At 49.0% G+C, this 144,179-nt stretch overlaps 3 protein-coding genes across 7 annotated transcripts in view; all 3 read right to left on the reverse strand.

Moving 5' to 3' along the window:
* The window catches only part of ufsp1 (UFM1-specific peptidase 1 (non-functional)), an 8,379-nt gene extending 7,073 nt beyond the window's left edge, over positions 1-1,306 (reverse strand). For 3 of the 4 annotated variants that reach the window (XM_052044488.1, XM_052044485.1, XM_052044487.1), the window contains exon 1: positions 1,229-1,306. The gene's annotated coding sequence lies outside the window, so the exon portion shown is untranslated. The remainder of the gene's footprint in view (positions 1-1,228) is intronic. The other variant, XM_052044486.1, reaches the window with a different exon arrangement.
* A 9,958-nt stretch (positions 1,307-11,264) lies between these two features.
* LOC127586512 (chloride channel protein 1-like) lies at positions 11,265-71,067 on the reverse strand. Its single transcript, XM_052044525.1, has 21 exons — positions 70,966-71,067; positions 70,066-70,168; positions 60,004-60,143; positions 56,064-56,141; positions 50,776-50,903; positions 48,171-48,233; positions 47,206-47,262; positions 42,672-42,756; positions 38,992-39,171; positions 36,030-36,099; positions 31,903-32,013; positions 30,644-30,857; positions 29,101-29,234; positions 26,737-26,876; positions 22,976-23,018; positions 22,098-22,174; positions 19,090-19,158; positions 18,296-18,334; positions 16,530-16,634; positions 14,457-14,543; positions 11,265-11,384 (listed from the first exon to the last, which is right to left on the reverse strand). Exons 1-21 carry the CDS (start codon positions 71,065-71,067, stop codon positions 11,265-11,267), a joined length of 2,145 nt encoding a protein of 714 aa, XP_051900485.1.
* A 31,020-nt stretch (positions 71,068-102,087) lies between these two features.
* On the reverse strand, positions 102,088-129,987 carry LOC127586473 (polyunsaturated fatty acid 5-lipoxygenase-like). 2 transcript variants are annotated; one of them, XR_007958694.1, is made up of 15 exons: positions 129,694-129,987; positions 125,887-126,085; positions 124,761-124,842; positions 123,081-123,203; positions 121,849-121,955; positions 118,205-118,374; positions 116,849-116,992; positions 115,603-115,806; positions 114,613-114,699; positions 112,652-112,821; positions 110,612-110,733; positions 108,332-108,432; positions 106,943-107,113; positions 105,141-105,423; positions 102,088-102,552 (listed from the first exon to the last, which is right to left on the reverse strand). XR_007958694.1 is itself a non-coding variant. In XM_052044477.1 (14 exons), the coding sequence occupies exons 1-14, from the start codon at positions 129,841-129,843 to the stop codon at positions 105,244-105,246; spliced, it is 2,010 nt and encodes a 669-aa protein (XP_051900437.1). In that variant the 5' UTR covers positions 129,844-129,987; the 3' UTR covers positions 102,088-105,243. The 2 variants fall into 2 exon arrangements, 1 of the variants encoding a protein (XP_051900437.1); XM_052044477.1 differs by having other exon boundaries at positions 102,088-105,423.
* Between the last annotated feature and the right edge of the window lie 14,192 nt (positions 129,988-144,179).

The raw sequence follows: 144,179 nt of genomic DNA on the forward strand, positions 1-144,179 counted from the left end.
AATATTAGAGCACACTTTCAGCCAGGGTAGTTATAGGCTTCCTTCTGTGCTCTAAAATTCAGAACAGTCCCCATAATCACCACTCCCCCAGCCCCATCCTCCCTCCCCTCTGACCACTTATAACATGCCTTAATGACATCCACCATCATGAAGTGCTTCAAGAGGCTGGTCATGGCACACATTAACTCCAGCCTCCAAGACAACCTCCAGCCACTGTAATTCACCTACCACGGACACCATCTCCCTGGTCCTACACTCACCTCTGGAGCATCTGGACAGTAAAGAAACCCATGTTAGTCTATTGTACTGTATATTGACTACAGCTCCACCTTCAATACTATAATTCCACAAAAACTCATCTCCAAACTCCTAAACCTGGGATTCAACGCCTCCCTTTGCAACTGGATCCTTGACTTCTAGACCAACAGACCGCAATCAGCAATCCTACTGTGAAAAGATTATTGAATGGTTCCTTAGTACATTAAGATAGATTCTTGACAAAATCTACCTCGTTGTGACCTTGCACTTTACTATCTATCAGTGCGTAAGTTTTCACTGTACTTCAGTACATGTGACAATAATAAACCAATTACCTCCCTCCTGACCCTGTCCTAATCCTCTAACATCTCCCATCCTCCCAAACACCACTCCCCCAACCCACTCCCTCAACAAGCTTCCCCAACTTACCACCTTAACACACTCCCCACAGATCCACCCCCACACCCTCCCTCCTCCCTCCACTGGCACTTCCCCTTCTCCCTCCAGATCCGCCCCCTCCTCTCCTCCCTCCACTGGCACTTCCCCTGCTCCCTCCAAACCATCTCTCTTGATCCTCCCCCTCCTGACCCCTTCTCTCCTCCCTCCACTGGCACTTCCCCTTCTGCCACCAAACACTCCTCTCCCTCCTGACCCCCTCTTCCCTCCTGATCCCTCCCTATCTCTCCTATCACCCCTCCCATCTGACCCCTCCCCTCCTCCCTCCACTGGCACTTCCCCTTCTCCCTCCAGATCACGACCCTCCCTCCAGATCCCCCATCCCTCCCTCACCCCTCCCCCCTTCCCTCCCTCTCCCTCCAGATCTTCCTCCCTCCAGATCCTTCCTCTCCCTCCTGACCCCAGGGCAGCTCTCCCCCGTTACCGACAGTGTAGACGCGACCCCTGGTCCTCCCGACCCTGTCAGGTGGGGCAGCGCCGCCCTCCTCAGCTCCCGTTCGCGGCCGCTCCTCACCTGAGCCCCGACGGCGGCGACGCCTCTCCCCGACCCTCCAGCCGCCGTCCCCGCTCGCAAAATGTCCGCTCGACGCCGAGAACCCGGATGTGACGGCGGTTGCTAGCCACGTGGTGCCGCTCCCCGCCAACCAGAGGACGCGGAGCCACGTGACGCGTCCGCCGTCAGGACCCGACGCGCTCCGACCCACGGGGGATGCAACGTTGCCAAGAGGGAACCAATGGGGGCAAGGAACAGCGCCACGTGATCTCTCTACCCACGTGACCACCGTCCTCAACGGCCAACTCTGCGTCCAGTCCGTATTGGCTGACTCTGAGGTGACGTCATCCATTTGCCGCTTTCTTCTCTCCTCCAGACGCTGACTGACCCGGTGGGTAAATCCAGTATTTTATTTCCTTTCAAATTTCTAGCATCTGTTTCTCAGCATGTTCTTTTATTTATATTTGCCTTTATTACAAAGGGTTTGGAGTTTAAGAACAGGGAGGTTTTACCCAAGACACAAGAGATTCTGCAGATGCTGGAATCTGGAGCAAGACACACACACACACACACACAAAAATGCCGGAGGGACTCAGCAGGTCAGGCAGCATCTCGAGTCCTGATGAGGGGTCTGGACCCCAAACGTCGGCTGTTTATTTCCCTCCATAGGGGCTGCCTGACCTGCTGAGTTCCTCCAGCACTTTTGGTGAGGTTTTACCCAATTTACCCATCTGGTGCTGATGCACGGTTTGAACTTGAAACGTCCACAATTCCTTTCCTCCAACAGATGCTGCTGGACCTGTTGACTTCCTCCAGAAGATTGTTTGTTGTTCCAGATTCCAGCATCTGCAGCCTCTTGTGTAGCCATTTTTTTCCTTATTAGTTTCTATCACCCATCAACCTCTGGTTCAAAACTCCCCCTTCCCTCCAACCTGGCTCCATCTGCCCATCATTCCCTCATCTCACCTCACCTGGTTCTATCACCTGCCGGCCCCTGTCTCACCCCTCCCTCTCACCTCTTTATGATGGCCTTCTTTCCTCTACAGTCTTCTGTCCTGATGCAGGGTCACGATCTGAAGCATCGACTATCCCTTTGCATCTACAGATGCTGCTCCACCCGCTGAGTTTGTTTTTTTAAACTCCAGATTCCAACATCTGCAGTCTCTTGTGTCTCTAAGGCTTTGTAATAGTTGCACAGAGGTGTTGGTGAGGCCATCACTAGAATACTGTACAGTTTTAACACCCTCACCTAAAAAGGATACAGTAGCATTGGATGCAGTCCAAAGGAAACTCACCTGGCTAATTCTTGGGATAAGGGAGTTGTCCTGTTAAGAGTTTGGGTTTCCTTTCCTTAGTGTTTAGAAAGATGATGGGTGGCCGTATTCAAACATATAAGATCCAAAGAAAGCTTGACCTGGTAGATGCTGGGATGATTCTATTAGTAGGAGAGTCATGAACAAGAGGGCATAGCTACAAAATAAGGGGCTGGTCATTTAAAGCTGAGGTATGATGGAATTTCTCTCAGAGAGTAGCGAATCTCTCAAACTCTTTGCCCCTGATAGTGGTGGAGGCCAGGTCATTAGATATACTTAAGTTGGACATGGATGAATATTCAAAAGATCAAGGAATTAAAGGTCATGGGGAACTGCCACAGAAGAGGAGGAGGCCAGTGTAGATCAACCATGATCATATTGATTGCCGGGGCAGGCTTGAGGGACCACGTGGCCTACTCCTGCTCCTATTTTCTTGTGTTCTCTTCTCTCTCTAACTTAAGGCACTGAAAGTATTGGTATTGGTTTATTACTGTCACTTGTACTGAGGTACAGTGAAAAACTTGCCTTGCATACTGATCGTACAGGTCAATTCATTACACAGTGTAGTTACACTGAGTTAGTACAGAGTGCATTGAGGCAGTACAGGTAAAAACAACAGAACAGAGTAAAATGTCACAGCTACAGAGGAAGTGCAGTGCAGGTAGACAATAAGGTGCAAAGTCACAACAAGGTAGATTGTGAGGTCAAGAGTCCATCTCATCGTATAAGGGAACCATTCAATAGTCTTATCACAGTGGGGTAGAAGCTGTCCTTGAGCCTGGTGGTATTCTGGACAATCTCATTCTCCACCCCAACACAGACAATTATAGATTGAGTTCTACAAGCACAGAAACAGACCCTTCAGCCAACAATGAACACAACAACCATTGTACTTATCTATACTAGTCCCCCATTTATCCGTATTTGGTCCATAGCCTTATGTCCCTTGATGATTCAAGTGCTTTGACTAGAAGTTTATTAAATGTTGTGAGAGTACCTGCCTCCACCACCTCCTCAGAGAACGAGTTCCTCATTCTAACCACTCTCTGTGTGAAATTGGAAATTGGTTATTATTGTCTCATGAACCGAGATACAGTGAAAATCTTTTGTTTGCAGACATTCATTCCATGCATAAGAACATCATGGTAGTACAGAAGGGGGAGAAAAGCAATGCAGAATATAGTGTTACAGAGAAAGTGCAGTGAGGGCAGACAAATAAAGTGCAAGGGCCTTGATAAGGTAGACTGAGAGATCAAGAGTTTATCATTTAAGAGGTCCATTCAAGGTGCTCCCACAGTGCTGTTGGGGAAGGAGCTCCAGGACTTAGACCCAGAGATGATGAAAGGCGGATGATATAGTTCAAGATCTTTATCTTTATCAGTCACATGTACATTGAAACACACAGTGAAATGCATCTTTTGCGTAGAGTGTTCTGGGAGCAGCCCGCAAGTGTCGCCACGCTTCTGGCGCTAACATAGCATGCCCACAACTTCCTAACCCGTACGTCTTTGGAATGTGGGAAGAAACCGGAACACCCGGAGGAAACCCACGCAGACATGGGGAGAACGTACAAACTCCTTACAGACAGTGGCCGGAATTGAACCCGGGTCGCTGGCGCTGTAATAGCGTTACGCTAACCGCTACACTACCGAGCCTCTGAAAAAATAAGGATGTTATGCAATTTGTAGGAGTATTTCAGGTGGTGGTGTTCCCTCATGCCCGCTGGTGGGAGAGATGGCGAGTTTGGGAAATGCTGTTGGAGATGTCCGGATGAGTAACTGCAGTGCATTTTGTAGTCTGTGCACGCTGCAGCCACTGTGCGCCAGTGGTGCAGGGAGACAGTGTGGACGGGGTGCCCATCGAGCTGGCTACTTTGTCCTGGATGGTGTTGAGCTTCTTAAGAGTTGTTGGAGCTGCATTCACCCAGGCAGTGGAGAGTGTTCCATTGCACTCCTGACCTGAGCCTTGTAGACAGCAGTTGATTACTATTCAAAAAGATTCAATTGGTTGTGAGACATTCTGGGTTTTTAGAGACATAGAAACATAGAAAACCTACAGCACAATTCAGGCCCTTTGGCCCACAAAGTTGTGCCGAACATGTCCTTACCTTAGAAATTACTAGGCTTACCCACAGCCCTCTATTTTTCTCAGCTCCATGTACCTATCCAAAAGTCTCTTAAAAGACCCTATCGTATCCGCCTCCACCACCATTGCCGGCAGCCCATTCCACACACTCACCACTCTCTGAGTAAAAAACTTACCCCTGACATCTCGTCTGTACCTACTCCCCAGCACCTTAAACCTGTGTCCTCTTCTGGAAACCATTCCAGCCCTGGGAAAAAGCCTCTGACTATCCACATCATCAATGCCTCTCATCATCTTATACACCTCTATCAGGTCACCCCTCACCCTCCGTCGCTCCAAGGAGAAAAGGCCGGTTTTGAAGCATATATATAAATGTATGCTTGCTTTTTATTGCAGGACCAACATCAACGACTGACTTGGGAGCTAAGTGAATCGAAAATTAGAGGGTGTGGGTTTAAGGTGAAAGGGGAACTGAGGGGCAACTTCTTCACACAGAGGGCGGTGTGTATATGGAGTGAGCTGCCAGAGGAAGTGGCTGAGGCAGGTACATTAACCATGTGTAAAAGACACTTGGACAGGTACACAAATAGGAAAGGTTTCGAGGGACATGGGTCAAATGCAGGCAAATGGGACAAGCTCAGATGGGTGTCTTGGTTAGCATGGACGTTGGGCTGAAGGGCCTGTTTCCGTGCTGTATTACTTTTTGACTCTATGACACAGCCTATATTTATTACAGCTTTTTAACATATGAACTGGGAGCAGGAGTGGGCCACTCGGCCCCTTAATCCTGTTCTACATCTTAATCAGATCATGTCTGCCGTAAATCTAATCTCAATGTTGCATTCCCGCCTGATCTTGATATCCTTTCACCCCCTTTCCAAGAACTTATTATTTAACAAATGATGAGACCAAAACACCCATTTCACCAACTCAGCAAGATACTACAGAGAATTGTGGAGACAGCTCAGCACATCATGGAAAACAGCCTCCCCTTCATGGACTCCGTTTAGACTTCTCGCTGCCTCGGTAAAGCAGCCGACATAATCAAAGACCCCACCCACACCGGACATTCTCTCTTCTCCCCCCTCCCATCAGGCAGAAGATACAAAAGCCTGAAAACACGTACCACCAGGCTCAAGGACAGCTTCTACCCCACTGTTATAAGACTATTGAATGGTTCCCTAGTACGATAAGATGGTTTCTTGACCTCACAATCTACCTTGTTATGACCTTGCACCTTATTGTCTGCCTGCATCGCACTTTCTCTAAAACTGTAACACTTTATTCTTCATTCTGTTATTGTTTTACCTTGCACTACCTCAATGCACTGTTGTAATGAATTGATCTGTATGAATGGTATGCAAGACAAGTTTTACACTGTAGCTCGGTACGTGTGACAATAATAAACCAATTTACCATATTGTCAAATAGTTTTATTAACATCAAGATTTTGTATAAAGGCTTAAAAATTGTGGCAGATAATTGTTTCTATGTGATTTACAAGAATGCCTTCTTCTATTGCAAGTATCCCAGGCCCTTGTCTCTACAGGGTAACTCCTAGGTTCTCAGGTGGATTTCCTTATACTTGTTTGCTGATTGCAAGTGGCATGGGCTATCTGCCGTTGCAATTACAGACATCAGTGTCTATTGGTGCATGCAGTCAGTGCCCTGTGGCGGCAAGTAGTAACGTCACCAGACCTTGCCAGGAGAGGAGATGATGGGATTCTTTTTCTCAAATGCGATGGCTGGTGCAAGTGACCAGGGTTGTTTTGTGCTCAAAATTTGTACAACTCACTGTGTTCTCCTGAGAAATAACCTTGCTTTTACAGGACGCTTGGCTGCAGTGTTGCTTGAGTTCCGTTTTCTCCAGTTCTGGTGGTATACTATTTAAAATGTAATCTGCGGACTGTTTGGTGCAGTGCACTTTTAAGTAGACTCTGTGGACTGTTTTGGTGCCATATACTATTTAAAAAGACTCTGTAAGTTGTTTGGTGCAGCACATTGTTTAAGTAGACTCTGTGTACTATTTGGTGCCTTGTACTATATAAATAGAATCTGTCAACTGTTAGGTGTAGTGTGCTCTTTAAATGAATGCTGGACTATTTGCTGCAGTGCACTTTTTATTTATACTGTGGGTACTTCTTGGTGCTGCACCATTTAAGTGAACTCTATAGACCATATGTTGTTTAAATAGACTCCATGGACTGTCTGGTGCAGTGCACTGTAAAGTAGATTCTGTGGACTGGTTCAGTGCACCGTTTAAATAGAATGCACATACTGATTGCTGTTAGGCAGCATTTAAATGAACTGTTTTTGGGGAGTGAACAGGCTTTGCTTGCTGCAGGTTTTGTCCTGCCTCCACTCCTGGATATTCTGAACCCTGAACTATCCACATGCTTTGTGTTTACACTTCCACTGTGAGCACCGATCCAATGGGATCATATCCACTGGGACTAACCTCCTGTTATGACTGCTTTCCAACAGCCTCTTCTGCACTTCACGGAAATAATTAAGGGTAAGTCTCACACCCGGTGTACTTGAAGTAGCCAAGCCGAAGCAAAATTTAACTAATCATTGAGGCAGGCAATCTAATGGAGGAACTCAGTGGGTTGAACAGCATCTGTGGGGGGGAAGGAATTGTCGACGTTTTGGGTCAAAACCCTGCTAATCATTAGCCTTACTAATAACCAATAATCTAGAATTAAAGAAAAAACACAGCTAATAAAGGTAACGTAACTTCTGAGACCAAACGCAGGCTAGGTGACCGCTTCGCAGAACACCTGCGCTCTGTCCGTAACCACGATCTGCATCTCCCCGTTGCCGGTCACTTCAACTCCCCCTCCCACATTATCACGGATATGTCAGTCCTCGACCTCCTCCACTGCCTGGAGAATTCCAAGTGCAAACTGGAGGAACAGCACCTCATTTTCCATATTGGAACCTTGCAGCCTAATGGCATGAACATTGAATTCTCCCACTTTAGGTAATCTCCACCCCCCTTCCCCACACCCTCCCCACACCACGCCCCAACCATGTGTCTTCTTTTCTTCCCTTTCCCAGCCTCACTCTCTTTCCACCCTTTTATCCTCCTTTCCTTTGACCCATCCCCCGGTTGATCTGCTCTCCCCTCCTCCCCCGCACCTGCCCGTCACTATCTCTTACCTGCATCTCCCTATCACCACCTTGTGCCCACCCCGCCTCCCCTCTTTTGTCCACCCATCACTGCTCTGCTTTTCCCTCCTATATATTGGGCTTCCCCTTTTCCTATCTTCAGTCCTGAAGCAGGGTCCTGACCCGAATCGTTGACTCCCTGCTTTTCTCCATGGATGCTGCCCCTGGCCTGCTGAGTTCCTCCAGCATCATCGTGTTTTTCATCTAGATTCCAGCATCTGCAGTCCTTTGTTTCTCTATTGTAACTTCTGGATTGTCATAAAACCCAACTTGTTCAGTAATGACCTTTAGTGGAGGAAATCTGCCACTCTTATCTGGTCTAGCCCATACTTGGCTCCAGACCAATGTAGCTGATTCCTCAATATCTTCTGAAGTAGCCAAGCAAGCCAGATAGTTCAAGGGCAGTTAGGGAGAGGCAATAAAACCAGACCTGCCAGCAATTCCCAGATCCTAAATAATGGGGGGAAAGTCTCCTCATGACTCTCCATTGGCTGCACCCTTCTATCCGTTGACCTCAAATTTTACACCTTAGACATCTGCCCTCTCAGCGATAAGCTCAGGGAGCTCTCTTAAGGAGCTATCAGGAAACAAAGATGCCTCACAGCTCTAGTGACTCAGGTTCGATCCTGACCTCCGGCACTGTGTGTGTGTGTGTGTGTGTGTGTGTGTGTGTGTGCGTGTGTGTGTGTGTGTATGTGCGTGTGTGTGTGTATGTGCGTGTGTGTGCGTGTGTGTGTGCGCGCGTGTGCGTGCGTGTGTGCGCGCGTGTGCGTGCGTGTGTGTGCGTGTGTGTGTGTATGTGGAGTTTGCATGTCCTCCCTGTGACCGCATCAGTTTCCCCTGGGTGCTCCAGTTTCCTCCCACATCCCAACGCTGTGCGGGGTCAGTGGGTCAATTGGCCACTGTAAATTACCCCTACTGTGTGGGTGAGGGGTAGAATCTGGAGGGAGCTGATGGGAAGAATAGTTTAGAGGAACTACAAGATTGGGAATGGGATTGTTCTGTGACCCAGCAAAGACTCAGTGGGTCGAATGGCTTCCTTCTGCCTCATGTGGAAAGATGGACTGGAGCTGGTGATTTTTTGGGTAGTAACAGTGTTACCCTGTGGAGAAACCAGGAATAGCTGATATACCGGCAGCAAGTAAGGACCCAAATATGCATCTTTAACACGAATGAAAACCCCAAGACACTTTGGGAAGAACAGAGGGAGCTCTAGATGGGTGAATGTCAATGGTAGTGAAGGAAGTCACCAGATCACAAGACAAAGGAGCAGAAGCAGGCCATTCGGCCCATCGAGTTTGCTCTATGAGCTAAACTAAAACTATTTCTACCTAGCCCCAATTTCCAGCCTTATCCCCATATCCCTTGATACCTTGACTAATTAGGTACCTACCAATCTCCTCCTTAAACGCCCCCAATGATCGGGCCTTCACAGCTGTATGTGGCAACGAATTCCATAAATTCACTACCCTCTGACTAAAGAAATGTCTCCTCATTTCTGTTTTAAATGGGTACCCTCTAATTCTAAGACTGTGCCCTCTGGTCCTACAGGAGTTAATTCTAATGGCAGGCTCTGGATATAGGGAGATGCAGCTCCCTTAGAAGGATAAGGTATCTTTATTAATCACATGTACATCAAAACACACAGTGAAATGCCTCTTTTTGCGTAAAGTGTTCTGGGGGCAGCCCATAAGTGTCGCCATGGTTCTGGCGCCAACATAGCATGCCCACAACTTCCTAACCCGTACGTCTTTGGAATGTGGGAGGAAACCGGAGCACCCGGAGGAAACCCACACAGTCACTTGGAGAACATACAAACTCCTTACAGACAGTGGCCGGAATTGAACCCGGGTCGCTGGCGCTGTAATAGTGTTGCGCTAACTGCTACACAGAGCTATAGGGACAGAGACTTCTGTGGGAGTTTGGGATTGGGGGGGATCGGGGTGGGGGGTTGGAGGAGGGGGATAAAGTGGGATAGTAGAAACACCCTGAGGAGAAGCCTGGCATTACTGAGCAATATCAGGGCACTGTAGCGCAGCTGGTAGAGCCACTGCCTCCCAGCTCTAGAGACCTGGGTTTGATCCTGACCTCCGGTGCTGTCTGTGTCTGTGGAGTTTGCACGTTCTCCCTGTGACCACGCGGGTTTCCCCTTAGTGCTCCGGTTCACTCCCATGCCCCTCCGACATGTGGGGTCGGTGTGTTAACCGGCTGCTGTAAATTGTCCCCCTATTGTGTGGGTGAGGGGTAGAATCCGGTGGGGACGATGGGTATTTGGGGAGAATAAAATGGGATTGATGTAAATGGGTGCTTGATGGTTGGCATGGACTTGATGGGCCGAAGGGCCTGTTTCTGTGCTGTATGACTGTCTGACTGTGGCATTGCCACTTTGTTGCAGGTGCAGGTTTTTCAAATGAGGTTTTATAAGCCCTAAGTCAAACATTAAAGATCCCATGCCTGGAATGCACTGTCAGGGGTGGTGGTGGAGGCAGATACGATAGAGGCATTTAAGAGGCTCTTAGATAGGCACATGAATGTGCAGAGAGTGGAGGGATATAGAAACATAGAAAACCTACAGCACAATTCAGGCCCTTCGGCCCACAAAGCTGTGCCGAACATGTCCATACCTTAGAAATTACTAGGCTTACCCATAGCCCCCTATTTTTCTAAGCTCCATGTACCTATCTGAAAGTCTCTTAAAAGACCCTACCGTATCTGCCTCCACCACCGTTGCCGGCAGCCCATTCCACACACTCACCGCTCTCTGAGTAAAAAACATACCCCTGACATCTTGTCTGTGCCTACTCCCCAGGACCTTAAACCTGTGTCCTCTTGTGGCAACCATTTCAGCCCTGGAGAAAAGCCTCTGACTATCCACATGATCAATGCCTCTCATCATCTTATACATCTCTATCAGGTCACCCCTCATCCTCCGTCGCTCCAAGGAGAAAAGGCCGAGTTCACTCAACCTGTTTTCGTAAGGTATGCTCCCCAATCCAGGCAACATCCTTGTAAATCTCCTCTGCACCCTTTCTATGGCCAATTGGACATTGTGTAGGCAGAAGGGATTAGTTAGGCGTTTAATTACTAGTTTAATTAGTTTGGCACAATATCATGGGCCAAAGGGCCTGTTCCTGTGCTGTACTGTTCTATGTTCTATAATAAAAGAGGTGCCCTGAACCAGATTAACTCAGCACAAAAGCAGTTCAGGTGCTTGTTGTCATGCTGCTTGTGTGTGGGATCTTCCTGTGCCAATTTTTCTACAGCACCAACATTGACAACACTTCAGAAGTGCTTTGGGATGAGCAAAAAGGGACATGGATTTAGGCTGAGGCAGGAGAGAGACTGAGATTGTTAACAAGCTGAAATGCATCACTGTGAGACAGTCTACAGGTCAGGGTTGGTGTGAGGGTGAGATTCCAGGAGCTGTGAATCACCAAGGCCCTTCTTTCCTCGCCTCCCACCCCCCCACTCCTCCACCCCCTGCCCCCTCAGTTGTCTTTGACTCTCTCGTTCTCGATCAGGGTGATTTTCTGGGACAGCTCCGCCTCGTTTGACGGGCTTTCGCTTGCCGGAGTCCCCTTCACACAGCTCTCCACCGCTGCCTTGAGCTACAGAGGAACCAAGCAGAGAACAGCAGCAGAAATTAGGAGCAGGAGTAGGCCATTCGTCCTCTTCACCATTCAACACGATCGAGGCTGACCATACAAATGTTAAAGAAATTTGGCTTGTCCCCTTTGACCCTCACCAATTTTTATCGATGCACCATAGAAAGTATCCTATCTGGATGCATCACGGCTTGGTATGAAAACTGCTCTGCCTAAGACCGCAAGAAACTGCAGGGAGTTGTGGACACAGCTCAGCACATCATGGAAACCAGCCTCCCCTCCATGGACTCTGTCTACACTTCTCACTGCCTCGGTAAAGCAGCCAACATAATCAAAGACCCCACCCACCCCAGACATTTTTTCTTCTCCCTCCCTCCCATCAGGCAGAAGATACAAAAGCCTGAAAGCACGTACCACCAGGCTCAAGGACAGCTTCTATCCTGCTGTTATAAGACTACTGAACGGTCCCCTAGTATGATAAGATGGACTCTTGACCGCACAATCTACCTCATGACCTTGTACCTTATTGTCTGCCTGCACTGCACTTTCTCTGTAACTGTAACACTTTATTCTGCATTCTGTTATTGTTTTCCTTTGTACTACTTCAATGCATTGTTGTAATTAAATGATCTGTATGGACAGTGTGCACAACAAGTTTTTCACTGTACTTCGGTACATGTGGCAATAATAAATCAAATTACCAATCTACCAACTTAAAGTCATATTGCATGGAATCAGGCCCTTCGGCCCACCGAGTCCATGCTAACCATCAATCACCCATTTATATAAATCCCAATTTATTCCCCCCACATTCCCATCCAGTTCCACCACCCTCCCCCCCCGGATTGTACCCCTCACCCACACTCTAAGGGCAATTTTCAGCGGCTAATTAGCCCACCAACCCGCACATCTTTGGGAAGCGGGAGGAAACTGGAGCACCCAGTTTATTGTGAGCCGACTCATGGCTCCATCTACATAATGGAAACAATGCCACGAATCGAGTGCTCCTTCCCTACATTAACAATCATTTCCAGCGTAACTCTTGCTCCAGATTCCAGCGTCTGCAGTTTTGTGTGTCCACATTTCTCTTTTTTTTTCAATCATATTTCATCATTTTTAACTTCATTACCCTGTTCCAGTTTTCTCTCCATACCCCTTGATCTCTTTAGGAATTAGAACCATATCTACCTCCTTCCTGAACATATTTAATGATTTGTTCTCTGTGGCAGAGAATCCCACAGGTTTATCACTCTTTGGGTGAAGAAATTTCTCCCAAATTGCTACCCAGGTTGGTGGGTCAATTGGTGCTGTAAATTGCCTCAAGTGTGTGGGTGAGGGGTAGTAACCAGGAGGGAGTTGCTGGGAAGGTGTGGAGAATAAAATATATGGTCAGTGTAAATGGGTGTCAGATGGCCAGCACGGACTCGGTGGGCCGGTGGGCCGAAGGGCCTGTTCCTGTGCTGTGTGACTCGACGCTCCCAGGGACACATGGCTGAGGTCAATGTCGATAACCAGCCAGCAGCTCAGCGATGGAGGACATTCAGCCCATCCGATAACTGCTAGCCCTCCTGCGGGAACCATGCACAGCCAAGCATTCTGGACAAGCAGAAGGGTCTGGGAGTGCACGCTGTAGAACGCTCGGAAGCTGAGTATGGCCCAGGCAAAGACCAACTGTGGATGGTTGCTGCGTAAATCCCCATCGCCCCCCCAACAGCCCCCCTGTGTACACAACATGCGGGAGGACAGAATCCATGTGGTGTTTTCATAATAAGATCAAGGAATGACTGTAATGTGTGAATCTATTGACTGTAAATATATCACATGGTGACTGTGTTTGCATGAGATGTGAAATGAGTACTTTTCTACGGAAACATTTTAAATGCAATGAATAATATTTGCAAAAAAAGGACCCTGCTGTACAAACAAGGGCGGTGGTGAAGAATATTGAGGTGAACAACACTGGGACACAGTATAGGTGGGGATGGATCTGTCACTGTATAACACCGGGGTACAGTACTGGTGGGGACGGGTCTGTCACTGTATAACACCGGGGGTACAGTACTGGTGGGGATGGGTCTGTCACTGTATAACACTGGGGTACAGTACTGGTGGGGACGGGTCTGTCACTGTATAACACTGGGTACAGTACTGGTGGGGATGGGTCTGTCACTGTATAACACTGGGGTACAGTACTGGTGGGGACGAGTCTGTCACTGTATTACACTGGGTACAGTACTGGTGGGGATGGGACTGTCACTGTATAACACCGGGGTACAGTACTGGTGGTAACAGGTCTGTCACTGTGTAACATTGGGGTACAGTATTGGAGGGGATGGGTTTGTCACTGTATAACACCAGGGTACAATACTGGTGGGGACAGATCTGTCACTGTATAACACTTAGGTACAGCACTGGTGGGGACGGGTCTGTTGCTGTACAGTATAACACTGGGATACAGTGCTGATGGGGTCGGATCTGTCACTGTATAACACTGGGGTACAGTACTGGTGGGGACGGGTCTGTCGCTGTATAACACAGGGGTACAGTACTGGTGGGGACGGGTCTGTCGCTGTATAACACTGGGGTACAGTACTGGTGGGGACGGGTCTGTCGCTGTATAACACTGGGGTACAGTACTGGTGGGGACGGGTCTGTCGCTGTATAACACTGGGGTACAGTACTGGTGGGGATGGGTCTGTCGCTGTATGACACTGGGGGTATAGTACTGTGGGGACGGGTCTGTCGCTGTATGACACTGGGGTACAGTGAATTTAATTGAAACATCCAACGTGTTATTGAATAGAGTGGAGGAACTGAATGCTTCTATTTCATACATTCATGTACGATTTCTTTCATCTACCTAATTCGATTTGAACCTCTGACAAAGTCACTGAGAAATTCCCCCGCTCCCCATCAATACCCAACTCATCCATGCCAATCAACTTATAACACAGGAGGAGGCCATTGAGCCAACTGGGTCCATGCCAGCTCCCCACAGAGCAATCCTATCAGTCCTGCCCCACTCCTTATTTCCCTGAACGCCTGTAACTTATTCTCCCATCTTTCCGTCAATACCTCTTTCAGAGCAACCACTCCAACCAGCCTCCCGGTGGATGTGACGTATGCAACCCTGAGCCCAAGAAGGTTGAAGAGGTCGTAGCACTGGAATTAAAGGAGGGGATTTATTTGCATTTAGTTTTTAAACAGCGCGTTATGCAGCAGTGTGAATTGTGGCTTGTCTTTTTTGTTTTTCCAATGTTCCCAGTTTCCATAAACCTTAGCTCGATCCTGTGTGTCCTAACCGAGTCCCTTCACCCTTTACCAAGTTCCACTTGGTCCCAGTTAAGCAACATCTCCATTTTAAAATCCTCATCCTTGTTTTCAAACCCCTCTGCGGCTTCGATTCCCTCCCGCCTCCTGATCTCTGTAATCTTCCCCCTGGGATCTACAACACTCCTAACACATCTTTGCCCTGCTCTAGATCCAGACTCTAGACATCCATGGATTTCATCGCTACACTTTTGGTGGCTGGACACTCCCAAAATGTCTCTTCCCACTTTTAAGATGCTCCTTAAATCTCACCTCTTTGACCAAGGAGGCACAGTGGTACAGGTCCCAGTGACCCAGGCTGGAGTGCTGTATGAGGGGAGCTAGCACGTCACTGTGTAGGTTTCCCCTTGGTGCTCCAGTTCCCTCCCACATCCCAAAGGAGTGTGGGTCGGCGGGATAACTGGCTGCTGTAAGTTGCCCGCAGTGTGCAGGAGGGTGTGGAACCTGGGGGGAGTCATTGGGAGTGTGAGGAGAATAAAAAAACATGGATGGGTGTAAATGGGTGGTTGATGGTCGTCATTGGAAACCCTGTGATTCTAGGATCACCATGATGTCACTGGATGATGGTGGAGCTTTGAGAAGCCAAATGGCTGACTCCTGCCTTATGCTTTCCCATTCGTTCTATCGGGCTTGGCAACTCAATCCCACAACACAGAAGCAGACCCTTTGGCCCATTGAGTTCAGCCCAACCATCAAGCACCCATTTACACCAATCGCTTTTTTTGTTTGATCCTTTCCCACATTCCCACTAACTCCCCCCAGATTCTACCCCTCATGTACACACAGGGGGGAAAATTTACAGTGGCCCATTAACCCACCGACCTCTACATCCCACATGGTCTTTGGGATGTAGGAGGAAACCGGAGCACCTGGGGGAAACCCACGCGGCCGCAGGGAGAAGATGCAAACTCCACACGCAGACCGCTGGATGTTGTGATCGAACCTGGGTCTCTGGCGCCGTGAGCTAGCAGTTCTACTAGATCCACTCTATATTCTAGATTCAATCCTGGTTACTGATTGGATGAGAGAAGGTCTTCTCCCTTTGTGGGGAAGGGTTTAGATCACTGGGTGAGCTAGAATAACATAGAACAATACGGCACAGGAACTGGCCCTTTGACTCACAATGTTGTGCTGAACTAATTAAACTAGTAATTAAATGCCTGACTAAACTACTCCCTTCTGCCCACTCAAGGTCCATATCCTTCCATTCTCTGCACATTCATGTGCCTGCCTAAAAGCCCCTTAAACGCCTCTATAGTATCTGCCTCCACCACCACCCCTGGCAGCACATTCCAGGCACCCACCACTCTCTGTGTAAAAAAACATGCCCCACACATCTCCTTTGAACGTACCCCCTCTCACAAGTGCATGCCTTCTAGTATTAGACATTTCGACCCTAGGAAAAAGATACCAGCTGTCTATTCTATCCATGCCCCTCATAATCTTATAAATTTCTATCAGGTCTCTCCTCAGCCTCTGTCGCTCCAGAGAACGCGACCTAAGTTTGTCGAACCTTTCCTTTTAGCACATGCCCACTAATCCAGGCAGCATCTTGGTGAACCTCCTCTGAACCCTCTCCAGAGCCTCTGCCTCCTTCCTGTAATGGGGTGACCAGAATTGAATGCAATACTCCAGATGCAGCCTAACCAAGAGTTTTGTAAAGCTGCAACATAACTTCCTGACTCTTGAACTCAGTACCTCAACTAATAAAGGCAAGCATGTCACATGCCTTCTTTACCGCCCTATCAACTTGTGCAGCCACTTTCAGGGAGGACATAATGATTTGAAAGCCCTGAGATTCCAGGCCAAAGCCTTTACCTCATAGAGTGTTTCTTTCTCTACAAGCCTAAAAGGAGCTGGGTCAATGACACACTCGTCCAGCTGGAGGGCTTCCTGAAACTGAAGGTACTCCCACTCCTCCACCTGCAACAGAACACAGAGAAACAGTGGTGGGGGCACTGGGGAAGGGAGGGCACAAGGATCTGGGGTTGAGTGGATGGGGATCGACCCAATGCAGAATACAGCACAGTCACAGGCAGTGTTTAAAATCCATCCATGCTGAGGAACAAGAGCTCGTGTTTCTAGCAGACCAGGGGTTCAACAGCGTAAAGCGGTTCCATCACATGTTAGATGCAGAGTATAGTTCCCTCTGCACTGTCCAACACACACTCCCAGGGCACAGGTTGGTATGGGTTAGACACAGAGTGAAGCTCCCTCTACACTGTCCCATCACATACTCCCATGGTCAGACACAGAGTGAAGCTCCCTCTACACTGTCCCATCACACACTCCCAGGGTCAGACACAGAGTGAAGCTCCCGCTACACTGTCCAACACACACTCCCAGGGCACAGGTTGGTATGGGTTAGACACAGAGTGAAGCTCCCTCTACACTGTCCCACCACACACTCCCAGGGCAGGGACAGCACGGGTTATTTTAGTCAAATTTTTTAGATCTGCGATCGCTTATAAGGCCAGCATTTATTGTCCATCTATAATTACCCTTTGAGAAGGTGGTGGTGAGCTGCCTTCTTGAAGCACTGCAGTCCTTCCAGTGAAAGAGCTCCCACGGCACTGTTGGGGAGGGAGCTCCAGGATTTAGACCCAGCGACAATGAAGGGTGATATATTTCCAACTCGGGATGGTGCGCGAATTGGAGGGGAACCTGCAGGCGGTGGCGTTACCTGCGCTTGCTGCCTTCATTCTTTTTGGTGGTAGAGATCATGGGTTTGGGAAGTGCTGTCAGAGTCACCCGGGCAAGTAACTGCAGTGAATTTTAGACGGTACACTCCGCGGCCACAGTGCGCCATTGGCAGGGGGAGGGAGTCGTTAGGGTGGTGGTTGGGGTGTTGATCAAGTGGGCTGCCTTGTCCTGGCTGGTGTTAAGCTTCTCAAGTATTTTTGGGGGTGCACTCATCCAGAGTATCCCATCACGCTCCTGACTTGTGCCTTGTAGACAGTGGGATAGTCCTGAGATGAGTCAGGAGCAGGATACCCAGCCTCTGATCTACTTGTTTATATATCAGGTCCAGTTGAGTTCCCAGTCAATGATAATCCCCCCCAGGATATTGATTGTCCCCAGGATATTGATGATAGGGAACCTGGAGATGGTAATGCCTTTGATTGTCAATGGTAGTGGTCAGACGAAACTCTCTCTCAAACAAAAAACAAACTAGTGGAGAAACCCAGAGGGTCAGGAAGCATCTGTGGAGGTAAAGGGATGGTTGAGACCCAGCCAACCGTCCTGTGACTCTGTCTGGCCAGGTAAGAATGGGAGATTTCCTTCCCTGAAGGACATGGTGAAGTGGAGAGATTTTATTGATAATCCGGTAGTTTACTGGACAATTACTGAGACTAGCTCTATAAATCATTTAATTATATCTTATGGTGGGATTCGAACTGATGCCTCTGTATCAATGGGCCAGAACTCAGGCCGTTAAACACTACACCACTGTACCCTTGATGATCATGGGATCTTGCTGGGCACAAAATTTGCCTAGGCAAGAGCAAAGTGCACTCTTGGTTGTGGCACAGCCCAGGACCTTTCGAAAGTGCGAGAGGGACCCCTGGGGGAAGCGCCATTACCTCACTCGTTGTCATCGTGTCGAAGACTTCCTCTCCATCCTGGAAGACAAGTCAAAGCCAAGAGTCTCTTACTGGGACGAGACAATGGGGCAAGCTTCCCATGCACATTGCTGGCTTCGGGCTCGTGGTTGGGGGGACAGATTGACCCAACCCAAAAGATGAATGTCCTCCCCTATGGCTAAACCACCCCTCCTTCCATTGGTCCATGGTGATCCCAACTCTAATCCTTGTATCAGGTTCTAAACCCAGTGCTCAGGCCAGGCCACGTTGGGTAGTGAAGATGTCCATCTGTGCCCATTGTCTCCAATCACCCCTTCTCCATCAATAACTCAATGAATGGTGCTCTTCCTCGGTATCCCCATCACTGTCATATTTCCATACCTCCTTACAAGATAGGAGGACATTTTGGCCCTTCGAGTCCATGCCAGCTTGCAGAGCCATTCTGATCCCCACTGAATTTCCCCATCACCTATTCTCCCCACCTTCCCAATAACTCCTCCCAGATTCTAGCCCTCACCTACACACTAGAGGGGGCAATCTACAGCAGCCAATTAGCCCACTGAACCTCATGTCGTTGGGACGTGGGAGGAAACCGGAGCACCTGGGGGAAACCCACGCGGTCACAGGGAGGATGTGTAAACCCCACACCCACAGACAGTGCCAGAGGTCAGGATTGAACCCGGGTCTCTAGAGCTGCGAGGCAGCGGTTATACCCATTGCGCCACTGAGCCATAAGATGAAAACCCCCTTCCCTGCAGGAGCCCAGATGTTTAGTTAGCATCTGCGTTGATTACCACAGTGTAGCAGTGAAACCGCTTCTTCCTGGTTATTTTGCTTGGCCAACATTCTGGGTCCACCTTGGTCTGTCAGGAAGGAAAAAATGAAACAATTGAAGTATGGACACATTGGTATTGGTTTATTATTGTTACATGTACCGAGGTACAGTGAAAAACTTGTCTTGCATAACGATCATACAGGTCAGTTCTTATAACAGCGGGATAGAAGCTGTCCTTGAGCCTGCTGGTACGTGCTTTCAGCCTCTTGTATCTTCTGCCCAATGGGAGGGGAGAGAAGAGAGAATGGCCGGGGTGGGAGGGGTCTTTAATTATATTAGCTACTTTACCGAAGCAGCGAGAAGTGTAGACAGAGTCCATGGAGGGGAGGCTGGTTTCCGTGATGTGCTGAGCTGTGTCCATAACTCTCTGCAGTTTCTTACGGTCTTGGGCAGAGCAGTTGCCATACCAAGCTGTGATACAGAGTGCTATCTATGGTGCATCGATAAAAATTGGTAAGGGTCAACGGGGACATGCCAAATTTCTTCCACCTCCTGAGGAAGGAGAGGCACTGGTGAGCTTTCTTGGCTGTGGCATCCACGTGGTTGGACTAGGACAGGCTATCAGTGATGTAATGGGTTGAATGGCCTCCTTCTATGCAGTAGATTTTATGATTCTATTAATGTTTCCTTGGCCCCACTCTTTTTAGCAATTGAGTCCATTCCAACTTTGTTTTTCTCCAACTGCTTGAAAGAGGTCCCCCTAACAGGCTGGTGCAGTGGCGGACCTTTATCATCAACCAGAGAGGACCTTTAACATCAACTTTATCATCCTCCCTGCTATGGGAGCGGGGAGGAAGTCAGAGGGGTGACTACTGATCCAAAACTCACCGCGGCTACAAGAGTGGGTCAGCGGCAAGCAACTCCCCTCCTGACTCAGCCCAAGCCTTCCTACCATCTACAAGGTACAAGTCAGGGGTGTTGTGGAACACTCTCCACTTGCCTGGATGAGTGAAGGTCCAGCAACAAGCTCAACACCACTCAGGCCAAAGCAGCCCGCTTGACTCGCAACCTACTTACCACATTCGTTACCTCCACAGTGGCTGCAGTGCGCACCAGATATAGAAAGCACCACAGTTACTTGCCCAGGCTACTCCGACAGCACCTCCCAAACCCACCAGGAAGGACAAGGGCAGCAGGGGAACACCACCAGCTGCAGGTTCCCCTCCATCCTGACTTGAAAATCTATCGCCAGTCCCTCATAGAGCTGTACAGCACGAAAACGGGCCCTTTAGCCCAGCTTGTCCATACTGAAGAGCCTGTCTGAGCTAGTTCCATTTGCCTGTGTTTGGCCCATGTCCCAATAAATCTTTGCTATCCATGTAACTGTCCAAATGCCTTTTAAATGTCATAATTGTACCCGCCTCTACCACTTCCTCTGGCAGCTCGTTCCATATACTCACTGCCCTCTGTGTGAAAAAGTTGGCCCCTCAGATCCCCTTTAAATCTTTCCCCTTTCATTTCAAATACATGCCCTCTAGTTTTGGACTTCCCTACCCCGTGGAAAAGACTTTGGCTATTCTCCTTATCTATGCCCCTCATGGTTTAATAAACTTCTATAATATCACCCTTTAGCCTCCTACGCTCCAGGAAAAATATCCTAGTCTATCCTGCCTCTCCTTATAATCCAAGCCCTCCAGTCCCAGTAACATGTTTTTTGCACCCTGTCCAGTCTAATGACGTCCTTCCTATAGCAGGGCAGCCAGAACTGTACACAGTACTCCAGCTGCGGCCTTACCAACATCTTGTACAGCCATTATATGACATCCCAATACCTGTACTCGATATTTTGACTGATGAAGGCCAGCATGCCAAATGCCTTCTTCACCACCCAGTCCACCTGGGTCAGCACTTTCAAGGAACTATGTACCTGCACCCTTAGATCTCTCTTTTTTGCCACACCCCCCGGGACCTTACCATTTACTGTATAAGTCCTGCCCTAGTGTGTCTCACCAAAATGCAACACCTCACATTTATCCGAATTAAACTCTATTCTCTGAATTCCATTGTCTAAATCCTAGGAACTCGTTCCTCAACAGCACTTTCACCAGAAGGACTGCCATCGGTAGTGTCTACATGAGGCGCTAGCTCAAGAAAGCAACATCTATCATCAAAGATCCACACCATCCATGCCATGTTCTCGCAGCTCCCATCGGGCAGGAGGTACAGAAGCCTGAAGTCCCACATCACTGGGTTCAAGAACAGCTACTTCCCTTCAACCACTGGGTTCTTGAACCAACCTGCACAACCCTAATCACTGTCTCAGTATAGCAACACTATGACCACTATGCACTACAATGGGCTTTTTTTTTGTTCTAAGTGTGTTCTTTTTATATAATGTTATGTTTAATTTATGTTTTTCTTGTGAATGTTGTGTCTCTGATGCTATGTGTCTGTGATGCTGCTGCAAGTAAGTAACCTGTCCCTACATGTACTTGTGCATATGACAGTAGAATCATAGAACAGTACAGCACAATACAGGCCCTTCGGCCCACAATGATGTGCCAACCTTTAAACCCCGCCTAAGACCATCTAACCCCTTCCTCCCACATATCCCTCTATTTTAAATTCCTCATATGTTTACTGTATCTAGTAAACTCTTGAATTTGACCAACGTATCAGCCTCCACCACTGCCCCAGGCAGCGCATTCCATGCCCCAACCACCCTCTGGGCAAAAAACCTCCCTCTGATATCTCCCTTGAACTTCCCACCCATTACTTTAAAGCCATGCCCTCTTGTATTGAGCACTGGTGCCCTGAGAAAGAGGCGCTGGCTGTCTACTCTATCTAATCCTCTTAATATTTTGTATACCTCTATCAATAAACTCGACTTTGACTGAGGTTTAAGGCAGTGGTGATCAGCACCTTCTCAAGGGGCATGTAGGGATGGGGAATAAGTATTGGCCTCACCAGGGATGCCCAGATCCCATGGGAAGATTGGAAAACGGCAGGGTGGCAGTTGTAAAGTACCTGAGATTTTCTCTCTTCATTTTCAAGGTAGATATTATCCTCCCCATTGGTTGGCTGGGTTTCCGAAATCTGGGCACCTGAAATGACAGGTGAATAGACTGTGTTATCACATCATCCTGTGTGCATTCTGCACAAAAAAAATCAGTTAAGGTCTGAAGTACGTAAGCACACTACACACATCAGAGACATGCATGCCATGCATGCACATCAATGCATGCTGAACACACATGCACATGCTACCCACATGCACAACATACACGTGTGCACGCACATGCATACCACACGCAAATGCACACATATCACACACACAAATGCACTCTAAACATGCACATACAGTATCCACTTACATACACACACATGCACACTACACACAAAGACACACATGCATACAGACTCCACAGATGCAAATTCAAACACAAATGTACACATGTTAACATATATAGACATAAATATGCATAATCATGCTTCATTTATATACAACATATGTACACATACACAAATATACACATGCATATGTAAACAGCAAAGCTGATACACTATGCAAACACATACCGATTTTTATGTACGTACACACACACACACGCACACACACACACGCACACACACGCACGCACACACACGCACGCACACACACGCGCGCACACACACGCGCACACACACACGCGCGCACACACACACACACACACACACACACACACACATAGACAAATAAATAAATTTCGACCCACACACATCAGTACGCAGAACCTAAAATATAAATGGATGCAAGATCTGCAACTGCGCACAAGTCTGCACACAGCCAAATGACTGCTTACGCCTGCCCACAGCTGTATGTATAGGTAAATATACATCCCATCGATACACACTAACATACTCACTGGCCTCACCGTCAGAAGTGTTTGATTTCAAACTGGGAACACTCTGAAATAAAAGATTAACAAAAATGTTAGCCAGTGTATCTCTTTAAGCAGGGCAACTTCCCATATGAAGACTGCAAACATATTTCAATATATATGTACCTGCAAGGCTACTGGTTTAAGGACCTGGATAAAATAAATTTGAGATTATACATGTGTATAAAATCATCGGGGCATAGATAGGGTGAATGCACACATCCTTTTCCCAAGGAGAGGGAATCAAAAACTAGAGAACACAGATTTAAGGTGAGAGGGGGAAGATTTAAAGGGGATTGAGGGGCAACTTCTTCATACAAAGGGCTTTGTGTATATGGAACGAGCTGCCAGGGGAAGTGGTTGAGGCAGGTACATTAACAACATTTAAAAGACACTTGGACAGGTACATGGATAGGAAAGGTTAGGAGGGATATGGGTCAAATGCGGGCAAATGGGACTAGCTTAGATGGGCATCTTGGTCAGCATGGACAAGTTGGGCTGAAGGGCCTGTTTCCGTGCCATATTACTTTATGACTCTATGACATTATTGCAGTTTAAATCTGCATTTTAACCCCAAACCCCTTCCAGTTTTCTACCCCACCTCGCCACAAAGGTTGACCCTTGCAGGGGTAACCTCTCATGTGAGTGATGGGTTAGCCTAGACAGTGGATGCCAGCCGGCTATTTGACCATAGAAGACATTGCACCTGAGCCCAATCTTGTGCTTGTTTCACTCCCCTTCTATTCAGGAATGGTGAGCACATTCCAGTCTGCTCAGGGACAGCAGACTTCAGTGAGGCAGTGGGCCCTCTCACTGGGTGATGGGATCACACTCCCACCACTCAGCTCCAGATGACCGTCCAAAGCCAATGCTCTAACCAGCTGGGTGCTACTAGGCTGGGAACGCAAATCCCAAGCATTATCTGCCCTTGCAATTTAATTCATCACCACCTCCTGAATTCAGGATATCCCAAAGAACTTGCCAGGCAATGACCTACTTCAGGATCCTTGTAGGAATTTGGAACAGCAAGATCCCACAACAATAACCCTGCACCTGTACACAAGGTGAGAGGGGGAAAGTTTAAAGGAAATGTGTGAGGGAAGTTTCTTTTAAAAAACAGTAGCGGTTAGCGTAACGCTATTACAGCGCCAGCGACCCAGGTTCAATTCCGATCACTGTCTGTAAGGAGTTTGTATGTTCTCCCCGTGTCTGCGTGGGTTTCCTCCAGGTGCTCCAGTTTCCTCCCACATTCCAAAAACGTACGGGTTGGGAAGTTGTGGGCATGCTATGTTGGCGCCGGAAGCGTGGCGACACTTGCGGGTTGCTCCCAGAACACTCTACGCAAAAAGATGTATTTCACTGTGTGTTTCGATGTACACGTGACTAATAAAGATGTCTTGAGAGTGGTAGGTGCCTGGAAAGTGCTGCCAGGGGAAGTGGTGGAAGAAGTCAAGGTCAAAGTCGAGTTTATTGTCATATGCACATGTACAACGAAAAGGTCATTGCACCTGTGCACACATGTACTTGATAATACGACTTTGACTTTGAAAGGCTAACAAGCAGATGCAAAGGACAGTTAGGAATGTTTGCTGGCCTTTATTGGAAGAGGATTTGGGTACAGGAGTAAGGATGTCTTACTGCGATTACAGTAAAACTCTGATAATCTGCTATTCGAGCATTTGGAAATCCTGATGGTTTGGCAGCGAGCCCACTAGGTGATATTTACTGGGCTCCCTTTCCCATCACTTGGACCTTGCTTCCTGCACTTCCTTCTAATTTACCAGGTTCACTGGACAACTTATCATGTTGTGTAACTTTTAAAAAAGTGAATTAAAAGAGTGTTGAGGTATGAATAGAAATAACATCCAATAGTCCAGAACTAATCCAGCGTCCCTAAAATCTCGGGTGTGCCAGATTATTGAGAGTTTTACTGTACATTGAGCCTTGTTGAAACCTCGCCTGGGGATAAGATCAGATTTCTTTATTAGTCACATGTACATCGAAACACACAGTGAAATGCACCTTCTGCATAGAGTGTTCTGGGGGCAGCCCGCAAGTGTCGCCACACTTCCAGCGCCAACATAGCTTGCCCACAACTTCCTAACCTTTAGGTCTTTGGAATGTGGGAGGAAACCGGAGCACCCGGAGGAAACCCATGCAGACACAGGGAGAACGTACAAACTCCTTACAGACACTGGCCGGAATTGAACCTGGGTTGCTGGAGCTGTAAAGCGTTATGCTAACCATGACACTACTGTGCCTGCATACCACACTGGGTCTCCTTAACCAAAAAGAATATTGCTAAAGTGAGAGTGCAGTGAAGATTCACCAGACTGGTTCCTGAGATGGGTCTGTCATAGGAGGAGAGATTGAGTGGGCTACTCCTCGATTCCCTGGAGTTTGGAAGAATAACAGGTCATCTCTTTAAAATTGTTAGAGGGGTCAATGGGGTAGAACTGGCTGGGAGTTCGAGAACCGAGCATCACAGTCTCAGAATAAGGAGCAGGCCATTTATATCTGAGGTGAGGAGAAATTTCTTCACCCGGAGGTGGTGAATCCTTGGAATTCTCCATCCCAGAAGATCAATCATTGATTTCATTCAAAATAGAGATAGTTGTATTTCTGGATATTTAAGGAATCAAAGGTTGTGGGATAGGAAAGGAAGATGAGGAAGAAGAGAAGATCAGTCATAATCTTATTGAATGATGAAGAAGACTCGAGGGGCCAAAAGGTCTCCACATCTGACATCCCAGATCTTCTGTTGGTGGACGGTTTTTGTCTAGGTTCAGGAATGCTATTGAGTTCAGGATATTGGGAAGAACTCCTCTTCAAAATAGTACTGTGACATCAAGGTCAAAGTCGAGTTTATTATCATCTGCACAAGTCCATGTGTGCACAGGTGCAATGAAAAACTTACTTGCAGCAGCATCACAGGCACAGAGCATCAGATAAGCAGCATTCACAAGAAAAACATCAATTAAACATAAATTATCTACAATTTTTACAAGAGAGAACAAAAAAAGTCCATTTTAGTGCCGTGTGATCAAAGTGGTCACAGTGTTGCTATACTGAGGTGGTAATTAGGGTTGTGCCGGTTGGTTCAACAAGCAAATGGTTGAAGGGAAGTAGCTGTTCCTGAACCTGGTGGTGTGGAACTTCAGGCTTTTGTACCTCTTGCCCGATGGGAGCTGTGAGAAGATGGCATGGCCCGGATGGTGGGGATCTTTGATGATGGATGTTGCCTTCTTGAGGCAGCACCTCCTGTAAATACTCCCGATGGTGGGGAGGGATGTGCCCGTGATGTATTGGGCTGAGTCCGCTACTCTCTGCAGCTTCTTACGTTCCTGTGCATTCGAATTGCCGCACCAGACCATGATGTAGCCAGTCAGGACACTTTTAACAGTACATCTGTAGTTAGAGAGTTTGGTGACATGCCGAACATCCCTAACTTTCTCCCTGCAGCTCTGGCTAACATTTTAATGTCCTCTTTCATAGGATGTGCCAACTTAGATCTTGGGCTTGAGTCTCTAAAGCAGGACTTGAACACACCACCTTCTAGCTCAGATGCAAGGGTGTCACCCATTGAGTGCAAGTGTGAGTGAGTGGGTTACGGACTCTGGGGTCTCTCACCATATGGATGGGGTGTAGACTTTCAGGGGCAAGGTCATTCCCAAACTCATTGGAGTTGGGCAGTGTTGTTCCTCCACAGCCTCACCCTCTCCCAGCTCCCTGCCCCCTCTCCTCACCTCATGCTCCACAGATGTCTCCTTGGTCTGCTGCTGCTGCTGCTGCTGGCGGTACCGCAGTCTCCTCTCCGGGCTCAGCTGCTTGGCAAGGAGTTTGGCCAGATTTTTACGCTTAATGGACCCCAGGAGAACCTTGGATTCTGCGAAACCAAAGGGAGCAGGTCCTTTACTACAAACCTCCCACCATCCCAATTCCTCACCCTCCCAGTGAGTTTTGTTAAGAGATTTATTAAGAAAGGATGAATATTGCTTTTGCCCAATGCAAATTCTTTCTCATATTCTCTCCTCCTCTACCTTTCCTAACTTTCCTCTCCCGTTCCCTCCCTTCCCTCCTTCCTCCTCCTTCACTCCCACATCTCCTCTCCTGCTCCCTCTCTTAATTTTAAAGACCTCCCTCGGATCACCCCTGGCCTCCGTCGAAGAGAAAACGTCTCTAAATCTGTCCATCCTTCCTCAGTGCTGAAACCTTGCAGCACCCAATAAACCATGCTCCTTCCTCCAGCTGTTCTGTGGGCCCACCCACCCAACCCCGTCCGAGCAACCGGCAGGTAGTGGGTCACAGCGAGCTGGGAACAGGAGGAGGCCATTCAGCCCCACGACTCAGTTAAGGCCAGTACAGGCCATCCCTGGGTAACGAACGGGTACAGACGTCCGTAAGTTGATTTTGTCCGTAAGTCAAGAAAATACACAAAAATCACGATATGGTAACTGTACCTCCACAGTACTGTAAAGAATGGCATCAAAAGCACACTGATAAGAAAGAACAATTATTAAAAGTGAAGAAAGAGATAAAACTCTTGTAGGGAGCAATGTATGTACTTAGAACATAGAACAGTACAGCACAGTAGGGGCCCTTTGTCCCACAATGTTGTGCCGACCTATATTAACCTACCCCACGATCAATCTAACCCTTCCCTCCTACACAGCCCATAAGCTTCCATTTTTCTTACATCCATGTGCCTGTCTAAGAGTCTCTTAAATGTCCCTGTTGTATCAGCCTCTAACACCACCCAAGCACCCACCACTCTCTGTGTGAAGGAGCGTCGACTTATGTCAGACATATGAATTTAATGATATTAGGGAGTTCGATCGTATGTAGGGATGTCCTTAAGTCGGGCGTTCTTGACCCAAGGACAGAGTGCACTGACCTCCAGCACCATCCTTGACACCGGAACCATTTTGTGTTGTGTACTTCTGTGATCTCTTGGGCTGGGATGTCTCAAACAAGGGGGTCACAGTCACAAAATAAGGGGTTGACCATTCAGGACAAGGGATGAGGAGAAGTTTCCCTGCCCAGAAAGTGGTGAATCTTTGGAGTTCCATACCTCAGAAAGTCCTAGATTGAGTTCATTCAAAACAGGGGTAGATTGATAAGGGTTAATCGAGGGATATGGAGATAAGGAAGGAAAATCGCACTGAGGTAGAAGAACGGATGCGGCAGCTTTGAGGGGCTGGATGGCCTACTCCATCTCCTTGCTTTATCGAGTCCCAAATATTCACGGACTTGGCCAAGATTTTGTTTCATTGCTGGGGGTGTGGGCTTCATTGCTACTCCCACTAGTTAATGCCCCCTCATTGAATCCCCCTGAGCCAAGTGGCTTGTGGGACCCCTTCAGGGGGCAGTTGAGTATCTGGAGTCAGATGCTGGCTGGGGAAGTAGGGCTGATTCCCTCCTCTGACAGAAGGCTCAGGTGGACTTGTCAGGCCATTGCTGATTTACTGAGTTCCGTGATAAAATGTCAGCACAACATTGTGGATCGAAGCACTGTGCTGTAGTGTTTTATGTTATGTTAACTCCAATTCCTCACCTGGGTGGGATTTGAACTCATATTCGAAGGTACAAGAGCAAGAGTCCTACAGAACAGAAACAGGCCCATTGGCCTGCCATCAAACACCCATGCACACTGATCCCAACATTCCTATCAACTCCCCCCAGATTCTACCCCTCACCCACACACTAAGGGGGCAATTTACAGCGGATGGTTAACCCACTGACCCGCATGTCGTTGGGATGTGGGAGGAAACTGGAGCACCCAGGGGAACCCCACGCGGTCACAGGGAGGAGGTGCAAACTCCACACACACACACACACACACACACACACACACACACACACACACACACACACACACACACACACACACACGCACGCACCACCCCCCCCCCCCTCCATAGCGCCAGAGGTCAGGATCAAAGCCGGGTTGCTGGAGCTGAGAGGCAGCAGCTCTACCCACTGTGCCACCTCTCGACACCAGCCCAGAGATTTGCCCTCTATGCTACCTGACTAATCCCAGCCAGGACCAGATTAACATGAGACCATACGGCCACAACAGCAGGAAGGAGAGAAGACTGCGCCTTGGGTACCTGTAGAGTCAACCAGTGGGAACTGCTTCAGCTCGGTGTTTTTCAGCAGGGATCGGACATCCTTGTATTTCTGGTCCTTCGCCACATATTTTAGGTCCGTCACCATGAAGTCCTCTGCGTAGATGTCGTGGGCGCTGTAACAAACACCCTCACCGTCAATGCTCAATGGCAGAGGGCTCCCCCTGTCCTCTGACCTTCCATTCCCTCTGCTCCTCTCTCCGGAAGGCGTCATACTTGGGACACCTTGGATCACGGGGCTGAGAGCAGAGAACGCTGGGGCTGTACAGTAGTCAGGCAGCATCCATGGAGGGAGAAACAGTTCAGGGGTCACTGACCTGAAATGTTAACCGTTTCTCTCCCCACAGACGCTGCCTGACCTGCTGAGTGTTTCCAGTGTTCTCTGTTTTTATTTCAGATTTGCAGAACCTTTGTGTTCTTTTTGTTGCTTTTTGCATTAGTGAGCAGTGCTCAAGTGTGAGCCCCAGTAGAGCAGAGTCACTTGGTTATTTGACTGCAAGAGGCAGCGGAGTTAGCTCGATCTTATGTTTACTGAACACTTGCAGAGAAATGCACAACCACACATGCAGAATCTCATGTATACACGAATGAACACACACCACACAGAAGGTACCCACACCACATGCGCACACATGCACACCATACACACAAATAAACACAACTAGACCACACACACAAACACAACTAGACTACACACACACACAACTTGATCAGACACACACACACACACAACTAGATCAGACATACACACACAAAACTAGATCACACACAAAACTAGATCACACGCATTACTAGATCACACATGCACTACTAGATCACTCATGCACAAACACGACTAGACTACACACACTAGACCATAAACATACACAACTAGATCACACATATACACAACTAGGTAACACGCACACAACTAGATTACACACTCACACACATAGACGCACGCACTCACACAACTTGGTAACACACACACAAGATCTCACACACACACACACACACACACGACCATGCACACACATGTATGCACACAAACCCATACCACACTCACACACGGAGTGGAGAGTCACCCATGAAAGCAAAAATACTTCCATTCAGGTCAACCTTCCGTGACCTTGGATATCTCCCGAAGTGTCACAGGCAATGAGCCACTTCTATGAGGAGCAGACACTATTGTAACGTAGGAAACACGGCAGCCAATGGATGATCCCACCAACAGAAAATGCCCAATGGCTGCCGGTGTTGATTGGGGAGGGGGGATAAATATTTTCCGAGGTCACAGTGAGATAGTGTTGATTGGATCCGAGCAGCAACAGGGGTAACACCTCAGTGGAAGTAAGCACCTCTGTAGTGTGGTACTCCCTCAGCGATGCCCAGGAGTTCCAGACGAGGAGTTGGGGTTTATGTATCCGACCCCCTGACCAGGGGTGAGAGGGTCACCCACGAACACAGGGCAGGGGCATCTGGCACTTTCTCCTCCCCTGCACGATTCTTCTGTCGCCAGCCCCAGACCGTTCCCTCCGTGCCTTACCCACTCTTGCCCACAGTCAGTTTGGGCAGGTAAGGGAGCTTCTTCACGATGACGATCCCGTCAAAGAAGGAAGGCTGTGACCGCTGGCTGATGGCATTGGCCACCAGAACGGCGATGAGCACTGGCAGGATGTGAGACATCTGGCCCGTCAACTCGAAGACCAGCACGGCAGTGGAGATGGTGTGGGTGACAGCTCCAGAATAGGCAGCAGCCCCTGTGGAGGGGGGAGAGGGAGGGAAGGCGAGAGAGAGAGAGAGAGAGAGAGAGAGAGAGAGAGAGGAGCAGGAGAGAGGGAGAGGAGAAGGAGAGAGAGGGAGGGAACAGGAGAAAGAGAAGGAGCAAGAGAGAGAGAGGAAACAGGAGAGAGAGAGGAGCAGAAGAGAGAGAGAGAGAGGGAACGAGAGAGAGAGAGAGGGTGCCAGAAGAGTGAATAGGAGAAAGAGAGAGAGGGAACAGGAGAGAGAGTGAGTAGGAGAAAGAGAGAGGGAACAGGAGAGAGAGAGACAGAGACAGAAGGAGCAGGAGAGGGAGCAGGTAGAGGGGATGGTGAGTGAAAGAGAAAGAAGGAGGGAAGGTAAGGGGGAGAGAGGGAAGGGAAGAGGAGAAAGGGAGAGCAGGAGGGAGAGAAAGGGGAGGGGTAGTGAGGACGGAGATACAGAGGTGAGGTGAAGAGAGGGAGGGAAGAATTGGGGTAGAGAGAGACAGTGGATGAGGGAGGTGTGGGAAGAGTTGGGGAGGCGAGCGAGGGAGGGGAAGATGGAGGTAATGGGAGAGGAAGGGACAGAGAGGAGAGGGGAAACAGGAAAAAAAGGGGAGAGAGAACGAGAGAGAGAGAGGAGGTGGGGAGAGGGAGTGGGGCAGGGGAAGAGGAGGAGGGGTTAGAGAGGGAGTAAATGGAGAGGGAGAGAGGGGGGAAAAGAAGAGAGGCAGAGGGAGGTTAGTTCAACACTGGGCAGCATCGCACCTGAACTCTGAGATCCCCCTCACCCCCCAACCTCGCCCATCTCCCCACCGTGGCCCATTCCTTATTGAAAGCAGCGATGGATTCTCTTCCGTAATAGGAATTGACACAACTCTCTCTTTGATTCCTCCTTCCTGCACCACGGCAGTCCGTGTAGGGAAGATCCGCAGCATTCACCATCCTGCAGTCCTGACCACAGAGTCTTGGGCCGGGGTCACTGATGTGAACTTTAACCCCCACCCCCTCCAAATCCTCTTCGTCGAAAGTAACTCAACTGTAACACAAGCAGACCGCTCACCCGCCAATGCGTATCCCGAAGGAGTAATCTTGATATGAATTCCTTCCGATATGATTCCTTCCGGAAAGATCTTTGCCATTATTTCCCCGTATAGCCGCCCAAGGCCAGCACCTGTGTAAAGGTAGAGAGTTATATGAGGTTTGCTGTTTTAATGAGCTTATAGGCAGCCGCCAATCCTGGTACATGCTCAGCAGAGAGGCAATCTCCTCAGGAAATTGGTGTCTGGTCTCCCTTCTCAACATGGACTACAAGATCTGTACACCTCTCTGGGCTCTGTACTGACCCACCCGATCTATCCCGACTAGTCCTACGTGGTCCTAGGCTGGTCCATTCAGGATGACATCCATTTGGTTCGGGATCTGGATCACGTTTCCCCCAGTGAGCTGGCATGTTGGTCAACTTTCTCTCCCTCGACCAGGAGGAGGTGTTTGACAGCATGGATCTTTTTTTCTGGGGGACTCTGTACACATTCGTGGCTTGGACCCCGTGTCTCCTTAGGAAGAGGTTGATGGGCCTGGCTCTGCGCATGTTTGGCGTGGAGGTCGCCCTCCTGGCTAACGCCGACGACGTGCTCCTCACGGTAACAGATCCCATCGACCGGCAGAGGAGGCGCAAGCGCCGGCAGGTCTTTCTGACTGTATCCTCTGCATGGATTGACGGAGTGAAACGTTCCAGACTCTTGATGGGTCGGTTGCGGGTGGGCTTCCCCGCCGGAGTGGGATGAGACCGTTTGCGTGGAGCACCGCACACCCCCTCTATCTGGGGGTCTACCCAATCCCCACTGAGGAAGCCCGGCCGGCAATCCAACAGGGGTTGGAGGTGAAAGTCACCACCTGGCTAAGGGCGCTGGACAGGACCGCTCCGAGTCCTTCCCTCCAGGGACCACTCTGAGTCCATCCCTCCAGGGACCGCCCTGAGTCCTTCCTCCCAGGGAGCGCTCCAAGTCCTTCCCTCCAGGGACCAAGAGTTAGTCATGAACCAACTGATCACCTCTGTGCAGTGGCACTGTTGGTCACTTTAGTGCTGCTCCCTGCCTTTGCCACCAAGTTCCAGAAGAAGCTGATGGGTTTCTCCTGGGACGAGAGAACACACTGGAAGACACAAGGGGGGTGGGTCAGTTGGGGAGGGGGGAACCTCCTCATCAGTACGCTCCTGGGGCTGGCCAATGTGGCCATTCACAGGTCCAAGTAGTGAGCTGTCCAGGGTTCCACCCCAGCAGACTGGCTGCCCCTCTCCTGAGAATATGACTGTCCCTGGGTGTCCCTGGAGAGGAAGCATGGTGTCCACTGCTTCTCTGAAGGCCTTCTGGGACCAGTGGGGGCCACAGGGGAGGGAGTGTGTCCTGGACAAGGAGGAAAACATTTTAATTTAAGTTTAGTGGCTGTTTGAAATATAGTTATTTTGAAGCAAAAACAAACAAAAACGCAAAATATGGAGGCCTAGTATAAACGTTAAAAAAAATTTAAAAATGGGCTAGAGACTAAATGAGAATAAAGAGAAAAAAGTGGGGTCAGACACAGTGAAGCTCCCTCTACACCGTCCCATCACACACTCCCGGGTCAGACACAGAGTGAAGCTCCCTCTACACTGTCTCATCGCACACTCCCGGGTCAGACACAGAGTGAAGCTCCCTCCACACCGTCCCATCACACACTCCCAGGGTCAGACACAGAGTGAAGCTCCCCCTACACTGTCCCATCACACACTCCCAGGGTCAGACACAGAGTGAAGCTCCCTCTCCACTGTCCCATCGCACACTCCCAGGGTCAGACACAGTGAAGCTCCCTCTACTCTGTCCCATCACACACTCCCAGGGTCAGACACAGAGTGAAGCTCCCTCTACACTGTCCCATCACACACTCCCAGGGTCAGACACAGAGTGAAGCTCCCTCTACACTGTCCCATCACTCACACCATGGGCAGGGGCAGAATAGGTTAGACACAGGGTAAAGCTCCCTCTACTCTGTCCTGTCACACACTCCCAGGACAGGAACAGCACGAGTTAGAATCACAGAACCATGGAGCAATAGAGCACGGATACAGGCCTTTCAGCCCAATGAGTCCATGCTGACCGTGGAGCCCACCCAGCTCATCCCATATCCCGCTGTCCCCCCCCCTCCATGATACTGTTGTACTTGCCTCAACCACTTCCTCTGGCAGCTCGTTCCATATACTCTCTACATGAAAAAATTGTCCCTTTTAAATCTTTCCCTTCTCACCCTGAACCTATGCCCCCTAGTTTTGGACACCCCTACCCTGGGGTAAAGGTGGCTACCCTCCACCTTATCTATGCCCCTCATGATTTTATAAACCTCTATAAGATCACCCCTCATTCTTCAACTCTCCAAGGAAAAAAGACCTAACCTAGCTAACCTCTCCCTGTGACTCAGGCCCTCTAGTCCTGGCAACATCCTCGTAAATACTTTCTGCACTCTTTCCAGTTTAACCACGTCTTTCCTATAACAGGGTGACCAACACTGTACACAGTACTCCAAGTGCAGCCTCACCAATGACTTGTACAACTGCAACATAACTTCCCAACTCCTATACTCAGTGCTCTGACTGAAGGCCAGCGTGCTAAAGGCCTTTATCACTACCCTGTCTACCTGTAATACCACTTTAAACAAATTATACACTTGTTCTCTGAGGTCCCTCTGTTCCATTACATTCCCTAGTGCCCTACCATTCATAGTATAAGTTCTATGCTGGTTTGACTTTCCAAAATGCTGGTTAGACGTGGAGTAAAGCTCCCTCTACACTGTCCCGTCGCACACTCCCAGGGCTGGGACAGCCACTGGGGACCTGGGGTAGAGGCTGTTGCACAGGGCTATAATAAGTTTATTAGTTTGTACACGGATCTCCCAGCTGACTGTCACTTCTGTGGGCTAGAAGAGACCGTATACCATATGTACATGGAGTGTGCGAGGTTACAGCCCCTTTTTGCATATCTGCAGGGGCTGCTCCTCACCTTCTGGTTGCACTTTAGCCCTACCCTGCTTATCTGTGGTCATCCAGTAAGGAGAGGGGCAAGGAGGGCTGAGGATATCTTGGTGAACTTGCTCCTGGGGCTAGCTAATATAGCTATTTGTGGGTCCCGGAAGTGGGTAGCGGAGGGTGCCGCCTGGGCAGACTGCCTCGAGAGTTCCGGGGTTATGTCCGTGCCTGGGTAGCTGTGGAGAGGGAATATGCGGTGTCCGCGGGTACCATGGAGGTGTTCCGGTACCGTTGGGCACCGCAGGGGATAAGCACCATCCTTGGTAGGGATGGGGAATTTAGTGTGTGTTAGTGACTATGTTAGTCATTGTTATTGTCTCTGTGCTTGTTGTAGTTTTGTAGAATGTAGTTTGTAATAAAGGTAATTAAAAAAAGGGCAGGGACAGCTCAGGTTAGACACAGAGTAAAGCTCCCTCTACATTGTCCCGTCACACACTCCCAAGCTAGGGACAGCTCAGGTTAGACACAGAGTAAAGCTCCCTCTACACTGTCCCGTCACAAACTCCCAAGCTAGGGACAGCTCAGGTTAGACACAGTAAAGCTCCCTCTACACTGTCCCGTCACAAACTCCCAAGCTAGGGACAGCTCAGGTTAGACACAGTAAAGCTCCCTCTACACTGTCCCGTCACAAACTCCCAAGCTAGGGACAGCTCAGGTTAGACACCGTAAAGCTCCCTCTACACTGTCCCGTCACAAACTCCCAAGCTAGGGACAGCTCAGGTTAGACACAGTAAAGCTCCCTCTACACTGTCCCGTCACAAACTCCCAAGCTAGGGACAGCTCAGGTTAGACACAGTAAAGCTCCCTCTACACTGTCCCGTCACAAACTCCCAAGCTAGGGACAGCTCAGGTTAGACACAGTAAAGCTCCCTCTACACTGTCCAGTCAGAGCAAAAAGAACAAGAGTTTGCTTCAATCCTACAAATTCTACAATTGCAGCTAAAGACAATTTGCAAGTTCGGTCTATTGTTAATTGGTTATTCCTGATCACTCAGATCAGTGTTAACTGCTGGGTCTGGACTACATCCAAATGTTTACAGTTCGTGCTGGGGGATGGATCCCACCAGCAAGGCAGACTGCGCAGTGAGGCACAAGCTCTCCGTACTGCGACGCATTGCCTCGGCAGAACTCACCGTAAACAAACACTGGCAGGAAATAACCAGCGGGAACCACCATCGTCGTGGCCAACAACAGCATGAAGAACTAGGGCAAGAAAAGAGAGACATCAAGGGCAGCTTGTATCGAATTCCCCATCAGCTGTGCCACCTCTGTTGATCTGCTGTCTTGGGATGGTGGGGGAGAAGCCATGACATTGGACTGGAAGCTCTGAGCGGGAGACACAAGTTCAAATCCCAACACCGCAGCTAAGGAATTTATATTCAGTTGATTAATTAATTCTGGATTGTCGGCTCTTGGACTGTACTCACTGGAGTACAGAAGAATGATAGGGGACCTCATAGAAACATTTCGAATGTTGAAAGGACTGGACAGAGTAGATGTGGCTAAGTTGTTCCCCATGGTGGGTGAGTCCAGGACAAGAGGGCACAGTCTTAGAATTAGAGGGTACCCATTTAGAACAGAAATGAGGAGAAATTTCTTTAGCCAGTGGGTCGTGGATTTATGGAATTCGTTGCCACTTACAGCTGTGGAGGCCCGATCTCCTGTTTAAGGAGGAGATTGATAGGTATCTCATTTTTCAAGTTATCAAGGGATATGGGGAAAAGGCCAGGAATTGGGGCTAGATGGGAGAATAGTTTAGCCAATGGTGAGGTAGCGGAGCAGACTCGATGGGCCAAATGGCCTACTTTGCTCCTGTCTTGTGATCTTGTGAATCAAAAGCTTAGTCTCAGTGAAGGGAACTGGTGAACAAAGGGCCGTTATAAATCCCACCCATTTTACCAATCTCTTTGAGGAGACATTTGGCTTTCTGGCTTAACTGGCGGGAGGTGTATGTGATTTTGGAGGCGTTTGAATCTTTCCGTATCTCTTTACGGAGGCCATTCGGCCCATCGACTCTGTACTAGCTCACTGTGCAACCCTGTCCCTCTGCTGACATTCCCATTCTCCTCACAATCCCATAAACGGCTCCCAGATTCTGCAACTGAGGGTAATTTAGATGCGAATTAACCCACCGAATCGCATGTCTTTGGGATGTGGGAGGGAACCGGAGCACCTGGGGGCAAACCCTCGTGGTTACAGGGAGAACGTGCAGACTCCATACACCAGAGGTCAGGATCGAACCTGGGTCTCTGGAGCTGTGAGGCAGCAGCTCTAACCGCTGGGCCACTGTACCATTCTGGTTAAAGTGGTAGTTTTTAAGGAGTGACCTCAGGGAGCAGGAGAGTAATGGAGTCAATTTCGGAGTTCGGGATCTCAGTAGCAGACAGCACTCCTGGAGAGAGAATCTAGGATGAAAGAGTGATATAAATCCAAGAACTAGAATGCTGAAGGTTAGAGAGAAGGGGAGGGAGAGAGGAGGGAGAAATCTGAGGATGTGGCTGAAAATCTTAAAGAACTGAGGTGTTTCTGGTCAAGAGTGGGAGAAGTTGTGAGCTAGGACAATTAAATCCTTACGGGGCTTGACAAGATGTCTGGGGAGTCTAGAACCAGGGGTCGGTGTCTCAGAATAAATGGTTGGCCACTGGGGACAGAGATGAGGAGAAATTTCACCCAGAGACTGGTGAATCTTTGGAATTCTATCCACAAGAGGGCTTTGGGAGGCTCCGTTGCTGAACATGAATAGAATAGGTTCTATTATAAAATAGATTTTAAGCTCCAAAATCTAATATTAGATCTTTGGATATTAGTGGGATACAGGGTCAGTGTAGGATAGTGGGATGGAAGTAAAAGATCAGCCATGATCTTATTGGATAGAGCAGGAAGAAGGGGCTGAATGCTATTTCCCATGTTCAGGACTCAGAGCTCTGGATGACCTCAAGGGTAGAACGAGGGAGGGGTGCGGTGCATTTGCCATGCCAATCTTCTCCCAGGTCAAAACTCTGCCTGGTTCGCCCTCGAGTCAAACCAAGGGCTTCTGGACAATCAGGTCTGGCTCAGCAACCGTCCTCATCCCGAACCGTGTCTTCACCATTAGGATCAAGGCAAGCTCTCTTCCACCAAGGCCAACCAACTGGGAGGGGGGTATTCAGCGCCTGCTTTGTCAACATCACCCTCACCCTCAGTGCAAGTAATAACAGTCTGGAAAAGTTTCCTCGTTCGAACGGATGGACCCCTTTAGTGCATAGTAACAGGGCTGAGGACCAAGAAGGAGTGGAGCTAACCAAAAAGATCTTTTTTTTTTGGTTAACGTTTTGGTCAACAGAATTGTCCACGATTCTGGTCACCCCATTACAGGAAGGATATGGAGGCTGTGGAGAGGGTGCAGAACTTCCAAGGCCAAGGAATGATGCCAACAATTGCTCTTTGTTAGCTGAAGTCGGCTTGTGTTCATTCATATAAAAAATATTGGTTAGGCCACACTAGGAGTACTGTGTGTAGTTCTGGTCGCCCCATTAGAGGAAGGATATGGAGGCTGTGGAGAGGGTGCAGAAGAGGTTTACCAGGATGCTGCCTGGATTAGAGGGTATGAGCTATAAAAAGAGGTTGGGTTGTTTTCTCTGGAGCGTCGGAGGCTGAGGGGAGACCTGATAGAAGTTTATAAAATTATGAGAGGCAGAGATAGGGTAGACAGTCAGAATCTTTTTTCCCAGGGTAGAAATGTCAAATACTAGAGGACACGTATTAAAGATGAGGGGGGAAAGTTTAAAGGAGATGTGCGGGGCAAGTTTTTTTTGTACACAGAGAGTGGGGGATGCCTGGAATGGGCTGCCAGGAATGGGGTTGGAATCAGATATGGCAGTGGCATTTAAGAGGCTGTTAGCCAGACACGTAAATATGCAGGGAATGGAGGGATGTGGATCGTGTGCAGGCAGAAGAGATTTAGTTTAATTTGGCCTCATGTTCGGTACAGACATTTTGGGCTGAAGGGCCTGTTCCTGTGCTGTATTGTTCTACGTTCTGTGATGGGCCAATGGCCTCCTTCCATGCTGCAAATTTCTGTCATCCTATGACTTTGATAGATATGGAAAGGATTACCTTGAGTATTATGAAGAAGGTCAACATTTCCAGAGAGGAGAGTCTGGGGTGTGTCCATTGAAGCCACTTGGCGTTGTAGGTCGGGAAGGGGGGTTGGCTGCTGCTGTTCTGTAACACCTGCTCGTCGGAGCCCCACGTTCGGTTGTCGAAGAACGTTTCCAGATGCTCCTTCATGGAGAGCTGAAGCCGAAAGGATTTGGGTTTAAAACTGACAGATTACTGCAGCTGGGCATGAATCCCCGTGTGTCTACAACATACTGTGGGCTGCAGGTAGTGCTGCTACCATTGACCCCAGTTCAATACCAACCTCCGGCACTGTCTGTGTGTGGAGTTGGGCATGTTCTCGCTGTGACCACATGGGTTTCCCCCCCCCCCCCGGGGGCTCTGGGGCTCTGGTTTCCGCCCACATTCCAAAAACACGCTGGTAGGTAGGTTAATTGGCCTCCGAAAATAACCCTGGGTACAGGTGAATGGCAGGAAAATCAGGATTGGTTGACGGGCATGTGAGATAGAATGGGTTCCAGGAAAACCAATGGGGGTAGGGGACTGATGGGATTGCTGTTGAGGGCTGGCATAGACTCAAGGGGCCAAATGACCTCCTTCGATATTGCGAGGAAGTAATTTATGAATATTAGGGACCTCAGGAAGTTCTTCCAATGGATGTTCCTGTGTCTAGCTTTATAAATGCTCCTGTCTCCAAGAACCTCTCTTTGTGCGGTTATTTCTTCATACCCGCTGCAACCCCAACGATGACTGAGAGGGCAAGGTTCCTGCATCGCAACCTTACTGAAGCAGTTCCCAATGGGTTGTCTTCGACAGGAAGACAGAGTGAATATCCATAAAGTGGGGCTGTAGTATGCTGCATGCCCTGGTGTAATTATCCAGTGATTATCCATTAAATGACGGTCACTTTCTTTTGCTCACCCTCTGTAAAGTTAGCAGTTCAATGACTGACTGTAACTGAGTAAGTGGAGGAGTTGGTTAAGGATTGGAATTTGATAAGATCTCTTTATTAGTCACATGTACATCGAAACACGCAGTGAAATACATCTTTTGCATAGAGTGCTCTGGGGGCAGCTCACAAGTGTAGCCACCTTTCCGGCGCCAACATTAGCACGCCCACAACTTTCTAACCTGTACATCTTTGGAATGTAGGAGGAAACCGGAGCACCTGGAGGAAACCCATGCAGACACAGGGAGAATGTACAAACTCCTTACAGACAGTGGCCGGATTTGAAGCCGGGTTGCTGGTGCTGTAAAGCGTTACACTAACCACTACACTACCGTGCCTGCAATAGTCTTGATTGGCTTCTGTTGCTCTGGGGAATTCCTTCTCACCAGGTCAATCCCAAATGCAGTGTGCCAATCAGTTCATAGCGAAATGTAGGGGGAGGCCATTCAGCCCTTCGAGTCTACTCTGCCACTCAATACGGATCCTCTATCTCAGTAACATATTCCTGCTCTCTCTGCATGCACCTTGAGGCTTGTTGTGTCCAGGAATCTATCCAGCTCCTTCTTAAACACATTCAAAAACTTCCACATCCTTCGGTGGTACAGAGTTCACACAAGTTCAACAATGTCTGACTGAAGAAATTTCTCATTATTTGAGGCTTAAATCCTGAGGCTGTGATCCTTGATTCTCGATCTACTCCATTGTCCCTGTCAGAACTTTGTACATTTCAATGAGATCTCCTCTTATCCTTCTAAACTCTACAGGCCCAGTTGACCCATTATCCCTTAAGACAACCATCCTGCCATTCATGGAATCAGTATGTAAACAAGGAAACAACTCTCCATATGGTAAAACATCACAAAGTTCTTCACAGGAACACCATCTGACAATGTTTGACAGCGAGCTACAAAGGAAAATTCTGAACCAGTTCAACAACTGCTTGGACAAAAGGAGGAGAGTTCAGGGCCCAGGCAGCTGAAGGCACAGCCACCAGTAATTAGAATCCGGGAAGATCAGGAGGTCAGCATTAGAGGAGGGCAGAGATTGGGAAGGGATGGAGGAGGTTGCAGCAATGGGAATCTGTTAGTCATGTTCTAATTGCACCCGTGCTCTCTGACCTCGGTTTGACAGAAGCTTCATTATAAAGTTCCTATCCTTGTTTTCGAATCCTTTCACTGCCTCTCTCCTACCTAGCCCCATCTCATCCTCCACCCCTTCCTGATCTCTGCCCTCTGACTCTGGCCTCCTCTGATCAGTGTGGATTTTTTGCTATTGTTGTCACCTGCCTGGGCCCGAAGCTCTGATATTCCTTCCTGAAACCTCTCTAGCTTCCTCTCTTTGCCCTAAGAAGGTCCTTAAAACCTAGCTTACCTTTTGCTCATTTAATCTGAAATCTCCTTTTGCATCAGATCTTGTCTGAAAGTGCTTCCATGAAACACCTTTCAAAGTTTTACAAAACTAAGAATTGTTGATTCCTTGAACTGACTTTCATACCAACTCTGACGTAAGAAAGAACTCCCGGAAAATTAATAGCTGCCAACAAAGTATATCTCCAAGGATTTTCCAATCCTTAACAACCCCCATGTGCAGATACATCGGCATAATTTCTTCTAAAAGCAGAATTTGCAAATGTTATTCTAAGAGAATGAAAATCTCTGTGTAAAATTAGCTATACAGGGCTCGAGAGGTTGTTCAACTGTAATTATAGCTCGAGACTCTCAAATACACTCATTTAACAAGGTGTAGTGGTGCTTAAAGAGATGAAAGTAAGTAAAAAGTTGAACTTTACATTAAATCACCAATTCTGCATCGACAGAATCCACCAAAAATGGAGGAGGAAGATATCGCTGGTGCACCTTATAGAGTCATAGAGTTATACAGCACAGAAACAGGCCCTTTGGCCCAACTCGTCCATGCTGACCAAGTCGCTTAACCAACCCATTCACCTGCATTTGGTCCATGTCCCTCTAGTACTGTCCTTTAAAATATTTTTTGTTTAATAATAAAAATTTTTATAAAAATAACTATACTATATCATTACACTTTATATTATAATATTTATACATTATTTTATATTATATGCAAATTATATATAAATATAATTATATTATAATATAATAATAATATGTTTAAATGTCTTTTAAATGTAATCGTATCTCTACCACTTCCTTTGGTGGCTCGTTCCATGTACGCACCACCCTCTGTGTGAGGAAGTTGCCCCTCAAGTCCCTTTTAAATCTTTCCCCTCTCACCTTTAACCTATGCCCTCTAGTTTTAGACTCCCCTAGCCTGGGGAAAAGACCGTGGCTATTCACCTTATCTACGCCTCTCATGACTTTATAAGGTCACCCCTCAACCTCCTCCGTTCCAGGGGAAAAAGTCCAAGCATATCCGGTCGTTCCTTATAACTCAGCCCCTCCAGTCCTGCTAACATCCTCAAAAATTTTCTTTCCACCTTCTCCAATTTATTGACATCTTTCATCTAGCAGGGTGACCAGAACTGTACGCAGTGCTCTAAGTGTGGCCTTACCTTGTGTTTAGCGGTATGTATTAGGGTTGGGAGAATGTACCAGTAGCTGTACCGGTATTGAATGCTGAACATTTTACCATCATTACAACTGCATATTCTGCAGACAGTATTTAATTCCTAGGGTTTCCAGGGTAATCTGAGGAGGATAACAACCCCAAGGCAATGGGAAATAGGGTTGGAAGCCTGCTTGTGACTCACCCTCGAACCAATGTACTGTCCGACTCCATGAGGGAAAGTCATACTCGCCAACACAAGAGCCACGAACCCAGCGAAGAGAATCTTGCTGCAGGAACAGAAAATGTGGCTTTTAGTTCAACATTGACCTTGGGGGGGGGGGGGGGCATGCAGATGAAGGGTTAATTGACCAAATGCTGGCACTTCTGCCAATGTTGTAGCCCCGCTAGCACTGTGGCAAAGTGCCCACTTAGATTCTGGCTCTCAGGTGGCAACAAGGAGGCATACAGGAGTGAGATAGATCGGCTGGTTGAGTGGTGTCGCAACAACAACCTCACACTCAATGTCAGCAGGACCAAGGAACTGATTGTGGACTTCAGGAAGGGGAAGTCGGGAGAACACACACCAGTCCTCATTGAGGGGTCACCGGTGGAAAGGGTGAGCAGCTTCAAGTTCCTGGGTGTCAACATCTCAGAGGATCTCTCCTGGAACCAGCACACATTGATGCAATCATGAAGAAGGCACACCAGTGGCTCTGCTTCATTAGGAGTTTGAGGAGATTTGGAATGTCACCAAAGACGCTCGCAAATTTCTATGGATGTACAGTGGAGAGCATTCTGACTGGTTGCATCACCGCCTGGTATGGAGGCTCCAATGCACAGGATCGCAAGGGGCTGCAGAGGGTTGTAGACTCAGCCAGCTCCATCACCGGCACAACCCTCCCCGCCATCAAGGACATCTTCAAGAGGCGGTGCCTCAAGAAGGCGGCATCCATCACTGAGGACCCTCACCATCCGGGAGATGCCCTCTTCTCGTTATTACCATCAGGGAGGAGGTACAGGAACCTGAAGACCAACACTCAACGATTCAGGAACAGCTTCTTCCCCTCCGCCATCAGATTTCTGAACGGTCCATGAACCCATGAACACTACCTCGTTATTCCTTTTTTCTTTGCACTATTTATTTATTTTGTAACTTATAGTAATTCTTATGTCTTTGTAAAACAACAAATTTCACACCATATAAGTCAGTAATAATAAACCTGATTCTGATCCTAGAGATTTCGTCTCATTAATTTTTGTGTGTGTGTGTGTGTGTGTGTGTGTGTGTGTGTGTGTGTGTGTGTGTGTGTGTGTGTGTGTCTATATATATATATATATATATATATATATACACACATTCACATTTAATGACTTTCCGTAATCACCCCTGGCTTATAGACCCATCTTCCACTGGTGGGAGGGAGTTATGTACAGGCCAGATTGGGAAAAGACGGCACATTAATGAGCGATTAGGGATGACAGTAAGAAATTTATCCCCGAAGCAGATGTAACTAAAACCAGAGGTTTAAGATAAGGGGTAGGGGGGTTTAAAGTGGATCTGAGGATGGATTTTTTTTTACCCGGAGGGTGGCTGGGATCGGGAACACATTGAGTGAGAGGCAGAGACTCTCAGAACCTTTAAGAAGTATCGAAATGAGCACTTGAATCACCAAGGCATAGAAGGTTACGGACCAAGTGCTGGTAAATGGGAATAGTATAGAAGGGTACCAGATGGTCAGCATGTACAAGGTGGGCCGAAGGGCCTGTTTCTGTGCTCTGTGACTTTATGACTATATGACTCTATTTTCTTCCCAGAAGAACATCAGTGAACTGAATGCTTTCTGTTATGAAAACACAGCAGGTTTACAGCCACCAATCCGGATATTAACTTCTTAAATTCCAGATTTAATTAAAAACTTGAACTTAAGTTCCCCAGTTGCCATGCTGGGATCCAAATTCACCAGCCCAATATCCCCGGCACAATACCTCTTTGTTCTGAGGGCACCTCATCGACCTAAAACATTAACCGTTTCTCTCTCCCCAGATGCTGCCTGACCCACTGAGTATTCCCAGGAATTTCAGCTTTATTCCCCACCCTCCCAAATTTTCTGCAGAACTTAGAAGCAGCTAGTGGAAGGGGAGCAGAAGGGTAAATCTGACCCTGTAATATTCTTCTTGAAACATCCATTGGATGTACGTAGGGTTGAATCAGGATTTCTGAAGGATTGAGGGGGGGGGGGCGCACAAGGGCGCTGGATACTGAAAGGCCTGGATAGAATGGACGTGATGTTTCCATCAGTAGGAGAATCCAGTATCCGAGGGCACAGCCTCAGAATAAAGGGACGTCCCTTTGGAACTGAGATGAGGAGGAATTTCTTCAGCCAGAGGGCGGTGAATCTGTGGAATTCGTCACTACAGTGGGCTGCGGAGGCCAAGTCATTGGGTGTATTTAAGGCAGAGATTGACAGATTCCTGATTGGTCAGGGGGTTAAGGGTTGTGGAGAGAAGGAGGGAGAATGGGGGACAAAAAAAACAGCCATGATTGAATGGTTGAGCAGATTCGATGGGCTGAATGGCCTCACTCTGCTCCTATATCTTGCCACCTTATGGATTAGATGAGACAGAAGGTGGCCATTTGGCCTATCAAGTCCATGCTGGTCAAAATTGGCTTTAAGTTAATCCTGGAGTCATAGAGAGATACAACACAGAAACAGGCCCTTCAGCCCACTGAGTCCGTGCCAACCATCAACCACGCATTTGCACTAATCCTATGCTAACCTTTTCATATACTTTCCTCATTCCCATCAACTCACCCCAGATTCTACCCCTCACCCTCACCCTCACACTGGGGGGGGAGAGGGGAACAACTTGCAGCATCCAATTAACCCACCAACCCCGCACGTCTTTGGGATGTGGGAGGAAACCAGAGCATCCGGGAGAATCCCACGCGGTCACAGGGAGAACGGGCAAACTCCACACACACACACACACACACACACACACACACACACACACACACACACACACACACACACACACACACACACACAAACCATGCCAGAGGTCGGGATCGAACCTGGGTCTCTGGAGATGTAAGGCAGCGACTTTACCCCCTGCGCCACTATGCTACCTAACTCTTTAACTTTCTCACAAACATGGAAAATAGGAGCAGGAGGAGGCCATTTGGCCTTTCAAACCTGGCTGATCCTCTATCTTGATGTCATATTCCCTTGCTCTCCCCATACCCCTCCACACCTGGAGATTTATCCACCTTGTTTTGGCCTCTTTGGTGGAGAATCCCACAGGCTCCCCATCTCCTTGTCTCAGTCCTAAATCTCTTGCTTTGCCTGGTGGGGAGGGGTTTCTGCCCAGTCTATCCTCTTAGCCAGTACATCCCAGGCCCCCACCACTTATGAGAAAACTTTTCCTATACCCCCTTAGGAGGTTAAGGAGGTCTGGCTTGTCACCGAACACTCTAACAAACCTCTGCAGATGTCCTGTTGAAAGTATCTTGATGGGTTACATCACGATCTGATGCAGTGATTCAAATGGGCAGGAACATAAGATGCTGCAGAGAGCAGTGAACTCTGCCCAATATATCACAGGCACATCCCTCCCCAGCATCAGTAGCATCTACAGGAGGTATTGCCTCAAGAAAGCAACATCCATCATCAAAGATCCCCACCATCCGGGCTGTGCCATCTTCTCGCAGCTCCCATCGGGCAGGAGGTACAGAAGCCTGAAGTCCCACACCACCAGGTTCAGGAACAGCTACTTCCCTTCAACCATTCGGTTCTTGAACCGACCGGCACAACCCTAATCACTATAATTTACCAACATTATGACCACTTTTGCACTAAAATGCACTTTTTAAAAATTCTAGTTGTGTTCTTTCTTGTAAAAATTGTGCATAATTTATGCTCAATTTATGTTTTTCTTGTGAATGCCGCTAATATGCTCTGTGCCTGTGATGCTGCTGCAAGTAAGTTTTTCATTTCACCTGTGCACAGATGGACTTGTGCAGGTGACAATAAACTTGACATTGACTTTAATCTTTCTACAGATTAACTTAAACCTCTGTTCACTAAATCACCTTTTGAAGGCCCCTCAATTTTTACCCACCTCAAGTTAAATCTCCCTGTGGTTCAAAAGAACCAAACCCAGTTTATTCTAACAACTGGAATCCATCCTTGTGAATTTTCTCTGTACCTTCTTCATCCTGGAATATAGTGACCAGAACTATAGGCTTCGTTATACTGCTTTGTTATATGGCCCCAGTATAATTGACTTGCTCTTTGTAGCTTGGCCTAGAAAGCTAACTTTACCCCATGCCAGTCCCCAAAGGCTGAGAAAGGTTTTGTATTAACAGACTCCTGGCCTTTGAGCTCAAAGTGGAGAAGGAATGTTCAGGATGGGGCCATGCGTTGGGAAGACACGAAAAGCCAGTATAAACGATGGACCATCTCCCATCTCCTGCCCCACCTGTGGCAGAGTCAGTGGGTCCTTCACTGGCATCCTCAGCCAGCTCAGAACCCACAAGAGTGTATGCATCTGAGGGGGTGCTTAGTAAGACAATAAACAGCAAGTCCTACCTGTCCTTGTGGGCATTGGGACTGGGTGGGGTGCAAGGAGAAGGTTGTCGCGTGGAGTGATGATGGGTTGCTTTGGTGCAGGAAGGGGCCACGCTCCTGCCCAGCCGCCCCACCACCCCCCCCAACCCCTGCAGAAATACTCACTTATCAGCCATGAATTTGGAGATCTTCTTGTGGTTGGTGAGGAATATTGTGAGGTTCCTGTGACAGAAGAGATAGAGGCAACAGAGGCAGCCACAGATGACCCTGGAACCGTGCGAGAAATGAGATTAGTCATGGCAGGCTCACGCATAATGTCAGTAAAGTGTCTCTAATACCCAATTCCTCTTGCGATGAAGGCCAACATACCATTTGCCCTCCTAATTTCTTGCTGTCCCTGAACGTTGACTTTCAGTGGTTCGTGTACAAGGGTACCCAGGTCCCTCTGAACATTAAAACCTTTCGACCTCTCATTGTTTGAATGTTTCCTATTTTTCCTATCAACAGGAATTGACCTCATGTTTTTTCCATGTTATAATCCGCTTGCCAAGCACTTGCCCATTTCCCTAGTCTGTCCACATACCCCCTCTGCATCCTCCTTACTGGCAAACTTGGATGTATTAAACTTGATCCTCTCATCCAAATCATGGACATAGATGGTGAACAACTGGTGACCCAGCCCACATTCCTATGGCATCCCTCTGGTGATAACCTCCCAATCCCGTAAAAGGTGGCTGGTTATTCCTACTCTCTGTTCCCCATCCCTCCAGCAAATCATTGGGATAATTGAGCCAGCATACTACTGAGGGAGTGCCACGCTGCCATCTTTTGGAGGAGACTTAACCAAGGGCATAAGCTGTGGCTCTCTACTTATGGCACAGAAGGAGACCATTCAGCCCTTCATGTCCATGGTAGCCATTAATGGCTCTAGTGGAGGAAGGCTGGGAGGGGCATCCAGTCTCTCCTCCAGCCTCGTGGTCTTCCTCAACCAACATTGCTGCTTGTGGGATCTTGCTGAGCAGCTGCCACTTTCCCTACAGCACAACAGTCTCCGCCACCCAAACCGTTCTGTTCAGCCCCGCAGGATGCCCCGGCTTTGCTCTACCTTTACTAGCACGTCTCCGTCTTACCCAAGGATGGCGAAGGAGAGGAACTCGGGCAGGTCGAAGGGGAACTCCACCCTCCAGTTGGTGCTGAAGAGGACGGCAACGGTCTCTAAGGTTGGGGGAGCAAGAAAGAAGAAAGAGTTGACTCATTGGTTCCAACCACTGCCCTTTAACACGTAGCTACCCCCAGGACCCTGATCAACTCTGAATGGACCCAACGTTCACAGTGGTGGAAGGCACACTGGCAATGAGCAGGTTGGGGGTAGCAGAGCCAATGGGAACGCTAGGCTCCCCAGCCATTCTCTCTTCTCTCCCTTCCCATCGGGCAGAAGATACCAAAGCCTGAAAGGACGTACCACCAGGCTCAAGGATAGCCTCTATCCTGCTGTTATAAGACTATTGAACTATCCCCTAGTACAATAAACTGAACTCTTGACCTCACAATCTGCCTCGTTATGACCTTGCACCTTATTGTCTGCCTGCACTGCACTTTCTCTGTAACTGTACCACTTTATTCTGCATTCTGTTATTGTTTTCCCTTGTACTACCTCAATGTACTGATGTGATGAATGATCTGTATGGATGGCAGCAAAGCAAGGTTTTTCACTGTACCCTCGGTACACGTGACAATAATAACCAATTTACAATATTTTCAATTCACAGCCTGGCCGGCCCTTCCTCGTCACTGGGTCTAAATCCAGTGGCACTGGGAGAACACCTTCTCCACATGGACAGCGGTGGTTCAAGACAACAGCTCACCACCACCTTCCCGAGGGCGATTAGAACAGATGGGTTTAGACCTTCCCTGTAAACGAGGGGGTGACTGCTTAAAGGTAGGCTGGTGTCAGTTAAACGGGACCTAATCTTCCTGTGGCTTTGCACACAATGACTTACAAGAGAGGGGTTTTACCTGGGGTATGGGAAGAAGGGGTGAGCAGCACTTCGTGTGATGTTTATCACGTGAAAATGGAAGCAGAAAGACTTGAGAATTTGCAGATTAGTGTCCTGGATACCTCAAGAGGAATAAACAGAAGTATACTTTCCTCCTCATTTTCTTTTGGATTGAGGTGGAGGTGGAGACCATTTGACTGGGAGGAGCAGCTCGGGCTGACATACGTGGTCAGGAATGCCCACCCTTGGTTTCTTGGCAAGAATTCAACCACGTTAGGTGGGTCTGGAGTCATGTGTTGGCCCAGAATGGGCACAGGCTTCCCCCTTGAAGCAAGTATCACTTCTGGATTTGACATGCGAACTTATGAAAGTTGTAAGGTCTTCTGAGCAAGTTCAGAGTCAGCCGTTGGCAGAAGGACCCAGGGACGGCCCTGTGGCACCGAATGAGAGGGGCTGCACATCCTGGAAGGTCCTGGAAGGTCCCAGGTCCTGAAGGTCACCAGAAATGGACAGTAAAACCAATAACTCAAACGGAAACAGAAAATGCTGGAAAGAAAGTGTAACATGTCAGGTCGAAGACCCTTCGGCAGAGGGTTACAAACTTGTGCTTCTTGCTCCACAAGATGCTGCCCCGACCTGCTGGGTGTTTCAAGCATTTTCAGTTTTTATTTGGATTTCCAGCGTCTGCAATTTTGTTTTGATTTCCAGTAAATCAAATAGGTCACCATTATTCCAAATTTAGTCAAACAGAGGGATGAGCTTCAAAGAGGTTCTGGTTGAGTTGCAGACAAGTCACCTCTGTAACATCTGTATTATCTCCCCAACACATGTCCCATGATGTACTGCAAGTTGTAGCTCCAGTCTAGGGACATGACTGGTTCATTACATGAGGGTCTGCGGCAGAGACTGGCAGGTTTGAGCTCTGGAATTGGTTGGACAGATGGTGGGGCTCTGGGAATGGCCATAGGGAGGACTAGCTGAGGTAGAGGCTGGCAGCCCCAGGGAGGGAGGCTGGAGATGAATGCCACTTGAAACGAGGAACAATTGACCCCAAGGTGGGAGTGGTTCAGACGTCTCACCCATATTTCCTTAAAACATAGGAGGCCATTCAGTCCTCTGTGTCTATGCTGGCTCACAGAGCAACCCCATTCCCCTGCTAACCCACATTCCCATCAACCTCCCCCCCCCCCAGATTCTACCCCTGACCCACACACTAGGGGGGCAATTTACAGCAGCTGATTAACCCACCGATCACGCATGTCGTTGGGATGTGGGAGGAAACCGGGAGCACCCGTTGGGGGGAACCCCATGCGATCACAGGAAGAACTCTGTGCAAACACCACACACACACACACACACACACACACACACACACACACACACACACACACACACACACACAGCGCTGGAGGTCAGGATAGAACCTGGGTCTCTGGAGATGTGAGGCAGCAGTACTGCCTGCTGAGCCTCACACTCCAGCAGGGAGCTGGTATTCCAGAATCTGAAGTTTCCACAATATTACAATTTACAAAGGGGTCTGACAGATTCTCGCAATGGTGTGCATTTAAATTCCTCAGCATCTTCTTCTCCCCAGCCCGAGTCTCTGGGTTACCCATTACACCTGTACTTGTGCATATGACAATAAACTTGACTTTGACCTTGACTACTAGCCCAGTAACATCACCGCTGCGCTAACTGACTCTGTGACCAATCTACCCCGTTTCTAAGGTACAGTTACCGTGCTCGTTGTTCACGCACGGCCAGGACTCGGAACATCAGGGCAGCACAAGTCGCAGCGAAAAACCCCCGCCAATAATTCCGCACGGCAAAGTGGGGTGGCTGTGGTCTCCACGCTGAACAGGACACCTGGGGTCAGGGGTGGGTGAGAGCGACAAAAAGTGATCAGGCTTGGAGAAGCCAGGAAGAATGTTTAATATTGGGCCCCTGTTCCTTGTATGGTGAAACTGGAGGCAACTCTTACTGAGTCAAAATGTGGGACAATGCATTCACAAGACCATTCAACATTCAGAAATCAGAGGGGCAAAGGGACATGGGAGTCCAAGTTCAGGATTCCCTTAAGGCTAACTTGTAGGTTGAGTCGGTAGTTAAGAAGGCAAATGCAATGTTAGCCTTCATTTTGAGAGGACTAGAACATAAAAGCAAGAATGTACTGCTGAGGCTTTATAAGGCGCTGGTCATTCTGTATTTGGAATATTGCGAGCAATTTTGTGTCCCTTATCTAAGGAAGGATGTTCTGGCCCTGGAGAGGGTCCAGAGGAGGTTCACAAGAATGATCCCAGGGATGAAAGGGTTAACATATGAGGTGCATTTGATGTCTCTGGGCCTGTACTCGATGGAGTTCAGGAGGATGGGGGCGGGGGGAGAATCTCATCAAAACCTACTGAAAGACCTGGATAGAGCGGGACGTGGAGAGGATGTTTCCATCAGTGGTAGAGTCCAGGATCCGAGGGCACAGCCTCAGGATAAAGGGATGTCCCTTTAAAACTGAGATGAGGAGGAATTTCTTCAGCCAGAGGGAGTGAATCTGTGGAATTCATTGCCACAGAGGGCAAGTCATTGGGTGTATTTAAGGCAGAGTTTGATAGGTTCTTGATTGGTTAGGGGGTTAAGGGTTATGGGGAGAAGGTGGGAGAATGGGGTTGAAAAAAATCAAGCCACGATTGAACGGTGGAGCAGACTTGATGGCCGAATGGCCTAATTCAGCTACTGTATCTTATGGTTTAAGAGCAAGAGTAGCCACTTGGCCCCTCAAGCTTGTCCCATTGTGAGTCCTGATATTAGGTAGAAGAACAAGTTATATTCTGTGTGGGCACCTTTCAAACCTTCTGGAATAGAACATAGAACACTACAGCACAGTACGGCCCTTCGGCCCACAATGTTGTGCTGACATTTTATCCTGCTCCAAGATCTATCTAACCCTTCCCTCCCACAGAGCCCCCTGTTTTTCTATCATTCATGTGTCTATCTAAGAGTCTCTTAAATGTCCCTAATGTATCTGCCCCCACAACCTCTGCAGGCAGTGTGTTCCACGCACCCACCACTCTCTGTGTAAAATACTTACCCCTGACATCCCCCTTATACCTTCCTCCACTCACCTTAAAATTATGTCCCCTCATGTTAGCCATTGTCGCCCTGGGAAAAAGTCTCTGACTGTCCACTCAATCTATGCTTCTTATCATCTTGTACACCTCTATCAAGTCATTGAACAGTGGATTCCCCAGCTTCAGGTAAACTGCTCTCTCATCATTTCCCTTTGTTGGGCTAATCTCCCTTTCCTCGTCTCTCAGCTGATCTGTCTTAACCTATCTCCATATAATATCCTTTTATATATGCCTCACTCCCGCCCAATGCACTGCTTTGAAAACTGTAAACCCTCTACTCTTCCCCGGTCCTAAGGAAAAGTTGCTGACCCGAAACGTCGACTGGGTTCTCTCTCCACGGATGCCCTGGTTTTGTTTCAGATTTCCAGCATCTATGGTATTATTTGTTTTCCTTCTCCACACCTACCCTGTCAACACTCCCTCAGGATCTGTTTCAATAAGGTCACCCTTCATTCTTCAAAATTCCAAAGAATATAGATCTCATTTTCTTAAGCCTCTCCCTCCTTTTTAGATTGTACCCTTTAGCCCACATTGTCTCTCATTCTGGCCTCAAGAGTGTATCACCAGACACCTCTTTGGGTTAAATTTTATCTGCCCAAAATGGTCCAGAGTTGTTTTGAGATGACTTTAAGAAAGGTCTCCACTTTTCCTTGTACATATAAGTACATGAACACTACCCATTATTCCTCTTTTGCATTATTTAGTTTTGTAACTTGTAGTAATTTTATTGTACTGTACTGCTGCCACAAAACAACAAATTTCACGACACGTGCCAATGATAATAAACCTGATTCTGATTCTGATTCTGAAATAACCTTACATAGGATGGATAGTAAGAAGCACACCAGGATGCTGGAGGAACTCAGCGGGTCAGGCAGCGTCTGTGGAGGGAAATGGACAGTCGACGTTTCGGGTCGAGACCCTTCATCTGGACTTCCCGCTGAGTTCCTCCAGCATCTTGTGTGTTGCTGAAGATTCCAGCATCCGCAGTCTCTTGTCTCTAAGAAACTAAGGTAGATAATAAAAAACTTTTTTCTATGGCCGAAGTGCCTAATATAAGAGGCCAGAGGTTAGAGAGGAGTAACAGGTTTAGAGGAGATCTGAGGAAGAATTTTTTTCACCCGGGGATGGTTGGAATGCGGACGCACTGCGTGAGGGGGCAGCGGAGGCAGAGACCCTCACGACATCTACAAATCACCTGGACAAGCATTTCAATTGCGAAATGGCAGAGAGGGCAACAGACCAGGTGCTTGTAAATAGGATTGGAACGGATGGGTACTGGGTGGTCAACAAGGACATGGTGGGACCTGTTGACCATCCTCTAGTACTAGACATTTCCACCCTGCAGATAAAAGATTCTGTCTCCAACATCTGTGGCCACATGTACGAGTCCATGGCTTCTTGAAAATAGCGTCCATGATCCCAGACTAACTCCGCCCGGATTTTCTTTTTCGAAGAGAAGAATGTGACCCCCTCAATGTCTGTTTATATTTTTAATGAGACTTTTTGGCTCGGGTGAGAGGGAAGTCTCTCACCTCCAACAGGAGCCACGAAGCAGCAAGCCACGCCCACTGCAAGCGCCAGCGATCAACATTTCAATACTTGCGTCCTTGTTCTGTAAGAAAGCATAGGGTGGGGATACCGTTAGGGACCCTTCACATCAGCCAGCGGGTCGACAGATACGTAGAAGTAGTACAGCAGGTAGAGCTGCTGCCCCAGAGCTCTGGCGACAGGAGTTCGATTGTGACCTCTGGTGCCCCCCACGTGGAGTTTGCATGTTCTCCCTGTGACTGCGTGGAGGGCCCCAGTTGGTATAGATGTTGGTTTATTATTGTTACATGTACCGAGATACAGCAAAAAGCTTTTGTTTGCGTGCCATCCAGATCATGCCACGTACAAGTACATTGAGGTGGTAGAAAGGAAAATGATGCAGAATAAAGTGTTACAGTTACAAAGAAAGTGCAGTGCGGGCAGACAATAAGGTGCAAGGGCCACGACGAGGTGGATTGGGAGATCAAGATTTCATATTTTAGCGTGTGAGAGGTCCGTTCAAGAGTCTGATAACAGTGGGATAGAAGCCGTCCTTGAGCCTGGTGGTACATGCTCTCAGGATTTTGTATCTTCTGCCCACTAGGAGGGGGGAAGAAGTGAGAATGACCGGGGTGGGAGGGGTCCTTGATTATGTTGGCCGCTTTCCCGAAGCAGCGGGAAGTGTAGATGGGGTCCATGGAGGGGAGGCTGGTTTGTGTGATGGACTGGTTTCCTCCCATATTCCAAAGACTTAGTGGTTTAATTGTCCACTGTAAGTTACTCCTAGTGTGTAGGTGAGTGGTAGGATCTGGGGGAGCTGATGGAAGTATGGGAGGATAAATTCCAGGGAAAATTAGAGGGGGAGTGGAATTGGTCTGTGTGCCAGCATAAACCTAATGGGAGGAATGGCCTCCTTTTATGTTGTAAGGAAATATATTTTCCCCCATATTGGGCAATTTATGATTCTATCAGCATGTCGTTGGGATGTGTCAGGAAACCGGAGCACCCGGGGGAAGCCCACGTGGTCACAGAGGGAACATGCAAACTCCACACGCAGACAGTGCCGGAGGTCGGGATCGAACCCGGGTCGCTGGAGATGAGAGGCAGTGGCTCTACTAACTACGCCACTGTGCTGCCCAGCTGAAAGGTGGCTCCTCTGACAGTGTGGCACTCCCTCAGCATCACTAGCTCTTGGGCTTTGCGAACAGGGAGCAAGCAATTGGCTGGAATTCAGGGCAATGGGAATTTTGGGAAGTCGCATAGAACTCAGCCAAATGGGAATACTGGGGAGCCCAATGGGATTCCTTCAAGTGGAGTTATAGAGTCATAGATTCACACAGGAAACAGGCCGTTCGGCCCAACTCGTCCATGCCGACTGTGTTGCCCAGCGAGCTAGTCCCATCTGCCCACGTTTGGCCCGTAGCCCTCTAAACCTCTCCTATCCGTGTACTTATCTAGGTAGCTTTTAAATGTTGCTAATGTACCCGCCTCAACTATTTGTGGCAGCTCACTCCAAATACGCACCACCCTTTGCGTGAAGAAGCTGTCCCTGATGTCCCTTTTAAATCTCTCGCCTCTGATCTTAAACCTATGCCCTCTTGATCTTAGTAGCCCTCATCCCTCCCTCTCTCCCCGTCCCTCTTCCATCTCTTCTCCCCCCTCCCTCTGTCCCTCCTACCTCCCTCTCTCTCCTGCTCCTCCTCTTTCCCTCCCCTTCTATCTCCCATCCCTCTCTCTCCCCCTCTTTTCCTCTCTCCTCTCAAGACAATGTGCTTTCACCCTGTCTATGCCCCTCATGATCTTATATACCTCTATCAGGTCACCCTTCAATCTCCTACGCTCCAGGGAATAAAGTCCTAGGGGAGTTGGGCTGCAATCTGGTGTCACAATGGTTAAATTACTAACTAAGGTTAACAGACCATTTGTTCTGGAGGCACATGTTCAAATCTCACGTCAGCATATAAATAAATAAGGAATTCATGAAACCATCTGATTGTAGTGAGGAACCACACAAGTATTGTCCTTCAGTGAAGGGAACATATCATCATTACTCAATCTATGACTCAAAAGACACAACAATGTGTTCTCCCATGTCTGCGTGGGTTTCCTCCGGGTGCTCCGGTTTCCTCCCACATTCCAAAGACGTATGGGTAGGTTAATTTGGGTTTAAAATGGGCGGTGCAGACTTGTTGGGCGGAGGGTCCTGTTACCACGCTGTAACTAAAGTTTAAAAAAAATAAAATTTAAATCTACATCCCAAGAAGAGATAAATAAATGCATTTGGTCTTCTGTCTCCCTGTGGTAAGTGGAAGAGGTTTTCCCTGTTCCAAAGGGTTTTTTTTTAATCGGACAACACACAAGGTCTCAGGATTACCTCCTTGGTACCCGCAAACTTCACCATGACCTTCCCCAGTAACGTGGCTAGGATGGTTGCCATGTGAACGAAAGGGCCCTGCAAATAATGACAAGAAAGTCTGTCAGGGTGGTTGCCACTGGTAAATTGGTAAGATGCTAAATTGGTTTATTATTGTCACATGTACTGAGGTACAGTAAAAAAAATTGTTTTTAAATTTGCCATCCATACACATCATTTCATCACATCAGTGCATTGAGGTAGTACAAGGGAAAACAATAACAGAATGCAGAATAAAGTGGTACAGTTACAGAGAAAGTGCAGTGCAGGCAGACAATAAGGTGCAAGGGCCATGACAAGGTAGATTGTGAGGTCAAGAGTCCATCTTATCGTACTAGGGAACCGTTCAATAGTTTCATAACAGCGGGATAGAAGCTGTCCTCGAGCCTGGAGGTATGTGCTTTCAGGCTTTGGTATCTTCTGCCTGATGGGAGGGGGGGAGAAGAGCTTCAATGTGGAGGGAATAGAAGGCTTTGTGGAGTCGGGGGTGTGGGGGAGAGGGGAGGGTAGGGGCAGGAAGAGAAAGGAGAAGGGCAGAGATGGAGGGAGAGGAGATGGAGGGAGAGGCAGGGAGGGGCGGGGAAGGAGGACTATAGGGAAAGGAAAGGGAGAGAGAAGGAGAGGGAAAAAGAGGGGGGAGAGAGGAAGGGGAGATGGGGAGGGAAAGAGGAGGAGCAGGAGAGGGAGGGAGGTAGGAGGGGAGAGAGACGGAAGAGGGGCGGGGAGGGATGGGAGAGAGAGGGAGGGATAGGAAAAGGGAAGAGTAGGAAGGTGAGGTGATGTGAGAAAGGAGGGAGAGGGAGCAGAGAGAACAGGAGGATAGAGGCGAGGGTAGAGGGCTGGGGTGGGGGGAGAGAGAGAGGAGGGGAGGGAAGGTTGTGCAGTACTGTTACTCCATAATGAACAGATCAGACACAGGCTGACACAAATACCTTGACAACTATCTTAACACAAGACCAGAACAAATGGAGGCAGAAGCAGGCCATTCGGCCCCTCACACCTCGTCTAACATTCAGTAAGATCATGGCTGCCTCAGTGCCACTTTCCCGCACTAATCCAACATCCTCTCCTGTCTAACAACCTGTGTCTGGAATAAACTCAGTGACTGAGCCTCAACAGCCCACTAGGGGAGAGAATGTGCTTGGAGACAGGTCGTTTTGTCAGGACATCAACCAACATGGGACTTGTTCATTTTGGAGATTGGCTGGGACAAGACACTTGGAGTGGTGACCTCGGTGTAAGTATCACCACAGAGGCAATTGAAGTAACAAGGGGACTGCCGCGCATCCTTCTGAAGTATGAGAGACATCTTAAGCTCAGAGACAGAGAGATAAGCATAGTAGCCACTGTCCATGCTCAGCAAACTATGAACTACCTCCTTGGGACCCTGGATGAACTTCCAAGGCCAAGGAATGATGCCAACAATCGCTCTTTGTTAGCTGAAGTCGGCTTGTGTTCATTCATATAAAAAATATTGGTTAGGCCGCACTAGGAGTACTGTGTGCCGTTCTGGTCGCCCAATTAGAGGAAGGATATGGAGGCTGTGGAGAGGGTGCAGAAGAGGTTCACCAGGATGCTGCCTGGATTAGAGGGTATGAGCTATAAGGAGAGGTTGGACAAACTTGGGTTGTTTTCTCTGGAGTGTCGGAGGCTGAGGGGAGACGATAGAAATTTATAAAATTGTGAGAGGTGGAGATAGGGTAGACAGTCAGAATCTTTTTTCCCAGGGTAGAAGTGTCTGGTGGTAGACATACATTTAAAGTGAGAGGAGAAAAGTTTAAAGAAGATGTGCGGGGCAGGTTTTTTTACACAGAGAGTGGTGGGTGCCTGGAACAGGCTGCCGGGTTGGTGGTGGAAGCAGATACGATAGAGGCATTCAAGAGGTTGTTAGACAGACACATGAATATGCAGGGATGGAGGGATGTGGATCGTGTGCAGGCAGAAGGGATTTAGTTTAATTTGGCATTGTGTTTGGCACAGACATGGTGGGCTGAAGGACCTGCTCCTGTGCTGTACTGTTCTATGTTCTATGTTCAAAGTAAATTTGAACTTTTCTTGGTGCTTAGGAGCTGTTTTATTCTGAAGCCGCCTATTTGGGGCTTGTTTGATGATAATTGTCTCGGGCACATGGGTAGTTTGAGAGCATGGCTGCTCCAATCAAATCAGCTGTTCCACCGTCCAATTGGAATCTCAATGGGGCGTGGCTCCTGGCACGGCTGCAGCTGCCAGCGGTGTCCGAGGACATTTTGAGGGTGGGCATTTCATTGGGTGGAGCCCACAGTTTGAGAAGATGGTTTTGCCCCCAGCTTCTTAGTTAGTTACAAGCAATTATTGCCTGTAATGCATCTGTTAGCATGGAACATACTGTTGTCTCTGCAATCACATAGGTGACCCTGATTGGACAGGGAAGTCATGTGGGGTGTAGCTGCTTTGTATCAATGCAAGATTGTCACAGTCATTCACTCTGCTGCAGGTCTTGGAGAATCAAGGTGCAGATAGCTAAATAAACTTTTATGCAGGGATTCGGAGACTCAGCCTGGGATGAATTCCAGGAACAACTGAGATAGACCAGCTGCTCCATGCCAACTGACCCAGATGCCTGGAATCATGTCATTAAACCCCACCTGTCCCACCTCTCTCTTCCCTTGTGGTCAAGTAATCGCCAGCTGTGGGCAGCACAGTGGCACAGCTGGTACAGCTGCTGCCTTAAAGCTCCAGTGACCCAGGTTCCATCCTTACCTTGGCTGCCGTCTGTGTGGAGTTTGCACGTTCTCCTTGTGACCGCGTGGGTTTCCCCTGTGGGCTCTGGTTTCCTTCCACATCCCAAAGGTGTCGGCAAGGGTGAGTTGGGCCGAAGGGCCTGTTTTCTGTGATGTATGACTCTGTGACTCTCTACGTGTGGGGGGGGCGGTGAGGGAGCACCACGCTGCAGGAAGGGCGGTGAGGAGGGAGCGCCACGCTGCGGGAGGGGTGGCAAGGATGGAGTGCAGCATGCGGGAGGGACGGCAAGGAGGGGGCACCGAGCTGTGGGAGGGGTGGTGAGGGAGTGCCGTGCTGCGGGAGGGGCGGCGAGGAGGGAGTGCCATGCTACCGGAGGGGCGGTGAGGGAGCACTGCGCTGTGGGAGGGGTGACGAGGAGGGAGTGCTGCACTGCAGGAGGGGCAGTGAGGGAGTGTCGCGCTCTGGGAGGGAAGTTGAGGAGGGAGTGCCGCACTGCGGAGGGAAGGTGAGGGAACGCTGCACTGTGGAAGGGGTGGTGAGGGGTAGAATCTAGCAGGGAGTTGATGGGAATGTGGGGAGAAGCAAAGTAACGGGAGAACTGATTGATGGTTGGGATGACCTCGATGGGCTAAAGGGAATACTCTGCTTTCAACCACAAGTGGTGTCCAGAGTTATTTTGAGGGTGGGCGTTTCATTGGGTGGAGCCCATGGTTCAAGACGGTTTTGCCTCCAGTTCCAAGCAATTATTGCCTGTAATATTTCTATACTATATAGGTCCATGACTCTAAGTGTCTGAGGATCCTAACAGCGTTAAAATCTACAGCGTATAAAGGAGGAGCGTTGAGGAGGGAGCGCTGCACTGCAGGAGGGGCAGTGAGGGAGTGCCGCACTGTGGGATGGGTGGTGAGGAGGGAGGGATTGGACCCAGACCAAGAGAGCATACGTTAGATGTTGCTAACAAGGCATCGAGCATCTCTCTGAGGCAACCTCAGAGAAGATCAGAGATCCGCTGCTGAACCAGCCGGTAACCCATTCCACAGGTTGACTCTTCTCCAGAGAAAGGGGAATCTCCCACATTGTTCCCACTCAGACGCAGCATATGGTCCAACCATAAGGTGGGATGCCTTTCATCGGCTCCCCACCCCCACCTCCCTCGCCCTTGTTCCCACTCTCCACCTACCACTTTCCCCAGGAAGATGGTGCTCCCAGCCGCCAGGGTGCAGATGACGCCGATGAGTTTCGCCACAAAGGTTCGGAAGGTGAAGAACTCGTCAAGCACGACGCCGCGCAGAGTGACCTTCAACTCGGGAATGCCAGAGCCTGCAGTATGAGTAGACGGGAGGGTGGGGGGGGGGAGGTTGTAAATAAAGCACCGTCAGCCTGTCCGCACAACAGCCCAGTGCGGGACAACGCGATGATTTAACTGAACGTTACCCCTGTCCCAGAGAAAGGAGCTCAGAACTATAGGCTGGAGCTGCAGCCTGCTGTGGTGCGCTATGGGGGGGCTGGTGAGTGAGCACGCGCTGTGGGAGGGGCCGCACCGTGGGAGGGGTGGTGAGGGAGTGCCGCGCTGTGGGAGGGGCGGTGAGGGAGCGCCCAATATGGGAGGGATGGTGAGGGAGCGCCACACTGTGGGAGATCGGTGACGAGGGAGCTCTGCACTGTGGGAGGGGCAGTGAGGGAGCGCCACACTGTGGGAGGGACGAAGCCTCATGTGAACTGTGATGTCTGTCTCCACTAATCCCATTTGCCCACATTAGGCCCCTATCCTTCCATCCCTTTCCCACCCACGTACCTGTCTAAATGTCTTTTAAACGTAATTGTACCCCCCGCTTCCACCTCCTCTGGCAGCTCGCTCCATATACCAGCACCCCCTGTGTGGAAAAAGTTTCCCCTCAGATCCCTTTTAAATCTTTCCCCTCTCACCCTAAACCTATGCCCTCTAGTTTTAGACTCCCCTACCCTGGGAAAAAGACAGTGAGCATTCACCCTATCTACTCCCCTTATGCTTTTAGAGAAACCTCTATACGGTCACCCCTCAACATCCTGCACTCCAGAGAAGTAAGTCCCAGCCTGTCCAGTCTCTCCTTGTAGCTCAAGTCCTCCAGTCCCAGTAACATCCGCATGAATCTTTCCTCTATCCTTTCCAGTTTAATCACATCTTATACCCAGGTGTCCTTATCTGTAAGTTAGTGATGGTGCTTATGAAATACCATGAAAATTAACTGAGTTCACTGATGTCCTTGAGGGAGGGAAGGAAATTGCTTTCATTATCTGCTCTCAACTATACGTGACTCCAGGATCGCAGTGCAATTGTGTGTTAAGTGTCACTTAACGTTGTGGAGGCCACGTCACCACATGGAGAGCAGCAGCTAACTTGGGTGATTCCTCGCCACCTCTCTAATGGGAAGTGATGACTGGGCGATTAAAGAAAAATATCTTTATGGACTCATCCCATGAGTAATTGTGTGCTGTAAGCACTCAACACCCGTCCCGCAAAGGCCTTTGCCACCTTAGACTAAAGCGGCAGAGATACAGTCAGGAAGAAAGACTTGGGTTTATGAGGATTTAGTTTTCGCACAGATAGTGCTCCCCGGGGCAGTGGTTAACGCTGCCTTGATTAACGTTCTTAGAGCTTACAGAAAGCTCAGAGCCGAGTCGATTGGAATCACTGAGGCAGGCTGGAGCATGAAGTTTGCATGGATGATACTGGTCAGTTCTCTGACAAAGGATGGAGGGATGAATGATGCAGTAAATAGCAAGCTCCATTTCTGTGGCACCTTAAAGTGGCAAGTGTTTTGTGGAGGGATCTATCCAACAAAAATTGGCACTTTGAGGAGATTTTAGGAGTTAGAAAGACACAGTTTTGAGGGGGAAGGTTTGAAGGAGATTTGCATGGCAAGCTTTTTTCCTCAGAGAGTGATAGGTTCCTGGAGTGCACTGCTAGGGGAACTGGTGGAAGCAGGTAAGACAGCAACATTTAGGAGGCATTTAAACAGGCGCATGAACAGGCGGGGAATGGAGGGAGATGGATCGTGTGCAGGCTGATGTGCAGTGTAAGTTGGTATCCTGGTTGTCACAGACATCATGGGCCAAAGGGCCTGTTCCTGTGTTGTATTGTTCTATGTTTAATAAGGGTGGTACCTTGACACAGCTGGTAGAGCTGTTGCCTCACAGCTCCTGAGACCCGGGTTCGATCCTGACCTCCGGTTGTGTGTGTGTGTGTGTGCGTGTGTGTGTGTGAGAGAGAGAGAGAGAGAGAATGTGTGTGTGTGTGTGTGTGTGTGTGTGAGAGAGACAGAGAATGTGTGTGTGTGAGTGTGTGTGGGGTGTGTGTGTGAGAGAGAGAGAGAATGTGTGTGTGAGTGTGTGTGGGGTGTGTGTGAGAGAGAGAGAGAATGTGTGTATGTGAGTGTGTGTGTGAGTGTGTGTGAGTGTGTGTGTGGTGTGTGTGTGTGAGAGAGAGAGAGAATGTGTGTGAGTGTGTGTGTGGGTGTGTGTGTGGAGAATGTGTGAGTGTGTGTGTGTGTGTGTGTGTGTGGGGTGTGCGTTTTGTGCATTCTCCCTATCACCGTGTAGGTTTCCCCCGGGTGCTCTGGTTCCCTCCCACATCCCAAAGGAAGGTTGGTTGGTCAACTGACTGCCGTAAGTTACCCCGGAATGTGGGAGAGTGGTAGGAGAGACAGTGGGTCGTGGAAAAGTAGCGTGAGACTGGTGAGGTTGTTCTGAGAGGCAGGATGGGCGGAATGGCCTCCTGTGTATGAAAAATAATTATGAAAATGAAGGCAGGTTGAGCAGAAGCTAGGATTAAAGGAAGAGGGAGAGACGGAGAGGTTTAAGGAAGGAATTCCAGAGGTTCGGGACACAGCCACGTGGTGGGACGATTAAACTGGATATTAGACTGTTGCTCCTTACATCCTGTGAGATGTGTATGTGTAATGTAAATCATCCTTGCAGAGAGCAGATTGCATTTGGTGTATAAAACCAGCGAGTTTAAAGTGTTGATTCTTTTTCACATTTTTCCCATCCTAAGTTCAACCGCTGATCCCTGCTGGTGGACAACAATGTGGCCAAAACCAACCAGCCTCTTCTCCGCTATTAAAATAGAAAAGGCAGTACATTTGTGTAGCTGGTGGGGCCACTGCCTCGCAGTGCTGGAGACCTGGATTTGATTCTGACCTCTAGTGCTGTCTGTATGTGGAGTTTGCACGTTCTGCTTGTGGCTGCATGGGTTTCGCCTGGGTTCCTCCCACATCCCAAAGATGTGGGGGAGGGTAGGTTAATTGGCTGCTGTAAATTGCCCCTGGTGTGTGGGTGAGTGGGGGACGATGAGAATTTGGTGAGAGCAAAAATGGGGTTAATGTTGAATTAACGTAATTCCCTTTGGAAATATGCTGGCGGGAGAATGGGGAGAGTTTGAAGCGGGCCTTGTCCAACTCCTGATGGCTTGTGAACATCTCCAAGCCTCCACTCCTGTCATCATTGCACTGTGAACACTCCCAGGTGCCTGGAAGAGTGCTGCTTGCTTTACTGATGCATTCATTTCAAGAGGACTACAATATAAAAGCAAGGATGTAATGCTGAGGCTTTATAAGGCATTGGTCAGACCACATTTGGAGTATTGTGAGCAGGTTTTGGCCCCGTATCTAAGGAAGGATGTGCTGGCATTGGAGAGAGTTCAGAGGAGGCTTACCAGAATTATACCAGGGATGAAAGGGTTAACGTATGAGGACTGTTTGATGGCTCTGAGCCTGTACTTGATGGAGTTTAGAAGGATGAAGGGGGATCTCATTGAAACCTACCAAATATTGAAAGGCCTGGACAGAGCGGACGTGGAGAAGATGTTTCCAGTAGAGGGAGAGTCTAGGACCAGAGGGCACAGCCTCAGAATAGAAGGATATCCCTTTAGAACAGAAATGAGGAGGAATTTCTTTAGCTGGGGTGGTGAATCTAGGGAATTCATTGCCACAGAGGGCTGTGGAGGCCAAGTCATTGGTGTACTTAAAGCAGAGGTTGATATTAGTGAGGGAATCAAAGGTTACAGGGAGAAGGCAGGAGAATGGGATTGAGAGGGAAACGTAAATCAGCCATGATTGAATGGTGGAGCAGACTCGATGGGCCGAATGGCCTAATTCTCCTATGATCTTATTATGGTCTTATGGAGGGAAAAGAGGGCAAGGTAGATGGTTGGGTGTACCTGCTGCCTGAGGGGAGATGTACTTGGCTACTCCAGCAGACACCATGGTGAGGATGATGTGGTAGAGGACCCATGAGAAGTACTGGAGGTAGCGGTAATGTTCCAAAGAGTCGTAGACCCATAGGTTGGCTGGCAGAAGGAAAACCAGAGATCAACTGAAAATCAGTGATACGAAATGGAAAGTAATGGAAGTATCAGGCAGCGTCTGTAGAGAGAAAAACAGTTAATGTTTCAGGTCAATGACGTTACATCAGAAATGCTGCACAAACACATGCCTATTGGGATATCCTGAAGCCCCCGTTACATAAATGGAGGGAGATCATGTTGGACATACCCAACAAGTCAAGCAGCATCTGTGGAGAGGAAAAGAGTCAACTCTGTTTCTCTCTCCGCAGTGTAGTCATAGAGTTATACAGCACGGAGACAGGCCCTTCAGCCCAACTCGTCCATGCTGACCAAGTTGCCTTTCTGACCTAGTCCCACTTGTCTGCATTTGGCCCATATCCCGCTAAACCTTTCCTATCCAGGAATCTTTCTAAATATCTTTTAAACGTTGTAATTTTACCCGCCTCTACCACTTCCTCTGGCAGCTCGTTCCACACACCCACCACCCTCTGTGTGGAGAAAGTTACCCCTCAGGTCCCTTTTAAATCTTTCCCCTCTCACCTTAAACCTAGGCCCTCTTTTTAGACTCCCCTACCCTAGAAAAAAATACTGTGCCCATCCACCTTATCTGTGCCCCTCATGACTTGATAAACCTCTGTCAGGTCACCCCTCCGCTTCCTTTGCTCCAGAGGTATCTCCAGCATTTTCTGTTTTTATTTCAGGTTTTCTGGCGTCTGCAGGTTTTCAGTGGAAGGGGTTGTTCCTTGGAGAAAAGAGAATTCTGGGATCTTCCTCTTCATTGACCTGTAGGTGTGCTCCTGTGTGGAAGACAATTCCCCCAGCACGCACCAAACAGAAAGGTACCATTTATTGTTAGAGCAATTGGGAACAAAAGAAGGAAGTTATGCTTTAGCTATACAGTGCACCCGTGAAATCACGTATACAGCACAGAAGCAGGCCCTTCGGCCCAATTGGTCCATACTGACCAAGATTCCCATCTAAACTAGTCCCACTTACCTGCGTTTGGCCCATATCCCTATAAACCTTTCCTATCCATGTACCTGTCCGAGTATCTTATAAACATTGCCTCAACCACTTCTCTGGCAGCCCATTCCATATACTGACCACCCCCTGGATGAAAAAGTTGTCCCTCAGGTTCCTAGTAAATCCCTCCCCTCTCACCTTAAACCTTTGCCCTCTAGATTCCCAACCCTGGGAAAAAGACTGAGTGCATTCACCCTCATGATTTTATACACCTTCTATAAGATCACCCCTCAGTCTCCTATGCTCCAATGAAAAAAAGTCCCAGCCTGCTCAACCCCTCTCTGTAACTCAGTCCCTCGAGTCCTGGCGACATCCTTAGAACTCCTCTGCACTCTTTCCAGCTTAATGGTATCATTCCTATAGCAGGGTGACCAAAACCAAACATACCTGGAGTACTGTGGAGTTAATGCATTGGGAGCAGTTCAGAGAAGGTTCAGCAGACTGATACCTGGAAACAGAGGGTTGACTTACGAGGAAAGGTTGGACTTGTTTTCACTGGAGAATGGGATTGGAAAATACAAGATACTGAGAGGTCCTGACAGGGTGGATGTGGAGCAGATGTTTCCTGTTGTGGGAGAATTTAGAACTAGGTGGGGTCACAGTTTAAAAATAGGACAGAGATGAGGTGAGTTTCTCTCCCAGAGCGTGGTGAGTCTTTGGAAATCTCTTCCCTCATAGGATGATGGAAGCAAAGTCTTTGAATAGAGCTATAAGGAGAGGTCGGACAAACTTGGGTTGTTTTCTCTGGAGCGTCAGAGGCTGAGGGGAGACCTGATAGAAGTTCATAAAAGGGTGGACAGTCAGAATCTTTCTCCCAGGGCAGAAATATGAAGAACTAGAGGACATGCATTTAAAGTGAGAGGGGGTAAGTTCAAAGCAGATGTGCGGGCCAAGTTTTGGTTTACACCGAGAGTGGTAGGTGCTTGGAACAGTCTGCCAGGGGTGGTGGTAGAAGCAGATATGATAGTGGCATTTAGGAGGCTGTTAGGTAGACACATGAACAGGCAGGGAATGGAGGGACATGGATCATGTGCAGACAGAAGGGATTTGGTTTAATTCAGCATCGTGTTCAGTCCAGATATTGTGGGCCGAAGGGCCTGTTCCTGTGCTGTACTGTTCTATGTTCCATGAATGGCATGGTAGTGTGTAGCGGTTAGCGTAACGCTATTACAGCACCAGCGACCCGGGTTCAAATCCAGCCACTGTCTGTAAGGAGTTTGTACGTTCTCCCCGTGTCTGCGTGGGTTTCCTCCAGGTGCTCCAGTTTCCTCCCACATTCCAAAACACGTACGGGTTAGGAAGTTGTGGGCGTGCTATGTTGGCACCGGAAGCGTGGCGACACTTGTGGGCTGCCCACCAAAATGCTCTACGCAAAAGATGTATTTCGCTGTGTGTTTCAATGTACATGTGACTAATAAAGAAATCTAAATCTAAATGTTTCAGGCAGAGGCGGATTCTTGATTAGCAAGAGGGTGAAAGGTTATTGGGGGGAGGTGGGATTGCAGAGTCGAGGTTACAATCTGCTCAGCTGTGATCTTACTAAATAGAGGAGTGGGCTAGAGGGGACGAGTGGCCTCCTGGGTGTAACTCATGGGATCGTTGCATGTTTTAGGAAAACCACCTTTGTTATTGATGGCCTGCCGACTACTCCCCCACCACAGTCTTTGTGGGAATATTTTATCGACTGCATGGGTGCCACCGGAGACGAGGCAGCCGATCTGGGCACAGCAAGATCCCACAAACACCGTCGTGACCGCCACAGTGGTGCCGGCAGCCGTATTACTGATAGATGACGTCAAGGGGGTGTTGGGCACGGTGGACCGTTAAGGGATAAAGATCCAAACAGTGCCACACAACTAGGACCAGTCTCAGAACAAAGGGGATGGGGGTTTGGGGAGGGGGGAGGGCTTTCTCGATAATGAGCAGGGTCTGAGGATCTTGTGCAATCCTTGTGCAAACCCACCTTCACTCACTGGACGTGAATGATTAATGCGCCAGAGATTAGACCCACACAGATTAACCACAGCATAGATTAAATAGCACTTGCAACATAGAATGTATTTGAGAGCAGGCAAAGTATAGTTCAAGAGTTAATGTGTAGTAGTTGGATCACAGAGGGCTTGTTTAGTTCTGCAATGTGCAATGCAATAGCCATCATACTCAGAGTGAACCGGTTAGGGAGCATTGACTCTGCAATGTGCAATGCAATAGCCATCATACTCAGAGTGAACCGGTTAGGGAGCATCTGCAATGTGTGCAATAGCCATCATTCGAAAGTAGGGAGCATTGACTGGTGAAATCGTGACCTTGGTGAAATTGGGCTCACTACTTCCATTTAGGGCAAATGTTGTTGCCTCCGAGCTCCTCAAAGTACTGGACATGTGTGCAATGACATTGTGCCATCGACACCACTGACACCCCTTCTCCCACTTCCCGAGTGCAATTGGACCTCCCGTAGGAGGTAGCGGTTACATTATTGGACTGAGCATCGAAGTTGACAGTACAGAAATAGGACCTTTAGTCCTACCTTGTCCATGTTGACCGTGAAGCCTATCTACCCATCGACCTGCACTTGGCCCATATCCCCCTACGCCTTTCCTATCCAAACACCTTTTGAACTTTATAACTGTATCTGCTTCCACCACCTCCTCCAGCAGCCCCTTCCAGATATTCACCACACCATGTGTGAAAAGCTTACCCCTTTGGATTTCTCCCCTCACCTTAAAGCTGTGCGTCCAGTTCTAGACTCCCCTGCCCTGGGAATAAAGATTCTGACTATCCACTCTATCTATGCCCCTCATAATTTTATAAACCTCCGTAATGTCACCGCCCTACATTTTACGTTCCAATGAGAAAAAACCCAGCTGGTCCAACCTCTCCTTATAACTACAGCCCCCCCATTCCAAGTAACATCCTGGTGAGTCTCTTCTGTACTCTCTCTATGGTTACCACATCCTTCCTATAGTGTGGCCACCAGAACTGTACACAACACTGTACACAGAACTGTCCAACCAATGTTTTGTACAACTGCAACATGACGTCCCAACTCTTACACTCAATGCCTCGGCCCATGAAGGCAAGCATACCAAATGCCTTTATCATTACCCTATCCACCTGTGTGTTGCCCCTTTAAGTAAGCTGTGGACTTGCACCCCAAGCTCCCAAGGTCACTGCATTTTACTCTATATGTCCTTCTAGAATTTGACCTTCCAAGATGCTTTACCTCACACTTGTCTGGATTAAGTTCCATCTGCCAGTGTTCTGCCCTCTAGATTTTAGTTCCCCCTCCCCAGGAAAAAGACGATGTGTGTTCACCATATCCATGCCCCTCAGGATTTTATACACCTCTAATAGGGCAGCCCTCAATCTCCTATGGTCCAAGGAATAAAGACCTAGCCTGGCCAACCTCTCCCTATAACTCAGGCCCTCTAGTCCTGGCAACATCCTCGTAAATATTTTCTTCACTCTTTCCAGCTTAGCCATGTCTTTCCTATAACAGGGCGACCAAAACTGTACATAGTACTCCAAGTGTGACCTCACCAACAACTTGTACAACTGCAACATAATGTCCCAACTCCTATACTCAGTGCCCTGACTGATGAAGGCCAGTGTGCTAAACGCCTTTTTCACCACCCTGTCTACCTGTGACGCCGCTTTCAACGAACTATGGACTTGTACTCCTAGGTCCCTCCGTTCCATTGCACTCCCCAGTGCCCTACCATTCTAGCCCTAACTTCAACTGATATATCTGCTTTTGAGATGATAGAGGATCCAGCAGACGGTTCCTGGATGGATTCGTCACATGGGAGGAGATTGTTCCAGCAAGGCATTCTGTAGAGTTCAGAAATCATCTCTTGAAGCATGCAAGTTCTTAGAAGGTTTGATAGACGGATAGAGGGAGGATGTTTCCTCTGGCTGAGGACTCTAGGAGCCCCAGTCACAGAAGAAGGGGTCAGCCACATAGAACTGAGATGAGGAGAGATGTCTTCATTCAGAGGGTGGTGAGTCTTTGGAATTCTCCATCTCAGAGGCCCGGTCATTGGGTTCATTCTGGATATTTGAGGAATCGGAGGATTATGGAGTTAGGGCAGGAAAATGCAATTGAGGTAGAAGATCTGTTGAATGGTAAAGCAGGCTAGAGGGGCCGAGAGGCCTCCCCCCACCCCCATCTCCTAACCTGTTTCCCTGCCCGTTCATAAATGAGGGAAGATTGGGGCTCATTCCGACAAAGAGCTGGAATAGATGTGAAGGGCTGAGTGGCTCCCTTCACAGAACGTAGAACAGTCCAGCACAGGAACAGGCTCTTCGGCCCACCATGTCTGTGCCGACCATGAAACCAATCCAGCTAATCCCACCTGCCTGCACTTGGTCAATCTCCCCCCCATTCCCTGCCTGTTCATGTGTCTGTCTAAATGCTTCTGAAATGTTGCTATCACATCTGCTTCTCACCACCTCCCCTGGCATCACGTTCCAGATACTTACTGTTCTTTGTGTAAAGAACTTTCCACGTAAATCTGCTTTGAACTCTCTCCCTCTCACCTTAAAGCTACATCCTCTACTATTTGACATTTCCACTCTGGGAAAAAGAATCTGACTGCCTATCTGAGCCTCTCAAAATTTTAGATACTCCTCTCAGCTCTCCCCTCAGCCTCTGACGCTGCAGAGAAAACAACCCAAGTTTGTCCAGCCTCTCCTTATAGCTAATACTCTTTAATCCAGGCAGCATCCTGGTGAACCTCTTCCGCACTCACTCCAAAGCCTTGCTTGCTGCCTGGAATGAAATAGATTGGCGCACTCATATCTCGCCATCAGTCTCTGCCTCTCTGGGATGTGGCTCGGAAACAAGCAGTGAAGGACTTGGTGGATTTGCCCACGGGTGTGTCCAGAGTACGTTACCTCGCTGGAACTTGGAGATGATGACATCGAGGCTGAAGCTGATGGTGGCCATTAGCATTCCCAGCAGGAAGAGGAAAATCCAGTCCTCGCCCACCTTCAGAACCTGCTTCCGTAAGGACAGGGCAAGAGCTGTGACGAAACAGCAGATGTCAGCAAGCACGGACCCCTGTTTCCCTTCATCGATAAACAGACCGGCCGTTGTCATACAGAGACTTGAAGCAGTCTCCAGATTAGTGACAGGACACCGTTGTGACATGCATTCTGTCCTCAGCAAGAATTCCACACATTGTATTATCCCACACACCAGGGTTAGACTACACAAACTCAGCCACACTGCAAGCAACCTTACTAAATAGCTGGACATGCACAGGGCTGTGGGGAGAGAGCGGGGTAGGGGGATTAGTTTGGGGACTGATACAGGGCTGTGGGGAGAGCACAGGGCAGTGGGATTAGTTTGGGGACTGATACAGGGCTGTGGGGAGAGCGCGGGGCAGTGGGATTAGTTTGAGGATTGATACAGGGCTGTGGGGAGAGAGCGGGGCAGTGGGATTAGTTTGGGGATTGATACAGGGCTGTGGGGAGAGCACAGGGCAGTGGGATTAGTTTGGGGACTGATACAGGGCTGTGGGGAGAGCGCGGGGCAGTGGGATTAGTTTGGGATTGATGCAGGGCTGTGGGGAGAGAGCGGGGCAGTGGGATTAGGTCTGTTTTACTCCTGGACTGACAGCAGGAACCCAGGGGGCTGAATGGCCTCCTGCTGTGCCCTCAGCCACCGAGACGCTCACTTACGTTTGAAGAGCCGGCGGAGCCTGTGTGCGGTCTTCCTCGCCGTGCTCTGCCACTCCGCGGCCAAGTAGCCCTTGTTGGAATCCTGCCCTTCTCCCCTCTCCCCTGACCCACCTGCCCCATCCCCTCTCCCCGCCCCGCTGCCCCGGCGCTGTCCACCGATCTTTCCATCTTATCCTTATCCAAGTCCTCCTTTTTCCGCGTATAAGGCGGCATCACCACGAGCGGAGCAAGGCAGCCTCAGCCTCTTGATCTGGACTGCACTCAAGTGCCTGGGCACAGAGGCTGGTTACTGGTTATCCCTTTATACATGTCTGGGCCTTGATCATCAGACTCCAGAGGGACCCGGTCTTGGCCGTCCGTTCTCCCCTCCCTCCCCGACTACTTTTCTCTGTGTGTTTTATCTCACAGAATGGCTCTCACCTCCCCCTCCAGTCAAAGTTTACACGAGCCACTCTCTAAGCGTTGGTGGAATCTGTAGAGGTGGGATGGGAGGGAGCCACTGATTTTTTTAATCCCCATTCCTGGGGTTAGAAGTGGCTCCCCCAGGGTTAAGCAGACTGTCTCCTAAGCCCTGATCCTGCTACCTCTTCCACCTCTCCTCAGTGTGGGATTGGGATTGGTTTATTACTGTCACTTGTACCGGGTACAGTGAAAAAACTTGTCTTGCATCCCGATCGTACAGGTCAGTTCATTACACTGCAGTTACATTGAGTTAGTACAGAGGTGCATTGAGGTAGTACAGGTAAAAACAATAACGGTACAGAGTAAGTGTCACAGCTACAGAGAAAGTGCAGTGCAATAAGGTGGCGAGGTCACAACAAGGTAGATCGTGAGGTCATAGTCCATCTCATTGTATAAGGGAACCGTTCAATGGTCTTATCACAGTGGGGTAGAAGCTGTCCTTAAGTCTGCTGGTACATGCCCTCAGGCTCCTGTATCTTCTACCCAATGGAAGAGAAGAGAGAATGACCTGGGTGGGTGGGGTCCTTTGATTCGGGTGGGTGGGGTCAGTGACACAGTGAACATGGATTCTTAACTCCAGGGTACCCAATACCTCATCCTAGAGTCCTACACACCCAGTTAGGGGTTTTCGCTGTGGACATTTGGGGTGTGGGTTCAAACTGTGATGTGATTGTGACTACCAGGGTGGATCAGATATCCTGTCCTGATACCCCAAGGCACAAGTTCAGCGGTGTGACGGAACACTCTTCACTCTCCCTGGGTGAGAGTGTGGCTCCAGCAACTCTCAAGAAGCTTCACACCATCCCGGGACAAAGCAGCCCGCTTGATCGGTATCCCGTCCACCCCTCTAAACACCCCCTCCCTCCACCACAGCGCACCGTCTACAGAGCACACCGCGGTTACTCGCCCAGGCTACTCCGACAGCACCTCCCAAAACCATCACGCCTCCCCACCAGGAAGGACGAGGGCAGCGGATGCAGAGGAGCACCACCAGCCGCGGGTTCCCCTCCGAGGCCCACAGCGTCCCATCTTAGAAATACATCACCATTCCTTCATCGTCACTGGGTCTGTCTTGGAACTGCCTCCCTGACAGCACCATGGGAGCACCTTCACTACAAATTTTAAGAATAAATTAGATAGATACATGGATGGGAGGGTTATGGACTGGGTGCAGGTCAATGGGACTAGCAGAATAATGTTTTGGCACAGACTAGAAGGGCCGAATGGCCTTTTCCTGTGCTGTAGTGTTATATGGTTCTAAGGACTACAACGGTTCCACGTGACAGCTCACCTCCGGGGGCAATTAGGGGGGCAAATAGGGGATGGACAGATCCCAAAAATGGAATAATTGGAATGAACCTGACCTGCCGTTGGCCCCGGAGTGAATGTTGGTCAGGAAACCATGGCGACTTTCCTCCTCCTCTGCCAGTGCTGCCCCGTGATTCTTTATGTCCCCTGAGAGGGTGGACAGTGCCTCAGTTTAACCCGTACACTACACCTCTGGCAAGGCAGCACTCTCTCCGTACCGGGGCCTGGAGATGAGCGAGCTCCTTTCTGTCCCCTCCCAACGGTCAGGTAGGACGGAGGCGCCTGGTTTAATTCCCTACGTCCTCCTGGATCCTTATCCGGAATCAGACATCAGAGAGAGTTTTGCAAGAATTGGCTGCACACACGTGTATGCACACACAAACACACACACATGCACATGCACACATACACACACGCACACATGCACGCACATACACACAGATGCAAACACATACAAACACACACATGCACACACACACATACACACAGATACACAGATGCAAACACATGCACACAGACGCACACATACGTATACACACATGCATGCACACACAGATACAAACACACATGTGCACACACATATGCAAACACATACAAGCACACACATGCACCCACACATGCAATTAACCCTGTCCCCACACTCAGAAGCAAATTACTATCAGTAGTCTGAATCTCACTGGTTACTCCGTCTCCCCCCACCAGCCCCCTTCCCCCACACCCCCTCTCCATTGCCCCTTCTCACTTATTCCCCGACTGCCTCTCTCTCACACCCTCCCCTCCCCTCTGTCCAGCTCGTCCCAGCACCTCCCACCCTTTCCCTCCCTCTCCGTTCCAACTTCCTCAGTTTACCTTCCCTCCTCCTGCCCTGTTCCTGCACCTCCCCCCCGCACCCCCCCCCCAAAGCCATGCTGGTCAGTGGGTGAAGTGGGAGGTTTCACAACAATGCCACAAAGCTCCTCTTGAACTGGATCTACCCCACCCATGGAGACTGAAGCAGGATTAGGAACCCTGCTGCACTGGTGTGGAATTCCAGTACGTTAACCCTTGACTGGCTGACCTGATGCTGACTGGGCCCTTCAGTACAAAGGTGTTAACCCTCCACCTCCCAGGGCCACAGACCTGCCATGCCCAGGCAGCAGCTCAGTGCCAGCAAGCTATTCAACCACTGGAGGAGGTGCATCACTGCAACTGCATGTGGGATCCTCGGCAGAGGACGATCAGGGAGCTGGCATCCTGAAGCTGTAACGTCGAACCTAACACAGCTCATGGAGAAGTGGGGGCCACCAGCGGCAGCTGCGACACAGGAGTGACTGGGAGGGGCAGGGGGAGGATGCCAGGTGTCTGCTGGTATCTGACCGACCCACCCACAACCTCTCCTCCTCTCGACACCCTCTCTCCGGTACACACACACACACACACACACACACACACACACACACACACACACACACACACACACACAGCACACACACACACACACACACACACACACACACACGCGCGCGCGCTCCTGTGAAGCATAAAACAGTTGACCTGATCAACCTGTTTCTGGATAGTTCCTCTTTATTGACTGGCACAGTGGCGCAATGGGTAGAGCTGCTGCCTTGTGGTACCAGAGACCCGGGTTCAATCCCGACCTCCGGTGCTGTGTGTGTGTGTGTGGTTCGCATATTCTCCCTGTGACTGCGTGGGTTTCCCCTGGGGGCTCCAGTTTCCTCCCACGTCCCAAAGGTGTGAGAGGTCGGTTAATTGCCCCCTAGTGTGTGGGTGAGGGGTAGAATCTGGGGCCATGGGCACCTCTAAGTAGCTGCCTAGCACTCTGAAAATTAAATGATGCCCACAAAGCAGGAGAAGGCTATAAGAAGATAGCAAAGCGTTTTCAGGTAGCCGTTTCCTCAGTTCGTGATGTATTTAAGAAATGGCAGTTAACAGAAACGGTGGAGGTCAAGTTGAGGTCTGGACGACCAAGAAAACTTTCTGAGAGAACTGCTCATAGGATTGCTAGAAAGTCAAATAAAAACCCCAGTTTGACTGCAAAAGACCTTCAGGAAGATTTAGCAGACTCTGGAGTGATGGTGCACTGTTCCACTGCGCAGCGACACCTGCACAAATATGACCTTCATGGAAGAGTCATCAGAAGAAAAACCTTTATTGTGTCCTCACCACAAAATTCAGCGTCAGAAGTTTGCAAAGGAACATCTAACAAGCCTGATGCATTTTGGAAACAAGTCCTGTGGACTGATGAAGTTAAAATAGAACCTTTTGGTCGCAATGAACAAAGGTATGTTTGGAGAAAAAAGGGTGTGGAATTTCATGAAAAGAAACACCTCTCCAACTGTTAAGCACGGGGGTGCAATCGATCATGCTTTGGGCTTGTGTTGCAGCCAGTGGCACGGGGAACATTTCACTGGTAGAGGGAAGAATGAATTCAATTAAATACCAGCAAATTCTGGAAGCAAAACATCACACCGTCTGTAAAAAAGCTGAAGATGAAAAGAGGATGGCTTCTACAACAGGATAATGATCCTAAACACACCTCAAAATCCACAATGGACTACCTCAAGAGGCACAAGCTGAAGGTTTTGCCGTGGCCCTCAAAGTCCCCCGACCTAAACATCATTGAAAATCTGTGGATAGACTTCAAAGGAACAGTGCATGCAGGACGGCCCAAGAATCTCACAGAACTAGAATCCTTTTGCAAGGAAGAATGGGCGAAAATCCCCAAACAAGAATAGAAAGACTTTTAGCTGCTACAGAAACCATTTACAAGCTCTGATACTTGCCAAAGGGGGTGTTACTAAATACCGACCGTGCTGGGTGCCAAAACTTTTGTTTTGGGCCCTTTTCCTTTTTTGTTATTTTGAAACTGTAAAAGATGGAAATAAAAAAGTAATCTTGCTTAAAATATTAAAGAAATGTGTCATCTTTAACTTTATGCCTTTAGGAAATCAGGTCATCTTTTACTCGCTTAGCTATGCACAGTAACAGAAATTTTGACCAGGGGTGCCCAAACTTTTGCAGGCCACTGTAGTTGAAAGAAAGCCTGCGCTTCATTGCTAACTTCACATGTCAATCACGTGAAAAGACCAGCTATCCTTCCTGCCCTAAACACGGGGCGATGCTAATTGCCTTCCTGCTATAAACAAGTTTATCTTATCTTACTACATCACTACAGCTTTCACAGCGACATGACAGAGAACCTCATGATTTTGTCTAGTGAGCCTGCTTGCTCAGCCTGGGTGCTGTTAGAAGACAACTCTGTTTCAATTGCAAACATGCCTTTAACCCTTGCACTCCATCCCTCCGTCCAACAAGGTCACCAAGCTGAAATGTTGAGTCTGTTTCCCTCTCTACAGATGCTGCCAGACTTGCTGAGTTTCTCCAACATTCTTGTTTTTGTTCCAGGAAATGTTTGCATTTCAGACATTTCCCACTTATCTTCGACAGGTCTTTTAAAACACACTTCTGCCATTTTAAGGCTCAGAATCAGGTTTATTATCACTGACTTAGATGACATGAAATGTGTTGTTTTGTGGCAGCAGTACAGTGCAAAGGTATAAAATTACTATAAATTACAAAATAAATGAATAGTGCAAAGAAAAAGGAATAACAAAGTGGTGTTCATGGGTTCATCGACCGTTCAGAAATCTGATGGTGGAGGGGAAGAAGCTGTTCCTAAATCATTGAGTGTGGGTCTTCAGGCTCCTGTACCTCCTCTCCAGTGGTAGTAATGTGAAGAGGGCATGTCCTGGGTGGTGAGGGTCCTTCGTGATGGATGCCACCTTCTTGAGCCACCGCCTCTCGAGGATGTCCTTGATGGCGAGGCAGGTTGTGCCCGTGATGGAGCTGGCTGAGTCTGCAGTCTCTTGTGATCTTGTTCATTCCAGGCGGTGATGCAACCAGTCAGAATGCTCTCCACCGTACACCTATAGAAATTTGCAGGAGTCTTTGGTGATGTACCAGATCTCCTCAAACTCCTGACAAAGTAGAGCCAAGGTCAGGACAGTTATCTGTCCCTCTGCTGGAAGGACGGTTCGCACAGACCAGTACAGGAAGTTCAGTTGGTTTCCTTGGATAATGATTTAAGGCCAGGTGCTGAGTTCCAAAAGCCCTTGATCATCAGATCTCACCAATGTGGACAAAATCTTTGAGGTTTAAGTGTTGCTTGATTCTATGCTGGAGTCTACCCAGTATGAGCAGCACTTATGGGAAGGGTCATTTATCAGGCGTGGTAGTGTAGCGGTTAGCGTAACGCTTTACAGCACCAGCGACCTGGGTTCAATTCCAGCCACTGTCTGTAAGGAATTTGTATGTTCTCCCCGTGTCTGCGTGGGTTTCCTCCAGGTGTTCTGGTTTCTTCCCACATTCCAAAGATGTACAGGTTAAGAAGTTGTGGGCATGCTATGTTGGCGCCGGAAGCGTGGCCACACATGCGGGCTGCCCCAGAATATTCCATGCAAAAAAGATGCATTTCACTGTGTGTTTCGATGTACATGTGACTAATAAAGATATCTATCTCATCTTATCTCATGAGAAAGAAGGGGATTTGATGACAGGGGGAAGGACTTGTCTGCCTGGCAGTGAGCACTTGGTTTGAATGGGCTATTTCTGGGCAATGTTGTACGTGTATGTGATTTGCCTGCGATTAATTCCGCTGCTTGCTGATCTGCTCTAATACCAGCAGGTGGAGGTGTCACTCCACCTTCATGTTTAAGAAACAGGCAAAACACCCACAGATGCTGGAAATCCAAAATAAAAACAGAAAATGCTGAAAATGCTCTGTAGGTCAGACAGCATCTGTGGAGAGAGAAACGCAGAGTGAGCAGATCAACCTGAAATTTCACTGTTTCTCTCACCATACCGATTAAGAAGTATCTAGATGAGCACTTGAATCACCAAGGCATAGAAAGCTGTGGACCAAGTTATGTTGGAAGATGCTGCCTGGACTAGAGGGCCTGAGTTATAGGGAGAGGTTGGCCACACTGGATCTTTATTCCTTGGAGTGTAGGAGACTGAGGGGTGACTTCATAGAAGTCTATAAAATCATGAGGGGTATGGATAAAGTGGGTGGGGTCTTTGATTATGCTGGCTGCTTTACGAGGCAGCGAGAAGTGTAGACAGAGTCCATGGAGGGGAGGCTGGTTTCTGTGATGTGCTGAGCTGTGTCCACAACTCTCTGCAGTTTCTTACTTGTTGTAGTCTTGAGTAAGTCTCTTGAGTTTGGTTAAATTAAGTACACATTAGCAAATCTTACGGAGTATAGACCCACTCTGCTCAAACTTTCTTCATATGTCAACCCCTTTTTCTGTGGAATGAACCCATTGAGACTTCTCTGCCTCCAACGCAAGAACATAAAATGGAGATGAAAACCATATACAGCACTCTCAGCAGCACCCTGGAAAGATGCATCCTAACCTGCCTATTTTATACTCGGTTTGTCCCCTTTGACTCTCACCAACTTTTACCGATGCACCATAGAAAGCATCCTATCTGGATGTATCACGGCTTAGTACAGCAACTGCTCTGCCCAGGGCCACAATAAACTGCAGAGAGTTGTGGACACAGCCCAGCGCATCACGGAAAGCAGCCTCCCCTCCTTGGACTCTCGTTGTCTTGGTGAAGCAGCCAGCATAATCAAAGACCCCACCCACCCAGGTCATTCTCTTTTCTCTCCTCTTCCATCGGGTAGAAGATACAGGAGCCTGAGGTCACGTACCACCAGACTTGACAGTTTCTACCCCACTGTGACAAGACTATTAAACGGTTCCCTTATACAATGAGATGGACTATGACCTCACAATCTACCTTGTTGTGACCTTGCACCTTATTGCACTGCACTTTCTCTGTAGCTGTGACACTTACTCTGTACTGTTATTGTTTTACCTGTACTACATCAATGCACTCTGTACTAACTCAATGTAACTGTACTGTGTAATGAATTGACCTGTACAATTAGTTTGCAAGACAAGTTTTTCACTGTACCTCGGTACAAGTGACAATAATAAACCAATACCAATACCAATACCATTCGCCTTCCTAATTAGTTGCTATACCAGCACGCTAACAGTTTGTGTCTCATGCTGTTGGACTCCCAGATCCTTTAGCACTACAACATTCAGATTGAGATTCACTTATTGTCATGTGCACCAAGGTGCAATGGAATTCAATGAAGGTCACAGAGTAAACTGTATACGTGGTAATAATAAATAGGCAGGCACGGTAGTGTAGTGGTTAGTGTGACACTATTACAGCGCCAGCGACCCGGGTTCAATTCCCACCGCTGTCTGTAAGGAGTTTGTATGTTCTCCCCGTGTCTGGTGGGTTTCCTCCAGGTGCTCCGGTTTCCTCCCACATTCCAAAAAAGACGTATGGGTTAGGAAGTTGTGGGCGTGCTATGTTGGCGCCGGAAGCGTGGCGACTCTTGCTGGCTGCCCCTGGAACACTCTACGCAAAAGATGCATTTCACTGTGTGTTTCGATGTACACGTGACTAATAAAGAAATCTGATCTTAAACTAATTTCTAGGTCACCTCATCCAATGCCTTCCGGCATTCCAAATGCAAGTGAAGTTATGATACAAGTGACGTGTCCCTCTACTTCAGTTTAAGAGTCAAACACTGGACCCTATAAACAAGGCTGGGTAAGGATGGCATAAACCCTTCTCCGGAGGAGATTAATGAGCCAGCTGGCTGTGTACAAAAATCCGACAGTTTTGTGGTCTCTGTTGCTGAGACTTTTTTGCTATTTTGTGAAGAAATATCTGGCTCAACAATTCTACTGAGAAATAAAACACAGGCATGAAGTGGTAATTTGATACAGGTTTCTTTTCTGTTTACGTATTTAGGCGGTGTACTACAGGGGTCAGGTGTCACGAGTCCTGTACAATCAATCGGGACAGAATTAATGGTCGTTTATGTGTAATCCTCCGAGTCAGGTTTGAGGAGTTCCTTTGTTTTCTTGCAACACTTGTACAAGAGCAAGCATTTGCCAGGGAGGTATACCTCATCTCTGTGGCACTCTCCAGGTCTGCAGCCACCGTCAGCAACTTCACATGCTACGACTGTTTCTGAAATGCCGAAAGGGGGGAGTCATTTGAGGAGGAGCAGGGAAAATAAACCGACACAAGAAATAGACCACTCGCCACTTGGCACTTGGAGCCCGCTTGGCTTTAGGTAACGTGACGACTGATCTTCTCCCACAACTTTACCTTCAAGCTGATTTCCCAAATCCTTAAGGGTCATAAGAGCAATACAGCACGGATACAGGCCCTTTGGCCCAACCAGTCCCTGCCGTCCACATTGTTCACTTATCTTGTCCCAATTTCCTGCATTCAGCCCATATCCCTCCAAGCCCCAACCCTCCATGTACCTATCCAAGTGCTTCTTAAATGATACTGTTGTACCTGCCTCACCCACTTCCTATGGCAGCTCGTTCCATATACTCACCACCCCCTGTGTGAAAAAGTTGCCCCTCAGGTCCCTTTTAAATTTTAGAGAAACAAAGGACTACAGGTGCTGGAATCTAGATGAAAAACACGACGATGCTGGAGGAACTCAGCAGGCCAGGGGCAGCATCCGTGGAGAAAAGCAGGCGGTCAACGTTTCGGGTCAGGACCCTTCTTCAGGACTGAAGATAGGGAAAGGGGAAGCCCAATATCTCGGAGGGAAAAGCAGAGCAGTGATAGGTGGACAAAAGAGGGGAGGCGAGGTGGGCACAGGGCGGTGATAGGTAGATGCAGGTAAGAGATGGTGACGGGCAGGTGTGGGGGAGGAGGGGAGAGCAGATCCACTAGGGGATGGGTCAAAGATAAGCGAGAGGGAAAGGGGCTAGGAAAGGGAAGATCAGAAGCATGGTGGTGGTGGGGGGGGTTGGTTTGTGGGGAAGGGGAGTGGTTGGGGTGAAGGGCCTGTATCCGTGCTGTATTGCTCTGTGACATTATGACTCTTAAGGATTTGGGAAATCAGTTTGAAGGTAAATCTTTCCCCTCTCATCTTAAACCTATGCCCCCTAGTTTTGGACTGTTACCACCCACCTTATCTATGCCTCATAATTTTAAACACTCCTATAAGGTCGTCCTTCATTCACCTACGTTCCAAGGAATAAAGACCCAGCCTGTCCAACCTCTTGGGCCCTCGAGTCCTGGTGACATCCTGGTAAAATCTTCTCTGCACTCTTTCCAGTTTAACCGCGTCTAACAGGGTGACCGAAACTGTACGCAATACTCCAAGTGTGGCCTCACCAATGACTTGTACAACTGCGATAATGCACTATGCAATTGCACCGTGATGGTTTGTCCTCTCCCCCAATTTCACATTCTAGCCAAATCCTTTCATTTACTTGCAGACCAGGTCACCATACTTTTTCCTTCAGCGTATTCAGTGATGGAGCGCCTATAGCTCACTTGGATGGTGGATTCCAATGGTTCACAGCCTCTCCCCTCTCCTCCCAGTACTGTCCCTTCCCCTGAGACTCCAGTGCCCTGGACTTCTCTAACAAGGGGAAATGGTCTCTTCACCACCACTGACCACCCCCACTCCCCCTGCCCACCCACCCCCAGTCAATCACCCCACACTGTCTAAACTAGGGCGGCACGGAAGTGTAGCGGTTAGCATAACGCTATTACAGCGCCAGTGATTGGGGTTCAATTCTGTCCGCTGTCTGTAAGGAGTTTGTACGTTCTCCCTGTGTGTCTGCATGGGTTTCCTCCGGGTGCTCCGGTTTCTTCCCACATTCCAAAGATGTACGGGTCAGTAGGTTAGTATATGGGCGTAATTGGGCGGGGCGGGCTCGTTGGGCCGGAAGGGCCTGTTACCGTGCTGTATAAATAAAGTTTTAAAATTTCTGCAGAGAAGTTCCCGAGAGATCCACTGACCAAACACGCTTAATCCTTCCACTCCCGTGTGGATAAGAGCGGGCTGCAGAACCACCGGGGCTCCCAGCATCAAGAGCAGTGTCCTCATCATCTTCTGTCCAGCTCTTCGGTCAGGGCGAGAGGCAGGTGACCCTTATATGGACGGAGAGAGCACTTTGCATGATCACATGGTGGCACTGGCCAAATCAACAGGTGAATCAAAATTCAAAGCTCAGGCCTTTGTACCAGCATGTTTCTTATTAATCAATGAAGTGACCAGCCTGACTAATGATTGAACTAATGAAGGTTTAAAGGAATGCTTAGCTGTGATTAAATCCAAGACCCACATAGCAGAGAAGAATCTACAAGTCGCAGCAGTGCCAAGTGACAACTGCACAGAAGGAGGCCATTCAGCCTTCCCAATCCGTACTGGCTCTCTGCAGGAGCAAGAGTCCAGTCCCATTTCCTCTCTGTAGCCTGGCGATTTATTTTCCTTTCAAGTTCTCACCGAATTCCGCTTTGAAAGCCCTGACTGAAGCTGCCGTCAGCACCCTGTCAGTCAGCGCGCTCCAGATGTCAACCATTCTCTGCAAGAAATGAGTCTGCCTTGAGTTCCTTTGCAAATCACCGGGTCCTCTGGTTCTTGACCCTGCCCCCATTGAGAGCACAGTCTCTCTATCCAATGTGTTTATCCTTGTTGTTAGTTTGAGCACATCGTTCAAGCTGGGCTCTTCATACCATTAGGTCTGTGTTAGCCCTTTCAGAATGTGCTCTGCTTAGACTCATTGCTTCCCTGTTGTCTTCCCGATGTCTGGAGGACTTTTTCATCAGATTCCCACATCCCGGGCCCAATCATACTGCATGTTCCAGGGCACAGCAACTCTCTGCAGGTACAGAGAGAGAAACGTCTCGTTCCCCATCCTGCTTCGAGGCCAGTTACCTTCCTCTGAGTCGCCCAACTGACTGCCTGCAAATAATCCCAGGGTTATTATTGAAAGGAAAAAAAGACGGCACCTGGCCAATTGATGCCCCTCACCGACAGATGGACTTTCTCCCGGAGATGTTTGTGGGAGCTTGCTCTGCATAAAATGGTTGTCGATGCTCCTGTCTTAAAGCAGTGGCTGTACTTTCAATCCATTGGAACTTGAAGTGTTTGATAGTGCAAAGGGAGGGACTTCCGAATCAGGATCGGGTTTATCCTCACTTATATGTCGTGAAATTTGTTGTAGTTTTACCTCCTGTTCATAAATGAACTTTTTAACGCATTTCTAGAATGTGGTATCGCTGGCAAGGACAACACTTGGAAAGTTCTTTGTTGAGTCCCTTTGTTGAGGCTTTGTGACAATGAAATCCATTTGCCACCATCGTGCACGTTCAACTTTATGCACGGTGTCCCACCGCTGTACACAAGCGGGGAGTTCACCATTTCTCTCTCTCTCTCTCTCACTCACACATCCAGCATTTTGCATTATCACTGTATCAATGTCCCCTCTTTCATCTCTCTGCCACATTTCTTTCTCTCTCTCTCTCTTTCTTCCTCTCCTCTAGTCACACCTCTGGGGTAGGGGTGACCTGTGCAAGAGGGATGGGTTGCACCTCAGCTGGAGGGGGCAATATCCTGGCTGGGAGATTTGCCAATACTCCTCGGGAGGGTTTAAACTAGAGTGGCGAGGGGTGGGGGGTGGGGCCTTGAGCAGCAGAGTGGCTGATGAGACATCAGTTGATAATGCTAGCCAATGAGAGCAAATTCAGTCATCGGGATAGACTGGAGCACAGTAAAGGGAAAGATCATTGGTTTAAAATGCATTTATTTCAATGCAAGAGGCTTGACAGGTAAAGTGGATGAACTCAGGGCGTGGATTGGCTCTGGGAACTGGGGTATCAAAGCCATAACAGAAACATGGCTGAGAGAAGGGCAGGACTGGCAGCTCAATGTTCCAGGAGACAGACACTAGAGGTATGACAGAGCTACAGGTAAGAGAGGAGGAGGAGTCGCCTTCTTGATGAAAGAGAATATAACAATGGTCATTAGAGAGGGTAGTCTTGGGGGACCATCCAGTGAGGCCATAGGAGTAGAACTCAGAAACAAGAAGGGGATGGTCATTCTGATGGGATTGCATTGTAGGTCCCTCAATAGTGGGAATTGGAAGAGCAGATATGTAGAGAGATTGCAGCTGTTGTAAACATAATTAGTGGGAGATTTTAACTTCCCTAATATTGACTGGGCCAACCAGTGGGTAAGAGGCTTGGAGGGAGTGGAATTTGTGAAATGTGTCCAAGAAAGCTTCCTTTATCGATATACAATTTACTAGAACGGGTGCAACACTGGACGTCCTCCTGGGGAATGAGGTCGGGCAAGGGCGGACTCTTCTGTCGGCGAGTAGTTCGTGTCCGGTGACCATAATTCTATTAGTTTTAAAATAGTTATGGGGAAGGAGTGAGGGGCGTGTTTTTTATGCAGAGAGGGGTTGGTGCCTGGAATGGGTTACCAGGGGCAGTAGTGGAAGCAGGCAGTTTGGTGGAGTTTAAGAGGCTTTTAGATAGACACCTGAACATGAAGGGAATGGAGGGAGATGGATGATACACAGGAGGACATCTTGAATAAATCGGCATCAAGATCGGCACAACATTGTGGGCCAAATGGCCTGTCCCGTGCTGGACTATTCTACGTTCTAAGGATACGACGGGTTCACACTTTAAGGTCCTCAACTGTAGCAGGCCAATTTTGGACCCGTTAGGCGGGATCTGCAGAGGTTGATTGGGCGAGATTGTTTGCAGGGAAAGAAGTGTCTGCCAAGTGGGAGGCCTTTAAAAGTGCGATGTCAAGAACTCAGGGCCTGCACATTCCTGTTAGGGTGAAGGGCAAGGCTGGCAGGTTTCGGGAGCCCTGGTTGACGAGAGATATTGAGGCTCTTGTTAAGAAAAAGAGGGAGGCGTACATTGTGCATAAGCAGTTGGGAACTAGTGAATCTCTTTATGACAACAAGTAGTGTAGGAGTGCACAAGAGAGGAGGGCAAAAAGGGGATATTAGGAGGATCTGGCAGGCAAGGTGAGGCAAAATCCCGAGAGATTCTATAGGTTTATTAAGAATAAAAGGGTGGCAAGGGAGAGAATAGGTCCCCGTTAAAGATCAGCATGGGCATCTGTGTGTGGAACTAAGGAAATGGGTGAGATCTTTAATGAATATTTCTCTTCAGTTTTTACTGTGGAGGAAATCATGGAAGCTCAGGAAATGGGGGAAATGAGGGGTGTTGCCTTGGACCACAGATGAATTAGCAGGGAGGGAGATATTGGAGGCCTTAACATGGATAAATCCCCAGGGCCTGACCTGGTGCATTCTCGGACCTTGAGGGAAGCTGGAGAGGAAATTGTAGAGGCCCTTGCAGAGATTTTTGTTTCATCAGGTGAGGTTCCGGAGGACCGGAGAGTAGCTAATGTGGTACCATTTAAATAGGGTAGTGAAAGCAAGCCAGGAAACTACGGGCCTGTGAGTCTGACATCGGTGGTGGGTGAATTGTTGGAGGGGATTCTAAGGACAGTATGTGCCAATAGTTGGGGAGACAAGGGTCTGATTCAGGACAGTCAGCACAGCTTTGTGTGTGGGAAGCCACGTCTGACAAATCTCTTGGAGTTCTTCGAGGAGGTAACCAAGAGGGTAGGGCAGTGGATGTTGTCTATATGGACTTCAGCAAGGCCTTCAACAAGATCCCTCATGGCAGGCTAGTCTGGAAGGTTAGATCGCATGGGATTGAGGAGGAGACAGCTGATTGGATTCATAATTGGCTCAGTGGTAGGAAGCCGAGGGTGATGGTCGTGGGTTTGTTTCTCGGATTGGGGGCCTATGTCTGGTGGGGTGCCACAGTGGTCGGCGCTGGGACCTTTGTTGTTTGTAATTTATATAAACGATTTGGATGTGAATGTACAAGGCACGGTTAGTAAGTTTGCGGATGATACTAAAATAGGTGGTGTTGTAGACAGTGTAGAAGGTTATGAAAAATTACAGGGGGACCTTGATCAGCTGGGTATGTGGGCTACCACTGAGCCAAACAAACCCACGACCATCACCCTCAGCTTCCTACCACTGAGCCAATTATGAACCCGATCAGCTGTCTCCTCACCAACATCTTATATAACTGCAACATAACTTCCCAACTCCTGTACTCAATGCCCTGACTGATGGCCAGTGTGCCAAATGCCTTCTTCACCGCCCTATCTCGCTTTGACACCGCCTTCAATGAACCATGTACCTGTACTCCTAGGTCTCTCCGTTCCATAACTCTCCTCAGTGCCCTACCATAGAAGTGCTACCCTGGTTTGATCTCCCAAAATGCAATACCGCACATTTATCTGGATGGAAAGCCATTTGCCAATCCTCAGCCCACATACTGTATTGTTGTACAGTTTTGGTCACCCTGTTGTAGGAAAGATGTTATTAAACTAGAAGGAGTGCAGAAAAGATTTACCAGGATGTTGCCTGGACTTGGGGGCCTGAGTTACAAGGAGAGGTTGTGTAGACGAGGACTTTATTCCCTGGAGCATAGGAGATTGAGGGGTGACCTGATGGAGGTGTATAAGATCATGAGGGGCATAGACAGGGTGAAAGCACACAGTCTTTTTCCCAATGAGGGCGTGCTAAAGAGGGCATGGGTTTAAGATCAGAGGCGAGAGATTTAAAAGGGACATCAGGGGCAGCTTCTTCACACAAAGGGTGGTGCGTATTTGGAACGAGCTGGTTGAGGCAGGCACATTAGCAACATGTAAAAGCCATCGAGCTAAGTCCATGGATAGGAGAGGTTTAGAGGGCTCTGGGCCAAACGCAGGCAGATGGGACTAGCTCGCTGGACAACACAGTTGGCATGGACGAGTTGGGCCAAAGGACCTGTTTCCGTGCTGTATGAATCTCTGACTCTATGACACTCTATCTCTCCACTCTGTTCTCTTCCCCTGCTTTTCATTGTCACTCTCTTCCACTTCCCTCTCTGTCCTCCTGTGGGTTATAAGATATTTAACACAAAGTTAAACATAAAAGGTGAATGTGGGAAATACTCAGCCAGTCAGGCAGCATCTGTGGAGAAAGAAACATGTGATAACATCTCATCCATAGATGCCACCTGATCAGTTGAAAATCCCTGGCATTTCTGTTTTTATTTCAGATTTCCAGCAACCGCAGACTTTTGCTTTTTGAAACCAAACCATTTCAGTGCTTTATTGGGTGACAATAACTGGTCCATGGTGATTCTCTGATAGTTCACTGTGTAAACCTTGCACACTATTTTAGGCAGTGTTTAATGGTTTAATCTGGTGAGACGTGGACACTCAGACAGGACGGCAACTGGTCTCAGGACAGATCCGTTTCAGAGGCCAATATTTAACAGACCTGCAAACTGCGAGCAACACCTTTGCCAGAGAGAAAGGAGATGGGCAGCGAGAGAGAGAGACACACACAAAGCGGTAGAGTAAAAGGGGAGAATTGGGGGGAGGGAGAAGGAGTCAAACGATGAAAGAGAAGAACGGGAAGGTATGAAGATAAGATCAGATCTTCATTAGTCCCATGTACGTCAAAACACACAGTGAAATGCATCTTTTGCGTCGAGTGTGCTGGGGGCAGCCCGCAAGTGTCGCCACGCTTCCTGCGCCAACATAGCACGCCCGCAACTCCCTAACCCGTATGTCTTTGGAATGTGGGAGGAAACCGGAGCACCCGGAGGAAACCCACGCAGACGCAGGGAGAACGTACAAGCTCCTTACAGACAGCGGCGGGAATTGAACCTGGGTCGCTGGCGCCGTAAAGCGTTACGTTAACCGCTACACTACCCTGCCTGTAAGAAGCAGATTGCCGATTTGTCCCTCGACCCTACTCTGCCATTCAGCAAGATCATGACTTGTCTTCCAACTCAGCTCCATTTTACACACTATGCCCATGTCATAGAGAGCTATACAGGACAGAAACAGGCCCTTCAGCCCAACTCATCCATTCTGGCCAAGTTGCCTCACTAAGCTAGTCTCATTTGGCCCATATCCTTCTAACCCTTTCCTATCCGTGTACCTGTCCAAATGTCTTTTAAACGTTGTAATTGTACCCGCCTCTACCACTTCATCTGGCAGCTCGTTCCATATACGGATCACCCTCTGTGTGAAAAAGTTGCCGCTCAAGTCCCTAAAGTGCTGGAGGGACTCAGCAGGTCGGGCAGCGTCCATGGAGGGAAATAAACAGTCGACGTTTCAGGTTGAGACCCTTCATCAGGACTGGAAAGGACGAGGGCAGAATAAGGAGAGGGGGAGGAGCACAGGGTGGCAGGTAGTAGGTGAGTCCAGGTGAGAGGGGGAAGGTAGGTGGGTGGGGGAGAGGGGAGTTGTAAGAAGCTGAGAGATGACAGGTAGAAGAGGCCAAGGGCTGAAGGAGAAGGAATCCGGTAGGAGAGGGCAGGGGACCACAGAATGAAGGATGGAGGAGGGGAATGGATGGGCAGGTCATGAGAGGGGGGGAGGAGTGAGGGGGCCACAGGAATGAGGGAAAACAAAGGGAAGGGGGTGGGGAAGAGGGGAGGGGTTACCGGAAGTATCAGGCAGACACGGTAGTGTAGCGGTTAGCGTAATGCTTTGCAGCACCAGCGACCCGGGTTCAATTCCCGCCGCTGTCTGTAAGGAGTTTGTACGTTCTCCCCGTGTCTGCGTGGGTTTCCTCCGGGTGCTCCGGTTTCCTCCCACATTCCAAAGACGTACAGGTTAGGAAGTTGTGGGCGTGCTATGTTGGCGCCGGAAGCGTGGCGACACTTGCGGGCTGGCCCCCCCAGAACACTCTACGCAAAAGATGCATTTCACTGTGTGTTTCAATGCACAGGTGACTAATAAAGAAATCTTCAAATCTTAAATCATCAGAAGGGTGAGATGGGTTTTGATGCAACATGTAAGATCCTGAGGGGTGTTGACCCAGTGGCTGTAGAGAGGATGTTTCCCTCTTGTGGGACAATCTAGAACTGGGGAGGGGGGTCGCTGTTTAATGAATATGGTGTTGCCCATTTAAAGCAGGGACGTGAAGGTCTTGAGCCTTTGGAACCAACTTCCTCAAAGGGCGGTGGAAGCAGTGTTTTTGGAATCAATTGCAAAAATCAAGCTGTTGGGGCAACTCAGCAGGTCAGACAGCAGTGGAGGGAAATGGATAGTCGATGTGTCGGGTTGAAAGAGTAGGGGGGAGACCACCAGTGTAAAGAGCTAAGGGGGAGGGGTGGGACAAGAGCTGGCAAGCAATAGGTTGATCCAGGTGACTGGCAGATCCAGGTATCACCTTCTGACCTTCTGCCTTTACGTCCCCCCCCCCCCACCCCAACCTAGCTCTATCTGCCCATGTTTCCACCTATCACCCACCAGCCCCCGGACCACCCCTCCTTCTCACCTCGATACACTGGCTATCTTCCTGTGACACTCTCAGCCCTGATGCAGGGTCTCTTCTCGAAACCAGCCGTCTGCCTCCGAGGATGCTGCTCGACCTGCTGAGTTCCTCCAGCAGTTTATTACTCCACTTATATTGAATATCTTGCTTGGTAAAGACTATTACAAAGCACCCCTTAAGTATTCTTGCCCTTAATATATATGTTTATCACTTTCCCACATTACTACCATCTTCCCCTTACTATTCACATGCTGGAAAATCTCTTCTGGCTTCCTTTCAAATTCTATTCTCATACACAGTGGCAGATGGAGTTCAACGCAGATAAGTGTGGAGTGGTTCATTTTGGTAGGTCAAATATGATGGCAGAATATAGTATTAATGGTAAGACTCTTGGCAGTGTGGAGGATCAGAGGGATCTTGGGGTCCGAGTCCATAGGACGCTCAAAACAGCTGCACAGGTTGACTCTGTGGTTAAGAAGGCATACGGTGTATTGTCCTTCATCAATCGTGGAATTGAATTTAGGAGCCGAGAGGTAATGTTGCAGCTATATAGGACCCTGGTCAGACCCCACTTGGAGTACTGTGCTCAGTTCTGGTCGCCTCACTACAGGAAGGAATTGGAAGCCATAGAAAGGGTGCAGAGGAGATTTACAAGGATGCTGCCTGGATTGGGGAGCATGCCTTAAGAAAACAGGTTGAGTGAACTCAGCCTTTTCTCCTTGGAGCGATGGAGGGTGAGAGGTGACCTGATAGAGGTGTATAAGATGATGGGAGGCATTGATCGTGTGGATAGTCAGAGGCTTTTTCCCAGGGCTGAAATGGTTGCCACAAGAGGACACAGGTTTAAGGTGCTGGGGAGTAGGTATAGAGATGTCAGGGGTAAGTTTTTTACTCAGAGAGTGGTGAGTGTGTGGAATGGGCTGCCGGCAACGGTGGTGGAGGCGGATACGATAGGGTCTTTTAAGAGACTTTTGGATAGGTAGATGGAGCTTAGAAAAATGGAAGGCTATGGGTAAGCCTAGTAATCTCCAAGGTAGGGACATGTTCAGCACAGTTTCGTGGGCCAAAGGGCCTGAATTGTGCTGTAGGTTTTCTATGTTCTATGTTCTATATGCTAAAGATGAACTCTTGAACTCTTGCAGATCTTGCAGGCGGAGAAATGGCAGATGGAGTTTAATCCGGCCAAATGTGAGGTGTTGCACTTTGGGCGATCAAATGCGAAGGGACAGTTCACTGTTAATGTCAAGACCCTTAACAGTGTTGATGTACAGAGGAATCTAGGGGCTCCAGGTCCATAGCTCCCTGAAAGTGGCTGCACAAGTTGATAGGGCGGTAAAGAAGGCGTACGGCATGCTTGCCTTTATTAGTCAAGGCACTGAGCTATGTTGCAGCTTTATAAAACTCTAGTTAGTTTGCACCTGGAGTATTGCATTCAGTTCTGGTCACCCCATTATAGGAAGGATTTAGAGGCTTTGGAGAGGGTGTAGAAGAGGTTTGCCAGGATGCTGCCTGGATTAGAGGGCATGTGCTATTAGAAGAGGTTGGACAAACTTGGGTTGTTTTCTCTGGAGCAGTGGAGGCTGAGGGGAGACCTGATAGAGGTTTATAAGATTATGAGAGGCATAGATAGAGTAGACAGTCAGTATCTTTTCCCATGGTTGAAGTGTCTAATACCAGAGGGCATGTGTTTCATGTGAGAGGCAAGTTTTTTTCACACAGAGTGGTGGGTGCCTGGAACAGGCTGCCAGTTATGGTGGTGGAGGCAAGTATGATAGAGTCATTTAAGAGGCTCATGAATGTGCAGAGAATGGAGGGATAATGACATTGCATAGGCCGAAGGGATTAGTTAGGTGTTTCATTAATAGTTTAATCAGTTCGGCACAACATCATGGGCAGAAGGGCCTGTTCCTGTGCTGTACTGTTCCATGTTCTATGTTCTTGATCTCCCAGTCTACCTTGTCATGACCCTTGCACTTTACTGTCTACCTACACTGCACTTTCTCTGGAACTGCAGCACTGTATTCTGCATTCTGTTTTTCTTTTGACTACCTCGATGTACTTATTTATGGCACGTACTGTATGGATGCAATGCAGTGCAAACGCTTTGCACAGTATCTCAGTACATGTGACAATTAATAAACCAATACCAATTAATAAATCAATACCAATATTTAGTGTCATTGGCACAGATCCAGCAGAATGTAACAGTCGCTGCATCATCCATGGGAGGTGAAGATAAGACAGCACTAACTGTTCCAGAGAAAGTCTCTCTAAGCACTCTGAGGAATATTTTTATCCCATTGCTTGGTCCTCAGTCAGTGTCGGGTAGTACATGGATTCCACCTCTCAAACAGACAGTCCCAGGTCTGTTTTGAACCGATATGAACCTCTGGAGTCCACTGATGCAGAAGAGCAGGTGGATGAGATGCCAACCGATTCCTTCAGTTACGATTGTTCAAACCCAGCAAGGTCAGAAGTCCCTTCACAGGGACTCTCTCTTCCAGTCCTGGGCCTACCCTGAGTGCTGTATCTCACTGGCTGAGCAACACAAACCTCGACCTAACAGAGACCATGACCACTACTCAGTGTAGTAGATGTGTTGGTTTCAGAATCACAGGCAGAATTGACGACGTATAATTTATGTTAATCTATGCATTGTTTACGTTGATTTATTATAATTTATGTCAATTTATTATAATTTATGTTAATTTAATATTATGTTCTTATGTTTGTAATGCTGCAGAAAGTTAATTTTCACAGCATTTATACCATTACTATAAACGACGTTGTACAGAAAACCATTCAAAGATAAGCCATCCACTGGCTTCCTGAAACCTCTCTGTACTCCGACTAACCCAAATGCCCTCGTCTCCAGGCTGTCTGTTCCCAATTGCTTCGTTTCCTACACCCCAGCATTGCCTACCTCCCCCACGCCTCCCACCACCCCCCCCCCCCCCCCCCCCCCGGCTCCTTGTATTTTTCCAGGGGAGTCAGCTTTCTTGTGGTTCCCCGACAGCGATCTGTCCCACAGCCCTGAGTTACACTGAGGAGGTCCCCTCCCATTGCCATCCCAAGGCCTGATGCCCGCTCCTCCAGGCCATTTCCCCAACCGCTCCTCCTCAGCCACCACTGTGAAAAAATCAGGCACACCAACTCCACTGAGAAACAAGACATGTTCAGTGAGACAGTGGGTGATGCAACACCTTTTATTCACATGATTCATGCGGAGTCACGGGTGCCTGGACAAGCAGACGGAGCCTGAATTAAAGGTCGCTCCTCTGGGCGCATGGAGACGCCTCTTAGCTTCCTTCCCTGCTGCTATGGCTTCACGCAACAGTGGTAGGTGAAGATACATTTGCCGGGGATCAGCCTCTCACCAGCTCGGCAGTAGACCACCTGACAGGTCCCTCCGACGCGGGAACATCCGAAAATTGAATCTGAAATACGAGCATTCAGTTCGCCGGGTGAAGACTGAGAAAACCACCAACGCAAGACAGCAGAAGCGAGAAGAGGCCACCCAGTCCGTCCTGCCTATTTGACAATCAGTAACACCATGTCCAATTCTCTTACTCGTCTCCCCTCTCCATCCAACTCCCCATGTCCCTTTATTCACTTCGTGACCAAAATCTACTGATTCCAGCCTTGAATAAACTCAATGACTAGGCCAAAACAGGCCGCTAGGGTGGGGAACTCCCAACGATCCTAATCCTCTCCCCGTCTCAATCCGAATCCTAGCGGCCCACACTCTCCACCTACAGAAGAGGTCTCTGGTAATTAATCGCTGCCACAGAGTCATACAGCACGGAAACAGGCCCTTCGGCCCAACTGGTCCATGCCGAATAAGACTCCCATCTAAGCTAGTCCCGCATTTGGCCCATATCCCTCTAAACCTTTCCTATCCATGTATCTGTCCGAGTGCCTTTTAAATGTTGTTAATGTACCTGTCTCAGCCACTTCCTCTGGCAGCTCATTCCATGTACTGACCACCCTCTGGGTGAAAAAGTTGTCCCCCTGGTTCCTGTTAAATCTCTCCCCTCTCACCTTACACCCATGCCCCCTAGTTCTTGATTCCCCATTCCTAGGAAAAAAGACTGCGTACCTTCACCCTATCTGTGCCCCTCATAATTTTATACACCTCTATAAGATCACCTCATTCTCCTACACTCCAATGAATAAAGTCCCAACCTGCTCAACCTCTCTCCATAACTCAGTCCCCCGAGTCCCAGCAACATCCTTGTAAATCTCCTCTGCACTTTTCCCAGCTTAATGGCATCTTTCCTATAGCAGGCCGACCAAAACTGAACACAATATTCCAACGTAGCCTCACCAACTTGTACAACTGCAAAATAATGTCCGAATTCCTATACTCATTGCCCTGACTGATGAAGACCAGCGTGCCGCAAACCTTCTTCTCCACCTTGTGTGCCACTTTCAGAGAACCATGTACCTGTACTCCTCAGTCCCTCTGTTCCACAACACTCCGCAGGGCCCTTCTGTTCACTGTGAAAGTCCTACCCTCATTTGTCTTCCCAAATTGTAACACCTCACAATCTGAATTAAACCCCATTTGCCATTCCTTGGCCCACTTCCCCAGCTGATCAAGATCCCTCTGTAAATCCTGACAACCATCTTCACCGCCACCTATTTCAGTGTTACCTGCAAACTTCCTAACCATGTTTCTCTATAGACTGAGAGATATACTGACCAAACAGGTTTACTTCCCCTTGGGCAAGTCTGGTCTGAGCAAGTACCAGCGCGCCCAGTATCAAGATCCGTGCTCTTGTCATTTTTGTGCAGCTCTTCAGTCGAGATGAGACAGACGGTGCATCAAATTTCTTCTTATGCACCTTGAGAGGACTTGTCAGTTAATGATCACACTAGGTGCATTGGTTCCATTTTGAAGCCAATGAACTTAGGTCAGATGTGTCATACAAATGGGTTCTTGTTAATGAACGGAGAGACCGTCCTGAGTGATGATTGAACTGGTGAAGGGTGTTGCAGTGATTGCATCATATAGTCAGCAGGCAGAGAAAGAAACAGAATGGCCATGGCACAGGAAGAGCCCATTCCGCACTGTGAATCTGTGCTGGGTTTCTGCAAGAATAATGCAGCCCACCTCGACCCCAACGTCTGTTGCTTTGAAAATTCTTTTTCCCTTCACGTTCTCTTCCGTCCAATTAGTTGATTCGGTTAGCCCGAGGCTCTAAGTACTCAGGGAGGTGAGTTCGAACCCCACGTTGGGCGCCAATTGGGCATCACGGTGTTGCAGCTATCAGGGAGTGACTGCCTCACAGCTCCACCGACCTGACTGCACTCCTGGCCGCTGGTGCTGTCTGTATGGAGGTTGCACGTTCCTTCCTGCGATGGCGCGGATGTCCCCTGGGTGCTCACAAAGACGTGTGGGTCGGTAAGTGAATTGGTCCCCGTAAGTTCCCTGTACTGTGTCGGCGAATGGCCTAGCCCGGAGGGGTAGAGGGGCTGGGGTTGTTGTGAATCGGGGGGAATAAAATGGGACAGTCCTAGGATTAATTGGCAATTGGTCATTGGTTTATTACGTACCGAGATACAGTGAAACACTTTGACTTGCCTGCCAGCCAGACAGATCATTCCAAACATCAGTATATCGAGGTAGTACAAAGGGAAAGGCAATCGCAGGATGCAGAATATAGTGTAACAGTTACAGAGAAAGTGCAGTGCAGGCAGACAATAAGGCGCAAGGGCCACTACGAGGTAGATTGTGAGATCAAGAGTTCATCTTTATTGTACTAGAGGTCCATTCAAGAGTCTTCTTACAACGGGGTAGAAGCTGTCCTTGAGCCTGGTGTTATGTGTTTTTCAGCTTTTGTATCTTCTGCCCGATGGTGGGGGGTGGGGGGGGGGGGAGAAGAGAGAATGTCCGGGGTGGGTGGGGTCTTTGATTACGTGGGCCTGCTTTCCCGAGGCAGCGAATGAATGTTTGATGTTTGGTGCGGAGTCCGTGGGGATGTTTGCATGCTCTCTCTGTCTCTCTCTCTCGCTCTCTCTCTCTCGCTCTCTCCCACTCTCTCTGTCACTCTCTCTCTGTCCGTCTCTGTCTCTGTCTTTCTCTCACTCACTGTCTCTCTCTCTCTGTCTCTCACACTCTCTCTCTCACTCTCTCTCACTCTCTCTCGCTCACTCACTCTCTCTCTGTCTCTCTCTCTCTCTCTGTCCCCCTGTCATTGGTGGTGCATGGCTTCCACCAATGGGAACGGTTTCTCTCCATCGCCTCTCAGGGCGCTGACTATTTTGATCACCTCCGACACATGTCCTTTCTACCCCCTCAGCCCTGAGAAGTATGATCCCACCCCTCCAGCTTCTCCTCATTACATCCGAGCCCCTCTTTCCTTCCGATCTGATGGCCAACCGCTTATTCTGTGACGTTGAACCTCCGTTCTAGACTCCCAACTGGGGCGGGGTTGGGCTGGGTGGGGAACACATCATCCTTGCATCTGGCCTCACAAAGTCTCGTCAAATGTTTGTATGATTCAGTGCTGGAGTAAAGGGGAGTGTGCTGGGATAGCGCGGGGAGCAGGGAGGACTTGGGCAGATTTGTTGCATCCAATGTCAAGCTGGGAGTGAGCAGAGACTGGTGTCAGACGGTGGGATACTGGAGGGGATAAGCACTGAGGGGTGGTGTTACTGTCATTGGTACAGATCCAGTGGGATGTATCGGCAACGCTGTCACCCAACGGAGTGGAGGAAGGCAACACTCGCTGTTCCGGAGAATGTCTCTCTGAGCTGTCGGAGCCAAGTTTCTCCTATCGCCTGATCCTCAGCTTGCGCTGGGCCAGTGCAGTAATTCATCCCCTCCCACCCCAAACCCCCCACACCCCGACCCCACACCTCCACCCAGATAATCCGAGGTCTGTTTTGAACCGATTTTAATCTGTTACAGAAAACTGGCAGGGCAAGGGAGTCTAAAACCAGGGACCATGGGGTTAACGTGAGAGGGGAACGGGTTTAAAAGGGATCTCGAGAGGTTTTCTTTCACACAGAGCGCGGTGATTATTTGGGAGGAGCTGCTCGGGAGGCAGTGAAGGCTGATGAATGTTTAAAAGGCACTTGGACAGATACTTGGATAGGAACAGTGTAGAGGTTGGGAATCCAATGAGGGTAAAGGGGATGAGCATCAAAGTCGGCATCAACAAGATGGGCCGAAAGGACCCGTGTATATGCCGTACATTGCTATGATTCTAGCTCGGGGATTAGAGCCCCAATGAATCATTCAGTTCTGGTGAAATGATCCCAGAGAGACCAGGAGGCCTTCAGATTGACTTCCAGTCCCGCACCCATCCTGAGCGCTGCATCCCACCGGCAGAGCAACACAACCTCGACCCGACAGAGACCACGTCTCCTCTTTAATGTTGAAGGATGTGCTTCTTCTGCGGTCACTGCTTTTTCCACGTCAAGGGTAACCGACCAGAGTGATAGAACGAAAAGCCGCCCACTGCTCCCCTGAAACCTCTTCTCTACCCCACCTGACAACCAACCCCAATGTCTCTGTCTCCATGCCCCCTTCTCTCAGCTGCCTCGTCCCCCCCGGACCTCCCCAACTGCTCCTGCTCCTCGCACTCGCCATGGGAGTCGCTCCCCTGAGCCCCTCCCGCCCCCCCCCCCCCGCCCCGCGGGCCAGAATTACACGCAAGGGGGTGTCTTCCCGTCTCGATCCCAAATGGCCCGATGCCCCTTTCCCGAGAGGCTTCGACCCCTCCTGCCTTGCTGATGGGATGTCGCTGGGACCCGGCCATTTCCTGACCGCTGCCACCCCCTCCCCCTGCCCCTCAACCCCTGAGCTTCCAAACTCCAAAACCAGCAGGGGCACCAACAATGAGGGACACTACAAGGCAGTAAGGCAGCGGGTTATGGAACACCTTTTATTGACGTGATTCGTGCTACAGTACCACAGAGAGTCAATGGTCACGGCACCTGGATCAGCAGCCGGTATCTCCTCCCGTGCGCATGGTGATGTACCCAGCGCGTTTTATTTGGTCCCAACAGTAGCGGCTCGCAACACGTGTAGAAGAAAAAGCATCTGTCCGGCATCTGCAGCTCGTCGGAATGGCAGCCCCTCGGCCGACACCGCGAGGTACCGCTGTTACATTTTACAATCGGGTCTGAAATAAAGAAATTCATTTTACTGGGAAAACAGTGAGAATGACATCCACAGCATTGAATAGGCAGCGGGAGGAGGACACTCGGCCCGTCAAGTGTCATTCAGGAAGATCGTGCCTGATTCTCTGCCCCAACTCCACTCCCCATCCCACTCCCCGTATCCCTCCGCTCACTCGGTGACCAACGTCTGTTGATTCCAGCCTTGAATGTACCCGAGGACCAAGCAAAGGCAGCACTGTGGTGAATTCCAGAGATCCACAACCTCTACCTGACCTCGTCTCCTCCCTGGATCCTCAACCCTGAGACCATGCTCCACTTCCCCAGCCTCGTCTCCTGGGGTAACCAGGACACTGGGCGCTGGCCCCATCAATCCCTCAAACTGATTTCTACACAGCGGCTCCCGAGGCATCTGCTGACCTACTACGCCTCTTCCCTTCACCCGCTCTTCGACAGGGATGGACTGAACCAGCATCAGTACTCCGGCCGTCAACAGAAGAGCTGTCATCATCTTCCCTGGGGTTCCTCAGTCAGGATGAGATGGACGGTGCATCGAAACGCTTTATATGGATCTGTGGAGTACTTTTTAGTTAGTGATCACACGGGGTGAGATTGGTTTTAATTTGGGTGTGGTGAAGTATTAAAGTTCAGATGTGTCCTCCAAACAGTTTCTCATTAATGAAAAGAGTGACCGACCTGAGGAATGATTGAACTGGTGAAGGGTTTAGCTAAGACTTTGCAGTGATTTAGTTATATAATCAGAGGGCAGGGAAAGAACAGCGGGATGGTAACTGCACAGAAGGATGCCATTCAGGTCTTGCAATCTGTGCCAACCCTCTGAAACAACAACACAGTTGATGCGACAACACCCCCAGCCCATCCACCCCCACCACCAACTCTGCCTTCCCGCTAGATCTGCAAATCACAGGAGGCCCCCGGGTTACGAAAGGCTTCCGTTTTACAAACTCCGTGAGCTGATTTTATCCACAAGTCGGAAAATACACAAAATCACTCGATACGGTAACCCTATCTCTATTGTAGGGAATGATGCTGGTGGTGGGCAATTAATATCAGTGGTTACAACGGTGCAGGATCAGCTATCCCACGATCAATGGCGGGCTGCGATGGGCTAGGAGTATCAGTGCACCTTACATTGTTTAATTGAGTCTCGTTGTGTATCAATTGAAGCGATTGCCAATTCCCAAAGAGCTGTAGAACCTTCCATGTCAAGTGACACCTCCTTCTCACCCCGCCCTTCTGCCCCCAGGACTCAGTTCAACAACTGCTCCTCTGGGAACACGTCTCTCAGTCCAAGGTTCTGTGGGACTGAAGGGTGAGAATAAACCTGTAAGGATAGAGACAGAGAGTCATAGAGTAATACAACAAGGAAACAGGCCCTTCGGCCCAACTCGTCCATGCCGACCATGGCGCTCTTCAAGCTGTCCCATTTGCCCGTGTGTGGCCCATATCCCTCTCAGTCCTTCCTATCCATGTACTTATCCGAATGCCTTTTCAATGTTGTTATTGTATCCGCCTCAACCATTTTCTCTGGCAGCTCGTTCCATTCCCGCACCACCCTCAGTGTGAGAAGTTACCCCTCAGGTCCCTTTTAAATCTTTCCCCTCTCACCTTAAACCTATGACCTCTAAATTTTAGTTCCCCCTCCCCAGGAAAAAGACGATGTGTGTTCACCATATCCATGCCCCTCAGGAATTTATACACCTCTAATAGGGCACCCCTCAATCTCCTACGCTCCAAGGAATAAAGTCCTAGCCTGCCCAACCTCTCCCTATAACTCAAGCCCTCGAGTCCTGGCAACATCCTCGTAAATCTTCTCTGCAGTCTTTCCAGTTTAACCACGTCCTTCCTGTAAACAAAACTGTACACAATACTCCAAGTGCAGCCTCACTGACATCTTGTACAACTGCAGCATAACCTCCCAACTCCTATACTCAGTGCCCTGACCGATGAAGATCAGCGTGCCAAATGCTGCCTTCTCTTGTGATGCTGCTTTCAGCGAACAATGTCTCGGTACTCCAAGGTCCCTCTGTTCCACAACACCCCCAGGGCCCGACCTTCGCTGTATGTCCTACCTTGGGTTGACTTCTCAAAGTGCAACACTTCACACTTATTCCAATTGAAAGCCATTTGTCAATCCTCGACCCACTTGCAAGCTGATCAAGATGACTCTGTAATTTGTGATAAACAATGCCTATGATACCATCTGTTTTAGTATAATTTGCAAACTTGCTAACCATACCTGGTACATGTAGAAGATGTACAAGGTACGAGATGTACAAGGAGACCACCAGCAGATATCTCTGCAAGGGCCTTTGTAGTTTCTTCCCTAGCTTCCCACAAAGTCAAAGGATGCACTCGGTCAGGCCCTAGGGATCTATCCACCTTAAGGCCCCCAATACCCCCTCCCTGGTAATTCATACGTGGTCCAAGCCATCATCACTCATTTCTCTCTATTTAGAGTCCATCATTTTCCCCACCGTAAAAACTGTTGAGAAATATTCATTAAAATCTCACCCATCTCCTGTGGCTCCACACATAGATAACATGCTGATCTTTAAGGGGGCCTGTTCTCTCCCTAGCCACCCTTTTACTCTACACTCCTTATCGTCACAGAGGGATTCACTTGTTGCCGATTGCCTAAACCAAATGTATATTTCCTTCTTTTTCCTGACCAGAACCTCAATATCTCTCATCAACCGGAGTTCCCTATACTTGCCAGCCTTGCCCTTCACCCTAGCAGGAATGTGTTGCCCCTGGACTCTTGATATAACAATTTAAAAGGCCTCCCACTGGCCAGCCGTCTTTTTAACAGTGAACAGTCTCACCCAGTCGGCCTCTGCAGAATCCTGCCTAATGCCTCCAAGATTGGTTCTGCCCCAGTTTAGGACTTTAACCAATGGACCAGTCCTATCTTTCTCCATAACTATTTTAAACTAATAGGACACAAAGTGCTCCCCGACTGACACTTCAGTCACTTGCCCTACCTTGTTCCCTAAGAGGAGGTCCAGCGTGGCGTCCTCTCTTGTAGAGCCCTCTATATATTGATTAAGGAAACTTTCATGGACACATTTGACACATTCCACTCTGTCCAAGCCTTTTGCACTATAGGTGGCTCAGCCAATATTGAGGAAGTTAATATCTCCCACTAATATGACCCTATTATTCTTAAAATTATCTGCAATCTCTCTGCACATCTGTTCCTCTAATTCCCGCTGACTATTGGGGGACCTTTAATACAGTCCCTTCAAAGTGACCTTGTTTCTAAGTTCTACCCATACAGCCTCACTGGATGATCCCCTGGAATATCCTCTCTAAACAATGTTGTTATGTCCTTACTCTTCAAAAAACGCGTCCCCCTCCTCTCTCACCTGCACCTCTGTCATGCCTGTAGCACCTATATCCTGGAACACTGGGCTGACAGTCCTGGCTTTCTCTCAGCCATGTTTCTGTTATGGCTATGATATCCCAGTTTTCAGAGCCAATCCACGCCCCGAGCCCATCTGCCTTAGCTGGTAAGCCTATAACATTGAAATAAATGCGGTATAAATCAGCAGTCTACCCTCCCCCTTTACTGTGCTCCTGGCTATCCTGACTACAAGCTCTTGCTGGATACAACATTTCCCCTTGGCTTGTAATGGGTGTCTCCACTGCTCAGGGTCCCTCTCCCTGCCACGCTAGTTTGAACCCTCCCGTGCGAATCTCCCTGCCAGGATATCGGTTCTCCCTCCAGTTCAGGGGCAAACGGTCCCTCTTGTAAAGGTCAGCACCTCAATCACTGATGATTTCCACTGCTTTGTTCCGAAGTATCTGCCACCCCGAAAGGCATCCGAGATGTGGCCGTCCACACAAATACCTATTTCCCTCTACAGGGTAACGACTAAGTGGACTCCACTGGATTACTCCAAAAATCCATACGTGGATTGTAGTGACAGACACAGCTATTGTTCTTCATCCATCGATACAGAGACCAGCGGTCAGTGTCTCCCTCTCTCTCTTTTATGACTGAACAATAAACGTCAGCACTTTGTTATCTTGCTGTTGTCGTAATGACGCCACACACACACACACACACACACACACACACACACACACACACACACACACACACACACTACTGTACTATGTCTTAAAGGGACATTCACCAAATAGCAACCTAATCTGTAACAATTTGACCTCTCGCTTCTGCGGCCTGAGGTTCCCACCTGCTTCAATAAGGCATCAATTATACTGGTGCCCATGAAGAACGAGGTGACCTGCCTCAATGACTACCGTCCAGTAGTGCTTCGAGAGGTTGGTTATGGTGCGAATCAACTCCTGCCACAGAGATGACCTGGATCTGCTCCAACTTGCCTCCCGCCACAACAGGTCAACATTACAGCAGATGTGATTTTTCTGGCTCTTCACTGCCCTGGACCATTGGACAACAGGATCTCATATGCCAGGCTACTGTTCATCGAATACAGCTTGGCGTTCAACACAATCATCCCATCCTAACTCATCACCAAGACCTGGGCTTCTGTACCTCCCTCTGCAACTGGATCCTCGACTTCCTCATCGGCAGACCTCAGTCAGTGAGGATCAGTAACAACATCCCCTCCACGCTGCCCATCAACACGTGCACCTCAAGCTTCGTGCCTAGCCCCCTGTTCTACTCTCTACACACACACAACTGTGTGGCTAAGCACAGCTCCAATGCCATTCACAAACTCGCCGATGACACCACTGTCGTTGGACGAATCACAGGTGGTGATGAGTCTACTCCTCTTTAAATAACCCCAGAGATCCAGCCTCCAGATCCCACGGGAATAGAGAACTCCAGAGATTCACCACCGTCTGCGAGAAGAAGTTTGCCCACATCTCAGATTTAAATGTCTTCCCCCTAATCTTGTGATGATGTCCTCCTGTTTGAGACTCTCCCACTAGAGGAAACAGGAGGACATCATCACAAGATTAGGGGGAAGTCTACCCCGTCACAGCTCCTGTCAAGATCTTATACATTTCATGAAGATCACCAATCATTCTTCAGTAGTATCAGAACAGTTTTACATCACATTTGGACCCAGACACAGCAGATGGAAAATTGTGTTTTATTGGATATCAATAGTGGTGAAACTATATAAAATGAATTTTTTAAAAAACCACAATAATTTGCATTCTTCAATCAATAGCAGAGACATTGCAAAGTTACAAAGATCTACAGTAATGTGAATAAAATGATTCTTGAGGGATCTGCTCACATGATACAACTCATTTTATAAATGCAAGGGATCGATTATCTTATCACTGGGGAGAAGCTTAAAGAGCTTTCAGAAATTTGATGTCACAGCGGCACGACTGGTAGAGCTGCTGCCTTATGCTTTCAGGGGCCTGGGTTCGATCCTGACCTCTGGCGCTGTCTGTGTGCGGAGTTTGCACGTTCTCCCTGTGACCGTGTGGGTTTATGCTGGGTGCTCCGGTTTGCTCCCACATCTTAAAAATGTGCAGGTGTGTTGACAACTTGAAATTGGCCCCTGTGGTAGAATCTGGAGGAATGTGGCTAGAATAAAATAGTTTAGGGTGGGATTAGTGTAAAAATAGGTGCATGGTGGTCAGCACAGATTCGGTGGGCCGAAGGGCCTGTTTCAGTGCTGTATCTCTGTATGACTCAGAGAATCAATGGTTATGGGGTCAGTGAGGGAAGGTGACACTGTAGTCATTGAGGCAGGTCACCTCGCTCTTCTTGGGCACTGGGAGAATGGATGCCTTATTGAAGCAGGTGGGAACCTCAGGCCGCAGAAGCAAGAGGTCAAATATATCCATAAATACTCCAGCCATGGATGAGAAAGCAGGTATGAGGGGGCCGAATGGTCTCCTCCTACTTCTATGTCTTGAGAGGCAGAAGTCCAGAAATCCTTCAGTGTCTGGGAGAAGGCTCGTGAGCTACCTGCTTTTTCCTCATCTCCTCTCCCCTCCCCTTATTAGTCCTATGTGAGGATGGGTCAGGTCCACTGGTGGTGAGTGGAGGTGGTCAAGAAAGAGGGAGAAGATGTCTGGAGTCCCATGTTCTGGGTTGAGTCGTGGTGATGAAACTCTAAATAACCCAAGGTACCAAAACCCAACCCTCCCCAACCAACATTGCCATCGTGCATGTCTGGTGTCGAGCCTTCCATTACCCTCAAGCTCCCTGCGTAGACTTGGGAGGGTGACCCTACACCTAACCCTAATGCACGTTTCTCGAAGGTTAGCCAGATCCCAGCTCAACAACTCCTAACTATAATACCTAACTCCGAACCCTAAACTCCATTAGGCCGACTTCCCTCTGTGAGTTGGGATGTTGAGATAAGAGTCAGGAGGCTACGTTGCAGCTGTATAAAACTTTAGTTCGGCCGCACCTGGAGGCTTCAGTAAGGGTGCAGAAGAGGAAATTTTCTGGATCAGAGAGTATCAGTGATAAGGAGAGGTTGGACAAACTTGGGTTGTTTTCTCTGAATGTTGGAGGATGAGGACCAAATTGATGGAAGTACACAAAATTATGAGAGGCATAGAGAAGGAAAGTAGTAAGAGTCTTTATTGTGCCCAGGGTGGAAGTACCAAAGGCACAGTTTGAAGATGAGAAGGCAAAGGTTTACAGGAGATTAGCGAGGCAAGATTTATCTTTTGCGACCCCGAGCAGTAGTTCCTGGCAGGCACTGCCAGGGGAGTAGTGGAAACAGATACGATAACAACGATGAAGAGGCATTCAGACGGGCAGGGAATGGAGGGACACAGAGCATGTGCAGGGAGATGGGATGAGTTTGGATTGGCGTCATGGACGGCACAGACATTGTGGGCCAAAGGGCCTGTTCGTGTGTTGTGGTGTTTGATGTTCTAACTCAACCCCGAACCCCAAACCCAAACCCAAACCCCAACCACTAACCCCAATGCTAAACCCAAACTCCAATCACTAACTCCAACCCAAAACACAATCACCAAACACTAACCCCAACCCTAAAAACCAAACTCCAATCCCGAACCCCAACCCTAAACCCAATCTCTAAACCCTAACCCCAACCCTAACCCCAACAATTAACCCAAACTCATACCCATAACACCATCACTAAACCCAAACACTAATCCCTAACCCCAACCCTAAACCCAAACTCCAACCCCGAACCCCAAGGTTCAACCCAAACTCCAATCCCAAACCCAAATCCTAAACCAATCTCCAACCCTAACCCCAACCCAAAACCAAAACTCCAACCCTTAATTCCCAGTCTAAACCCATACTCTTACCCCTACCTCCAACCCTAAACCCAAACTCCTATCCTGAACCCCAACCCTAAACCAAATCTCCTATCCCCAACACCAACTCCAAACCCAAACTCGTACCCATACACACCAACCCTAAAGCCAAACTCCTACCCCAACCCCAACCCTAAACCCAATCTCCAACCCCTAACCCCAACACTAAACCCAAACTTGTACCCATAACCCCAACCCAAAAACCAAACTCGGACCCATAACCCCAACGCAAAACCCGAACTCCAATACCAAACCCTAAACCTACACCCAAAATCCAATCCCTAACCCCAACCATAAACCAAAATTCCAACACCTAAATCAACTCTAAACCCAAACTCATACCCCTCTCATCAACCCTAAGCCCAAACTCGTACCTATATCCCCAACCCTAAACCCAAACTCCAATCCCCAACCCCAACCCTAAATCCAGTCTCCAACCCCTAACCTCAAACCTAAACCCAAACTCCTAACCCTAACCACAACCCTAAAAGCAATCTCCAACCCCTAGCCCCAACCCTAAACCAAAACTCCAACCCCTAAGTCCAACTCTAAACCCAAAATCTTACCCTGTCACACAAATCCTAAACCCAAACTCCTACCTCTAACCCCAACCCGAAACCCAAACTCCAAACCTTAACCCCAACCCTAAACCCAAACTCCAACCCCACATCCATAACAAAAACCGCCGACTGTAATCATAACCTCCACCTGTAACTCAGAACCTTAATTCCTAACCCCAAACACTAAACCCAACATCTAACCCTAACTGCTAACTCTGTGACCTCCACCCCAACCCCTAATCCTAACCTCTAACCCAACCCCTAATCACCTAACCCTAACACCAACCCCAATCCCTAGCCTTACCTCTATTTGTAACAGAGCCTAGGAGGTGAAGGGATACTCTTCTCTTCCCCGCTATGATTGGGGGTCCCAGTGGAGAGTGGTTGGGGTGTGGGGAGAGCAGGACTCAGATGCTGATGCTGCTCTCGATATTTCTGGGCTGCAGATACTGGTATTTGAGGTCCAAGCCCTGGTTTCGGTCCTCGATCCGTCGCTCGATCTCCTTCAGGTCCTCCTGGAATTCCACCATGACCTTTTTGGCATCTGGCTCGGTGAAGTACTCCTCCTCGAAACTGCCCAGCAGGATCTGGGGGAAGGGTTATAGAAGGGTGGAAATTTCTATGGGATCAGACGAGCTTGGCTCCTTGATGGTCCCCGGCAGCTGGGCTGCACCCTGTCTGGGTAAACCTACAGAGTCATGTGGACGCGGTGCCCCATCGTCCCAGGAAAGGAGTCTGAATGGAGGCACAGCAGGGAGGAGGAGAGGAGGGGGAGAGGGAGGGGAGGGGGAATAAATCACGGGAGGGAAGTGGAAGGGTGGGAGGGGAGTGGAATAGGATGAGGGAGGGGAGAGTGGAGAGGAAAAGATGGCAAGCAGGGACGGGAAGGGGAAAAGGGTGATGGGGAGAGGAACGGTGTGTGTGGGGGGAGATGAACAGGGAGAGGGGAGGGGGTGATTGGAGGGGACAGGGAGTGGGATGGGAAGGGGAGTGAGAGGGACAGGGGAGATCGAGGGGAGGTGGAGGGAGAGCGAGGGGAGGAAAAAGAGGGAGAGGGAAGAGAAGGAGAGAGGGGGAGAGGGAGGAAAAGAGAGAGGGAGAAGGAGAGGGAGAGGAGAGGGACGGGGATGGGAAGGGAGGGGTTGGGAGGGGAAGAGGACGAGGGAGGGGGTGTAACCCCATTGATGCAGCACAGGTTTGGGTGTGCACCATTCCCAACCTGATGGACAACAGGCCAGGCAGGGAGTGGACAAGCAGGCTGAGTGATCGTGCCCAGCTGACTGAGGACCAACCTCCCAGCTCCCCCAGCCATCCAAACCCTCCCGATAAAGTCACACAGGCCTGTAACACAATCCATGTGCTCATACAACACGCATGCACACGAACATCCACGAGTGAGCTAACATGGGCATTTCCACACCACGCGTGTCTACCTTGAGACTTTATGCAGTGAATGCCCCGACATACACCAGGGTCGGCTGTTGGTCTGATCCGGGGTGTCAGGGTACGGCCTGCTCCGATTGGCGGGATGGGGGAGGTGTAGAGGCAAGCTGGGGGTGGGCAGGGGTTAGGGTTGGGGTGGGGTTTTGGACAGATGGGGCAGCCCATCGGAGCAGTGGTGGAGAGAGATCGGGGCGGAGGGCAGGAAGCAACATCTGGAGGGAGAGGTGTTACAGCTGCATCTCAGTCTAGGGGACGAGGGAGTGCCCGGAACCTGCACCAGCCTCCGGACAGGTACTCCCTCGACCCTTCCTCAGCCTCTGACGATGGAACCCTCAACACCCCCTCAGCCCCTTTGGACAGGCTCTGCAACACACACTCACACACACACGTGCATACATGCACACAAATGTAGACACATGTATGTACACACACAAACATTACCTACACAAACACACACACGTACTGTACACACACATACAGGCACATACACATGAACACACATACATCTACACACGCATATATACATACACGTACAAACGTGCACACATACATACACATACCCATATGTACATATACATACACACGCGCGCGCACGCGCACACACACACACACACACACACACACACACACACACACACACACACACACAGTCGCATTGCCTACCTTGTTGGGTAAAGGTCGACCCAGCTGCCACGTGATTGCCATCTGTAGAGCGGACTGGCTCATATCAGGCAGGGTATCCATGAGCTGATCTATCGAGCGGTGTCCCTTGGAGGTGGGTGGAGGCTCCCTCATGGTGCATGGCGAGTTTGGCACCCAACAACTCCAATCATACTGTCAGGTGAAAGGTCAATATTCAAGAGTCAAGGGTGCAACGACGGAACATCATCAAAATGAAAAAAAAACACAGATGCTGGAAATCTGAGACAAAGTCAAAAAATGCTGGAAACACTCAGCAGGTCAGGCAGCATCTGTGGAGGGAAAAACGGAGCTGATGTTTTCATGTTCTAAGGCCATAGAATTGACTCATTGGCATTGTTGTTCCTTCCACAGATTCTCCAGTGTTTCTGGCATTCGTTGTTCTTATTAGTTTTAATTTGGAGAGAAGGTGTGGACAGGGATGGATAGGACGAAGGAGATATCTGTGATAGGGTGAGGACAGGGTTGCTGTGAGGATAAGATGTTAATGTGTGACAAAGAAGTGAGCTGTGTTGCGTATTGCAGGTCAGGGTGTTCTACTGGAGAAAGAAGATAGCCAGTACAAAGAAGAAAGGGGGAGGGGTGAGACAGGGGACAGTAGGTGATTGGTAGACCGAGGAGAAATAAAAGACGATGGACAAATGGGGAAGGGGGAGACGGAGGCAGGTGGGTGACAGAAGGAGTAAAAGGGGGCGGATGGAGCTAGCTGAGGGGAGGGTGAAGGTGGACACAGAGGCTGGAGGGTGATAAGTGGGAACACAAAGCGCTGGCAGTGCTGGATTCTGATAAGGAAGGAAGGAACCATTAGGGGAGAGATGTAGGGCAGGTGGATCCAGATGGGGGAGGGATTCCGGTGGGTGAAGCGTGTGGATGATAGGTGGATGGACCCAGGAGTGGGAGGGGGATGAAAATGGGTGATAATCTCAGGATCCCAGCATTTGCAGCCTCTTGTGTCTACTGGTTACTTTAAATCAGTACCCCTTGGTGTTCAGCTAAGAGTGAGATCCTTCCCATTGACACTCCGTACATTTCTACTGAGACAGGAACACACCCACCCACCCCAGGACACTGGATAGCAGGCATGAGCCCTTGGCTCTGATTGGCCTGTCTGATAGCAGACCCCCCCCACCAATTCCCATTCCCCCCACCACCCCCCCCCATTCTCCCCCCCCCCCACACACCGAGTGCTGCTCAACAGCCGTCCCCTCACACTGAGGTCCTGACAACCCACCCTGGAGCTGGTGCATGTCAAGATTTCCTCCCCTCCGCCACCCCCAATGGGGAGGACGGGGGAGGGGGCACGTTGGGGAGGGGTGGAAGTGGGGAGGACCTGAAATGAAAAGGAGCCCTTACCTGCCCATTGTTGACTGCAGCGTGCTGGGCAGAGCAGGTGAAGATCACCGTGGTGAGGAATTTGAAGAGCTCTTCCCTGGACTGAAAGCTCTCCGGGAATCCTGAAGCCAATGCAAATAGTGTTAGACAACAGACACCAACAAAACCCCTCGGGAGAGTCCCTGCAGGACAATCCGTTTGCCTGGTTACTACCCACAATTCTATCGGACTCACTGCCATTCCTGCACTCAATCCTAGCCTCATCCCACCCCCTTTTCCTCCTCCTCCCTGCCTTTCTTCCTCTCCTCTCTGGCAGTCGACGCCTCTCGTAGCAGTGCCCCAAGTGCACCCTCCCCTCTCCGGGAAAAGACGGTCCCTCCAGGAGTTTGGGAAGAAGGAGGTGGGGGGGGGGGTTCCAAACTTTCAAACTTCCAGTCCCTGAAAGGCAACATTCTGCAGATGACAGAAATCTGACAGAAAATTCCGGGACCACTCCACAGGTCGGGCAGCAGCTGCGGAGAGGGAAGCAGCGGCGAGCTGCTAGGTTCTGATGAAAGGCCGTCAGGCTGACTTGTCCACTCTCCACAGATGCTGCTTCTGGAACTGCTGAGTGTTTCTGTCCTCATTACTTGGTCTCCAACACCATCCCTCGCACAGAACCCCCTTCTATACTCCCCTGGTTCTTAGTTCCTCCCTACTGCAGACCCTGCCTTCGGCTGTCTGGACCCTAAACTATGGAACTCCCTCCCTAAACCTCTCTGCCTCCCCACCCCTTTTCTTTTCTTGGAGGAATTGGTGCCTTTAAATCTAACTCTTTGGCCAAGCTGTTGGTCATATCCCTGAGCTTCCTGGAGCAAGAAAATAGGTTAAGCATCAGCTTAACCTCGATAGGCAACAGCTGGAATTATTCAGCATGGAAACAGGTCCCCGGCACATCCAGAGTCCACAACTCTTGAACTCACAATCTACCTTGTTATGGCCTTGCACCTTACTGTCTGCCTGCACTGCACTTTCTCTGTAGCTGTGACAAATTATCCTGCATTCTGTTATTGTTTTACCCTGTACTACCTCAATGCACTGTGTAATGAATTAATCTGTACGATCGGTATGCAAGACAAGTTTTTCACTGTACCTCAGTACAAGTGACAATGATAAACCAATTTCACTAATCTTTTGCTATTCTCATTTTATTCCCCCCACATTCCCACCAGCTCCCTCCACATTCTACCACTCACCAGAACACTAGTGGGAATTTACAGCGGCCAATTGATCTACCAGCCTGCACAGGATATGGGTTGAAACCAGAGCACCTTCAGTGGCACAGTGGGTAGAGCTGCTGCCTCCCAGCCTCCTAGCTGCAGCGACCCTGGTTCAATCCCAACCTCCGGGCGCTGTCTGTGTGTGGAGTTTGCATGTTCTCCCTGTGACCGCGTGCGTTTCCCTCGGGTGCTCCGGTTTCCACCCACATCCCAGAAGCCTGGAGGCTGATGAGTTAATCGCCCCTAGTGCGTGGGTGAGGGGTCAAATCTGGGGGTTGGGGAGTGGCGGGGGGGGAGTTGATCAGAATGTGGGGAGAATAAATTGGGATTGGTGTAAAATGGGTGCTTGATGGTCGGCACGGACTCAGTGGGCCAAAGGGCCTGCTTCCGTGCTCCATGACTGTCTGACACCAGGGGAAAGCCCTGGCAGTCACAGGGAGAGCAGACAAACTCCACACACGGACAGCGCCGGAGGTCGGGATTGAACCCATGTCTCTGGAGCTGTGAGGCAGCGGCTCTGCCCGCTGTGCCACTGTGCTGCCCTCAGTATCACGGGAGAAAGCAGGGAAAAGGTACGGGCCAAGTGTCCGATCGGCTGGACTATTTATAGAGATGCACCCTCCCACTATGGTAGTTGGGTCCTTAAATAAACCCTGTCATAACACACTGACCCTGAAGCCACAACAAAAACCTCAGCTCACACACGGACAGAGATCGGCTGCTCTTACGCATCCGCCTTCTACTTAACTCCATACCCAGCATGAAGGTTGACCCTTAACCGACACCTCAGTTCAGGGGGCAATGAAGGATGGGCGATAAATGCTGGCGTCGCCATCAATATCCTCAGCCTATGAGCAGTAAAAGCCTGGTGGTCACTTCATCCCTCGGACCTCAGGTCCCAAACACAGAGGGGATACATTGGTTCAGGAGGAGGTCCACTTCTTCAGAGAGGTTAACAGTGGGGTCATCAACTGGCGTCTCTCTACGCTCACTCGATTACCCTCCCACCCAACTATACCTCAAAGCCGGAGCTTTCTCTCACCAGTTCCAGGAAGCTCTGTGAACCCCTCTTGGACCACGTCCTTCATCCAAGCCTGCAACTCCACGTCTTCAAGCACGTCGCGGTCACTCTTGTAGTAGAGCCCCATGATGTTCTTAACGTACCTGTGGAACAGGGCAACGGTTAAGCAGTCCCTGCCATCTTGTCCCTTCTCCAAGGAACACCACCACCTACGCCCGCCCCTCGACTCTGTCCCGACTTGGAAATACATCGCCCTTCCTCCATCGTCCGTGGGTCTGAGCCCTGTGACTCTCGCCCCAAACAGCACTGTTCACCAGAGGAGCCACAGCCACTTAAGACGGGCTTGTGCGGGAGAGTTGAGTGGACCAGAAAGGAGGAATTTTAGGTGGAAGAGACAAAGGGTTGGTGAGGAAAATGTGGAAAAAGTACAGGGAGAGGCAATGATCCAGGGTGAGGTTTTCTGAAGGGAAATGGGAGAGGCACTTGATGAATAAATTGCCAGACGACAGTGAAAGAACAGGGACATGGGGCTGGTGGAATTGCTCTACCAGCATAGAGTCGATGGGCAGAATGGCCTCGTTTTCTGCTGCCAGTTCTCTCCTCTCCTCAGGCCAAACCTGTGGGCAAGAAACGAGCTGCCGGAGGAACTCAGTGGGTCGGGCAGCACCTGCGGAGGGAAATGGACAGTCGACACTTTGGGTCGCCACCCTTCATCTGGCCAGTATAAAGAGGTGAGGGGGGTGGGCGGGGCAAGAGCTGGCAAACGACAGGTAGTATCACTATTTCCACCCTCCCTCCCTCACCTGACTCCTTCTGCGGATCAATCCCTCCTCACCTGGATCCACCTATCACCTGCCAGCTCCTGCCCCACTCCTTCCCCTCACTTCTTTATACCGACTGTGCATTTCCCTCCGCGGATGCTGCTCGACCTGCTGAGTCCTTCCAGCAGCTCAGTTTTCTTTTGCTCCACCTGAGGTCTCTTGTGTCTCCTGGGGATTTGAGGACGACTTGTCTCCACTTCAGCCTGTGCACTTCCAAGTGGAGCCCACAGACCTGCCACAGGCGGGAGAGTCTGGGGGAAAGGTGCGATCCTTCAAGGACCTCTGTGTGCTCTTGGCGGAGAGGTAACGTTCTCAACACCATCCTGAATGCTCCTTCTATACTTTTGAGTCATTGTGATCCAGCGATTTCCAAATGGGGATGTTGCACCCCTTCTCTGAGCACATCCTTGAACCTTTTCCCGTGTCCATCTGGTCATCTCTTCCCACAACAGAAGTCGAAGTGTCTATTTTGTGAGTTTGAAGTTAGGCGTGTGAACTTGAGTATCACTGAGGCCTCATGCACCGTGTAATGAATTGATCTGTACGATCGGTTTTCAGGGGCTACGGACTTTAACCCCAAGTCCCTCTACTTTTTAATGCTCCTTAGTGCCCTACGATTTATTGTATATGTTCTATTGAATTGAATTGGTTTATTATTGTCACATGTACCGAGGTCTTGCACCCAGGATATGGGAAGCAGGCCACATTCTCTGGGGGCTAGTTATGGAGAGACAGCGCTTGTATTCAGAGGCTGAGCTCATGCTAACCACCAAGTGATGGAAATGGGCCCTGCATTAGACTTCCACAAAATAAAGGAGTACTCCATTGCAGAACACATCCCCCTTTGACAGACAGGGGTACAGGAAGGAGGCAGTTCAGCACTGCCTTCAGGGGATGGGTGCTGGACAACACCAAGAGCCCCAGCAAAGATCTAACAAAGTAAGATACAAAACGCTGGAGGAACTCAGCGGGTCAGGCAGCGTCTATGGAGGGAAATGGACAGTTGACGTTTCGGGTCGAGCTCCTTCATCTAGCCTGATGAAGTCAGCTTGCTCCCTTTCAGATGAGAGTGGCTGGCAGTGTGTCTTGGCTTCTTATCAACAGGGAAACGCACTTCATCCACCCCAGCTTCTGATTCCCAAAGCGTTGACTGTCCATTTCCCTCCACAGATGCTGCCTGACCCGTCTCTTGTGTCCCCAACTAAAAGAAGTAATCCAGATCTCCCTGTCTTGCACTTACTTGCTGATTGCACCCCAGATTTGGAGTCCATCATCGCGGTAGAAGTATTCCTTCAACTCCAGGACCCCACGGTCCTGCAGGTTATCAGGGAGACACATGGACCTGTAGGTGAACGACTTACAGGTCTTCAGGGTAAATGCATCCAGGCCAGGCCCACCCGTTGCCAGCAACTGGGAAAAAGCAAAGCAGATTCCTCCATTCAGAATTTAATTGTTATTAGAGATGTATACAAACCAAGAGCCATTCAAACCTTGTCCACTGCATAATGAACTCAACTCGATATACCCATTTGCCCCCAGTAAGCCAACCCTGGTCACCTTTCACCCCCTTGCTTTTCAAGAATCAAATTCCCTCTGCCTGAAACAGGGCCTTCGGCCCACTGAATCCGTGCCGACCCATTTACACCAATACTATATTAAAAACATTTTTTTATTCTCAGTGACTCCCTCCCAAATTCTACCAGTCACCTCCATTTAATGTGGCCAATTAACCTACCGACCCACACGTCTTTGGGATGTGGGAGGAAACTGGAGCACCCGGGGGAAATCCAAGCGGTCACAGGGAGAACGTGCAAACTCCACACAGACAGCGCCGGAGGTCAGGATCGAGCCTGGGCCTCTGGTGTTGGTTCAATTAGCTGCACCACTGCTTTCCTTATATATTCACACACTCTGCTTCCACCACCCTTTGAGGAAGAGTGTTCCAAAGATTCACCTCATCTTAGATGGGGACACGTTTTAAGGGATCTTGGGGGGCAAGTCCACAGCTCCCTGGAAGCGGCAACACAAGTAGATCGGGTGGTGAAGAAGGCATACGGCATGCTTGCCTTCACTGGTCAGGGTGTTGAGTATAAAGGGCGGGAGGCCACGTTGCAGCTGTATAACACTTTGATCAGGCCACATTTGGAGTATTGTGTGCAGTTCTGGTCGCCCCATTACAGGAAGGATGTGGAGGCTTTGGAGGGGGTGCAGAAGAGGTTCACCAGGATGTTGCCTGGCTTGGTGAGTATTAACCTTAAGGAGAGAATTGTTTTCTCTGGAGTGTCGGAGCTGCTGAGGGGAGACCTGATAGAAGTTTTTAAGATTATGAGAGGCATCGGTAGAGTAGACAGTCAATTTCCCAGGGTGAAACTGTCAAATAGCTTTGAGGAGGGGAAAGTTTAAAGGAGATTTATGAGGCAAGTTTTTTTTTGTACACACAGAGAGTGGTGAGTGGCTGGAACAGGCTGCCGGGGAGGTGGTGGAGGCAGATATGACAGGAATGTTTAAGAGGCGTTTAGACAGATGCATCAACATGCAGGGAATGGAGATAAGATTTCTTTATTAGTCACATGTACATTGAAACACACAGTGAAATGCATCTTTTTGCATAGAGTGTTCTGGGGGCAGCCCGCGAGTGTTGCCATGCTTGTGGCGCCAACATAGCATGTCCATAACTTCCTAACCCGTACATCTTTGGAATGTGGGAGGAAACCGGAGCACCCGGAGGAAACCCACGCAGACACGGGGAGAACGTACAAACTCCTTACAGACAGCGGCCGGAATTGAACCCGGGTCGCTGGCGCTGTAATAGCGTTAAGCTAACTGCCACACTACCTTGCCTGCCCATACAGACCATGTACAGGCAGATATACAGTTTAAGTCGGCTCAGGCATCGTGGGCTGAAGGGCCTTTTCCTGTGCTGTAATGTTCTATGTTCGAGATTCCCCACACAAGGAAACATCCTCTCCACATCCTCCCTATCCACTCTGGAAGTGTCAGAGGTGCTGCCTTCTAGATAAGACATTAAACTAAAGCCCCCTTCTGTCCCGTCAGGGGGTTATAGAAGATTCTAGAAGACTGCAAAGAGTCTCTGCATGCATCGAGAGCTGGTCAAACAGATTTTGCAACCTTGCATAGATGGATTCGGAAGCCCTTGGTGAATAAGTTTCTAGAGATCAAGAGAAGAAAGGGGTGACTTACTCTGGAAATAACACCATTCTTGCCCAGGAGTTCGTTTCTAGCCCGTGTGTTGATCTCCAGTGTGTACCTCGTATGTGGAGTCAGAAGCTAAGAAAAGAAAGGAAGGGTCACCAGGTTGCCCAGGGCAGGTTCGGGACTGCATCCTATTCCCATAACTCAGGCCTGTGCTTGACGAAGGATCTTCCACACAAAACCACTGGAAAAGACGGTGGAAGGTGAGGCCTATTGTTGGTGAATTTCCCTCTCCCCCCTATTACCTGACCTGTAGATAAGGTAAGGGGTTGGGGGGAAGAGGGTGTGGGCCATGGTTCTAGCCCATCTCCCGAATAATCCCTTATATTTGTCCTGTTCATGGATAATCAAGGAAGCTTGGACTGTGACCAGGACAGGCTCTAGATCCAGTAAAGCTTCATCCACCCTTGGCCTCAGTGAAGCTCCACTGACCATAGTCCCCAGTGAAGCCCCGCCCACAGTTGACCCCAGTGAAGCCACGCCCACCATAGTCCCCAGTGAAGCCCCGCCCCATAGTCCCCAGTGAAGCCCCGCCCTCTGTTGGCCCCAGTGAAGATGGGATGATTCAGGGAGGGAGGGTAGGGAGAGGGAGCGGAAGGGTAAGAGAGGGGGAAAAGGAGGGAGGGATAGTTGGGAAGAGGCAGGGAGTGAAGTACACTGGGATATAGTATCTGCCAATGCTGAATTGGGATGGAGAAGAGCCCCGTAAATCAGGTTAATGTCTGTGGGGCAGTTCACATCATGAAGAGGGGAGGTGTTTTCCTTAAATGAACAAACACACCACAGTCTGGCCTGTTCGAGAGAGAACACAATGAGAGGGAGAGAGAGACAGAGAGGGAGACAGACAGACAGGAAGAGAGAGACAGAGAGAAGGTGAGAGAGACACACAGACGAAGGGAAAGAGATGGGGGAGGGGAGGGGGAGGCGAGGGAGAGGGGTTGTGAGGGAGGGGAGGGAGAGAGGGAGGGGGCCCCTCACCTTGAAGACGGGGTGCACGGCGGGAAGCTGCCTCAGTGTGGCGACACAGAACACCTCCCCGAGGAGGTGCGTCCCACACAGGTGGAAGCCGACCTGATGCAGCTGGAAATCGGAACTCCGCACCCAGATCTTGACCAGCAGCCAGAGATTCTCCGGATCCGAGGGCAGGAAGATGGGATTGTTGGGGCCTGGGAGCTGTCCGAGCTGTGGAGGAGGGAGGTTGAAGGCATGAACGTTGGGCTAGAATGGGAGCCTCTGACCCTGGGCTCCTGAAGGTGCCCACTGACACTCCTAACTCCCACATACTCCTACTCCCAGTCCGTCACCCAGTCTCCTTCTGGTTGCTGTCCATTCCCTCACAGTGCTAGAGGCCATTCAGCCCACTGTCGAGGCTGGTTCCCTGTCCCTCCTTCCCTCTCCCTCAGCTTCAATCTCACTTTTACTCTCAAATTGCCCCATGGGAGTCCCTCTCTCTCTCTCCCCCCCCCCCCACCCTCCCTCTCTCTCACTTTCTGAGGCACCCTTTCTGTCTCTATTTGACCCTCTCTCCGTCTCTTCCTCTCTCCATTTCCCCCATTCCCTCCGTCTCCCTCCCTCCCTCTCTGCCTTCCTCATTCCATTGCCCTCTCTCCGTCTTCACCTCTCGCTCCCCATCTCTGAACTTTCTCTCTCTCTCTCCCCGTCTCCTTCCCTCTTCTCCCTCTCCCATCTGCCTTCGTCCTCCTATCCTCCCCCTCCCTGTATTCCACCTCTTTACTTTTCATCCTCTTCTCCCTTTCCCTCCCCATCTCCCACCATCCCTCTCCCCTCCCTCCCCATCTCCCAGCTTCCCTCTCCCATCCCTCTCCCCCCCTCCCCATCTCCCACCATCCCTCTCCCCTCCCTCTCCCCTCCCTCCCCATCTCCCACCATCCCTCTCCCCTCCCTCTCCCCTCCCTCCCCATCTCCCACCATCCCTCTCCCCTCCCTCCCCTTCCCTTCCTCCTGTTTCCTCACTCCCTTTCTTTCCTCACCTCCCTCTTCCTCTCTCCCACCTCTGTCCCCCCTCCCCTCCTCCCCTACCCCTCTCTCTCCCTCCCTTCTAACTCCTGTTCCCTCTCTCCATTCCTTTCCCTGCCTGCCACCCTCCCACTTCCTCACTCCTTCACCCTGTCTCTTCCTCTCTCCACCTCCCTGTCTTCAGCTGCACATTCCCCACGCCGAGGTAATGGTCCCTCCAACATTCCCCAATCCTCCCCTGACCTACCTGAATGGCAAGAGGCATCAGCCTGTTCTGGGGGTCCTGGAACAACAGGCAGATGGGGGCTGCCACGTATTGCTGCTTCCCCTCGATCACGTTGCCGATAGTTCCATCCAAGATCTTGTAATCCACGATGTAAATGTTTCCCTTCTGTGCACAGACAAGGGAGACCCGCACTGAGCGACAGAGGAGCGAGAGCAACTTTCAACCCACAACCAGCAGAGAGTCCTTCCTAATTCTGGCACAGAACTTTAAACCAGTGGCAATTCAAGAGGATAGAATTAACTAACTTGTGCTGTCCCTGCCCTGGGAGTGTGTGATGGGACAGTGTAGAGGGAGCTTCACTCTGTGTCTGACCCCGGGAGTGTGTGATGGGACAGTGTAGAGGGAGCTTCACTCTGTGTCTGACCCCGGGAGTGTGTGATGGGATGGTGTAGAGGGAGCTTCACTCTGTGTCTGACCCCGGGAGTGTGTGATGGGATGGTGTAGAGGGAGCTTCACTCTGTGTCTGACCCTACAAGTGTGTGATGGGACAGTGTAGAGGGAGCTTCACTCTGTGTCTGACCCCGGGAGTGTGTGATGGGACAGTGTAGAGGGAGCTTCACTATGTGTCTGACCCTACAAGTGTGTGATGGGATGGTGTAGAGGGAGCTTCACTCTGTGTCTGACCCTACAAGTGTGTGATGGGATGGTGTAGAGGGAGCTTCACTCTGTGTCTGACCCCGGGAGTGTGTGATGGGATGGTGTAGAGGGAGCTTCACTCTGTGTCTGACCCCGGGAGTGTGTGATGGGGCAGTGTATAAGCAGCAACACTCTGTTTAAATCTTTTTTTTGTTGTTACATAACTTTTATCAGAATACTTACATCATTCACAAATTAAAACATGACCATTCTTTCCCTGGGAGTATATGACGGGACAGTGTAGAGGGAGCTACACTCTGACTAACCCATTCTGTCCCTGCCCTGGGAGTGTGTGACAGGATAGTGTAGAGGGAGCTTTATTCTATATGTGACCCGTGCTGTCCCTGCCCTGGGACTGTGTGATGGGACAGTGTAGAGGGAACTTTCTCTGTATCTAACCTGGCCAGTTAACTTACAAATACGTCTTTGGGACGTGGGAGGAAACTGGAACACCCAGGGGAAACCCACACGGTCACAAGGAGAAGGTGCAAACTCCACACACACACACACACACACACACACACACACACACACACACACACACACACACACACACACACACACACAGCACCGGAGGTCAGGATCGAACCCAGGTCGCTGGCACTATGAGGTAGCAGCTCTACCCATTACACCACTGTGCTGCCCTCGTACAGCAAATAGAATAACAGCCACAAACACCACCTTCATTTCCTTTTCCAGTGTGGATCCCCCGAGGAACTGGTTGACCATCGCATCCGTCACAGGGAACTTCTTTGGGATCTCCCTGCACCTCTCAATCAAGCAGGGGTTGCAACCATTTTTGAACTGGTACCCAAAGAACCAATCTTCCTTCCAATGGTTGACCACGTAGACTGGAAAATGGTGGAGGCAGGGGAGAAATAAGAGGAATTTCACCAGATGAGTGATGTTCTTTGTTAGAAAAATGCGTTCTGCTGGGTTGTTCCGCGACCTTAAATGTACAAGGAGATGGTGACCCCCCCCCACCCTCGCCGCCAACCCCCCCCCCCCCCCACCACCACCTCCAGCCCACCATTGGATGGGGTCTCCATCTTCTTGTTGCCTTCCAGGTCTAAAACTAAGCTCTCGTTAGCCACTTTGTGTCAAACCCTTTGCAATTTATAATACATAACCTGGATAAAGCCACCGAGGACATTTACTAGATGCACTGATGACACCAAGGTATTTAGCAATGAAACAAACACAGCAGGTCAGGCAGCATTTGTAGGGGTAAATGGACAGTCAACATTTCATATTGAGGGACCAGCAGTCCAAATGAAGGGCCTCAGTCCGAAATGTTGACTGTCCATTTCCCTCCAGTGATGCTGTCTGACCTGCTGAGTTCCTCCAGCAGATTGTTTGTGGCTCCAGAATCCAACATCTTGTGTCTCCGTGTCGCAATGTAAGCCATGAAGAGGATGTTTGAAGGCTACAAAGAAATACAGGTAGGTTAAGTGAGTGAACAAAGATCTGGCAATGGAGTATATTGTGGGAAAATGCAAAATTGTTCATATATTTTGCAGGGGATAAAATATAAAGGGAAGTACGTTATCTGAATGGTGAGAGATTGCAAGGCCTGGTATTGGTAAATTGGTTTATTATTGTCACATGTACCGAGGTACAGTGACAAACTTTGTTTTGCTGCCATCCATACAGATCATTTCATCACATCAGTGCATTGAGGTAGTACAAGGGAAAACAATAACAGAATGCAGAATAAAGTGTTACAGTTACAGAGCAAGTACAGTGCTGGCAGACAATAAGGTGCAAGGCCATAATGAGGTAGATCGTGAGGTCAAGTGTCCATCTTATCGTACTGAGAGACTGCTAAATAGTCTTATAACAGTGGGATAGAAGCTATCCTTGAGCCTGGTGGTACATCCTTTTTGATTCATAGGGATCTGAGCGCACAATTCACAGAAGGCTAGTGTGTAGGTACAGCAAGTGATTAGGAAAGCTAATGGATATTGCTGCTAATTAGGAGGGGGAACACAAAAGTAAGGAGGTTATCCTTCTGTTATCTCGGACATTGGGAAGGCCACATGTGGAGTATTGTGTACGGTGTTGATCCCCTTATTTAAGGAAGCACGTTAATGTGTTGGGAGCAGTATAGAGAAGGTGCACTAAATGGATTCCTGGAGTGTGCAGATTGCATTATGAGGAAAGGTTGGACAGGCCTGCATGGTAGTGTAGCAGTTAGCATAACGCTATTACAGTGCTAGTGACCCGGGTTCAATTCCCGCCGCTGTCTGTAAGGAGTTTGTACGTTCTCCCCGTGACTGCGTGGGTTTGCTCCGGGTGCTCCGGTTTCCTCCCACATTCCAAAGACGTACAGGTTAGGAAGTTGTGGGCACGCTATGTTGCCGCCGGAAGCGTGGCGACACTTGCGGGCTGCCCCCCCCAGAAAACTCCACGCAAAAGATGCATTTCACTGTGTGTTTCGATGTACATGTGACTAATAAAGAGATCTAAATCTAAAATCTCGTATCTGCTGGAATCTGCACGAGTCACAGGGGACTTGATTCAAACAACATCCTGAGGGGTCTCGACAGGATATAGGGGGAGGGGATGTTTCTTCATGGGGGGAGAACCTAGAAATAGGATCACTGTTTAAAAATGGAGAGAGGTGGAACTCTTTCGGAGGGTTCTGAGTTTCTTCCTGAAAGGGCAGGGGAAGCAGAGTGTTTGAATACTTTTAAGGTAGATATTTGATAAAGCTGAAAGGTTACTGGGGGTAGGAGTTGAGATTATAATGAGATCAGCTGTGCTTATTAAATGGGGGCTTCTCCTGCGCCCCCCATTTGTATATTTGTAACCTCACTTCCTGTGACATCACACAGTCGTAATCATAGCACAGAAAGAGGCCCTTCTGCCCAACTGGTCCATGCCGACCAGGATTGGCATCTTAGCTAGTTCCATTTGCCTGGGTTTGGCCCATATCCCTCTAAACCTTTCCTAGCCATGTACCTGTCCAAGTGCCTTATAGATGTTAATGTACCTGCCTCAACCACTTCCTCTGGCAGCTCGTTCCATATACGGACCACCCTCTGGGTGAAAAAGTTGCCCCTCGGGTTCCTATTAAATCTCTCCCCCTCACCTTAAACCTGTGCCCTCTGGTTCTTGATTCCCCAACCCTGGGAAAAAGACTGTGTTCATTCACCCTATCTATGCCCCGTCATTCCAAACCATTCCAGAGACATCATGGAGTCACAGAGATTCCGGGATAATTTGCCACAATATCCAAACAATGCCTCTTCCCACTCAGGCCCAACGCTCCCCTTAATTTCCTTCCACAGTGCTGTCGAGGGGTAGGGCTGGGATGAGGTCAAGGTGGGAATCTCTTCCACAGATAGGGCAGGAGATGGCTGATGGGGCAGTGGGGTTGGGTAGTTTTTGGAGGTGATGCACTCCTTCAGCCACTCCCACGGGACCTCGGTGTGCTCCCGACGCACAGCCTCGAGGTTGTCAGTACCATCCTCCCCGACCAACTCCTCCGAGTGGCCATGTGTCCACCTGCGTTAGGTCAGGGGCCTACAGTTGGATGGCTCTAGGGTTGGGTTTCAAAAGCCTGTCAGCTGTCAGATGGGGGGAGGGGGGGAATACTGAGGGAAATCCAGAACTTTGAGATGCTGGAAAAGCCAGGATCCTATCCCTACAGCCCTGTTTGTAGCAGGAAGCATGTTTGAGGCAGGAGGAAGAAGGGTATAGGGCAGGGAGGTGGCCAATCCAGGAAAGGCTGCGACAGAACAAAAGGACATTGCAGAGCACAGTGTCACAGCAGGTAAAGCCGCTGCCTCACAGCTCCAGGGACCCGGGTTCGATCCCGACCTCTGGTGCTGTGTGTGTGTGTGTGTGTGTGTGTGTGTGTGTGTGTGTGTGTGTGTGTGTGTGTGTGTGTGTGTGTGTGTGTGTGTGTGTGTGTGTGGAGTCTGCACGTTCTCCCTGTCACCACCCAGGAGTTTACCACTGGGTGCTCCGGTTTCCTCCCACATCCCAGCGATGTGGTGAGTTGGGCGCTGTAAGTTGTTCCAGGAGCTAGTGGGAGGAATGTGTGAGGGATAGGCCACAGGGAATTTTGCTGGGAATGACGGGTAGGGTTGACGGGATCGCGCTGAGAATAGACTGAATGGATCAAATGGCCAAATCCGTCTATATCGTAAGTAAACATGAGGGGAAAGGACAATGGGCCTGAAATTCCGATAAAGGGTTTCCTGGAACCCTACGAGAGTTGGGATGGAATTTTATGGACAATTCACCTGGCAACCTGACCATTGTGCCCAGTCTCCTGGGCTTTGTGTTAATCCTTGCACAATTTCCAAATCTCTTACTTCCTATGGGACTCTTGACTCTCCAGAAGATCTTCTGAAAGCACTCTAGACTGTACCAGGATGTTCCAAACATGTTCACAAGCTCCTTCAGGAAGAGTTCCCTTAAACTGAGGAGAAGAAACATCATAGAACGCGGAACAGTACAGAACAGAAACAGGCCCTTCAGCCCATGATGTCTGTGCTGAATCAAACTAAATCCCTTCTGCCTGCACATGATCCATGTCCTTCCATTCCCTGCATATTCATGTGTCTATCCAACAGCCTCTCAAACACCACTGTTGCATCTGCTTCCATCACCAGCCCTGGCAGCTCGTTCCAGGCACCCACCGCTCTATTTAAACAGAGTTTATTTAAACTTGCCCCGCACATCTTTAAACTTTACCCTTCCCACCTTAAATGCTTGTCCTCTAGTACGTGACATTTCTACCCCAGGAAAATGTCTATCTATGCCTTTCATAATTATATAAACTTCCATCAGGTCCAGAGGAAACAACCCAAGTTTGTCCAACCTCTCCTTATAGCACATGCCCTCTAATCCAGACAACATCCTGGTGAACCTCTTTTGCTCCCTTTCCAAAGCCTCCACATCCTTCCTGAAATGGGGCGACCAGAACTGCACACAGTACTCCAAGTTGCCTAAACAAAGTTTTATACAGCTGCAACATGACTTCCTTGCTCTTATACTCAATGCCCCGACTAATGAAGGCAAGCATGCCGTACACCTCCTTTACCACCCTGTCTACTTGCCTGGTCACTTTCAGGGAGCAATGGACATGGACCCCGAGTTCCCTCTGTACACCAAACCCCTCTGGACATCATTAATGTCCAAGACCTTCCCTGAGTTGTAATCCTGTGGAAATTATGGATCCCACCGCATCCACTGTAATAAGTCAGTTTGCCCAACCCACTCCCAGGGGAACACTGACCTCTCTGTTGTCCAGTCCCAGGATCTTTTTTCTCCTTCTCCAGCTTCCCTATTGGTCACTGCCATGGCCTGCCCTCCATTCCCCAAAATCCCAGGCCCCATAACTTAGAGAGGAGCTGATTAATGTTCTCATTATGGGTGGTACAGCTGGTAGAACCAGTTCCAGTGTTGCAGGTTCAATCCTGCAGGGATCGGATTGCCTCCACACTAAAACCATTCCCACCTTCCCAACCCTACGTTGTTGCAACCGCACTTGAACATAATTCCCATGGCCCAAGGAAAGACTCAGAGCAAACACTGCACTCACGCCAAGTTCAAGGAGTTCTCAAAGTCAGTCCGCTTGTCGTTGTCGAACTTGACGTCCGGATGGAGATCCTCCTCTGTTTCAGCGGCAATGCACCTGGTCATGCCAGGCTTCCAAACCTTCCATCTGCAGAACACAAAGCAGGCTGCGTCAGCACGGGGTGTGGGCAGCGGCTGCGTACGTACTGACAATAACTCACTGGGAAAAGACCCCTGTTCCAAATTCAGAAGGTTATCCCCCTCCGGAGACCCGAACCTGCAAACCTACACTGATGGTCAGGCGCATCATGGATGGGTTATGTGCCCTCAGGCCTTTATAAAAGATCCTGCTCACTATTTATATAGTGATACAGCAGAACCAGGCCCTTCAGCCCACTGAGTCCATACTGGCCATCAAATGCTAATTGCTAATTGGTTTATTATTGTCACATGTACTGAGATACAATGAGAAGTTTTACTTTGTGTGCCATCCAGACAGATCATTCCGTACGTACGTACCTCGAGGTGTTACAAAAGGAAAAAGATAACAGAATAGCAGAAGATAGTGTTACAGAGAGAGTGCAGTGCAGGTAGACAAATAAAGTGCCATGACGAGGTAGATTGGAAGATCAGTTCATCTTTATTAACCCTATTCTTTTATTCTTCCCACCTTCCCACCAACTCCCCCACCCCCCAAGATTCTACCCCTCACCCACACAACTAGGGGCAATTTACAGCGGCTGATTAACCCACCGACCCTGCATGTTGTTGGGATGTGGGAGGGAACCGGAGCACCCGGGGCTGGGGGGGGGGGGGGTGCGTGGGTACCCGCACGGTCACAGGGAGCATGTTCAAAATCCACACGGTCAGGATCACGGCTTCAGAGACCCGGGTTCGATCCTGACCGCCGATGCTGTCTGTGTGGAGTTTGCACGTTTCTCCCTGTGACCGCGTGGGTTCCCCCGGGTGCTACAGTTGGGATGGCGCTCTGTATCCACCTACTAGAGCCAATCAGGTTAATCCTCTGCACATGAGAGGTGCCTAAACAGGCTTTGGTGGTGAGAAGGCCTCAGCCTGAGTTACTCCTGTTGCCAAGACCCCAGAACACCAGATGGCCTTTGACAGGAGCCAAAATTAGGGTTAGGGCTTCAACCTCCTGTCAAGGGTCACGTGGTTGTTGGGGCTTTGCGATAATAAGTCAGAGTTCTATAGCACAGAAACAGGCCCTTCAGCCCAGCTTATCCATGCTGACCTAGACGTCTATCTGAGCTACTCCCATTTGCCTGCGTTTGGTAGATGGTTTAATGCTTAAATCACTGATTTGCAGGGAATTAAAAAAAAAGCTATTGAAATTGCTTTTACTATTTTAAATCATTCTAAAGAAACATGAACACCAATAAACCACATCAAAATATAATGAAAAATGACTTATGTTTTCCTTCTAACCTGCAGGCAAGGGATCTCTGTTTAAATGGACAGGGATTCCTAACATTTATATGGGATGGGATTAGAGAGGGGGACTTCTCCACAAAACCTCAGTTCTTCTCAGAACCACGTGTGGTTCTCCTCAGAACCACATGGCCCAAGATGGAGGAGATCCAGAGGTGCAGAATCTGGGATTTACTTCCCTGGGGAAGGAGTCACTGGGAACATCTGGACGCCTGCCCTTCCTCAGGTTCCTAGGTGAGCTGGCAGCGCCCGTTACCTGTACAGCTTCTGCCTCTGCACAAGCTCCCGCTGACGATGTGACTGAAAAGCAGGCAAGGAGTCATCATAGGGTCGCTTAGCTGTGGGGAGAAGATCACTGCTTACATGATACAGTCCACAGGCATGCTCAGGAAATCAGACTTACAGAAACTGATATAATCTGAACAAGGCCTGATATTAAATTCTATGTTTACACAGATGCTACTGCCTGTAACATACACAGGGCTGCTATTGACTGCGACTCTATCTAATATATATTCAGAGCCTGCTATAAGGACGGGGGCTTCTGTTGTGTGAAATGTACACAGGGTTTGTTGTTATCTATAGTCTATACACGGACTGCCGTTGCCCATAATACACACAGGGACTGGGGTTCCCCATAATACACACAGGGACTGGGGTTCTCCATAATACACACAGGGACTGGGGTTCCCCATAATACACACAGGGACTGGGGTTCTCCATAATACACACAGGGACTGGGGTTCCCCATAATACACACAGGGACTGGGGTTCTCCATAATACACACAGGGACTGGGGTTCTCCATAATACACACAGGGACTGGGGTTCTCCATAATACACACAGGGACTGGGGTTCTCCATAATACACACAGGGACTGGGGTTCTCCATAATACACACAGGGACTGGGGTTCTCCATAATACACACAGGGACTGGGGTTCTCTATAATACACACAGGGACTGGGGTTCTCCATAATACACACAGGGACTGGGGTTCTCCATAATACACACAGGGACTGGGGTTCTCCATAATACACACAGGGACTGGGGTTCTCCATAATACACACAGGGACTGGGGTTCTCCATAATACACACAGGGACTGGGGTTCTCCATAATACACACAGGGACTGGGGTTCCCCATAATACACACAGGGACTGGGGTTCCCCATAATACACACAGGGAAGGGTGTTCTCTATAATGGACACAGAGTCTGCTGTTGTCTTCAACTTTCTAAGATCTCCACGTTCTTCCAGCTCCACCCACCAGCTCACCACCACGATTAAACACCAGTGTCTGTGCCTTCAATCCTGAACTCTGGAATGCTTTCCCAAACCCTCCCCAGCTCCCAACCTCCCCACCCCCTTGTCTCACAGCCTCACCTTGTCCTTCCCGAATGCAGACGCTGTCATTATGACACAGCCACCTGTAGCAGGGGAAGACGAGGCTTTCTCCTGAAGGCGTCCGCACCATCACATAGCTGCAGAACCAGTTGTCCTCCACCAGGAACCTCTCCTTGTCCAACTGCACCCACCAGATGCAGCCCAGGTCCGTCTCACTTTCGACCTCGTATTCTTGCACCTGGTCAATCGAAGCAGAGGTCGTGTTACAGAATAAGAAAGGGGAGCAAAGAGGAGTACCTAGCAGGAACCTCGAGGTGACAATTTACATCACATTTAATCATTCCATCTTGTCCACAGGCCTTGAATTCCCTCCCTAAATCCTTCTTGTTTTTTTCATGCACTCACTGGAGGTGGCTGCTGCTAGCAATGCCAGCATTTATTGGCCATCCTTAACTGCCTCAGAGGAGGCATTTAAGACTCAAACACGCAAGTGGACTGGTGCCACGTGAAGGCTGGACCATGTAAATGAATCAAATGAATTTTTACAGCAGTAAATTAAGAAAACTGCAAATGCTTGAAATCTGAAATAAAACCTGAATATATTGGAAACACACAACAGGTCGGGCAGCATCTGTGGAGAGCAAAACTAGGTTGACGTTTCGTCAAAAACCCCTTGCAAAAATATGTCAAAATTACATGGGTATTTTAAAAAGAAGTAGTGTTTAACGCTTGCGTTTGATACTTCAGCTTCTATTTTAACATCATAATCTGGTGAAGGATCTTTCATCTGAAACATCAACTCTGTTTCTCTTTGCACAGTTTCTGCCTGACCTGCTAAAGGCTTTCGGCATGTTCTGGCTAAAGCAGGGGTAGAGCAGGGTTTACAGCAGGGGTAAATCACAGTGGAGTAAACAGGAAGGATGTGGAGGCTTTGGAGAGGGTGCAGAAGAGGTTCACCAGGATGCTGCCTGGATTAGAGAGTGTGTGCTATGAGGAGAGGTTGGGCAAACTTGGGTTGTTTTCTCTGGAGCGCTGAGGGGAGATCTGATGGAGGTTTATAAAATTATGAGAATCATAGATAGAGTAGGCAACCGGTATCTTATTCCCAGGGTCGAAATATCTAATCCTAGAGGGCATGCATTTAAGGCAGGAGGGGTAAATTCAAAGGAGATGTGCAGGGCAGGATTTTTGTTTTACACAGAGAGTGGTGGGTGCCTGGAATGCACTGCCAGGGGTGGTGGTGGAGGCAGATACGATTAAAGCATTTAAGAGGCTCTTAGATAGGCACATGAATGTGCAGAGAGTGGAGGGAGATGGATCTCGTGCAGGCAGAAGGGATTAGGTGTCATTAGCTTAGTTAATTCAGCACAACATCGTGGGCCGAAGGGCCTGTTCCTGTGCTGTACTGTTCTCTGTTCCAGTAACACACTAGGGGCAAGTTACAGCAGGATAACACATTTAGGGGTAATATATAGCAGGAGTAATACACAAGAGGCAATTTATAGTGGGGTTACTGACTAAGAGTAATTTACAGAAAGAGTAATATATTTAGGGGTAATTTACAGCCAGAGAAATACCCCCACGGGTAATTTCCATTGGCCAATTAACCTACTGGTATGTCTTTGAGTTGAGTTGTATCTCGACTCACCTTGTCTCCCAATCCCGCCACACCCATAAAAGCCTACCATATGGTAAACTTCAGCTGACTCCTAGCCTCAAATGGCTTTGGTGGGTGGGAGGGAGTGGGGAAAGGTGTCCAGCAAAAAGTGGGAATTGAGGAATACAAGGCTAGTGCAGGGTAATGGTACTGGGTACAGGGTAATTGTCTTACTGAATGGCAGGACACACACAAAAGGGCTGAATGGCCTCTTCCTGCCTTTGTTTCTGGTTCCCTGAGTGGCTTGGCTCGTCACTTTTCTGGTTGTGATTCCTCCACCAAAGCAAATAAACTCTTCATGTGCATCAATAGTGACGGACATTTTAAGCACTTTACTTTCTAACTTGAGGTTATACAATTCAAGTGTACATGTTTTGTATTGCTCACTTGCAAGTTTCTACAGATGTACAGCGGAGAGCATTCTGACTGGTATGGAGGCTCCAACACAGGATCGCAAGAGGCTGCAGAGGGTTGTAGACTCAGCCAGCTCCATCACGGGCACAACCCTCCCCACCATTGAGAACATCTTCAAGAGGCGGTGCCTCAAGAAGGCAGCATCCATCACTAAGCACCCTCACCACCTGGGACATGCCCTCTTCTCGTTACTACCATCGGGGAGGGGGTACAGGAGCCTGAAGACCCACACTCAATGATTCAGGAACAGCTTCTTCCCCTCCGCCATCAGATTTCTGAATGGTCCATGAACCCATGAACACAACCTTGTTATTCCTCTTTTGCACTATTTTATTTATTTTTTCGGAACATATAGTAATTTTTATGTCTTGTACTGTTCTGCTGCGACAGAACAACAAATTTCACGTCATATGTCAGTGATAATAAACCTGATTCTGATTCTGACATTCAGTCTATTGAAGCCGGGCCAACTCCCAGAACAATCCCATCTATTCACTCACTTATGTCCCTCTGGATGAGCCAAACGTTCGGCATGGAAGTGATGATCCAAAAGGCCGGTTTCTGTGCCATATGACAGAGATGGTCGGATGTTTTAGATGTTACCAGGGGTAGGGAGATCGTGCAGGAGAGTGGTACTGAAGTAAAAGAACAGCCATGAACAGTCATGAACAGCAGGAATGAGGGGCTGAGTGGTCCACTCGCACTACTATCGCTTATGTTCTTGGACGGACCACTGGTGCTGGAGGTTTTACTTGACTCCCTCTTGATCCTGCTGGCTTGTGGCACAAGGCACATTGGCATCCAGTGCCCTCCGCCCTCCGCGGACCCAGCACCTGTCTTACAACAGACCCGAGAGCTCAGAGAGTCCAGTGAGCGACGGAAAGATGCGCACAGCAAAGAGGGGTAGAGCTTCTCCCCCGCTGCCACCCACGACTGGTGCGGCAGGCAGTTTGTAAGACACCTTCGTGTGGTCGGGGCCTCACTGGTTACCTGAACCAGCAGGTCATTTAGAAACAGCAGGTGCCCCTCCCAGCAAAACCTTTCCAGAGATGATCGTTGCCAAGGGGAAGCTGTGTTGCCATTGCTGAGGCAGGGGAGGGTCAGTGGCGAATGGTCAGGAATAAAGGTGCTCTTGTTACACACATCGATACACTACATCCGTCCCTCACACACAGTCATGTGCCTCTCTCTACACACGCACTCACACTCTCTCCCTCTCCACACACACTCTCTACACACACACTCACACACTCTCTCTTCCCACACACGCGCACTCTCCACACGATCTCCCTCCACATGCACACTCCCTCTCCGAACACACACACACTCTCCCTCCACACGCACTCTCTCCCTCCACACACGCACTCTCTCTCCACACACGCACTCTCTCCCTCCACACACGCACTCTCTCTCCACACACGCACTCTCTCCCTCCACATACGCACTCTCTCCCTCCACACACGCACTCTCTCCCTCCACACACGCACTCTCTCTCCACACACTCTGCACACATGCCCTTTCTCCACATAGACTTCACACTCTCTCTCTTGCTCTCAAACATTCACACACCCTGCTTTTCCTCACCTACTCTCTCACTCTCCCCCTCAGACACACTCTCTCACCCTATCCTCTCTCTCACATACTGTCTCTCACCCTCACACACTCTCTCCCCCTCTCTCACCACACTCTCCTTCCTTCACTCTCTCTCTCTCTCTCTCTCTCTCTCTCTCTCTCCCTCTCCCTCCCTCCCTCCCTCCCTCCCTCCCTGCACTTACACTTCCTCTCTCCAGGTCATTGAACAGCCATTTATCCAGGATGGTTCTCTTGCTCGATCCTTTCTCTCCCACCAGCGTGACATAGATGTAGTCATTGGTTGCTGAGTAGTATGAAGTCCCAGTGGCCACCGTGACCTTGTAGGTGATCATCTCTCCTGGCGACAGAAGTAGATCCTGACCGTGGATAGGGCAGTTCCAAAGGAGTTAATGCCAGCACTCTGGGTCCTGTTACAGATAAAACACTTTGCAAAGCAGGGCCAGAGCACCTTGTAGAACTAACAGCTGCATTCCTGTTGCAACGAGCGCAGTCTGTCAGGACACTCCCAATGCATTTTGTGTACTTGGCTCCGGTTGCTTTGGAAGTTGCCATTGGCAGTTTCCGACCTCATAGTCTTTAGTAGGAGACTGTAAACAAGGTGCCTTCCCCCCTCCACGCTGAACTTGTGACTCTCGCAACCCAGAATGCAGGAACAGACCAAATAGCCTAGGGAGAGGTCAAGGAAAGGGCAGAAAGTGTCGTAGCAATTGGCTGCCTCGGATTTCCAGAGACACAGGTTTGATCTGTGTGTGTCTGTGTGTGTCTGTGTGTGGAGTTTGCACGTTCTCCCTGTGGGATGTCCCCCCCAGGTGCTCCAGTTTCCTCCCACATCCCAACAATGTGCGGGGTCGGTGGGTTAATCGGCTGCTGTAATCGGGCAGAATCTGGAGGAGTTGATGGGACCCGGGTGTTGTGACACAGCTTCGAGGTCTCGAAGGACAAGGACTCTGACCACAGTCTGAGAGTTAAATTATTTATTCACAAAGACAAATGCGGGAAAAGGTAATGGGGGCAACACACACACATGCACTGGTCATAGTGAGCATGGGGAAATCGCAACGAGGGTAAGATACACACATGCACACTCAACAAACTGGATACAAACAATCAAGGAAAAGCAATACGTTCCGCTCGACCCACCACCCCTTCACTCAGCGCAGATACAGCTCTACACTACTGGGAATGCTAACTTAGATGTTCAGTGCGCAGCTTACCGACAAGGTATCCCTCAGAAACAAAGAGAACCCAGCACATGTAGCACTCTTTATAGTGCTGGAGGGCTGCGGGGTCCAGCCCAGGTAGTTCAAAACAGGCCAATGGCCCGAAGCCAAATACAGTGTGCGCTGATGGGTGGGGTGGAGCCAAACCTTAATTGACAGCGGTGTGTCTTCCGACCAGGTAGGGGCAGTGCTGTCACGTGACAGCCACGACCCTCCACAATACAGTGAGGGAGAGTGGGTTACAGGGACATGGGACAGATGGTGATCCAGCATACATTCCTTGGGCCGAACGGCCTTCTTGTAAGCCATAACACATTTATTTCTCTAAGTGCAGGACGTTGTGGATGAGGCTCAGAATTTATTGGTTTTATTATTGTCACATGTACTGAGGTGAAAAGCTTTGTTTTGCATGCCATGCATAAAGATCATTTCTTCACATCAGTACATTGAGGTAGTACAAGGGAAAACAATAACAGAATGCAGAATAAAGTGTTACAGTTATAGAGAAAGTGCAGTGCAGGCAGACAATAAGGTGCAGGGGCCACAACGAGGTAGATTGTGAGGGCAAGAGTCCATCTTATTGTAAAAGAGAACCATTCAATAGTCCTATAACAGTGGGATGGAAGCTGTCCTTGACTCTGGTGGTATGTGATTTCAGGTATCTTCTGCCTGATGGGAGGGGGGAGAAGAGAGAATGTCTGGGGGGTTGTGGGAGGGGTCTTTAATTATATTGGGTGCTTTACCGAGGCAGTGAGAAGTGTGGACAGAAGAGGTATTGCCCCACGAACTACCCTCCTCCAGAGGCTGCATGTACATGCAGTCCCAGTGTCTATTACACCTCTATCTGCCCGTGCATAGAGGTGAAGGGAACACACACACCATCTATTTCCCTTCCTATTGCCCCCTGAAGAGGGGCTGGAGAAGTACGTGGTCATAGCATCTACGCCTCAACTACCCTCATCAGAGGCGGCAAGTATACCCAGTTCTGTCATCTGTTGCCCCTCTGAACTACCCTTGGTAGTGTCAGGTCTCTGAACCACTAGCCCAGTGGGACACTCAGTACCGTTCCCTTTGGCTCCTCTTATCACACAGCGCCCATGTCCATACAACAGGACATCTGCTGGGAATTTAATAAATAATGGGACAGCTCAGGATGTGCTCTCGATGCCTGGCTTGTAGTGATCCCACACCTCTGGAAAAAAAAACTAACTCTCTTCCAAATCTGTGAGCAATATCACAAGAGGTTTCATCTGACCCAGAGCTGCATTTACTTCACGTCCGCAGGGGTTATACAGGCGCCAGGAAGCATGCCACCTATGCACAGCAGGATCCCACAAACAACTCCCCAAGGGCCGCCAATGCCATTGGTGCTTTGGGAACCTCAGACAGCACTGGCGCAGAGAGGGGAGGGGATGGTTAACGCTTCGTATGATGACATGAATTAGGAGCAGGAGTGGGTCACTCTGTCCCTCAAGATTGCTGTACCATTCAATGAGATCACAGCCGGTCTGTTTGCAGCCTCCCCTCCGTTCTACTCCCTATCCTCTGAGTGACCTTTTGCTTGTCAAGAGTCTATTTCCCTTTGCCTTAAAAATACTGTCCTTTTGAGGAAGAGAGTTCCAAAGACAGGCAACACTCTGGGAGAAAGAATATCTACTTCCTCTCTGCATTAAGTGGGCGACTTTATTTTTAAACAGTGACCTCTAGTTCTGGATTATCCCACGAGGAAGAAACATCTTCACCGTCACCCTTCGGATCTTAGCTGTTTCAACCACTCCCTCTCACCTGGAATGAGTGGCTTTCTCTCGTTAGGAAACGTTGGCCAGGTTAGGTACCAATTTAGAGAAGTGAGGGGGGACGATTGAAGTATATCGGATCCTGAGGGGTCTTGACAGTGTGGGTGTGGAGAGGATGTTTCCTCTTGTGGGAGAACCAAGAATTGGGAGACACTTTAAGACTAAGGGACCACATATTTAAGGCAGAGATGATGCAGAGACACAAGAGACTGCAGATGCTGGAGTCTGTAACAAAGAAAAGAGAACGCTGCAAGAACTCAGCAGGTCAAGCAGCATCTGTGGAGGCAGAAGGTGTACATCAAGGTTTCAGGTCGAGGCCTTGCACCAGGACTTCTGACTGCCAGTATATAGCAGTACAAGGGAGGGGTGGGACAGAGGCTGGTAGGTGATAGGTGGATCCAGATGGAGAGGGGGTGATGGACAGATGGAAGCAGGTGGTGGGGGGGGGGGGGCGGGGTAGAGTGGGACAGAAGCAGGTAGCTGATTGGTGGAACCATATGAGGAGGAGATGATGGACAGATGGTACCAGGTGGGGGGGGGGGGAAGAGAGGGACAGAAGCTGGTAGCTGATTGGTGGAACCATATTGGGAGAGGGAATGACGGGCAGATGGTACCAAGCGGGGAGGAGTATGGGATGGGAAGGTGAGCAAAGGGAGAAGCAAACTAGATGGGCAGGGAATGGAGAAGAATTAGCAGGGGCGAGGGTTACCAAAAATTGGAAAATTCAACGTTCATACCCTTGGGTTGTAAGCTACCCAAGCAGGATATGAGACGTTGTTCTTCCAGTTTGTGTCTGGCTTCTCTGCAGCAATGGAGAAGGCCAAGGACAGACAGCTCAGCGTGGGAACGGGAAGGAGGGTTAAACTGACGCGCACCGCAAGGCTGCAGACGGCCATTGCGGACAGAGTGCAGGTGCCCTGTAAGATGATCACCAATGTAGAGGAGGCCACATCAGCACTGAATGCAGCAGAGCAGGTTGGAAGAGGTGCAGGTGAACCTCCGGGTTCTCTGCCTCACTTGGAAGGGTGGTTTAGGACCCTGGGGGGTGGTGAGGGAGGAGGTGAAGGAACGAATGCTGCCCCTCATATGGCTGCAGAGGCAAGTGCTTGGGCATGGGGATGGGGAGGGTTGGGCGGGAGGGGACAAACAGACCAGGGAGTCATATAGAGAGTGGTCCCTGCAGTAGGCAGCAAGGGGAGGGGGGGGGGGGGGAAGATAGTGGGGGTCCTTCGACTGCAGATGCTGCAATCTAGACGAAAAACACGACGATGCTGGAGGAACTCAGCAGGCCAGGCAGCATCCGTGGAGAAAAGCAGGCAGTCAACATTTCGGGTCAGGACCCTTCCTCAGGATGGTAGGGTGACGTTGGAGCTGGCAGAAGTTGTGGAGAATGATGTGTTGGATGCGGCGGCCGATTGGGGTGAAATGTGAAGACCAAGGGAACTCTATCACTGTTCTGTTTGGGAAGATGAGGGCAGACGTGTGGGATGGAGCGAATGTTTTCTTTCTCCCAGAGGGCAGTGAGTCTTTGGAGCTCTCTTCCTCAAAGGGCAGCGGAAGTGAACATCATTAAGACGGAGGGAAGTGGCGATGGGTGAAAAGTGATTGAGGAGAGGCAGGAATGTGAAGCTGAAGTCACAGTCAGATCATGATCTTATCAAATAGCAGTGCAGACTGGAGGGGCCGAATGGCCTTTATCTGCTCCTAATTCAGATGCTGTGGGTGGTTACAGAGAGAGGAAAGGACTAAACCACCAACTTGTATGAATTTAGGCCAACTGCAAATCCAATTTATTGAGTTCTTTGCACATTCCACTGATAAATTGTGTCAGGTTACCTGGGAGCCTGTGTTTTACGGAAAGATTAATTTGCAACTTAAGTTCTGTGCAATCATTCCTGCCTCAACCTGCAAGGGACTGTGCAGGCACTCTGCCAGAGCCTCAGGTGGGACTGGCTCAGGAGGGAGGGGTGAGAACAGCCACAGGGCACAGGACATAGAACAGTACTACACAGGAACAGGCTTTTCAGCCCACGATATTGTGCCGAACTAATTAAACTGGGAATTAAATACCTAACTAAATTAATCCCTTCTGCCTACACAACATCCACATACCTCCATTCTCTGCACATTCACATGTCTGTCTGACAGCCTCTTAAACCCCTCTATCGTATGTGCCTCCACCACCACCCCTGGCAGCGCATTCCAGGCACCCACCACTCTCTGTGTAAGAAAACTTGCCCCACACATCTCCTTTGAACTTACCTACGCCCCCCCCCCCTCACAACTGCATGGCCTCTAGTATTAGACATTTTGACCCCAGAAAAAAGATACTGACTGTCCATCTATGCCTCTATGCCCCTGTGGGACACCACTAGTCATGGACTTCCAGCCAGAATAAGTCCCATTGACCACTGCCCTCTTCTATTGGCAGGGCAATTCCAAATCCAAACTGCCAAGTCACCGCGGATCCCATGCATCTCAATTTTCTGGGTGAGCCTCCCATGTGGGACGTTGTCAAACACCTTACTAAAATCCATGTAGATAACATCCATAGCTCTAGCTTCATTGATCACACTCGTCACCTCCTCAAAAAACTCAATCGTTAGTAAATTGATCCAGGAGGCCCAGAGGCCACAGGCTTTGACCGTCCTGTCATTGGAGGTGCTGACAATCTTCTGCGGATGTACAGTGGCGAGCGTTCTGACTGATTGCGTCACAGCCTGGTACAGAGGCTCCAATGCGTAGGATCGCAAGAAGCTGCAGAGAGTGGTGGGGCTCGGCCAGTTCCATCATGGGTACAGCTCCCCCCACTGTCAAGTACGTCTACAAGAGGCGACGTTTCAGGAAGGCGACATCCATCATCAGGGACCCCCACCATCCAGGCCATGCCGTCTTCTCGATGCTGCCATCAGGCAGGAGGTAAAGGAGCCTGAAGACCCACACCTCAAGTTTCAACAACAGCTTCTTCCCCACTGCCATCAGGTTCTTGAACCAACCTGAAAAACCCCAACACTACCTCAGACTACATTTCCCTCAACTTGCACTAATGTCGTTATGTTTATCGTTATTTAATTTGTCGTGGAAGTTATTTTGCTTCTCAAGGGGCAATTAGGGATGAACAATAACTGCTGATCTTGCCACTGACATCCACCTCCTGATTTTCGATAAAATCAGCCTTAGGTTTGAACTTTTGAAAACATGGCAGTAAGGCAGGTAGAAAGAGAGAAAATGTTCCTCTGGATGTAGAAAGTCAGAGAAACAGGCACTTCAGCCCATCAAATCCATGCCAACCAGCAACCATCCAATTGCATTAATCCTAAACTAATCCCATTTTTATTCTGTAATTCCCAACAAGACACAGGAAGGCCATTCAGCCCATCGAGTCTATGCTGGCATACAGAGCAATCCCATTCCCGACTAATTTTTCCTGTAACTATTCTCCTTACGCACCAGGAACAACTTACAGTGGCCAGTTGGTCAACTTACATTGACCAGCACGTCTTTGGGAGGTGGGAGGAAGCCACAGGGTTGTTGTCGTGGGTGCCAGTGTGGACTGCGACCCCCTTAGTGGTTTGGAAGGTGCAGTATTTGTTAGATGCATCCAAGAGGGTTTCTTAAGTCATGATAGAGGTATATAAAATATTGAGAGGAATAGATAGAGTAGACAGTCAGCGCCTCCTTCCCAGTGCACCAATGCTCAAGACGAGAGGACATGGCTTTAAGGTTATGGGTGGGAGGATCAGGGGAGATGTCAGGGGGACGTTTTTCACCGTGAGTGGTTGGTGCATGGAATGCACTGCCTGGGGTGGTGGTGGAGGCAGATACATTGGACAGGTTCAAGAGTTTGTTGGATAGGCACATGGAGGAATGTGAGATAGAGGGATATGCGGGAGGAAGGGGTTATGTAGTGTGAGGGTGGTTTGATGGACGGCACAACATGGGGGGCCGAAGGGCCTGTTTTGTGCCGTATGGTTCTATTGTTCTATGGTTCTATGGTATGTAGATGGTCCAACTAGAGATGGGACCATACTGGACCTGGTGTTGGGAAATGAGCCTGGCCAGGTGACCGACCTTTCAGTGGGAAAATAGGGAACAGTGACCATAAGTTTTAAGATTGCTATGAATAAGGATAAATATTCTTATTCATAGCGGGAGAGAGTATTAAATTGAGGCAGGGGAAACAACGAGAGTATCAGGCAGGAACTAGGGAGAGTTAATTGGGAACAGCTGTTTTTGGGCAAGTCCACATCTGACATGTGGAGGGTGTTTAACGACCAACTGCACAGAGTACAGGACAGGGATGTTCCAGTGAGAAGGAAGGACCAGGATGGCAAGGAAAGGGATCCTTGGGTTACAAGAGTGGTGGTGAGTTTAGTTGAGAAGGAAAAGGAAATGTGTGTTAGATATAGGAAGCTAAAATCAAACAGAGCTGAATTATAACGAAGCCAGAAAAGAACTCAAGAAGGGAATTAGGAGAGCCAGGAGGAGCCGTGAAAAGTCCTTGACAACTAGGATTAAAGAGAATCCCAAGGCATTCTACACCTACATTAAAGGCAAGAGGATAACAAGGGAGAGGGTAGGACCACTCAAGGCTAAAGGAGGGAATATGTGCTTGGAGGCGGAGGATGTGGGTGAGGTCCCAAATGAGTACTTTGCTCTGGTGTTTAACAAGGAGAAGAGAGGATAGGGAGATCAGTGTGGAGCGTGCTAATATGCGAGGGCATTTTGAGATTAAGGAAGAGGTAGCGTTGGGTCTCTTGAAGAACATTTGGGTGGATAAGTCCCCAGGGCCTGATGAGATATACCCCTGGTTATTGAGAGAGGCAAGAGCTGAGATTACTGGGGCCTTCAGCAAGATCTTCCTGTCTTCTCTAGGTACAGGTGAGGTCCTGGAGAACTGATGAGTAGCTAATGTTGTTTAAGAAGGGAAATAGGTACAATCCTGGTAACTATAGACTGGTGAGTCTCACATCAGTGGTAGGGAAGCTATTGGAGAGGATGCTTAGGGATAGGATTTATGAGCATTGGAAAACCATGGCCTAATTAGGGACGGTCAGCAGGGCTTTGTGCGGGGCAAGACTTATCTTACTAACTTGATGGAGTTTTTGGAGGAGGTGACGATATGATTGATGAAGGCAGAGCTGTGGATGTTGTCTACGTGGATTGTTGCAAGGTGTTTGACAGGGTCCCTCCTGGTAGGCCCATCCAGAAGATTGAGATGCATGGGATCCCCAGTGACTTGGCCATTTGGATTCAAAATTGGCTTGCCTATAAGAAGACATTGGTTGATGGGACTTATTCCGGCTGGAGGTCCATGACAAATGGTGTTCCGCAGGGATCTGTACTGGGACCTCTGCTGTTTGTGATATATATAAATGACCTGGATGAAATTGCACACGGGTGGGTTAGTAAGTCCACAGACAATACAAAGATTGGTGGTGGTGTGGATAGTGTGGAGGACTGCCAGAGGATACAACAGGATATAGATCAGTTGCAGATACGGTTTAATCCGGCCAAGTGTGAGGTGTTGCACTTTGGGAGATCAAGCGTAAAGGGACAGTACGCTGTTAATGGCAGGACCCTTAACAATGTTGATGTACAGAGGGATCTTGGAGTCCAAGTCCACAGCTCCCTGAAAGTGGCTGCACAGGTTGATACGGGTAGAAAAAGAAGGCGTGTGACATGCTTGCCTTTGTTAGTCGAGGCACTGAGTTCAAGAGTCAGGAAGTTATGTTGCAGCTTTATAGAACTCTGGTTAGGCTGCATCTGGAGTATTGCATTCAGTTCTGGTCGCCGCATTATATGAATGTGGAGGCTTTGGAGAGGGTGCAGAAGATGTTCACCAGGACACTGCCTGGATTAGAGGGCGAATATGAATAGGTTGGACAAACTTGTGTTGTTTTCTCTGGAACTGCGGAGGATGAGGGGAGACTGATAGAAGTTTATAAGATTAAGAGGGGCACAGACAGAGTAGACAGCCGGTGTACTTTTCGCCGGGTCGAAATGTCTAATACCAGAGGGCATGCATTTAAGATGAGAGGGGGTAAGTTCAAAGGAGATGTATGGGGCAAGTTCTTTACACAGAGAGTGGCGGGTGCCTGGAATGCACTGCCAGGGGTGGTGGTGGATGCAGATACAACAGAAGCGTTTAAGAGGCTCATAGATAGGCGTTACGAGACAGGTTGCTATTTGGTGAATGTCCCTTTAAGGCACCTGGACAGTAGAGTAGTGGTGTGTGTGTGTGCGGTGTCATCAAGTCAGCAAGATAACAACGTACTGACGGTTTTGGTCAGTGAGTCAGAAGAGAGAGAGACAGAGAGAGACACTGACAGCTGGTCTCTGTATCAATGGATGAAGAACACTAGCTGTGTCTGTCACTACAATCCATGTATGGATTTTTGGAGCAAACAAGTGGAGTCCACTTTGTCGTTAACCTGTAGAGGGAAACATGTATTTCTGTGGGCGGCCACATATCGAATGCCTTTTGGGGTGGCAGATACTTCGGAACAAAGCAGTGGAGATCATCGGAGATTTGACGTGTTTTATGGGTTCCATCGTGGAACATGTGGATTTCGTAAATTCTCTGTACATTCTTTCTACGTTTTGTCTTCAGTCAACGGTGGTTTTGCAAAAGCCTTTGCTCATGTTTCACCTGATGACTTGCTGAACTGAACTTTGAGAACTATTCCTGGAGTTTGGGAATTCGCCACACACACAGTTCGAGTTTAGTTTTGGGGATTATGTTTGATATCTAACGTTCTTACTTTTCTTATTATTACAAGTAGTTATTAATAAATTAGTTTTTAACACCTGTACATGGCTCGGTGTGTTTCAATTGTTGCTAGTACGTAACAAAACTGGGGGCTTGTCCAGGATTGATCCCAAGATTGACGAGGGTAGTCTGACTGGTACGAGAGATCTGAGTTTGAACAAATTGGGTCTTATTGGACGACTGATTGTTGGTCGGCCTGGTAAATTCCTTTTCAAATAGTTTGTGTGTGTGGAAACCAGCAGCAATGGATGTTGATACATTTATGAAAACGCCATCCCCTGAGACATTGTCCGGTTTGAAAAAGGTAGATTTGTTGAGCATTGCTGCAAAGCTAAAGCTTGAAGCAGTGAAGCCATCTATGAAAAAAGCGGATATTCAGAGACAGATAGCTGGCCATTATGTGAAGTTGAAGGTATCTAGGGAGGAAGTGTTCGAACGCTTTCCTGGGACTAAACCAGAGATTTCTGATGCTCAAGTGCAGCTAGCAGAATTAGAGGCTGAGTTAGAAATGAAGAAGATGGAGGCTGAGGAAAGGAAGACACAGAGGTAGCATGAGTGAGAAATGAAACGAGGGAGTTCTGAATCTGATTCTGATTCTGGTGATGGTTTTATAGCCAGTAGGGAGGTTTGATTAGTCTCTCCTTTTGAGGAAGATCAGGTTGATCAGTATTTCCAACATTTTGGAAAAGTTGCTGAGAATTCAAAGTGGCCACGGGACAGATGGACTCTTATGTTACAGAGTGGGATTAAGGGTAAAGCTCAACAAGCTTATTATCTGTTAGGGAGGCAGCTGATTATATGAAGGTAAAACAATCTGTGCTTAAAGCTTATGAATTGGTACCTGAAGCTTACAGAAAGAAATTTAGAGACCTGAAGAAGTCTGCAGACCAGACATACATGGAATTTGCCAATGGAAAGAGTTATAAAGACAATCCAGGTAAATTTGGGATTAAATTGGGAAGTAGTCAAAAGGGGAAGGATGACCAGAAGCCAGTGCTGGAGAAAGCTGTTGAACGTACTGTTATGGACTCAGTGAATGTCCCTTTAAGATAGAGAGAGTGTGTGTGTGTGTGTGTGTGTGTGTGTGTGTGTGTGTGTGTGTGTGTGTGTGTGTGTGTGTGTGTGTGTGTGTGTGTGGCGTGCTTACGTCAATAGAAGATAAAGGACGTAAGGACGTTGTTGAAGAAGCAGAAGAAGAGAGAGAAAGAGAAGGGAGAGAGACACCAGCCTGCTAGTTTTCTCTATCAATGGATGAGAAACAATAACTGTGTCTGCCACTGAAATCCATGTATGGAAGTTGGAAGTCATCCGGTGGAGTTCACTTTGTTGCTGACCTGTAGAAGGAAACAGGTATTTGTGTGTGGATGACCACGACTCGGATGCTTTTCGGGGTGAGGAAGTCACTACCGAGTAAACACTGAAGTGTCGTTTGGGTTCCATCGTGGAACATTTGGATTTCGTATTTACTCTCCCTATGTTCTCTACGTCTACGACTTATCTTCAGACAACGGTGGTTGTTGAAGAAGCCCTTGCTCATGTTTCACCTTATGGCTTGCGGAACTGAACTTTAAGAACCATTCCTGAACTTGGAGTTTGGGACTTTGTCACACACACACACGAAGAGTTTAGTTTTGGGGTTAACGTTCAAGGTTTAACATTTTTGAATTCTAACATACTAACATTTTTACTTTTATTTTACGTATGGTCATAAGTAGTGATTAATAAAATAGCTTTTAACACTGAATCATGCTCAGTGCGTTTCTTTTGTTGCTGGTTCATGACAGTACTTGTTATTACTGTAAGCAACCTGGCCACGTAATAGCTAATTGTTCCCTCTTGAAGAAAAAGAAAGAAAAGGAGGCCGTGCCAAATGCTTGTTTGCAAGTAGTTAAGTCCAAGAATCAAAAGGGTTTTGGACATGTTGTTCAAGATCAGTCCTTACCAGAGGTAAAGGCTGAAATGTTGGATGAGGTTAGGGAGGAATTCTGTTCTTTTGTATCAGAGGGTTTTGTCTCACTGAATGTTGGGTCACCCCAACTGCCAGTGAAAATCCTTCCCAATCCATGTTGTTGGACAGCATTTTAGATTTTGGTGAGGAGACTGCTATTGGTGAGGTAAATCTAGTGCGAGGCATTACAGGTGACACTGTGTCTGTACCTCTGCACAAGGTAATTTTAAAGACAGAGTTAATAGAAGGACCTGTTAAGATAGGGATATGACCTAGTTTACCAGTGGAAGGAGTTTCTTTGTTATTAGGGAATGACCTTGCAGGTGAAAAAATTGTCCCTGTGGTACAGTTAACGACCAAACCAATTATTGATGTGTCCAAGAACGATTCAGCTGTTTATCCATCTTGTGCAGTGACTCGAGCTAGGGCTAAAGAATTCGTTAAGGCAGATAGTCCTGTGCAGTCTGATTTTATTCCCTGTGACAGTCCGAAACAGGATGCAAGTTATGATGACTTGTCCGAGGCTTTTCTGTCTTCACTGGAGGATCAAAATCCTTGTATTGGGCCCGAATATAAAGATTTGTCCCTATCTAGGAAAGAATTTATAATGGAGCAGAGTAAAGACCCTGAGCTTACCGAATTGAGAGAAAAAGCACTCTCAAGTGATGAGATGAGAAGGTGCCAACTGGATATTATTTCAAAAATGGACTGTTAATGAGAAAGTGGAGACCTCCCTGATGTTCCTGCCAGTGAGGAATGGGAAGTTATTCACCAGGTTGTAGTTCCTAAAGTTTATAGGAATGAGAGTTATAACCTGGCCCGTAGTATGCCTTTAGGTAGTCATTTTGGTGTGAATAAAACCGTAAGAAAGATTTTGAAACAATTGTTTTGGCTTGGTGTGAGGAGTTGTTGTTGAGCGGCAGCAGTACAATGCAAGACATGAAGAGGCACAGTAGTGTAATGGTGACACGGTAGTGCAGCGGTTAGCGTAACACTTTACAGCGCCAGCGACCCGGGTTCAATTCCGGCCGCTGTCTGTAAGGAGTTTGTATGTTCTCCACGTGTCTGCATCGGTTTCCCGCCAGATGCTCTGGTTTCCTCCCACATTCCAAAGATGTACGGGTTAGGAAGTTGTGGGCATGCTATGTTGGCGCCGGAAGCGTGGCGACACTTGCGGGCTGCCCCCAGAATGCTCGACACAAAAAAGATGCATTTCACTATGTGCTTCGATGTACATGTGACTAATAAAGAAATCTTATCTTATAAGAGTGAGGGGTTACATTTTGGGAAGACAAAACCAGTGTAGGACTTTCACAGTGAATGGTAGGGCTCTGGGAAGTGTTGTAGAACAGACGGAACAAGGGACACTTTACTCTGTACTGTTATTGTTTTTACCTGTACCACAACAATGCACTCTGTACTAACCCAATGTAACTGCACTGTGTAATGAATTGACCTGTACAATCGGTTTGCAAGGCAAGTTTTTCACTGTACTCGGTACAAGTGACAATAATAAACCAATACCAATACCCATACATGGTTCCCTGAAAGTGGCATCACAGGTAGGCAGGGTGGTGAAGAAGGCTTTTGACAAACTGGCCTTCATCAGTCAAGACACTGAGTATAGAAGCTGGGACGTTACGTTACAGTTGTACAGGATGTTGATGAAGCTGCATTCGGAATATTGTGTTCAGGTTTGGTCACCCTGCTAGAGGAAAGATGCCATTTAAGCTAGAAAAAGTGGAGAGGAGATTTAAGAGGATGTTGCCAGGGCTCGAGGCACTGAGTTATGGAGAGAGGTTGAGCAGGCTTGGACTTCATTCATTGGAGTGTAGGAGACTGAGGGGTGATCTTGTAGGGGTGTGTGAAATCATGAGGGGCATAGATAGGGTAAATGCACACAGTCTTTTTCCCAGGGTTGGGGAATCAAGAACAAGAGGACATAGGTTTAGGGTGAGAAGGGAGAGATTCAATAGGAACCTGAGGGGCAACTTTTTCACCCAGAGGGTGGTCAGTATATGGAACGAGCCGCCAGAGAAAGTGGTGGAGGCAGGTACATTAACAACATTGAAAGACACTTGGACAAGTACATGGATAGACAAGGTTTAGAAGGATATGGGCCAAATGTGGGCAGGTGCGACCAGCTTAGAAGGGCATCTTGGTCAGCACGAACCAGTTGGGTTAAAGGGCCTTTTCCGTGCTGTAGAACCCTACATGAAAATAAACCTTCAAAATCTCAAAACAAAAATGACATTCACAAGCCATTTGACAATCCAGTACTTGGAGGGTTACTGTAACTGAGCCAAGCATTGTTTATATTCCAGATCTTTATCTACAATTTCCCCAGATTCCTGTGAAGTCAAAACAGGTTTTGAGGGAGATCGTGGGTAGGTGATGGGGGGGGGGGGGGGGGGGGGAGTGCAGTGATGAGAACAAGAGGTGAGGATCCTGAGAGAATGTGGTCAGCAGAGATGGTGCCAAACAATGGGAGTGGTAAAAGCTGGTGAATAATGAGAAGTATCTGTGAAATGAGAAAATCTGAAACATTGGAAATTGTGAGAAACAAACTGGAATGGCTCGTTATCTGAAATTGGCAAAATACGTTCTGAGGGCTGTAACATGACCCGACAGCAGAAGAGATATTTTTCCTTGAGTTTGCAATAAGCTTCATTGGAACAGTGTAAGAGCAGAGAAGAGAATGAGTGTGGGACGGAGCATGAAAGTGACAGCAACTGGGAGGTCAGGGCCAAGTGGTGAAAGTTTACTGAAGGGTTGACAGGAATGTGGTTACAATTATGGATGAAGACCACTGCCGTCCCTTCTGGTGAAGGTGCTCAGGCCCTAAACACTAGCAACCTCTCCTTCAACCTCTCCACTTTTGTATTATTCGTTTACCTTTCAAACCTATACTACTTTTTAAGCCTTGCACTGT

The sequence above is a fragment of the Pristis pectinata genome, chromosome 37 (genome assembly GCF_009764475.1).
Source record: "Pristis pectinata isolate sPriPec2 chromosome 37, sPriPec2.1.pri, whole genome shotgun sequence".
NCBI classification, from domain to species: Eukaryota; Metazoa; Chordata; class Chondrichthyes; order Rhinopristiformes; family Pristidae; genus Pristis; species Pristis pectinata.

Coding starts and splice junctions, on each gene's coding strand:
- LOC127586512 (XM_052044525.1), bottom strand. CDS start 71,067: ATGCCGCCTTATACGCGGAAAAAGGAGGACTTGGATAAGGATAAGATG. Junction 30,858..31,902: donor TTCGGGATACGCATTGGCGG/GTGAGCGGTCTG, acceptor CCCCCTCCACAG/GGGCTGCTGCCTATTCTGGA. Junction 16,635..18,295: donor ACACGATGACAACGAGTGAG/GTAATGGCGCTT, acceptor GTTCTGTTGCAG/GTGGAGGAGTGGGAGTACCT.
- LOC127586473 (XM_052044477.1), bottom strand. CDS start 129,843: ATGATCACCTACAAGGTCACGGTGGCCACTGGGACTTCATACTACTCA. Junction 121,956..123,080: donor GAGAACTCCTTGAACTTGGC/GTGAGTGCAGTG, acceptor TCTTCTCCTCAG/TTTAAGGGAACTCTTCCTGA. Junction 105,424..106,942: donor GTCGACCTTTACCCAACAAG/GTAGGCAATGCG, acceptor CCCTTCCCCCAG/ATCCTGCTGGGCAGTTTCGA.